Source organism: Engystomops pustulosus, chromosome 11 (genome assembly GCF_040894005.1).
Source record: "Engystomops pustulosus chromosome 11, aEngPut4.maternal, whole genome shotgun sequence".
NCBI classification, from domain to species: Eukaryota; Metazoa; Chordata; class Amphibia; order Anura; family Leptodactylidae; genus Engystomops; species Engystomops pustulosus.
Window position 1 is genome coordinate 2,608,797 of NC_092421.1, and position 143,397 is coordinate 2,752,193.

General features: G+C 46.9%; 2 protein-coding genes across 4 annotated transcripts in view; both read left to right on the forward strand.

Moving 5' to 3' along the window:
• Positions 1-20,107: 20,107 nt before the first annotated feature.
• On the forward strand, positions 20,108-104,547 carry LOC140105399 (ras association domain-containing protein 4-like). 3 transcript variants are annotated; one of them, XM_072129332.1, is made up of 12 exons: positions 20,108-20,216; positions 36,666-36,736; positions 62,241-62,308; positions 64,998-65,073; positions 85,362-85,507; positions 95,488-95,552; positions 96,144-96,295; positions 98,115-98,216; positions 98,554-98,605; positions 99,453-99,574; positions 100,643-100,740; positions 102,055-104,547. In XM_072129332.1, exons 3-12 carry the CDS (start codon positions 62,262-62,264, stop codon positions 102,122-102,124), a joined length of 930 nt encoding a protein of 309 aa, XP_071985433.1. In that variant the 5' UTR covers positions 20,108-20,216; positions 36,666-36,736; positions 62,241-62,261; the 3' UTR covers positions 102,125-104,547. The 3 variants fall into 3 exon arrangements, with proteins under 3 accessions (XP_071985433.1, XP_071985431.1, XP_071985432.1); XM_072129330.1 differs by having other exon boundaries at positions 20,109-20,216; positions 62,241-62,320; XM_072129331.1 differs by having other exon boundaries at positions 20,168-20,236; positions 62,241-62,320.
• Positions 104,548-136,808: 32,261 nt separating this feature from the next.
• LOC140105423 (peroxisomal N(1)-acetyl-spermine/spermidine oxidase-like) overlaps positions 136,809-143,397 on the forward strand; it is a 14,588-nt gene continuing 7,999 nt past the window's right edge. Inside the window, exons 1-2 of the mRNA XM_072129380.1 lie at positions 136,809-137,130; positions 141,903-142,386. Of these exons, the coding sequence (XP_071985481.1) occupies positions 136,893-137,130; positions 141,903-142,386 (722 nt within the window). The 5' untranslated portion in view covers positions 136,809-136,892. The remainder of the gene's footprint in view (positions 137,131-141,902; positions 142,387-143,397) is intronic.

Below are 143,397 nucleotides of genomic sequence, written 5' to 3' on the forward strand. Positions count from 1 at the left end.
CTCCTAATACACACATCAGTTACTTCAGAACCTCACAATACACACATCAGTTACTCCAGAACCTCCTAATACGCAAATCAGTTACTGCAGAACCTCATATTACACACATCAGTTACTGCAGAACCTCCTAATACACACATCAGTTACTCCAGAACCTCCTAATACACACATCAGTTACTGCAGAACCTCATAATACACACATCAGTCACTGCAGAACCTCATATTACACACATCAGTTACTGGAGAACCTCATATTACACACATCAGTTACTGCAGAACCTCATAATACACACATCAGTTACTGCAGAACCTCATAATACACACATCAGTTACTGCAGAACCTCATAATACACACATCAGTTCCTGCAGAACCTCATAATACACACATCAGTTACTGTAGAACCTCATAATACAAACATCAGTTACTGCAGAACCTCATAATACACACATCAGTTACTGCAGAACCTCATAATACACACATCAGTTACTGCAGAACCTCATAATACAAACATCAGTTACTGCAGAACCTCATAATACAAACATCAGTTACTGCAGAACCTCATAATACACACATCAGTTACTGCAGAACCTCATAATACACACATCAGTTACTGCAGAACCTCATAATACACACATCAGTTACTGCAGAACCTCATAATACAAACATCAGTTACTGCAGAACCTCATAATACACACATCAGCTATGGATTTGTCACAGATTTCACCCTTTGAATTGTGCTGTGAAAATCCACCACATATTCTGTAAAGACTCTGAAGGCTGTTGGTGGATGCAGAGGAAGCCCCTGACTGCCGTGACTGCATGGTGGAGATTTCAACCGCCTTAACTTTATGCGGCTTATTTACTAAGGGTCCCGTGGATTGCACTTTTGTCGGGTTTTAGATATTCTCTAATTGCTCCGGTGTGACAGGTATTTAACAGCGGATTGTGTCGCACGCAATTCTCTGCTTCAAATAGTTTTGTAACCTATGCACTTACATGCACCGGGAAGAAGGTGAACTCCAGGGACCTGAGCGGGGAAGTGACACATGCAGGATATCGGGAGCAGGATCTTAGTGACTCCCCGCACAGTGCATTATACACAGACAATACACTTACATGCACCAGGAAGAAGAAGGTGAACTCCGGGGACCTGAGCGGGGAAGCGACACATGCAGGATATCGGGAGCAGGATCTTAGTGACTCCCCACACAGTGCATTATACACAGACAATACACTTACATGCACCAGGAAGAAGAAGGTGAACTCCGGGGACCTGAGCGGGGAAGCGACACATGCAGGATATCGGGTGCACGATCTTAGTGACTCCCCGCACAGCGCATTATACACGAACAATGCACTTACATGCACCAGGAAGAAGAAGGTGAACTCCGGGGACCTGAGCGGGGAAGTGACACATGCAGGATATCGGACGCAGGATCTTAGTGACTCCCCGCACAGCGCATTATACACGGACAATGGACTTACATGCACCGGGAAGAAGAAGGTGAACTCCGGGGACCTGAGCGGGGAAGTGACACATGCAGGATATCGGACGCAGGATCTTAGTGACTCCCCGCACAGCACATTATACACGGACAATGCACTTACATGCAGCAGGAAGAAGAAGATGAACTCCGGGGACCTGAGCAGGGAAGCGACACATACAGGATATCGGGTGCACGATCTTAGTGACTCCCCGCACAATGCATTATACACAGACAATGCACTTACATGCACCAGGAAGAAGAAGGTGAACTCCGGGGACCTGAGCGGGGAAGCGACACATGCAGGATATCGGGCGCAGGATCTTAGTGGAGTGATCTTTCAGTGAACTCCAGTAGCCGCGCAAGTAAATGAGCCCCATTGTGTGCTGTGTACTGCAAATCTGTGGCCATAAGCTGGCTGCTGGCTGCTGTTTTTGCGCTGAGGTCACGGCCACTGCATATGTTTTTGTGCAAGGGGACTTACACATATTAATAAATTTATAAACTGCTCATCGGTACCATCTGAATGGGATAACGTTTCAGGCTTCTTTGAGGCTGTCTTTCAGGATTAACTACTTTAGGAAAGCTGGGTGTGTTGTTTTGAGTTCAGTTTGTGTCCAGCTTTGGATTGAGTAATGGACAGCCAAACCAGTCAGCTGCTAGGGGTGGCATCCAGGAAATCCTTTATATATCTGCCCAGTTCTGATGCTGGTTAATTTGGTCTTCTGACACTTGTTATCCGATTCTCTTGCCTTTTGCTATTGCTTTGCTATCCTGTGTATCTGATCCTTGCTACGTTATATGATTATTCTTTTGCTATTTAACTCTGTGCCCTGGATGTGGCCTGGTCTGTTCTGACCTTGTGTGTCTATCTATTATCTGTTGTTTGTCCAAATTCCTCATCACAAGGGTTTGCTAGGCCTGTAAGGTAGGTGACAGGGGTTGTGGGTGAGTTTTGGGTCTGTACCTTATTTTCTATCTGTGACTGATTAACCAACCCTGAATCTATTGCCACTAGGTCTTTCTGATCCGGATTAATTTGGATTCCATTCCAGATTTTGTGACCTGCCGGCTTAGTATCTGATTTGGCAAACCAAGTCCTTGCTTTCTCTAAACGTCAGGCCAACACTCCTGCGGCACCTTCCAGGAATCATGTTTACTGTACTGCAGAGTTTATCAGCGTGCCACTGATTTGAACACCGGCTTCGAGACGCAAGGAAAAAAAGACCCTGATCCATCTTCGGTGTTACACTGTACATCTCCTAAAGAACCTGCACCTCCTTTTGCATTTCTGCACCTAAGTCTATGCAACTTAGGACATTAAAGCTAACAGGGAATGCAAGTGAGAACACGCTCTGCCCACTCCTCCTCAGTCTCCTCTGGATACGGCTGTTACCACCACGGGCTCCCTGTCCATTACCCAGGGACATATCTTACAGACACTCAGGGGTTGCCCCAGGGAGAACCAGTACATCAGCCGCTCCCTCCATATTTCTTGCACACACCACCTGCTGGAGAGCTGCCAGACTGTAGGACAGCCCTCCGGTCCCCATACCAAGCACCGTGACCACAGCGCCCACTAGGCCGCAACCGCCAGCCACTCCGGTATTCTGGGCCCCGGCTGCCTCCAGGCCCCAAGAAAAGGCACCAGTGGGGGATGTTGCAACAACTTCTGTCTGCTCTGTAATATATTCACTACTCTCTGGTTACTCCTGGATCCTATCTCTCACCTTGTACTGAGATGCCAAAGGGAGAGGGTGAGCAGTGAGCAGGCACATCATCGGGGTGGGGGAGCTCTTGTATATAAATAAAATTTAGGCTGCCCTCCCTTCCCCTGAAGACCTTGCGTTCTCTCAATCAGCAATTTAGCAGCAAATCCAGTGAAATTGAAGTAAATCCACTGACACTGCATAGTGTACATACAGACCATATATAGAGACTATAGAGTGTATAGAGTAACATTTCATAACAACACAGAACTATACAATACAACTTTGTGGATCCCTTTCGGGAAATTACTTTGCAATTACTGACTGTACAATTTCAGAGGAACTTTTTCCAGTCTAAAAACTTTCGCTCAAGCCCTGATAAATGTTAACACAATGGGGCTCATTTACTTACCCGTACAGAGGAGTTCACATAAAGTGCATTGTCCGTGTATAATGCGCTGTGCGGGGAGTCACTAAGATCCTGCACCCGATATCCTGCATGTGTCGCTTCCCCGCTCAGGTCCCCGGAGTTCACCTTCTTCTTCCTGGTGCATGTAAGTGCATTGTCCGTGTATAATGCGCTGTGCGGGGAGTCACTAAGATCCTGCACCCGATATCCTGCATGTGTCGCTTCCCCGCTCAGGTCCCTGGAGTTCACCTTCTTCTTCTTCCTGGTGCATGTAAGTGCATTGTACGTGTATAATGTGCTGTGCGGGGAGTCACTAAGATCCTGCACCAGATATCCTGCATGTGTCGCTTCCCCGCTCAGGTCCCTGGAGTTCACCTTCTTCTTCCTGGTGCATGTAAGTGCATTGTTCGTGTATAATGCGCTGTGCGGGGAGTCACTAAGATCCTGCGTCCGATATCCTGCATGTGTCTCTTCCCCGCTCAGGTCCCCGGAGTTCACCTTCTTCTTCCTGGTGCATGTAAGTGCATTGTCCGTGTAAATTGCGCTGTGCGGGGAGTCACTAAGATCGTGCACCTGATATCCTGCATGTGTCGCTTCCCCGCTCAGGTCCCAGGAGTTCACCTTCTTCTTCCTGCTGCGTGTAAGTGCATTGTCCGTGTATAATGCGCTGTGCGGGGAGTCACTAAGATCGTAAACCCGATATCCTGCATGTGTCGCTTCCACGCTCAGGTCCCTGGAGTTCACCTTCTTCTTCCTGGTACATGTATGTGCATTGTCCGTGTATAATGTGCTGTGCAGGGAGTCACTAAGATCGTGCGCCCAATATCCTGCATGTGTTGCTTCCCCACTCAGGTCCGCCGGCGATCAACTTCTTCTTTTTGGTGCATGTAAGTGCATTCGTTGTGACACAATTTGAATCTTAATTCCTGCGCTCATTCCGAATCAGTTGGATCCTCCGTCGACCCGCCCACCATTTCTGTCACATGGAAACTGGTGCCGCTGTGCCAAAATCCAATCGGGTGCGACACAAACACCTGTCACGGCCGCGCAAAACCCAAAAATGTTGGAAAATCCGACTGAGGTGCGTCCGCGGACCCTTAGTAAATAAGCCCCAATGTGAACATTGCATTTTATAAACCCAACGGCTCACAGCCAGTGTTCACTGAAAAGAATGTGCAGACTGCTTGTACGTGAATCTATGAAGTGTTTGTGCCGGTATTGTTGTTGTGTCGCGGCTGCACTGTGTTCGCTGTGTGACAAAATTCTGCACGAGGGGCGTTCCGGTGCTGATTCAGACCGTTTATTACTGCGGCTCGGCAGAAAAAGTGCACCAAAAAAAAGGTAGTGCACACATCCCAAGCAGTGCCAGGGAATGCCAGATAATCCAAGACCGTGCGCCACTTTTGATAAATCTGGAGCCCCCTGCACCCTCCACAGGCAACTGCACATAGTACAGACTGTGCTACTTTTGATAAACGTGGTCCAATGTTTAAAGAATGTTAACGCAATGTAATTGGGCAAACATCCTCCTCACAGCTCATGTATTGCATTTCAATACGCAATGTAAATGCCTTGTGTGAACACAGTCTCAGTTTGCTTCGGGTGGACAGCTGGATCCCCACAGCCGATCCTCTTTATAAAGCCTGCTTTCCCACCATAAGATACCAATCATCCGATGTCACAGTTTCCAGGCAGAGCACAGGAAACATCTGGAAGATCTTCTCCAAGAGCCAATCAACTTTTTCTTCAGGTAATAAGCCCCTGTAAGGTCAGACAAAAAGACATGGAAAAAAAGGGGTTTGCCCATGAAAGAAATTTCTCAGATCTCAACCCCCCCTAGGGATGTTAACAATATAGATCATTTTTTACCCTTTACTTCACAGTTTTATTGCTGTTTTAGTACTTATCACTCAGTGATGATCAGTGTAATATTCCAGAGTGTGGGCGGGGACTCTCTAAGCAGACACTTCATGAGTCCTCTAGTGCTGTGTGCTGACTAGGGTTGCACTGATACCAGAATTTTGAGTGTAGTACAATACCTAGAAAATAATTGCAATACTTAATACCGATACAATACTTTCAAGAAAAGAAAAAAAGTATTATCTGAATGTTTAGGGTGCGGTCACATGGGGCATTTACATTGTGTTTAGAAATGCAAAAGTCTGGTGGCGGGGCTCTGTCTGATCGCATTTGTATTTCCATTGAAACACATGCGATCAGTAACGGTAACCATTGATTGGCCAGAAGAAGTTTTAATGCTGTAAGTGTAGTATATGTGATGTAAAGGTTGTCCTGGTGATATTTATATAAAATAGTAAACTAAATAGTATAATTTAGGGCTCACGTAGCTCATATATGGACAGATGGAGATGTCTCGGTCATGACTTGGTCCCTTCTCTGCCTATCTCCCGACGCATCTCTCTAAAGGATTCCCTGCCCGATGTCTGCAAATACAAGGAGTCTGTAGAGTCTGCCGAAGTCATGCAGTACTGCACTTCACTACACCGGCTTTAAAAGTATCGTATGGGAACCGAGATTTTGATGCATCCTGCAACCCTAGTGCTGACAATGTGGTTAGATGATCAGGGTACAGGTTTATATACATCTTGTTTCTGACAATTGTACTAGTATCTGACACAAAGAAAGAGAGACAGATCAGAGAGGATGAGATCCATGAGATGCATATTACACACAATGACACAGTGCGCTCTTCTTCATCTTTGCTATCACTAGACCTGCTGTGCCTTCCTCCCTCTCCCCATATAAAGAACTTATCTGTTTGTAGCTTGAAGTTCTCCTGTCTGTGCATCAGTTAGTGACCTCCGTTTTGTAGCTGATGACTCACTTAACCGAACCCCTAACCGGCTCACCACGCCCTCTTTAACCCAATACAATCGGGCGGAGTGGAGCAGCATCGGGTGAGTGACTGGACTGCGGCTCCCTATTATATATTTAATATGAAGCCATTCAGGAGCCAGAAGAGCCGGCTCTTAGTGAGCAGAGCCCAATGATACAGCTCACTAAGAATTGATGGAATTCCCATCACTACCGTCCTGGACTGCAGGGGGCGGGGCTAGAGTGCAGGGTCGTGTCTTGGGGCAACTGAAATAGTGTCCAGCAGGACGGATAGAGACAGGTTGGGATTATTTCTGTGAAATGATGGATTTTTATTAATAACAGTGAATTAGAGAATGTGATATTTTGTTATCCTGAGGACATATAAGAAAACTGTCTTGGGAAGAATATCCCTTTAATAGGCAGCATATTTAAGGAGAATGTCAAGTGGAAAACAAACGGAGAAGGAAAGTGGCGCGGTGCCATCAGGCGAAAGAGAAAAGGTGCAGCACAGAAAATTCCTTTGCATTAAGCTCCACCTTTTGCCACACCCCTTACTCCCCCCACATACATTGTATCCTTCGGGCTTCCTGTCACATTGTGCCCCCTTCATATTCTGGTCTTCCTGATATTGTACCCCCCAAGCAGCTCTCCTTGATATTATGATCTCTCCAGCAGCTCCAGCCATTCCCACACATATCATTTTCCCCAAGCAGCGACCCCTAATATTATAGTCCCCAGCAACTTCCATATTATGCCCCTCCCCCCACTGCAGATCCCCCTCATTTCATGTCTGCCACAGCAGCTTCCCCTCATAGTATGCTCCCCAATAGCCCCCCCCCTCATGTAATGCCCCCAAGCAGTTCCCCTTTATATTACACCCCCACATCAGCTCCCCCTCAACACATCCCACCTGGCAGATTAGCTACACACAGTGATAATGTAGGGAGGGATTGCTGAGGGGCGCTCATATATTCTGCCCTCACGGAGCTAAAAGTTTATGATTTTTTTGAATGGATATCAGGTACAATTTTCATGCGGCTGTACAGTTGTGGGCTCCAGGCTTTCGAATCTGTATACATCATTAAAATATGAGGAGATAGTAATAATAGTAGTAGTGATAATAATAGACAATAGAAATTGAATTAAATATCTCAAATCTACATTCTAGGGCATTGGTGGGGAACCTATGGCACGGGTGCCAGAGGCAGCACTCAGAGCCCTTTCTGTGGGCACCCGGGCCATCGCCCCAGCACCAGACAGGACTCAAAGAATCTTCCTGCAGTTCCAAGCAACTTCAATGATGCTGCTGTCAGTCATATTTTGATACTTCCTTCGCTACTTGGGACTGTAGAAAGAGGGAGAATTAGACAGGGTGGAATTATCTTTGGAGGAACTGTACAGAGGGACACTGGAAAGAAGCTAAAAAGATGAAAATTTTCCATCTTTCTACTGTGTTGCTGTTCTCAGGAGGCCAATATGATTGAAAGTTGTTGAACAGAGGGCAATAAGTTACTGCAATAAATAAGGGGGGTTTGGGTTGCAGTTTGGGCATTCTGCCTCTAAAAGGTTCGCCATCACTGCTCTAGGACCTTCGTGCGATGTATTACTGTTATTTGTCCAGTAGAGGTCACTACACTGTAGATACTGTTTCCATTGTGACCAGGAGATATTATGGCCGGATCATTCCACAATCTCTTGTAAGACTATTGAAGTATTTATTTATTTTTATCCCCCTCTTTAATGTTATCCTCCCTTTATAATAAGAATCTTTATTTATAAAGCGCCATCAAATTCCGCAGCGCTTTACTTTTTTCCCCACTTATATTTATCTCCCCAAACTGGTAGCATAACAAACAATGTGGATAGACTTCACACATTGAAAAGCAAAGTAAGTCTATAAGCCAAGGCGATGGTGAGTATATAATGACAGCAGTGATATGAAGGTAAACCGAAGTAATGAGCACATACATACATGATACATACATCACAGCTGCAGAGAATACAGAAGGTAGCTAGGAGGGCACAGAGGGCACAAGTCACACAGGACACAAAGAGGGCACAAGGTGCAAAAGACACAGAGGGCACAAGGTGCAAAGGACACAGAGGGCACAAGTCACACAGAACACAAAGAGGGCACAAGGTGCAAAGGACACAGAGGGCACAAGTCACACAGAACACAAAGAGGGCACAAGGTGCAAAGGACACAGAGGGCACAAGTCACACAGGACACAAAGAGGGCACAAGGTGCAAAGGACACAGAGGGCACAAGGTGCAAAGGACACAGAGGGCACAAGTCACACAGAACACAAAGAGGGCACAAGGTGCAAAGGACACAGAGGGCACAAGGTGCAAAGGACACAGAGGGCACAAGTCACACAGAACACAAAGGGCACAAGGTGCAAAGGACACAGAGGGCACAAGTCACACAGGACACAAAGAGGGCACAAGGTGCAAAGGACACAGAGGGCACAAGGTGCAAAGGACACAGAGGGCACAAGTCACACAGAACACAAAGAGGGCACAAGGTGCAAAGGACACAGAGGGCACAAGGTGCAAAGGACACAGAGGGCACAAGTCACACAGAACACAAAGAGGGCACAAGGTGCAAAGGACACAGAGGGCACAAGTCACACAGGACACAAAGAGGGCACAAGGTGCAAAGGACACAGAGGGCACAAGTCACACAGAACACAAAGAGGGCACAAGGTGCCAAGGACACAGAGGGCACAAGTCACACAGAACACAAAGAGGGCACAAGGCAAACAAAGAAGACAAGACACAAACGACAACACAGGGTGCACAGGACACAGAACACAAGGCGCACAACAGGCACAAGGAGCACAGAGGGCACAAGTCACATAGGACACAGAGGGCACAAGTCACACAGGACACAGAGGGCACAAGTCACACAGGACACAGAGGGCACAAGTCACACAGGACACAGAGGGCACAAGGTGCACAAAGGGGACAAGGCGCACAGGACACAGAGGGCACAAGTCACACAGGACACAGAGGGCACAAGGCGCACAGAGGGCACAAGTCAAACAAAGAAGACAAGACACAAACGACAACACAGGGTGCACAGGACACAGAACACAAGGCGCACAACAGGCACAAGGAGCACAAAGGAGACAAGTCACACAGGACACAGAGGGCACAAGGTGCAAAGGACAGAGAGGGCACAAGTCACACAGGACACAGAGGGCACAAGTCACACAGGACACAGAGGGCACAAGTCACTCAGGACACAGAGGGCACAAGGCGCACAACGGGGACAAGGCGCACAGGACACAGAGGGCACAAGTCACACAGGACACAGAGGGCACAAGGCGCACAGAGGGCACAAGTCACACAGGACACAGAGGGCACAAGTCACACAGGACACAGAGGGCACAAGTCACACAGGACACAAGGAGCACAGAACACAGAGGGCACAAGGCACATAGGTCACAAGGTGCACAGGCAGGGCCGGTTCTAGACAAAGTGGGGCCCTGGGCAAAACTTAAAATGGGGCCCCAAAATATAACTATTTTATGACCAGTCACAGTCAGTAAGAGGCTCCTTTAGTATGGTAAAAAAAACTGTAATATGGGAGAATTTTATAGGAGATAGATAAATGATAGGGAGATTGACGGGCAGCACAGTGGCTCCGTGGTTAGCACTACAGCCTTGCAGCGCTGGTCAACATCTGCAAAGAGTTTGTATGTTCTCTCCGTGTTTGCGTGGGTTTTCTCCGGGTCTCCCGGTTTCCTCTCACACTCCAGGACATACTGGTAAGTTGATTAGATTGTGAGCCCCATGGGGACAGGGACTGATCTGCTAAGCTCTGTGCAGCGCTGCGGTATCTGTGTGCGCTATATAAATAAAGGAATTATTCATTATAATTATTATGATAGAAGATAAATATGAAAGATGATAGAGATTTCTAGATGTAGAACTATAAGTAGATGATATATACAGGAGATGGATATGAGAGATAAATACAGGAGAAGAGAAATAGAAGATTGATTAATAAATAGAGAAAAAGTGAGATATATAAATGGTCGGATTATAGGAGATAGAGAACTAGACAGATATATAGACAGGAGAGAGATGATAAGCATCTTCACCCGGGAATTCAACCAAGGGGTATTAACCCTTTCCCTGCCCGGCATTTCTGGATATTTTGTCGCGTTATTGACCAGAGCAATTTTTACAATTTTGACATTTAAAAATAAAATAAAAATTACAGCAAAATAATTTAAAGTAATCGCAGCAAACCAGATATTTTCTGAAAGCCGACACTTGCCCCATTTTCTAAATTGCATTAAAGAGTTTATAGACAGAGGCGCAATTTTGTTTCAAACTGACACATTTTATAAAAAATACTTAAAATTTGACTTTGATGGCAAAAAATGTGATGAACAGAAAATATTTCCCTTCACATCCTAAATGTAATAGATGTGTACAGTTCACAAATGTCCCATATTGATCTGTTCACATAAATCCACAAAACTGTAATAACTAGATATCTGATATCTAATTTTAAGACAGTCACAACCTGCAAAATATAGCAATAAAACAGAATAAAAAGTAAATGCGCCATAAAAACTATAGAATTTTGAAAGCAGACAACCAGGCGATGCATTTGGCAATTAACATTCAAATTTCCTCTAAAATCTGTACAAATCCAGATACTTATGTAAAGAAAATATATTTTCCTAAACCAGTAAGATGTGAGGAGATGATACAGACCCCACACCAATATATTCACCAAAATATGCAGCAAAGGGAACGTCACAACCACAGGGGACACCAAACTACGTGAGCGTCACCCAGATCTATCATTGTCTGCTCCTTACACAATGGTGCCCCATAATAACTATATATCCATAACCCAAGCTAATGAGATAATAAAAGTCAGGTTTAGATGTCGCCATTGTATTATCCGCACAATAACAGAACCCTCTGCAGTCATAGGAATGAGAGGGAGAACCTTATAACACAGATGTAAGTAATGGAGGATGGGGGGAAATAAAACCTTTATTCCAGAACATGTGAGTGTTTTTGGTGTTACATATAACTTTATGGACATGTTCTGGGTCGTAGTGTAAATATATAATAGCAACATCAGGCGAAGAGGAGTGAATATTCATCGTATCAGTCAATTTTTGAAAAAAAATACGAAACGAAATAAAAGGCAATAAGAGAGAAAGTGTGTTCTGGATAGGAGAGGGTTAAAAACATGAATATTAGTTTATTTTATTCCTTATCAGGATGAAGTAACATATAAAGTGATTATTTCCATTATCTGTGAGGTGCAGCAGCTCCTGTGTGCAGCAAATTCTCCCTGTAGCCTGATGGCTAAGAATCTGGAGGGGGGGGGGGGGTCACAACTCAGGGGGCTGTATCTCTGGTTCTGTGACACATAGAACCTCACTTCCTTTTCCATATGAAAGAAGAAAGTCTCCTCTTTTATATGAATCTAAATCTGTGTTTCTAAGTGTCAGGAAAACAGAGATTTAAACTGTAAAATTGCCGTCTGGAATGATTTTTATATATAAAAACGGCACCTGATATTCTCACTTTAAACCTGAATATCTCCGGATCCCTGGCACCTAGAAACACAATTCAATCTTTCATTTGAAAGAAGAGATTCTCCCCTTTCAGGGGGCCCTGGGCAATTGCCCACTTTGCCTACCCATAGCGCTGGCCCTGCGCACGGCCTCGGCAAGCAGCAGGAGCGCGGCCTACAGAGGAAGCCGTTGTGTGACCTGGACTGGACCGCTGCGGAATCCGGAGCCAGGAGAGGTGAGTACGGGCCCGTGGGGGGGGGAGGCGCCACATCGTGATGCGCATCCATGACACTTAGACCATTATCAGGGTTCCCATGAGATACTAAAAGAAGGTGGAAATTAAGTACATGTTGTCAACTGCCATTCCAACCTGAATGTGCCTGCTCTCAGCAGCAATCAGGCCTGGCAAGTACCAGCAAGGAGGCCTGGATGTGAATCCCAGGTTCTGTTGACCTTTGTAACCTTGGACCTTTTTCCGGGTTTCCATGATATTGTAAATGAAGGTGGGAATTAAGTACGAGTTCTTGTTGTCAATGGCCATTCTAAGCTGAATGTGCCTGCTCTCGTCAGACAACGGCAGCAATGCAGCTTCAGGCCTGACAAGTAACAGCACTGGACACTAGCCGGGAATCCCAGGCTCCGTTGACAATTTTACCTTTTTAATCTTAGACTTTAATCAGGGTTCCCATGAGATAAAAAAAAGTTGTGAATTAAGTACTTGTGAATGGCCATTCTAAGCTAAATGTGTTCTGATCAGAATTCAGGTTCAGGTTCAGTACCAGCATGGGAGACTGGCTGTAAACCTTAGGTTCCGTTGACCTTTTTAACCTGAGACCTTTATCAGGGTTGCCATCAAATAGTTACACTAATCCTTGTTAAACCTTGTTTTCTCTAGACACAGACAGTGACCCCTTTGTCTTTTGATTTGATTTATGGACCATTCATATATTTATATAACTCATGTCTCCTCTTAGGGCTCTTTTACATTTGTTTTACGTTTCCATTTTTTTTACGGATGTGAGAAGGTTTCAAGTTTTATTAGCAACTTCTGCGAGTTACCCCAGTTAGGGCAATACTACTTAGACAGCAATAATCTGCAGGATGGAGACACGGCAGGGCTCAGGAGCAAATTTTAGGTTTTGGAGCATTATACAGTACTATCTGCATGATGTGCATGATCAGCTTCTTGTACCACACCCTCGACTTCCGCATGGCATTGTATGGCTGAAGCACCTGGTCCAACAAGTCAACCCTCCCATGTACTTGCTATAATCCAAAATATAGTCCGGCTTGGGGGCTTCTGTACAGGTACCTCATACAGGGGCAGGGGTGGTGCTGTGCCCATGTATTGTGGGTAATACAAGGACCCGTCTTGTCCTTGTACTTAACACACAGTACAGATTATCTGCATAGTGTTCGGCTCTCCTGTACAGAATGGCTGCATAGTGCCCGGCTCTCCTGTACAGAGTCGCTGCATAGTGCCCGGCTCTCCTGTACAGAGTCACTGCATAGTGCCCGGCTCTCCTGTACAGAGTCGCTGCATAGTGCCCGGCTCTCCTGTACTGAGTTGCTGCATAGTGCCCGGCTCTCCTGTACACAGTCTCTGCATAGTGCTTGGCTCTCCTGTACACAGTCTCGGCATAGTGCTTGGCTCTCCTGTACACAGTCTCTGCATAGTGCTTGGCTCTCCTGTACACAGTGGCTGCATTGTGCCCGGCTCTCCTGTACACAGTCTCTGCATAGTGCTCGGCTCTCCTGTACAGAGTTGCTGCATAGTGCTCGGCTCTCCTGTACAGAGTTGCTGCATAGTGCTTGGCTCTCCTGTACACAGTCTCGGCATAGTGCCCGGCTCTCCTGTACAGAGTGGCTGCATAGTGCCCGGCTCTCCTGTACAGAGTTGCTGCATAGTACCCGGCTCTCCTGTACAGAGTCACTGCATAGTGTCTGGCTCTCCTGTACAGAGTCGCTGCATAGTGCCCGGCTCTCCTGTACAGAGTCACTGCATAGTGTCCGGCTCTCCTGTACAGAGTCACTGCATAGTGCCTGGCTCTACTGTACAGAGTGGCTGCATAGTGCTCGGCTCTCCTGTACAGAGTCGCTGCATAGTGCCCGGCTCTCCTGTACAGAGTCGCTGCATAGTGCCCGGCTCTCCTGTACAGAGTGGCTGCATAGTGCTCGGCTCTCCTGTACAGAGTTGCTGCATAGTGCTCGGCTCTCCTGTACACAGTCTCGGCATAGTGCCCGGCTCTCCTGTACAGAGTGGCTGCATAGTGCCCGGTTCTCCTGTACAGAGTCGCTGCATAGTGTCCGGCTCTCCTGTACAGAGTCGCTGCATAGTGCCCGGCTCTCCTGTACAGAGTTGCTGCATAGTGCTCGGCTCTCCTGTACAGAGTGGCTGCATAGTGCTTGGCTCTCCTGTACACAGTCTCGGCATAGTGCCCGGCTCTCCTGTACAGAGTTGCTGCATAGTGCTCGGCTCTCCTGTACAGAGTCGCTGCATAGTGCCCGGCTCTCCTGTACAGAGTCGCTGCATAGTGCCCAGCTCTCCTGTACACAGTCGCTGCATAGTGCCCGGCTCTCCTGTACAGAGTTGCTGCATAGTGCTCGGCTCTCCTGTACAGAGTCGCTGCATAGTGCCCGGCTCTCCTGTACACAGTCGCTGCATAGTGCCCGGCTCTCCTGTACAGAGTTGCTGCATAGTGCTCGGCTCTCCTGTACAGAGTCGCTGCATAGTGCCCAGCTCTCCTGTACACAGTCGCTGCATAGTGCCCGGCTCTCCTGTACAGAGTCGCTGCATAGTGCCCGGCTCTCCTGTACAGAGTGGCTGCATAGTGCCCGGCTCTCCTGTACAGAGTCGCTGCATAGTGTCCGGCTCTCCTGTACAGAGGTGCTGCATAGTGCCCGGCTCTCCTGTACAGAGGTGCTGCATAGTGCCCGGCTCTCCTGTATAGAGTCGCTGCATAGTGCCCGGCTCTACTGTACTGAGTCGCTGCATAGTGCTCGGCTCTCCTGTACAGAGTTGCTGCATAGTGCCTGGCTCTCCTGTACAGAGTGGCTGCATAGTGCCCGGCTCTCCTGTACAGAGTCGCTGCATAGTGCCCGGCTCTCCTGTACAGAGTCGCTGCATAGTGCCCGGCTCTCCTGTACAGAGTCGCTGCATAGTGTCCGGCTCTCCTGTACAGAGGTGCTGCATAGTGCCCGGCTCTCCTGTACAGAGGTGCTGCATAGTGCCCGGCTCTCCTGTATAGAGTCGCTGCATAGTGCCCGGCTCTCCTGTACGGAGTTGCTGCATAGTGCTCGGCTCTCCTGTACAGAGTTGCTGCATAGTGCCTGGCTCTCCTGTACAGAGTGGCTGCATAGTGCCCGGCTCTCCTGTACAGAGTGGCTGCATAGTGCTTGGCTCTCCTGTACAGAGTCGCTGCATAGTGTCCGGCTCTCCTGTACAGAGTGGCTGCATAGTGCCCGGCTCTCCTGTACAGAGTTGCTGCATAGTGCTCGGCTCGCCTGTACAGAGTCACTGCATAGTGCACGGCTCTCCTGTACAGAGTTGCTGCATAGTGCCCGGCTCTCCTGTACAGAGTCACTGCATAGTGCCCGGCTCTCCTGTACAGAGTGGCTGCATAGTGCCCGGCTCTCCTGTACAGAGTGGCTGCATAGTGCTCGGCTCTCCTGTACAGAGTCACTGCATAGTGCCCGGCTCTCCTGTACACAGTGGCTGCATAGTGCCCGGCTCTCCTGTACAGAGTAACTGCATAGTGCCCGGCTCTCCTGTACAGAGTGGCTGCATAGTGCTCGGCTCTCCTGTACAGAGTCACTGCATAGTGCCCGGCTCTCCTGTACAGAGTGGCTGCATAGTGCCCGGCTCTCCTGTACAGAGTCGCTGCATAGTGCCCGGCTCTCCTGTACAGAGTCGCTGCATAGTGCTCGGCTCTCCTGTACAGAGTCACTGCATAGTGCCCGGCTCTCCTGTACAGAGTGGCTGCATAGTGCCCGGCTCTCCTGTACAGAGTAGCTGCATAGTGCCCGGCTCTCCTGTACACAGTGGCTGCATAGTGCCCGGCTCTCCTGTACAGAGTGGCTGCATAGTGCTCGGCTCTCCTGTACAGAGTCACTGCATAGTGCCCGGCTCTCCTGTACAGAGTGGCTGCATAGTGCCCGGCTCTCCTGTACAGAGTAGCTGCATAGTGCCCGGCTCTCCTGTACACAGTGGCTGCATAGTGCCCGGCTCTCCTGTACAGAGTCGCTGCATAGTGCCCGGCTCTCCTGTACAGAGTCGCTGCATAGTGCTCGGCTCTCCTGTACAGAGTCACTGCATAGTGCCCGGCTCTCCTGTACAGAGTGGCTGCATAGTGCCCGGCTCTCCTGTACAGAGTAGCTGCATAGTGCCCGGCTCTCCTGTACACAGTGGCTGCATAGTGCCCGGCTCTCCTGTACAGAGTGGCTGCATAGTGCCCGGCTCTCCTGTACAGAGTAGCTGCATAGTGCCCGGCTCTCCTGTACACAGTGGCTGCATAGTGCCCGGCTCTACTGTACAGAGTGGCTGCATAGTGCCCGGCTCTCCTGTACAGAGTGGCTGCATAGTGCCCGGCTCTCCTGTACAGAGTGGCTGCATAGTGCCCGGCTCTCCTGTACAGAGTGGCTGCATAGTGCCCGGCTCTCCTGTACAGAGTAGCTGCATAGTGCCCGGCTCTCCTGTACACAGTGGCTGCATAGTGCCCGGCTCTCCTGTACAGAGTCGCTGCATAGTGCTCGTCTCTCCTGTACAGAGGTGCTGCATAGTGCCCGGCTCTCCTGTACACAGTGGCTGCATAGTGCCCGGCTCTCCTGTACAGAGTCGCTGCATAGTGCCCGGCTCTCCTGTACAGAGTCGCTGCATAGTGCTCGGCTCTCCTGTACAGAGTCGCTGCATAGTGCCCTGCTCTCCTGTACAGAGTGGCTGCATAGTGCCCGGCTCTCCTGTACAGAGTTGCTGCATAGTGCCCGGCTCTCCTGTACAGAGTCGCTGCATATTGCCCGTCTCTCCTGTACAGAGTCGCTGCATAGTGCTCGGCTCTCCTGTACAGAGTCACTGCATAGTGCCCGGCTCTCCTGTACAGAGTGGCTGCATAGTGCCCGGCTCTCCTGTACAAAGTCGCTGCATAGTGCTTGTCTCTCCTGTACAGAGTCACTGCATAGTGCCCGGCTCTCCTGTACAGAGTTGCTGCATAGTGCTCGGCTCTCCTGTACAGAGTTGCTGCATAGTGCCCGGCTCTCCTGTACAGAATTGCTGCATAGTGCTCGGCTCTCCTGTACAGAGTTGCTGCATAGTGCCCGCCTCTCCTGTACAGAATTGCTGCATAGTGCCCGGCTCTCCTGTACAGAGTTGCTGCATAGTGCCCCGTTCTCCTGTACAGAGTCGCTGCATAGTGCCCGGCTCTCCTGTACACAGTCTCTGCATAGTGCCCGGCTCTCCTGTACAGAGTCTCTGCATAGTGCCCGGCTCTCCTGTACTGAGTTGCTGCATAGTGCCCGGCTCTCCTGTACACAGTCTCGGCATAGTGCCCGGCTCTCCTGTACAGAGTCACTGCATAGTGCCCGGCTCTCCTGTACAGAGTGGCTGCATTGTGCCCGGCTCTCCTGTACAGAGTCGCTGCATAGTGCCCGGCTCTCCTGTACAGAGTCGCTGCGTAGTGCCCGGCTCTCCTGTACAGAGTGGCTGCATAGTGTCCGGCTCTCCTGTACAGAGTCGCTGCATAGTGTCCGGCTCTCCTGTACTGAGTCGCTGCATAGTGCCCGGCTCTCCTGTGCAGAGTCGCTGCATAGTGCCCGGCTCTCCTGTACAGAGTCGCTGCATAGTGCCCGGCTCTCCTGTACTGAGTTGCTGCATAGTGCCCGGCTCTCCTGTACACAGTCTCGGCATAGTGCCCGGCTCTCCTGTACAGAGTCACTGCATAGTGCCCGGCTCTCCTGTACAGAGTGGCTGCATTGTGCCCGGCTCTCCTGTACAGAGTCGCTGCATAGTGCCCGGCTCTCCTGTACAGAGTGGCTGCATAGTGTCCGGCTCTCCTGTACAGAGTCGCTGCATAGTGTCCGGCTCTCCTGTACTGAGTCGCTGCATAGTGCCCGGCTCTCCTGTGCAGAGTCGCTGCATAGTGCCCGGCTCTCCTGTACAGAGTCGCTGCATAGTGCCCGGCTCTCCTGTACTGAGTCGCTGCATAGTGCCCGGCTCTCCTGTACTGAGTCGCTGCATAGTGCCCGGCTCTCCTGTACAGAGTCACTGCATAGTGCTCGGCTCTCCTGTACAGAGTCGCTGCATAGTGCCCGGCTCTTGTGCCTTTTAAGTTTTTGCCCAAGCAGCGACTTAGGGAGACCTCTCTGATATCTGCGTACAGTGCTGCAGTATTTCTGGAAGCGAGGCACTTGAACAGGGTAGAGGTGGTAGCCCTGGTCCAGCAGTGGTTTCACCAAATCCCACACTATCTTCCCTGTAACACCCAGGAAGCCCTGAGAGGTACCTGAGGGGTATAATTATCTGGGGCTACCCATGTGGGGTCAGCGGAAGCCTTCTCAGGGTCCTTCCAGGTCACTGGAAGATGAGCAGGAGGATGATGATAGGTAAAAGGGGACATCATCCCCCACTTGCTGACTCGGTGTCAGAGGCCCCAGCGCGGTGCACGTCTTCTGAGACACGGGGAAGCCGCACAGATGGCACACACAAAAAATAGATAAGAGCCGCACCAGTCCTGCACTAAGCGCTAATCGCGGGAGCCAGCGCCGTATGGCGCAGAGAGCTGAAGGGTTTATGTAGTGCATGCTTTATGTAACTGAGGAAGAGCCCAGTCCGGGATCGAAACGCGTATTACAAAGCGAACCAATAGAGAAACCTAATCAGAAAAAAGGTTTTATTTCGAGTGATTGGCGCCGTGAATATCCCAGAGACCACCGTCCACTCATCTAACCTTCTCCCCCGGCAAAACTGCCGCCAGGAAGCCCCGGAGCGCCGCCTAAACCACTGAAAAAATCATCGCCAAAGCCTGTGCACCTACTGTACTATACAACCGGAAAAGGTGACACACTGCCACTGAGGGTGGCGGCACACGTTAGTGTTTTTAGTCCGTTTTTAAGCAGTCCATTAAAAAACGCATCCGTTTTTTACTGTTTTGTCCGTTTTTTCTAATTATTAATTAGAAAAACTGTCAAAAACTGATGCGTTTTTTTAACGAACTGGTTAAAAACTGTTTCAAAACGCCACGCATGCCACCACCCGAAACCATAACTCTCTTTAGCCCACTCAGGTTTCACACGTGGCACCCGTATCGACTTTCTTTTTCTTTCTGAGCCAATCATAGGTCACCGGGAAGAACAAGATCTCCGCCTTTTTTTTACAGATTCCAAGAGACACGAATGTGATTTAGTTTTAAAGGCCGACGCACCCGAACAATAAGAAAAACGCACCAAACCATCAGGGCACGTTCACGCGTTCCGCACAGGGGGCGGGGCTCAGGTCGATCGCATATACGTTTCCAGAGAAACGGATGCGAACGGGTTATTAATCGCATGCGTTTCAGCCCGAGCCCCGCCCCCTGTGCACCAGCGTTGCGTTATGAATGCGAACGTCCTTGAACAATCATGTGACGCTCCAGGAGGCTGAGATAATCTATTCACATCATTTCCCAGGGTTCCCTGTTAGATCTGCAAAAACGTACGACATATGGGCGACGCACGGATACGGTAGAGACACAGGGGTCCTGACCTTAGGGTCCGTACAGACACAGGAGAAATACTGATGACACAATGGACACAAAACATGGTTGTATTGACATAGAAGAAATACGATCGTGTGCAGGAGGCCTGTGTACCACACATTACACCCCGCACTGGGGACATGCAGAGAGGTCACTGGTCACACTGTGCGGTAGTTATCACTTCACAACATCGTAACAAACATAATGATTAGCAGCCATGTTATTGTTCTCATTAATTCAGCGTCAGGTCCCCGGGTCCTAGAGGGAGACACTATTGATCGTTATTGTTGTAGTCGGCGCTTCCCTCATCCCGTCTCCATGGACACTGCGCTCCGCTGAGAAAACCTCGCAGCGTTAGCCCCGCCCAGCTCTCTCCCCATAGGTCAGGAGGCGCGAGAGGTGAACGCCGATTGGCTGCGCGGCTTCATGTGGCGACTACCGGGATTCGCAGTCGCCGTTTGTCAGTACATGAGCCGGAGCCGGGAGCGGCGGTCAGGTGAGAGGATGAATGTGCAGGTGCGGTACCGGAGGCTCGTGTGCACGGGAGGTCACCATTGCCAGGGCTTTGTGTAGAGAGCAGGGCACAGATCCAGTCAGTAACCGCATTGATGATCTTCTAGTGCTTATTCACACTGAGCAGATCTCCGGCCGGAGCCTGCGGTCATATTCAATGGGATTTGTCATGTACAACCTACCTGCAATGACTTACCCAATGTCAATCAGGCTGCGCGTTCATGTGGCGTTTACATTGCGTTTCGAAATGGCGCACAAGGGCTGGGGAGAGGAGGATTGCCGTGTTGCGTTGCTGTTATTGTTCAAGTTTACGAAACGCGTTGCGGTGAGTTCACACGTGGCGCTCTGACGCATGCGGTTTCATGTTACTAAGCTACAAAGCCGCCAAACGCATAACAACACGCATGTAAAGCGCATGTTCTGGAACATCACGTGGGAACTCACCCACAGGGAAAGGTGTAAGGAGCGTGACGACAGTAATATTGTTTTGAATTGCAACGCAACCGGAATGGGGAGGAGCTTGCACTGATCGCATCTGTGTTTCAGGGCGCATTCACACGATGCATCACGTTTTTTGATGCATTTTTGACGCATTCCACTGGCTCCAGCATTGATCACGCGCTGAGGTTACATTGCATTTTAGCAGATGCAGTGGAAACGCAACGTAACCTCAGCCGGTGATAAAGGCTTCAGCCTTGATCACGCGCTGAGGTTACAGGTGATAAAGGCTGAAGCCTTTGGAATGCGTCAGAAACGTGACGCACAACGCAACGCATCACATAATGTGAATGCGCCCTCAGAGTAAAGACATGAGATCGGTAATTAACTCCACGTGTTTTGCATTGCAAGTGGAACCGGTGCGCACAGCCTTAGGGCGCGTTCACACGTTGCGCTTTGGTTGCGTTTTCATTTATGTAATGTAAACAGTAATGTAATTAGGAGATCCCCGCTCCTCAGCTGTTGCAATGCGTTTTAAAACGCAATGAAAACGCAACCAAATCGCAACGTGTGAACATATTCTCAGGCTGCGTCCACACGTTGCGTTTTGTTTTTTAACGCATGCGTTTTCAAACTGCTGAAGAGTAGATTTGCCTAATTACATTGTTGTCGTCATTTTGTTTACAGTACGCGATGTTCACACATATCTTTTTGTTAACGCATGCGTTAACATTGTGTTATCACTGGCGTTTTGTAAAAGCAATGTTGACAACAATGTAATTGGGCAGATCTCCTTTTCAGCTGTTTGAGAACTCCTCAAAATATCTGAGAAGTGGAGATTTGCCTGATTACGTTGCATTTACAAAACGCACGCCTTAACGTAAGCATCGCATTTGTTTACAATAGATTTTTTAGCGCTATGTTAACGCAATGTTGACAGCCATGTAATTAGGCAAATCTCCTCCTCTCAGATGTTGTGATGCTTTTCAAAACGAATGCATGACGCCACGTGTGACCCTCAGGACGCGTTTACACGTTCCGCTAGCGTCGCGTTATGAACGTTTTCAGGCACATTACAACAGCGGAGAAGAGGAGATTTGCCCAATTACATTGCTGTTAACATTGCGTTTACACCGGTGACCATGTGACCTGAAACAATGCGAGACGCCAGGTCCTGGTCACCGATCGCTTGCTCACAATGAATGAAATGATGAAACGCTCCGTAACATAAATATAACATTATATCTTTATTCTCTGGTTCTTTATGATTCCGGTGATTCCTCGTTTATGGAGGTTTTCTTATCTTTACTGATCAAAACTAATATTGGAGAAAATGGAATTTTGTTAGTATCGGCAAAACGTCCATGTTTTTTTGTTGTGTTGATTCCGTTACCCTAATGTGTGTCAGCGCGTGCCACGTGTAACCGCTATGACTCCGTATATAAATGTAAACAAAGTGCATGATGGCGTCTGCGTTTCTATGGAAACGCATGAGATCAGTAACCAGCAGCCGGTGTCGTGCATTCACCCGGTGGGAACCTGTCAGCAGGAGGCACAATGTCACTGCTGAGAGGCTGCAATAGGCATTGCCTGGTACATTACATAACTGTTAGGCCCCTCCCACACTTGTGTTGCAGATCACGTCAGAGTCTGATCAGGGGGCGATCAGGGTTTGGTGAGTGAAAAACTGACATTTTCGACCAGAGATCAATCAGTTTTCAGTCAGAGTTTGTTCAGTGTCTCAGTTTTTCACGTGCGTTTTCAATGCAATTTCAATGCGTTTTTCATATGCAGATAACGCGCGTGATAAGGACTCAGGACTGAGCTCTATCTTTTCTATGGCAATGGATGCGGGAAAAACGCATTGCACTTGCATTGCACTTGCCTGTGTCTCAGAGTGCGATGCGTATTTGATGCGTCTCCATAGACTTGGTGCGTTTTTCACGCACGTGACTTGCAAAAGTAGAGCATGTCAAGATTTAAACGCGCGTTAAAAAAAACGCACGTGTGTGCATGAAAAAAAATGCAAGTCTGAAAAGAATCATTGATTACAATGGGTCAGAGAGCAATGCAAGTTCTGTGCTTCAAAAGCACTAGCAGAAAACGCGCGTGAATAACGCAAGTGTGGAAGGGGCCTTAGTTTCAGGTCTCTTCCCCTCCGCTCCTGAAATATCCCCTCATCTGGCTCCCAGCCAACAAGTCCTGGCCAAGTCCCGGGTTCAAATGTAACATCCGTTGGTTAATTAGCATAACGCTATGCACTGCCCCCGCTCGTTAATATTTTTATCCAAGGGCAGTGACACATGTTAGCGTTTTGAACCCATTTTTTGTCCGTTTTTCCCAATTATCAAATTGTCAAAAACGGATGCGTTTTCAATATGCATTTGTATTTTTACGGACTGCTTAACACCGGCCTAAAAACAGGTTCAAAACGCCATGTGTGGCATCCCCCCTAACCCTCCCACGTCCTATCAGCTCCTAACCCTCCCTCTCCGTGTCGGCTCACCATGCAGCGAACCTCGCGCCTGCACAGTGAGCGTAAAACCCGCTACGTAGTTTGCGTATTTGAGCTCTGCCAAGTATAATTAGTTCTTATCTCACTAATATGTAGCAGAGCCAAATCTATGCAATCCGTAACCAGCGCGCAGTGTTTTGTATCGTTCAAATGCAAAACACCAGGGGGGACATTACAGTCGGGTGTCCCGGTAATGCTGCGTTTACAAGTGCAACGCTGGCACAATGGGGGCACCTCTGGTCGTTTTCAATGAAACGCATGCGATCTGTAAGCAATCACATGCGTTTCAGTGGAAATGCTAATGAGATTGGGCCAAAGCACGCCCCCATTGAGCTTTCGTTGCACTTTGCTCCCATAAAGCAGGTAACGTCCACATACTCCATCAAAAACGGTCAAAAAAATTGATGCTTTTTTTAAACAAATGCATTTTTTTTTAAGGACTGCTGGAAAATGGGCTAAAACGGGTTCAAAATGCTAACGTGTGCCACCACTTTCAGGCTATAATCTGGCTTCGTCCTGAAGGGGTTAAGCAATTTAAACTTTTTCAGAAATCCACATCTGAACTTATGGCGAATCAGGCGCTACACCGAAAAAAAAAAACATGTCATGTTTTGTGAAATGGCAACAAAAGTTGCAAAAAAATGCACAAAAAGGTTTGATGAATGCTCCTCCCCCTTACCCCCCGCGACCTGCTTTACTGGACCATCCGCAGCTGAAATAATGGCTTGAATTAAAACTCGCCGTTAGCGCACGTGTTCACATCTTGTTAATACATGCATTTGTTAACACCTGCGTTACCATAGTGTAAACTCTTCCGTTTTGTAAACGCACTGTTGACGACAATGTCATTAGGTAATTTTTTTCTTCTCAGCTGTTGTGATGCATTAAAATGCAACCAAAATGCGAGGTGTGAACGCAGCCTCGGGCTTTATTGGGAAGAGTCTAAAATCGGTGGAGAGGTTGACCTGCTTTTTATGCCTTTCGGTCTCTTCTGTTCCTTTCGTGCTTTACAATGTCCTCGTATACGTGACCCCCTTATCTCCTATACGATGTCACGTTGGACCATTGCCGCTCCGCACCCGCTGCTTCCAATACAACTTTTTATTCTACTTCCTCCTAGATAATGTTCTATTTTATTACATGGGAAATTCAACACAAAGCCGTGAAATATAACCCTGCATATATATAACCCTATATATAACCCTACATATATAACCCTGTATATATAACCCTATATATAACCCTACATATATAACCCTGTATATATATAACCCTGTATATATAACCCTACATATATAACCCTATATATAACCCTGTATGTATATAACCCTATATATAACCCTGTATGTATATAACCCTATATATAACCCTGTATGTATATAACCCTATATATAACCCTGTATGTATATAACCCTATATATAACCCTGTATGTATATAACCCTATATATAACCCTGTATGTATATAACCCTGCGTATATAACCCTGTATGTATATAACCCTGCGTATATAACCCTGTATGTATATAACCCTGTATATATAACCCTACATATATAACCCTATATATAACCCTGTATGTATATAACCCTATATATAACCCTGTATGTATATAACCCTATATATAACCCTGTATGTATATAACCCTGTATGTATATAACCCTGCGTATATAACCCTGTATGTATATAACCCTATATATAACCCTATATATAACCCTGTATGTATATAACCCTATATATAACCCTGTATGTATATAACCCTGTATGTATATAACCCTGCGTATATAACCCTGTATGTATATAACCCTATATATAACCCTGTATGTATATAACCCTACATATATAAACCTATATATGACCCTGCGTATATAACCCTATATATAACCCTGTATGTATATAACCCTACATATATAAACCTACATATATAACCCTGCATATATAACCCTATATATAACCCTATATATATAACCCTGCGTATATAACCCTGTATGTATATAACCCTGCGTATATAACCCTACATATATAACCCTGCATATATAACCCTGCGTATATAACCCTAAATATATAAACCTACATATATAACCCTGTATGTATATAACCCTACATATATAACCCTATATATAACCCTGTATGTGTCTTTTTATGGTCGTCTCAGACGCGTATAATGGATGGTAAATCAAATGATCTTGTGTGACGCTGGGTTTATGTACATGATGTGTCCAGCATATACATCATTGTTGTACTTTTCTGTAAATAATAGAATTTGCAAGCATTAACCCCTTAACGACCAGACCCTTTTTCATTTTTTGAGTTTTCATTTTTTCATTCCCCCCTTAAAGAGGACCTGTCACCACAAATTAGTACCCCCCCCCTCCCCCCATCCAAACATATCTACTAAATCTACTCCCCAGCCCCTTTCTAAAGCTGCTCATTTCATTACTCAGCTTTAATCAAACTTCACTAATCGTCCCTTAAGCATATGACACATAACATACTTGGAGGTCCAATCGACGGACCAGCGGTCCGGCTTATTCATTAGGGGGCCGTCCAGACACTCCTCTTTCTTCACGAGCCGACACTCCCCCGGGCTCCAGTTCTTGCCCTATGCATTAGATGCCGGCTATGGCAGCATCCGGTGCGCAAGCACTGCCGACTTCATGCTCTCAGCACTCGCGAGGACTTACTGCGCATGTGCAAGTGTGAGAATTGGAGCCCGGGGGAGTGTCAGCCTGTGAAGAAAGAGGAGTGTCTGGACGGCCCCCTAATGAATAAGCCGGACCGCTGGTCCGTCGATTGGACCTCCAAGTATGTTATGTGTCATATGCTTAAGGGACGATTAGTGAAGTTTGATTAAAGCTGAGTAATGAAATGAGCAGCTTTAGAAAGGGGCTGGGGAGTAGATTTAGTAGTAGATATGTTTGGATGGGGGGGGAGGGGCAATAATTTGTGGTGACAGGTCCCCTTTAAGGGGGGAATAAAAAAATGAAAACTCAAAAAATAATTCAAGGCTGTAGCTCACAGCCCAATGTAAGGTCATGTGACAATATCCGTGTTCCATCACATGAGGAGGTGCGCTGTCTGCCCCCATGACACCGCGCCATTGTGTGACAGCTGATCCTGTACACAGCAAACCCTACGTGCATCATCTCTGCATGTACCGATAACAGTGACCCTATAGGCTGTCGCCATAAGGTCATCTTATCTGTCATCTACACTAGTGGCCAAAATTGTGGAGACACTTTGACTTTTCTACATAAAGTCCATACAAACCCTATGAAGCTGTAAATGTATTTTAATAAAACGTTTGCAACTTATAAATGAAACCTTATAATCACTATAATCACCAGACATTTCTAGCACAACGTTTGTGAAATTTCACCAAAATGACTCTTTTAATTAGCCACAGTACCTGTGTCGTCAGCCATGTATGATAATATATCCAGTATTGGCTTTATATTAGATAACTCGGTTAGTAGCTGCTTGGATCTCCCTTCGCCTTGATCGCTGCCTCGCATTTTCTTTGCTTTTTAACAAAAAAAAGTCCAAGAAATGGTGTTAAGACCATCTGAGGAAGACGTCGGCACTACCAGACTCACATTGGAGGATCACGGACAGCCTTGAGGGGTTGTGGTGTTCAGGTCGGGTACACTCTTAATACGCGGGTGGTGCTCAACCAAAGAGTAAAGTCTTCACTTGAATCAAAAAAGACAAAGAATAGCGGCACTCGCCCAAATAAGAGAATCTTCTTCAAAGCGGTGCATAGGACAGGGAGGTGCTACACGCTGCATACTCCGGCAACGGACCGTTTTTCGCACTCCTGCGCTTCGTCTGGCCGTATCCGTATCATATTTTTTTTTTTTCTTGGCTTTTCTTGAGTCTGGTCCAGACACTCCCAATAGAGTTGAGGTCTGGACTATTTCCAGGCCAATTTAGCGATTCAGCCTTGTTCTCCTTGAATCAGGTGAGGCATTTTTTAGCTGTGTGGCTTGGGGCCCCATCCTGCTGACAAGCACCAAAGAAGTCTCTGGCTGGTGGTTAAACCTTGGGCCGAACCTCTTTCATCTGTCGGCATTTACCAGTCCATCAAGCACCTACAACATCTCTAGCCACACAACCCCACACCATCGCACTTACAGGATGCTTCATGGTGACGGGGGTGCATGCTGGAAGGCAGGATAACTGTCGTGATCAGTGATTTAGTGTCCCAAATCGCCCTTTACCAAGTCCCTCCATGGGCGCTATGAAAAAACCTTTTATACTAACCTAGATGAAGCGCATCTGTAGGTCTCCCTGCGCATCTGTAGGTCTCCCTGCGCATGCACAGCTGGAGCATTACATTCCGGCTTTATTGTGCAAGCGGCATAACTACGGCACATGCGCAGTAAAACCGGGGTATAGTACTCTGGCTTCACTATGCAACGGTGCAGACGTGGGAGGCGCTGGAGAAGGTAAGTATAAACCTTTTAGAGACTTTCTAATGGGAGATTGGGAAAAACTACACCATTGGTCCAAAGGACCTGTGGAAGGTTTATTGCCCCAGATCACTCCCTGACAGGTACTTATTTAGAATGGCGGATGTGCAGCACCCTACACATATATACATGGTATCCTGCACACATATATACATGGTATCCTGCACACATATATACATGGTATCCTGCACACATATATACATGGTATCCTGCACACATATATACATGGTATCCTGCACACATATATACATGGTATCCTGCACACATATATACATGGTATCCTGCACACATATATACATGGTATCCTGCACACCATATATACATGGTATCCTGCACACCATATATACATGGTATCCTGCACAGCATATATACATGGTATCCTGCACAGCATGTATACATGGTATCCTGCACACATATATACATGGTATCCTGCACACATATATACATGGTATCCTGCACAGCATATATACATGGTATCCTGCACACATATATACATGGTATCCTGCACAGCATATATACATGGTATCCTGCACACATATATACATGGTATCCTGCACAGCATATATACATGGTATCCTGCACACATATATACATGGTATCCTGCACAGCATATATACATGGTATCCTGCACAGCATGTATACATGGTATCCTGCACACATATATACATGGTATCCTGCACACATATATATACATGGTATCCTGCACACATATATATACATGGTATCCTGCACATATATATATACATGGTATCCTGCACACATATATATACATGGTATCCTGCACACATATATACATGGTATCCTGCACATATATATATACATGGTATCCTGCACGCATATATACATGGTATCCTGCACACATATATACATGGTATCCTGCACGCATATATACATGGTATCCTGCACGCATATATACATGGTATCCTGCACGCATATATACATGGTATCCTGCACGCATATATACATGGTATCCTGCACGCATATATACATGGTATCCTGCACGCATATATACATGGTATCCTGCACGCATATATACATGGTATCCTGCACGCATATATACATGGTATCCTGCACAGCATGTATACATGGTATCCTGCACAGCATGTATACATGGTATCCTGCACAGCATGTATACATGGTATCCTGCACAGCATGTATACATGGTATCCTGCACAGCATATATACATGGTATCCTGCACGCATATATACATGGTATCCTGCACAGCATGTATACATGGTATCCTGCACAGCATGTATACATGGTATCCTGCACAGCATGTATACATGGTATCCTGCACAGCATGTATACATGGTATCCTGCACAGCATGTATACATGGTATCCTGCACAGCATGTATACATGGTATCCTGCACAGCATGTATACATGGTATCCTGCACAGCATGTATACATGGTATCCTGCACAGCATGTATACATGGTATCCTGCACAGCATGTATACATGGTATCCTGCACAGCATGTATACATGGTATCCTGCACAGCATGTATACATGGTATCCTGCACAGCATGTATACATGGTATCCTGCACAGCATGTATACATGGTATCCTGCACAGCATGTATACATGGTATCCTGCACAGCATGTATACATGGTATCCTGCACAGCATGTATACATGGTATCCTGCACAGCATGTATACATGGTATCCTGCACAGCATGTATACATGGTATCCTGCACAGCATGTATACATGGTATCCTGCACAGCATGTATACATGGTATCCTGCACAGCATGTATACATGGTATCCTGCACAGCATGTATACATGGTATCCTGCACAGCATGTATACATGGTATCCTGCACAGCATGTATACATGGTATCCTGCACAGCATGTATACATGGTATCCTGCACAGCATGTATACATGGTATCCTGCACAGCATGTATACATGGTATCCTGCACAGCATGTATACATGGTATCCTGCACAGCATGTATACATGGTATCCTGCACAGCATGTATACATGGTATCCTGCACAGCATGTATACATGGTATCCTGCACAGCATGTATACATGGTATCCTGCACAGCATGTATACATGGTATCCTGCACAGCATGTATACATGGTATCCTGCACAGCATGTATACATGGTATCCTGCACAGCATGTATACATGGTATCCTGCACAGCATGTATACATGGTATCCTGCACAGCATGTATACATGGTATCCTGCACGCATGTATACATGGTATCCTGCACGCATATATACATGGTATCCTGCACAGCATATATACATGGTATCCTGCACAGCATATATGCATGGTATCCTGCACAGCATATATGCATGGTATCCTGCACGCATGTATACATGGTATCCTGCACAGCATATATACATGGTATCCTGCACAGCATATATACATGGTATCCTGCACAGCATATATACATGGTATCCTGCACACATATGTATACATGGCATATATATACACGGTATCCTGCACACATGTATACACGGTATCCTGCACAGCATAATATGTATATAATCATGCATACCTTCCACCGTACACAGCTTAGCCAGCTGATAAGAAATGTGAAGGAAGGGGGAAGTGGAAAGCAGAAGGACAGGAATAGGAATCTCTCATCTTTACTTCCCTCATGTGGTCACAGCTACATATATGTGTGTATATACTCTGTCTAAGTACATTATGTGTATATATAATAGTAATCATAGCAAAACGTATCCCGCAGCAGCGGCCATCACAGCACTAGCCATCAGCGCACCTTCATGGACTTGATCAATCCATTAATAAATAAATCCAGAGGAAGGCAGCACATTAATAGCTCAATAGAAAAATCTGTGGCTACTTTATTCTCCCGGAGGGCAAAAGGGCAACGTTTCAGTTCCTATTCAGGAACCTTTGTCAAGCAATGTGATGGTTACAGAGAATGTCATGATGAGATCACTTCCTATAAATGTCAGTGTGTTGCACAATTCAAATTTTATAATGACTAGTGATTTGTGTACAATAATATATGTGCCAAATATACTCAAGGTTATGCCTAGTTGTGCTGAAAAACCCGAACTCGGCTCATACTCGAGTCAATAAAAAAAATTAAAACTGTACTCTCCTCTCCAAGGCCTCCCCCGTATGTCCTCTTCTTTCTTCCGATGCTCCGGTTCCTCTTCAGGTCCTTCCGCATCTCTTCAGGTCCCCTCGCGATGCTGGCGGCTCACAAATCATGATGTCGGCAAGCAGTTGGCGTCATTGTGTGCCGGCCGAGCACGAAGAACCGAAGAGGAGCGGAACGACCCGACAAGGGGCCGAAGAATACTGAAGGACCCGAACAGGATCCAAAGCAAGAAAAGGACTTGTGGGGTTGTGGGACTGAGTGATATAAGAAGTACAATGACGTGGATGCCGGGCGGTTGTAATGCGCATGCGCCATAAATGTAATGAGGTGCACGGACTATTGTTTGCACGCACGGTAGATACCTAGTGAATGGAACTGATGAGTGGCGAATAATCAGGTGCACGGACAGTTTGTGCGCATCTGCAGCAGATGAAGAATGTAGTCGTAGGCTGAAATGCTAGGAGGCTCTGTGTAGTACTGTGTAGTCTGGACACCTGGGGTCTGTGACCAGTCTCTTAACCCTTGTGATCGGGGAATGGCCGGGGGATGACAACTGTCATAGCGGAGTAAACTGTTACGATCTGTCGGATTACGATAGAGATCTGTAGTTAGAGAGCCTGTGGTTGATGTGTGGATCGTGGTGTCCAGGAAGCTGATTGGGTTCTGTGATGTCGTGTGAAATGTAATGGGGGTAGCCTTGAGTTGATGTAATCGTGAAAAGCCTGGAGGGTGTGGAACAGGTCTCCGCAAATGCAAAATATATCGTCTACGTAGCGTTTCCAGATGAGAGCATGGTGGACGAATAAGTTATCACTGTATACAAACCGGGTTTTAAAGTAATTCATGAAACAGTTTGCATGGGGGGGGCCACGTTGGACCCCATGGCTGTACCTTGTTTTTGTAGGTAGTATTGGTCCTCAAATAAAAAGTAGTTCTCTTGAAGGACAAGCTGGTGTGTTAATAACAAAATGGATTTGTGTGTACGGGACCCGGTTGTCCCGGAGTAAGGAGGCCACTGATCTAATCGTGTCCGTGTGTGGTGTAGACCTATAGAGACTGGTCACGTCCCAGATGTCTACATGGCGCTCCGCTGGTAGCAAAAAGGAGCTGGTGTCAAGTAGAAATGACTTGGTTTTTTGATATTTGGATAAAATTCTCACACCATATAATATTGAGTGTGGGGATTTTATGGAGTCTGTTGATGTCACTGCGGGTCTACCGGGGGGTTCGGTCTTATGTACTCAGGGAAGCCTATAGAATACCGGAGTGATTGGATGGGGGTTGGTGAGGAATTTTAATGGTTTTTGAAAACCTGAACGAAGGCATTAGATGAACCAAGTCCTATCTTTGGTGACGTCTATAACAGGTTTGGGAATGCTCCCATGGCGGGAGAATATATTCCAGGTAAGAGGAGATGAGGCACACAGTTTCTCATTGCGCTTCTTATTTGGAAACCAAAATCCGGAGTGGATCCAAAGAAAAGGGAATGTAAAATAGAAAGACTGATTATCACTGGCGCTATCAGAGCACTGCGCCGGGCCCCACAATCTGGATTGTTTAGTTGGGGGCCACCGGTCTGGACACCTGGCGCTGGAGTACGATGCCGCCTGGCGCACCTCTCACTTGGAACCAGGATGCGTGGCCACTTGAGTACGTCATCACGTGGCTGCACACCCTTTCCTGTGTAGCAGTAGCAAGAAGATAGAATACGTGGGGGCAGAGGTAAGTACATGATTTTTAAAAAAAATTAAATAGCAGCAGATAAATGGGACCCAGTATATGAAATAATTCACTGTGGGCGGCCAGCATATTAAATAACTCATTGAGGTGGGGAGTGCATTATATAGTTCTTTCAGTGCCAGTATATAAAATACTTCCCCTGGAGGGGTGATGCCGACCAGGTCCTACAGAGAAGTGTCATGGCTGATAGAAGTCACCTGGAAGATCAGACTGAGGGGAAGAGACATCGGGGACGTCACCTGCAGGACTGGTATCTACTATATGGTTACCATATGGTGGTACATACTGGTCTGTGTGTATAGGTTATCATTTAGTATTGCAGTATTATTCAGTTACTGTATAATGGTCCCGGTATAGTGGTATTATTTTGGCCTTGTACATTGTTGTCATTAGTGGTATTGTCCTTTGCATGTTGGTGTTTGTATAGTGACCGTATGGCAATAAAAATCATCCATAAATGGAGTTTATATTTGGTAAATTATCGGTAATACTGGTCTGTGTGTAACGTCTTGTGTTCTTTATCAGTATTGTTAGTTTTATTTGGTAACTGTGTGGCGGTCTTATTAGTATTTGGTAACTGTGTGGCGGTATTATTAGTATTTGGTGACTGTGTGGCGGTATTATTAGTATTTGGTAACTGTGTGGCGGTATTATTAGTATTTGGTGACTGTGTGGCGGTATTATTAGTATTTGGTAACTGTGTGGCGGTCTTAGTATTTGGTAACTGTGTGGCGGTATTATTAGTATTTGGTGACTGTGTGGCGGTATTATTAGTATTTGGTAACTGTGTGGCGGTCTTATTAGTATTTGGTAACTGTGTGGCGGTATTATTAGTATTTGGTGACTGTGTGGCGGTATTATTAGTATTTGGTAACTGTGTGGCGGTATTATTAGTATTTGGTAACTGTGTGGCGGTCTTAGTATTTGGTAACTGTGTGGCGGTATTATTAGTATTTGGTAACTGTGTGGCGGTATTATTAGTATTTGGTGACTGTGTGGCGGTATTATTAGTATTTGGTGACTGTGTGGCGGTATTATTAGTATTTGGTAACTGTGTGGCGGTATTATTAGTATTTGGTAACTGTGTGGCGGTATTATTAGTATTTGGTAACTGTGTGGCGGTCTTAGTATTTGGTAACTGTGTGGCGGTATTATTAGTATTTGGTAACTGTGTGGCGGTCTTAGTATTTGGTAACTGTGTGGCGGTATTATTAGTATTTGGTAACTGTGTGGCGGTCTTAGTATTTGGTAACTGTGTGGCGGTATTATTAGTATTTGGTAACTGTGTGGCGGTATTATTAGTATTTGGTAACTGTGTGGCGGTATTATTAGTATTTGGTAACTGTGTGGCGGTATCATTAGTATTTGGTTTGTCATGGACCAAATCTGGAATTGGTTTAGTAATAGTAGGTATGACTTTATGAACCAATCTAAAACGAAAGATACTATTGTTTTTATCTCTAGCAGTCGGGTTGATATTTGAAACCGTATATTGTATCTTTTACATAATGTTGTGGGTGGGGGCCCGAATCAGCTGCCCATCTACCAATATGATGAAGGATTGTAAACCAAGCACACTGACATACAGGTGTGTGCCCCCTCTGGCAGGATCTGCTCTTCTTATGCTCCTTATGCCCTGGTTTTAAATACAAAAAGGCTTCAAAATTATGCAAATGAGCCTAAGGGGCCTTTTTTGTGAAAACCAGGGCATAAAAAGCCAAGTGAAGAGCAGATCCTGGCAGAGGGGGCGCACACCAGTAGGTCAGTGTGCTGGGTTTACAATCCATGATCCTGGTGGTAGATGTCCTAATATGGCCCATTCTGTATTTTGGGTCAATAAAATGTGCAAGACTCTGAATCCCATGTAAAATATTGGCCTCGGTGTGAAAATGGGGATAGAAGTAGCTGCCATGAGCTGATTTATCCAATATTCTGCTATGAAATCACTAACAAACACAATATCTGTATTATCTGTGTCCCATTATTCATACAACAGGAAGATCTGTTCTGTGCATTACCCCAGCTGTGCGAGCATAACGGACCGGTCTACATACAATGTATGAAGTGTGTCTCCGTACCACACAGCGATCGCTCCATGTATAGTTTGTATCTTTTGTAGTTCAGTTACATTTTTTTTTTTGAGGAACATAAGGCAAAGCCAAATAGAAGCCGTAAGGAGAGCGGGGAATAAACGGGAATGTGACGGGGAATGTACCGGGGAATGTACCGGGGAATGTACCGGGGAATGTACCGGGGAATGTACCGGGGAATGTACCGGGGAATGTGACGGGGAATGTGACGGGGAATGTAACGGGGAATGTAACGGGGGATGTACCGGGGAATGTACCGGGGGATGTACCGGGGAATGTACCGGGGAATGTACCGGGGAATGTACCGGGGAATGTACCGGGGAATGTGACGGGGAATGTGACGAGGTAGCGGGCGGGCGCATAGGTGGCGGGTGGGCGCGTAGGTGGCGGGCGGGCGGGCGCGTAGGTGGCGGGCGGGCGGGCGCGTAGGTAGCGGGCGGGCGGGCGCGGAGGTAGTGGGCGGGCGCAGTGTTTAGTGGCTTCATCGTTATCCAGTTATCCACCGTTCAAATCCCAGAGGCAATTTCTGTACCTGGTTGTGCTCAAAAATAAAAATTCATCTGTGATGTTAAACATCTTTGTGTAGAAAATGCCAAAGTGTTTAACTGGTTGGTGACATTGAAATCGATTGTCCCCGTTAGCGGCCTGTTACTGCATTAGGACGTTCTATTTGAGAAGGCTGTTACATACTACCTGGACCATGTTGTGTTTGCCCGGCAGGGAGATCTTTCCTTGCCAGGCAGTTTAACCCCTGCAACCCCCCCCCCCCTGCAGTCACGGGGGTAATAACAAGAGCACCTGTGACTGGTGGGACTGATCAGAGCAGCACTGGGTCTAATTAGACCCAGCAGCTCTTATTAACTTTTTAGACCCGGACGGTCACTTGGCCAACAAGTCAACATAGCCGGCGCCGCTCCTCTAAGTATTACGCTACTTCCCTTGGATCTCCCGGTGTCTCTGACAACCGGAGAACCTGTCTAAAGATGCTGCTGCAGATTTCGGACCTGCTCCCACTAAAGTCAAAAGTCAGTGGGCATACACAACAGGTGGACCAGCAAAGCCCAACAATAACCACTGATCAAAGCATGCCAAAATATGTAATCAAAAGCCAGCACCCCCCTCTCATGGCCTGAGCATTTAGGTATACAGCTTTCTTATCTGTACATGGTTCTGTGCTGATCCTTGAATTGTGTGTCCATCCATCGTGTTTCACCCTTCTTTTTGTTGTTATCCTGCATTTGTATGGACTTGTCAAAAGATTTGATTATCTCACCATTTCTAATATTGATTTCTGTACATTGTTGTATATTGTATTGTGGCCAGTAGGGGGAGCTGGAGTTCCTGGAACAGTGCACATTATCATGTGTCCAGCACTTTCCCCAGGATGTCATTCATTTGTGACTTTGTTCACAATTTTTAAAGGTTTTTAAGCATGTTTTGTGGTGTATTTTTCTATTAATAAAGATATTATTTGCTTGATCTATTTTTCATGCCTCTGTTCTTTTTGTGGCTCTTAAAAGTCAGTGGGCAGTCCGAAACAGGTTAACCCCCTTACCGACATGCATCGTAATAGTACGGCACGCGTCAGGTGCAGATACATGGAGAGGGCTCACGGGCTGAGTCCTCTCCATAGCCGGTAAGTCTTATCGGCGCGGGTGTTATCCCTGTGATCGCCGCCGGCAAAGCTCAAAAAGATGGCGGCGCCCATGCAATGTCATTGGGGAGCGGCAGTCAGTCGACATGACAGCCTCAGGTATTCTGACGACCCGAGGCTGTCTCAGTTTAACCCCTTCATTACAATGTGCGATCAGCACATTGTAATGAATGAGGAGGGAAATCCCTATATACTGCCATACTGTAGTATGGCAGTATATGACGGGATCGATCAGACAACCTAGGGTTAAAGTACCTATTATATGATAATTGTTGTTAGAAATCTCCATGGAAACAATACTCGGACAGTTTTTTGCACCATGTATAATGACTGAATAGGTGAATATTAATATGATAAATACATTAGTGTAAATCCTTCTGTAGTAACGGATAAGTTCTATGAGTCGATCTAAACCCACAATTTCCTTTTCTTTCAGGCGCTTCTCTGTAAATGCTGAACGAGTTGGGTTTTCGGAGCAGTAATTGACCTTTTATTGCAGTTGAACAGGTCAGTAAAGTCTGTGCGATATATCATATTGATGTTGATTAATTGTTGATGTAATTTTTTTTTGTTATAAATGGACATATTGTATGTACGCACTCTAAAGAGGGACTAGGTCAGACTTAAAGGAAACCTACCACCAGGGATCTACCTATAAAGGTAGATCAGGTGCTAGGTGCATCTATAGGAGAGACCTTTTAAGGGCTAATACTCACGTCCCCGCAAACTTTTAAAAACGTTTCATTCCCTAATATGCAGATTTTCTAAAGAGGCTCCCGGGGTGCGGAGTGGGCGGAGCTGAGGCTACACGGTGCGGCTACTCCGCACCCCAGGAGCCTCTTTAAACCTTCTACAAAAATCTTCGGCGCGCAGCTCCTCATGGCTAGGCCCTCATCCGCGAAACCATCCGTCTTTAAAGGAAATCTCCCACATGGATGCAGTGTGTGTCCCCTGACACAGGATCCATTCTCACTTCAAATGGCCTAGTTTTCCGCAAAAGGTATTTTAAAATCATGCAAATGAGCCTCCTGAGCTCCTGTTTAGGTCACAGAAGCCACTTCTGTCTCTTTCATCTGCTAATAGTGCATAGCTCTGTTCAGTATTACAGCTCGCCTCCTCCCTCCCCTCTCCTGTACGGAAACGCTCAGGGTGCGTTCACACATTGCGGTTAAAACTGCATCGCAATCAGCTTTTTGGTGGTTTTAGGTGAAGATTTGTCAATTTAACAGGTGAAAGACGTAAACTGAACGGATGAATGAGATTGGTGGAGCAGGTTTCCCCTGCACCCTTGGCACCACATGTTCGGCATGTAGACGAGGCAATCATTTCCAATCGCATTCTTCTTGATTATGTCTGGGGAGGTAGAGGGTGCGGTCACACGTCGCGTTTACCGCATGCGTTAAAAAACGCATTGGAATAGCTGGAGAGTGATTTGCCTAATTAAACACCTCTTAACACTTGTGTTTACAAAACGCATGCGTTAACCGCGATGTTAACGCATGCGTTAACAATGCGTTAACAACCGCATGCGTTAACCGCGATGTTAACGCATGCGTTAACAATGCGTTAACGGTTGCGTTTTGTAAACACAGGTGTTAGCAGCTGTTTAATTAGGCAAATCACTCTCCAGCTATTGCAATGCGTTTTTAAACGCATGCGGTAAACGCGACGTGTGACAGCACCCAGAGGGTGCAGTCACACGTTGCAGTTAAAACTGCATCGCAATCAGTTTTTAGGTGGTTTTAGGTGAAGTTTTGTCAATTGAACAGGTGAAAGACGTAAACTGAACGAGTGAATTTAATTTTGAAGGGGAAACCTGCAAATGTCTTTCATCTGTTCAATTGACAAAACTGCACTAAACCATCTCAAAGCTGATTGCGATAAAGTTTTGACTGCAACGTGTGACCGTACCCTGAGGGCGTTTCCTCCCCTACAAGGCCCTAATGCACCCACACCACCTGGGGGAATTGGCTTTATGGATTTGTATTATTGCTCTGATGTCTTTACATCTCGTCAGTACAGTGTAGGGAGGGGTCGGGTGAGAGGAATCGGTACAGTGCAGGGAGGGGTCGGGTGAGAGGAATCGGTACAGTGTAGGGAGGGGTCGGGTGAGAGGAATCGGTACGGTGTAGGGAGGGGTCGGGTGAGAGGAATCGGTACGGTGTAGGGAGGGGTCGGGTGAGAGGAATCGGTACAGCGTAGAGAGGGGTCGGGTTAGAGGAATCGGTACAGTGTAGGGAGGGGTCGGGTGAGAGGAATCGGTACAGTGTAGGGAGGGGTCGGGTGAGAGGAATCGGTACAGTGTAGGGAGGGGTCGGGTGAGAGGAATCGGTACAGTGTGGGGAGGGGTCGGGTGAGAGGAATCGGTACAGTGTGGGGAGGGGTCGGGTGAGAGGAATCGGTACAGTGTGGGGAGGGGTCGGGTGAGAGGAATCGGTACAGTGTGGGGAGGGGTCGGGTGAGAGGAATCGGTACAGTGTGGGGAGGGGTCGGGTGAGAGGAATCGGTACAGTGTGGGGAGGGGTCGGGTGAGAGGAATCGGTACAGTGTAGGGAGGGGTCGGGTGAGAGGAATCGGTACAGCGTAGGGAGGGGTCGGGTGAGAGGAATCGGTACAGCGTAGGGAGGGGTCGGGTGAGAGGAATCGGTACAGCGTAGGGAGGGGTCGGGTGAGAGGAATCGGTACAGCGTAGGGAGGGGTCGGGTGAGAGGAATCGGTACAGCGTAGGGAGGGGTCGGGTGAGAGGAATCGGTACAGCGTAGGGAGGGGTCGGGTGAGAGGAATCGGTACAGCGTAGGGAGGGGTCGGGTGAGAGGAATCGGTACAGCGTAGGGAGGGGTCGGGTGAGAGGAATCGGTACAGCGTAGGGAGGGGTCGGGTGAGAGGAATCGGTACAGCGTAGGGAGGGGTCGGGTGAGAGGAATCGGTACAGCGTAGGGAGGGGTCGGGTGAGAGGAATCGGTACAGCGTAGGGAGGGGTCGGGTGAGAGGAATCGGTACAGTGTAGGGAGGGGTCGGGTGAGAGGAATCGGTACAGCGTAGGGAGGGGTCGGGTGAGAGGAATCGGTACAGCGTAGGGAGGGGTCGGGTGAGAGGAATCGGTACAGCGTAGGGAGGGGTCGGGTGAGAGGAATCGGTACAGCGTAGAGAGGGGTCGGGTGAGAGGAATCGGTACAGTGTAGGGAGGGGTCGGGTGAGAGGAATCGGTACAGTGTAGGGAGGGGTCGGGTGAGAGGAATCGGTACAGTGTAGGGAGGGGTCGGGTGAGAGGAATCGGTACAGTGTAGGGAGGGGTCGGGTGAGGGGAATCGGTACAGTGTAGGGAGGGGTCGGGTTAGAGGAATCGGTACAGTGTAGGGAGGGGTCGGGTGAGAGGAATCGGTACAGTGTAGGGAGGGGTCGGGTGAGAGGAATCGGTACAGTGTAGAGAGGGGTCGGGTGAGAGGAATCGGTACAGTGTAGGGAGGGGTCGGGTGAGAGGAATCATTTCATATACAAAAACCTTTTGTTTCTTTGTACAATCCCTCCAGCAGAGGTGGTCGTATCCAAGGACACAGTCTTGTTTCTAAGGGACCATATCGCTACATTTATGATAAATTATCTTCACACAGGAACATTTTTTTTTAATAACATCTAATTGAAGAAAAGTTTTTATAAGGCAGATTAGTGACACTGAATGTGAGTGCCCAGATGAGAAGATCCCTTTAAGGGGTTATGCCGTGTAGACTCTTTTATATATGTTGCGGAGGTCATTTCTTCCTTTTGTCTGTAGGGTGAGAGGGTCTATGGGAAACCCTGCTCCTACCTGTATGTATCACCACATGTTTGTATTGTGGCTCTATACATGTCTATGTATCTTACCTTAATCTGTTGCTGCTGTTTTGCATTGAGGCTCTAGAAATGGCCACTGTATGTATTTCAAAATGTTTTCTGTTCTTATTATTTATCAAAATGTCCAAAAAACCCCAAATCAATAGATTTCTAGGATGGACATTTCGTCCCCGATCTGAAGGAAAGTGCTAGTAGTTTAATGGGGAAAATCTGATGACTGGTTCCCTTTTAAGAAGTAAATGAACAATACAAATACAATCTGGTTCTGGGAACAATGTGCAGTAGGCTGCTGACATATTTCTGTGATATGAAAAGAGATTTCTGTTTGGATTCCTTGTTCATGGCAGGATGTGTTTCCAGTCGGCACGCAGAAGCTCGTTGGTGTGTGCACCGTGTGGCAGGATGATGCAGTATGTGATATTTGGTGACAGCGGCCGCTATTCAGACGGCTCTTTCTCTCTGTGAAGATGCGGCTTTCTTCCGTGTGCTTGGGCCTCTGAGGTTAAATGGTTGAGTTTTGCAAATGTACAGTCTCCGGTTTTCCTGCCGCTCCAACACCAGTGACACAACTGTAAGGGAGCCGTCAGACGTAGCCCTATGACTCGGCTTAGAAACGCATGCGATCGACAACCAGCACCTGGTGTCTTGTATTGTCTCAGTGTAAGACACTGGGTGCTGGTTACCCATCAAGTGCGTTTGCATAGAAACGCCTATGCGATTGGACCGAGGTCCGCACCCGTGTTCTATGATTCTGTTTGTAAACAGCATCAAAGCATGAACGTGCGACCGTACCCTAAGGCTCTTAACGCCTCACCTGGGAATGGGATAGGCAAGTCCCACTGCCAGGGAACTGGCCATTCCCTAAAAAACTCCCCCATACATCGCAATGGCCTCACGGCGCCGTACGGGAGCGGTACAGTGCAGCACCGTACCATTCCGCAGCCCGTAGAAAGATAATACACGTCCTATCTTACAACAGAATAGGGCGCTGGGCTCTATGGTAAGCTATGGAGAGGGGTGGGGGGTGAGCGGCGCTCTCCCCGGCTCCAATGTGTGCCTGCCATTCTACTGCACAGCGGGCATACATCGTGTGAATGCAGCCTAAGGCACGGCACTTAGACAATGCTCAGCACACAAGAAACGGACATTCTGGATTTGTATCATCTCTCCCATCGGAGCAGTCGGGGTGAGATGTTCCTCCCCTCCAGTGTCTTACCAGCCATCGGCTTACAGGAGGTGGGGTAAGTGCAGAATGGACGGCTAATGGCAAAAAAAAAGGTCCTTCTTTTTCTCCTATGAAAGTCGGAAGGTATATAAAATACTTGTGGAAGCAGGAGTCATGAGCGCTTTTTAAATAAACTTTATTGACATTTTCTAATCATACAGACAATAACGATGTATGTGCCAAGCACAGACTGTATGTTCTCACACCGGATGGATTTATCATTTCCTTTTCCTTCCGTAACACAGTTGTGAATATGACCTGTGGCAAATCAGATGACAATCCACAAAGCCCGTGTTCCCACGGGGAGTCGCTATTTGAGGATGAATCGCGTTGTGCTGAAAAATGGTTAATAATTGGGAAAAAAGCTACAGATCTGAAAAATTACATTCAACATACAGTGTGGTGGAATCCAGAGAGACTCTATTAATTACAGGCGGTGCCCTACTTAAAGGAAACCTACCACTTGTAGTGGCAGGTTTCTGATGGAAATACCGGGCACCAGCTCAGGGTGAGCTCAGGGTGAGCTGGTGCCGGAGCTTATTTTTGTTAGTGTTTTAAACCGCTGTGTCGCGGTTTAAAACACTTTTTAAACTTTATAGCCGGCTCAGGCAGGTACGCGGCTACATAGGAAGTGAATGAGAGCCGCGCGCATGGTAAGCGCCGAGCGCGTACCTGCCTGCGCCGGCTATAAAGTTTAAAAAGTGTTTTAAACCGCGACACAGCGGTTTAAAACACTAACAAAAATAAGCTCTGGCACCAGCTCACCCTGACCTCACCCTGAGCTGGTGCCCGGTATTTTCTTCTTAAACCTGCCACTTCAAGTGGTAGGTTTCCTTTAAGGACACCCGACTTACAGACGACTCCTAGTTACAGACGGACCCCTCTGCCCCTGTGACCTCTGGTGACCTCTCTGGATGTTACTATAGTCCCAGGCTGCAATGATCAGCTGTAAGGTGTCTGTAATGAAGATTTATTCATAATCCTTGGTCCCATTACAGCAAAAAATTTAGAAACTCCAATTGTCACTGGGACAAAATTTTTTTTTTTGTGTGGGGTTACAATGATAAAATAAACAGTTCTGACTTACATACAAATTTTACTTAAGAATAAACCTATGGAACCGATCTTGTATGTAACCCGGGGACTGCCTGTATGTTATAATATTAAACTATTAGTCTTAAATCCGTGTTTTGTGTATTTTGTATGTGTCTTTGTTATGTATGTGGTTGTGGTTGTGGGTGTCTATATATTTTTTTTTTTTCTGTTTGCTGTGGTGGAAAATAATTTCCCTCATTTGGGATTATTAATTGTATCGTATGTTAGGACTTTTTTTTTTTTGCCTGTTTCTGGTTTTACTTCTTTTCTGTTTCCTCTTGTTTTTCCGCAGTCTTCTCCATTCATTCTTCACACAACGGGTCAAATTGTCGAATTTTTCATTGCTAAAAATAGAATCGCAGCTGGTCATATAATATATGTTCTCACTGTTGGATCTAGTGAGTAAACTATACAGAAAAATATTTCTGTACAGGTCATTTTTTTAATAACATCTAAATGAAGAAATGTTTATATACGGCAGATTAATGACACTAAGTGACCGCCCAGACGAGAGGAGATTAACCCTTTAAGTCATACTCCGGTCGGAAAACTACCGTATATACTCCAGTATAAGCCGACCCAAGTATAAGCCGAGGCCCCTAATTTTACCACAAAAACCTGGTAAAACCTATATATTTTTTACTCGAGTATAAGCCGAGTTTGGGTTTTCAGCACATTTTTTTTGTGCTGAAAAACTAGGCTTATACTCGAGTATATAAGGTACCTATTAGTGGTCTTCATGCCGTAATAAATCTAAATTTGACACAAATCATTTTAGTTTTTTGTCACAAATTACTCTAAAATTCTGGTGCACAGAGGATGATAACACCCCCCCCCCCCCCCCATGTACCTGACCAATATATTTCTGGTCACACCGGTCTGAAGATAAATCTGTATGTGACAATTTACTTAATAGACCGAGAATTTTTTTGTCTCTGCCACAAATGTTCTATAATTGAACATAATAAAAATCGCAAGTGATTATTTCTTGGTACTTACCCTCCCCAGCAGTGAATAATAATTCTCCCCACTCCAGAAGTCGGGCTGAGACACTCGCGCTTGGACCGTAGCGTTATTCTGATTAAAAAAAAAATCCCCAGTTTAGTCGGGAGAAGGAGAAGTGAGGTTTCAGGTTTATCTGCATGAAAATAAACCGCGAAAATTATCCACGTGTAACATTTCCAGAACAATTGCAGATTTCTGTCCATGGATTGTAATTATGAGGGAATCTGTCTCCTCCCTGACCTTTATGGTGGCAGCATGGTGTAGAAACAGGACTTATGATTTCCAAATAACTTTATTATTTGTGTCCATTGTGGCATTTTCGGGGAAATTCTCATTTTCGCCTTTAAACCCACCAAGACGATCTAGTACCTGCCTGTAACTTATTGCCTTTGTAATGTGTGGGGGGCAGGATATTAGGTAATTTACCAATATACAATATACGTAAGGTGAAGCCTCCTGTCTTTTACTTCATCAGCCAGAGATTGCTGACCATAAAATGGCGGCAGATTGAGGGTCACGTGACCTCTATCTATCCATGAGCAATCGCCCTGCCAGGACCTTAGTATTCATGAATATTACCATAAGGTCCTGGCAGGGCAATTGTTCATGGATAGAAAGAGGTCACATGACATTTTCTGGACAGGAATGTCCGGCTGATGAGGTAAAACAAGACAGGAGGCTTCACTTTACACATCAAGAAAGTGGAGCAGAAGTTTTAATATATATATAATCTATCTCTATCTATCCCCCACGCTTACACACACATTACAAAAGACATGAGGTAAAGTGGCCAACCCCTTTAAGTGCCGCAGTCAAACTGATGTAACTGTCGGAGAGAGCGTGGGCTGACTGATACAATACGCTGCAGCCACTTGATTCCTTGGTCGTGTCTAACGGGGGAAGAAAAGATTTTAAAATGAGGGAAAAAAAGGAATAAAAACAGTTGTTTAAAAACAAAAACAAAGCAGTAGTCCCCCAAATACCACTCTTCTGCAGTCCAAATGAAAAAACACAAAACCCACATCACCCGGGCTGGACTGGGGGGTCTCGGGCCCACCAGTGAAATTGATTCCGGCGCCCACCTACCTCTACATGGAAACATTACCGGTGTATTTTTAGGCCACGTTAGGAATGTGTTTTCATTGTGTGTTTGAAAGGCACTGAAAACGCATCAGCAAAAACTCGTCAGTATTAGGGCACATACACACGAACGTACGGGGGGGATGTATATACGGCCTATATACGTCCCCCATACACTATGGCCTTTCGGTGCAGCACCGTACTGTTCCGTAGCCTTTAGAAAGTTAGGACATGACCCACCTTTCCACGGAATACGGCGCTGTGCGCTCAGATCCTCCTCCTCTCCCCGGCGCCGATGTGTGCTCATACATCGTGTAGCCTTAAGTATGGTAAAAATGCTGATGTATTTTGAGGTGCTTCACCTAATGTGCTTAAAAACGCAAATCCAAGCACATAACGTGCCGCAGCCTCTGACCATGTGCACAAGCTGCGATTGATTTGCTGCAGGGACTGTGGACCAATGGGAAACAATTTAAAATGTTTGTTCGCAGGTTGAAAAACATTCTCGCTTTCTTCCAAAAACGCCTCCTTCTTCTGACCCTGGGGAGTGCGTATTTTAAGTAACCTCCACTCCTCTCCAGCTGAGCTGTAACCCCGGCACCCCCATGGTCAGCCATGTTTGTGGACCTCCTCCTTTATGCTATATACCGCATGACTTACATTATTTCTGTATTTTTGCAAGAAGATTTTGGTGGTGTCACCTCTATATTTTCCATCTGTCCGGGTCTACTATAGGATGTAGAATTTATACATCGACATCTGGAGGGCTCAACTGCAAAATAAAGTCTTTGGTCAATTATAACCCGGAGATTGAATTTAAAGGCAAATGTTGTAACGATGTCCTTTCTGTGGCAGAATAATGAAAATATCGTTAAAAAATGTAATTAATCTCCTGCTACTAATTCTGCTCTCTACTAGATAGAAAGTGGTTATGGCCCGGTTCTTTACCACATGACGGCTGTAGCCAATCGGCAGTCACGCGCTGCAGAATGGGATGGTCCTGATCCAGTGAGGACCGAACATCCTTTCAAATAGTTTTATACTTTATTTTTAGACAATCAGACAATTTCTCAGACCGTCCCTTTTAGGAATTATGTTATACAGACGGTCCCCTACTTAAGGACACCCGACTTACAGACGGACCCCTCTGCCCCCTGTGACCTCTGGTGACCCCTCTGCCCCCTGTGACCTCTGGTGACCCCTCTTCCCCCTGTGACCTCTCTGGATGTTACTATAGTCCCAGGCTGCAATGATCAGCTGTAAGGTGTCTGTATAATCCTTGGTCCAATTACAGTAAAAAGTTTTGAAACTCCAATTGTCACTGGGGGAAAAACAACAAATTGTCTGGAACTAGAATGATAAAATACACAGTTTCAACTTGCATACAAATTCAACTTAAGAACAAACCTACGGACCTTATCTTGTACCTAACCCGGGGACTGCCTGTATCTATTTATCATATGTTTTTCCCTTTATGATAACATATATAGTATATATACAGTTGAAACCCGTAGTTTACATATGGATGATTTTCTCATCGGACATGAAATTAGAATAAACCTTTTCCAGTTTTAGGTCGATTAGGATAAACAAAATGTATTTAGATTTGCCAAATGCCAGAATAATGAGTGGAGAGAATCTATTAAGGCATTTTTATTACTTTCTTCTAATTGATATTTCTAAATACATTTCGTTAGTGTTTGGTACCGTTGCCCTCGGACTGTGTGACTCGGGGTAAATGTTTTGGAGGTCCTTCCACAAGCTTCTTACAATAGCTGATAGTAATTTTGGCTCCTTCCTCCCGATAGAACTGGTGTAACTGAATCGTGTTGTTAGCCATCTTGCTTGCACTTGCCTTCTCAGCTTCTTTATAGGATTGAGATTCGAGCTTTGTGATGGCCGCTCTATAACATTGACTTTGTTATTCTTATCCACCATAGTTTGGCAGTAGCTTTGGGTCAATGTCTATTTGGAAGACCCCTTTGCGCCCAAAGCTTTCACTTCCTGCCTGATGCCTTGAGATATTGCTTTTACAGGCGGTCCCCTACTTAAGAACACCTGACTTGCAGACGACCCCTAGTTACAGACGGCCCTCTGGATGTTGGTAATTTACAGTACTTTAGCCTTAGGCTACAATAATCAGCTGTAACAGATATCACAGGCGTCTGTAATGAAGCTTTATTATTACTCCTGGTTCTTATGACAATCCAACATTTTTAAAATCATAGAGACCAAAAAAATTTTGGCTGGGGTTACAATGATAAAATATACAGTTCCGACTTACATACAAATTCAACTTAAGAACAAACCTACAGAACCTATCTTGTACGTAACCCAGCAGTCCCTCCACAACATGATGCCACCACCCCGTGTTTGGGATGGTGTACTCGGCTTACAACCTTCTCCCTTTTTCCTCTACATGTAAACGTTATCATTATGGCCTAACAGTAATATTTTAGTTTTGGTGTAATTTTAGTTTTTTTTGGAGTAATGGCTTCTTCCTGGCAGAGAGGCCTTTCAGTCCATGTCAATACAAGACTCTTGTCACTGTGGATAATGACACACTAACCAGCCAGGATCTTCATAAGATCACGTCTTGTGCTTTTGTTTTTGGATTAATCTGCACATTTTAGACCAAAGTCAATTATAGGCAGGGGGAGACTTAAAGCCATTGATGCTCCATTAGTGGTCCAGAAAATATGCAAATATGTTTTCCAAGGTGGAAAATGGAAAACAATGCCTCATTTTGCTACCTTGAAATGTAGCCCCCTTAAAACCAAGCATGACTTACAGCCTCATAACATGGGGGCATCCTCTACGCCTAGAGGAGGTTCTACCTACACCATGGACAAGGGCATCCTCTACACCTAGAGGAGAGGAGGTTCTACCATCACCATAGACATGGAGCATCCTCTACACCTAGAGGAGAGGAGGATCTACCATCACCATAGACAGGGGGCATCCTCTACACCTAGAGGAGAGGAGGTTCTACCATCACCATAGACAGGGGACATCCTCTACACCTAGAAGAGAGGAGGTTCTACCATCACCATAGACGGGGGGCATCCTCTACACCTAGAGGAGAGGAGGTTGTACCATCACCATAGACAGGGGGCATCCTCTACACCTAGAGGAGAGGAGGTTCTACCATCACCATAGACAGGGGACATCCTCTACACCTAGAGGAGATGTGGTTCTACCATCACCATAGACAGGGGGCATCCTCTACACCTAGAGGAGAGGAGGTTCTACCATCACCATAGACAGGGGGCATCCACTACACCTAGAGGAGAGGAGGTTCTACCATCACCATAGACAGGGGCATCCTCTACACCTAGAGGAGGTTCCACAATCACCATAGACAGGGGCCATCCTCTACACCTAGAGGAGGTTCTACCATCACCATAGACAGGGGGCATCCTCTACACCTAGAGGAGAGGAGGTTCTACCATCACCATAGACAGGGGCCATCCTCTACACCTAGAGGAGAGGAGGTTCTACCATCACCATAGACAGGGGGCATCCTCTACACCTAGAGGAGAGGAGGTTCTACCATCACCATAGACAGGAGGCATCCTCTACACCTAGAGGAGAGGAGGTTCTACCATCACCATAGACAGGGGACATCCTCTACACCTAGAGGAGAGGAGGTTCTACCATCACCATAGACAGGGGACATCCTCTACACCTAGAGGAGAGGAGGATCTACCATCACCATAGACAGGGGGCATCCTCTACACCTAGAGGAGAGGAGGTTCTACCATCACCATAGACAGGGGACATCCTCTACACCTAGAGGAGAGGATGTTCTACCATCAGCATAGACAGGGGACATCCTCTACACCTAGAGGAGAGGAGGTTCTATCATCACCATAGACAGGTGGCATCCTCTACACCTAGAGGAGAGGGGGTTCTACCATCACCATAGACAGGGGGCATCCTCTACACCTAGAGGAGAGGAGGTTCTACCATCACCATAGACAGCGGGCATCCTCTACACCTAGAGGAGAGGAGGTTCTACCATCACCATAGACAGGGGGCATCCTCTACACCTAGAGGAGAGGAGGTTCTATCATCATCATAGACAGGGGCATCCTCTACACCTAGAGGAGAGGAGGTTCTATCATCACCATAGACAGGGGGCATCATCTACACCTAGAGGAGAGGAGGTTCTACCATCACCATAGACAGGGGACATCCTCTACACCTAGAGGAGAGGAGGTTCTACCATCTCCATAGACAGGGGGCATCCTCTACACCTAGAGGAGAGGAGGTTCTACCATCACCATAGACAGGGGACATCCTCTACACCTAGAGGAGAGGAGGTTCTACCATCTCCATAGACAGGGGGCATCCTCTACACCTAGAGGAGAGGAGGTTCTACCATCACCATAGACAGGGGGCATCCTCTACACCTAGAGGAGAGGAGGTTCTACCATCACCATAGACAGGGGGCATCCTCTACACCTAGAGGAGAAGAGGTTCTATCATCACCATAGACAGGTGGCATCCTCTACACCTAGAGGAGAGGGGGTTCTACCATCACCATAGACAGGGGGCATCCTCTACACCTAGAGGAGAGGAGGTTCTACCATCACCATAGACAGGAGGCATCCTCTACACCTAGAGGAAAGGAGGTTCTACCATCTCCATAGACGGTAGAACCTCCTCTCCTCTAGGTGTAGAGGATGCCCCCTGTCTATGGAGATGGTAGAACCTCCTTTCCTCTAGGTGTAGAGGATGCCTCCTGTCTATGGTGATGGTAGAACCTCCTCTCCTCTAGGTGTAGAGGATGCCCCCTGTCTATGGTGATGGTAGAACCCCCTCTCCTCTAGGTGTAGAGGATGCCACCTGTCTATGGTGATGATAGAACCTCTTCTCCTCTAGGTGTAGAGGATGCCCCCTGTCTATGGTGATGGTAGAACCTCCTCTCCTCTAGGTGTAGAGGATGCCCCCTGTCTATGGTGATGGTAGAACCTCCTCTCCTCTAGGTGTAGAGGATGCCCCCTGTCTATGGAGATGGTAGAACCTCCTCTCCTCTAGGTGTAGAGGATGTCCCCTGTCTATGGTGATGGTAGAACCTCCTCTCCTCTAGGTGTAGAGGATGCCCCCTATCACCATAGACAGGGGGCATCCTCTACACCTAGAGGAGAGGAGGTTCTACCATCACCATAGACCGGGGGCATCCTCTACACCTAGAGGAGAGGAGGTTCTACCATCACCATAGACAGGGGACATCCTCTACACCTAGAGGAGAGGAGGTTCTACCATCACCATAGACAGGGGGCATCCTCTACACCTAGAGGAGAGGAGGTTCTATCATCATCATAGACAGGGGGCATCATCTACACCTAGAGGAGAGGAGGTTCTACCATCACCATAGACAGGGGACATCCTCTACACCTAGAGGAGAGGAGGTTCTACCATCACCATAGACAGGGGGCATCCTCTACACCTAGAGGAGAGGAGGTTCTACCATCACCATAGATGATGAGGCAATTACCCTAAACTTTCTTTTGTGTGGCCGACCCCATTTTTTGTCTTGTGAAAGTTTAGCTGTGATCCCGACTTTATTGTGCTGCAAGTTACTTATTAAGTTAAGCCATAAACAATGTTGGATTGGACTTTGACCGTTATGTATTTTGTTAATTATTTTTGGTACTACTACTTTTGATTTGCCTGTTTACGTAAGCCTTACTTCTAAGTGCAATCAGAATAGCCATATGAGGGTTTGCTTTTTTGTGTAATGTTTTGTATTTTTAGAAGGAATTATTTGGTAACATTTAAACCTAATTGTTTTTTGTTTTTGCTATATTTTACTACTCTCTCCCTATAATGCAAATAAGAATAAATGGACAAAACCATAATGATGGGTATTCCCCATTTCAAAATAACTGATCTATCAAAATGGTACTGTATATACTCAAGTGTAAGCTGACCCGAGTATAAGCAGAGACCCCTAATTTTACCACCAAAAACTGGAAAAACCTATTGACTTGAGTATAAGCCGAGGGTGGGAAATGCATTGGTCACAGACCCCCGCAGTATATAGCCAGCAAGCCCCTGTAGTATATAGCCTGCCAGCCCCCTCTAGTGCACAGCCTGCCATCCCCCTCTAGTACACGGCCTGCCATCCCCCTCTAGTACACGGCCTGCCATCCCCCTCTAGTGCACGGCCTGCCAGCCCCCTCTAGTGCACGGCCTGCCAGCCCCCTGTAGTATATAGTCTGCCAGCCCCCTGTAGTATATAGTCTGCCAGCCCCCTGTAGTATATAGCCTGCCAGCCCCCTCTAGTATATAGCCTGCCAGCCCCCTCTAGTGCACGGCCTGCCAGCCCCCTCTAGTGCACGGCCTGCCAGCCCCCTCTAGTGCACGGCCTGCCAGCCCCCTCTAGTGCACGGCCTGCCAGCCCCTGCCCACAATATAATGGCTGTAAGAAAAAAACAAATAGTGTACTCGCCTTCCGACGCCCCCGGCAGGTCCTCTTCTATACAGTGATGCTCCGGCATAGTCTCCGTGTCCCTGTCCGCCCCTCCACTACACTGTTAGTTTTATCTTGACTCGAGTATAAGCCCAGGTGAGGTTTTTCAGCACATTTTTTGTGCTGAAGAATTCGGCTTATACTCCAGTATATACGGTAATTCTCTGGATGGAAGGCCAGACTGTTGGCTCCTTGGTGTCAGCACAAAACACTGTCCATTGCTTCGTTTATTGCTTTTTATTATTTAACACTGAACATTCTACAAAATGAAAGAAAGGTTATTATTAAAGACTAATAAAATCAAGTATTAGTCCGAAATTAAAGTCCGAATTGGACTCTTCCCCAGTTGCAGTCTAATGTGATTCCCCTGCATACTGGAGCGGATGACATCCAATATACACAAGAATTCACATATCTTCTAGTAGAAGGTATTGATAATAATAGGGAATCTCTCTAAGGTTTCCGGGGCCGGAGGCAGCGCAGCGTTTATTCTATGCCAGGCAGGGTTAGATGCCCCGCGCTGGCCCACTCCTGGCCATGCCCTCCCTCCCACTGGTGTGAAGGTGGCGGAGAGGGCAAAATAGTCGCACGTGCTAGCAATAAGCCTCCTGATAAATAAGCCCCTTTTTGTTTTGTGAACAAATAGTCCCCGTATGTCAGAGCTCGGCGCTGCAGTAATAGAGACGGTGATATCTCCGTACTTAGAACTACAGGTATCAAAAATAATCTAAATTTTGGCTGCAACGCTGTTTCTCCATTTCACCCCCAAAAAATGTGATTGAAATGTAATTGGAAGGTTGAACAGTTCCTGTTATGGCATCAATTAAATTGCTACCTGGCTGCGAAAAAATTACAACACACGCAACTCAGTATGAAGAGTTAAAGGGGTGTTCCAGGAATCAGCATAATTCATATACAAATGAGTTGGTAAAATAGAAGCGAATATGTAATTAGTTGTTATTTAGAATGTTGCTCCTCTTAGCAGAAAATGCTGTGACATAGACTGTGATGGAGAAATACAATGCTCCCGGCCCTTTATCAGTCCGTTATTTTCCTCCACGTGGAGCAGACACTGGACAGAAGATGCCGCTGGTCACATGTCCACATCACATGTCCTGCAGCTGCCCGGGCAGGTCATGTGATCACCACTATGTTTGGTTGTAGTCGGTTGGTTGCAGAGCATCCAGTATGGCCGGTGTGTGGTGATGGCAGTTACACATCATTACTATGGTAACAGAGCAGGACAGTCTGTTACATCATCACTGGGGGCAGAGCCTAAGAGGTGGGAGGAGTTACTGAGAACTAAAGGATCTTGGTAGTTTCCAGTGGCGGCCATCTTGGTGATAACTCCTCCTACTTTACAGAGGACATAAAATTTTGTGAATCATCAAATCAAACTATTTAAGCTCCGTTCTGTGATTAATGACATTGAGTTTTATTACATTTATTATAGCGTCATGGGGTTTTCTATGAGACGTTCATATTCCCAGAAATGTGTTAGAAATATACCAGATCACCCTAGTCATATGCAAGCGGCCCCCGGGTTACATACAAGATCGGTTCTGTGGGTTTGTTCTCAAGTTGAATTTGTATGTAAGTCGGAACTGTATATTTTATCATTGTGGCTCCAGACAGAATTTTTTTGGTTTCTGGTCCATTTTGGAACTAGGGGTCGTCTGTAAGTTGGGTGTTCTTAAGTAGGGGACCGTCTGTATATGTGAATGTATCATGTTAGTGTTGGAGAGGATGTGGAAACGGAGGTACATTATTACACATTTTTGGGTCCGCTTTTAAAGAATTACTGCCATTTTTACGTTACCAGATACGACGCACTTCACAATAACCGGATCTTCCAATTGGCTTTATTATCATTTCCTTCCATTCCCGGCAGATATGGAACATTAATTGCTAAACAATTGTCACCGCTACTCTTAGCCAGATCCTGGAATTCCCCTACAATAACATCATTATCCCAATCCATTGCTGAAGGGAATCTGGTATTTTCCCATGAAATGGATCCATCCAACAATTTTCTCAAGGCTCAAAATCCGCGTGATCCGTACACGGCTCCACTGGTCCAAGCGTTCTATAACATAATTGCACAATGTGCGGCTGATCTGTCTCTCTCCACAGAAGACGCACAGACAATTTTTTTACAAAATTTTTTACAAGTATTAAAAATTACAAAACCATACGAATGTGATCTGTATATGATCATACAACTTACAGAATAACGAGGATGCGCCTTCAGACCGTGCAGTAAAAGCCGTTAAAATAAAGGCCAATAATGTCTTCCGTAGTTTTGGTGCCCCCTACAGCTGGATTGGTGGACGGCTCCAGCCGCTTCTACTTATCGTCTACTGCCAGTCCACATATAAGGCTCTTCCGTAATTCCAAAGCTCATTGCATTTGAGCATCTTGCCCTCCTTTGCGCTGCTTTTTATGATTTACATTGTGAATTTCTACCAAACACTCTTACATGGTTAGATGGGAAAATTGGTCAGGAAGAGAGACTTTATCTCCTACGGGAGAAAGCCCCTAAAGGCTCTTTGTGCGATCTATAAAGAGAATCGGTATCCTGATGACGCTGTAACAAACACTGTGACGTCTTCATCTCCTTAAAGGGATTCTCCGGGTTTAATCTAAAACCTATAACCAGCCTTCGCCGGTGCCATCTCCCATCAGTGCTGTGGTGTATACAGAGGCAGGGCATGCTGAGCACCTCCGGTCACCGGCTACAGCATTGAATGGTGTCCGCCATGTAAGGGTGTCAATCAGTCTGCTGGAGTTTCTCTGTATTTTCTCATGAGGACTGAATAATGTACTTAAGGGCTCCTAAAACTGAAGTGTGAAAAAGCCCATTGAGAGGAATGGCTCAGTATGGAATCAGAGAAAGGAGGATAAAACCAATCTGTACATGTCGATAAGCTGAAACGGCTTCAGTAAAAAATCACTAATGCGAAAAAAAAACACTGATTTAAATACACCCTTAGATTGTGAAGTCAAACTTTGCATGTTGGCTATGGTCATGGACACAACTTAGATGTCACCCACCTCTACTGACGCCTCTACTACTCTACTGTCCTCTTTTCGTAGAAGACATAAAAATGGTCATCAATGGCATCTAGATTCCAGCTAGGTTTTTCTCCTATGCTTGGTAGGGGATGGCCATTGATGATTAATACAAGTTCTGGGGCAACCTAAATGCAGCTTGTTAGCCCGCACCTGGACCAGGGCTTTGTTGCACCATGGGAGGTCTCTCTGACCAGAGCTGCACCATGGGAGGGTCTCTCTGACCAGAGCTGCACCATGGGAGGTTCTCTCTGACCAGAGCTGCACCATGGGAGGTTCTCTCTGACCAGAGCTGCACCATGGGAGGGTCTCACTGACCAGAGCTGCACCATGGGAGGGTCTCACTGACCAGAGCTGCACCACGGGAGGGTCTCTCTGACCAGAGCTGCACCACGGGAGGGTCTCTCTGACCAGAGCTGCACCACGGGAGGGTCTCTCTGACCAGAGCTGCACCATGGGAGGGTCTCTCTGACCAGAGCTGCACCATGGGAGGGTCTCTCTGACCAGAGCTGCACCATGGGAGGGTCTCTCTGACCAGAGCTGCACCATGGGAGGGTCTCTCTGACCAGAGCTGCACCATGGGAGGTCTCTTTGACCAGAGCTGCACAATGGGAGGGTCTCTTTGACCAGAGCTGCACAATGGGAGGGTCTCTTTGACCAGAGCTGCACAATGGGAGGGTCTCACTGACCAGAGCTGCACCATGGGAGGGTCTCACTGACCAGAGCTGCACCATGGGAGGGTCTCTCTGACCAGAGCTGCACCACGGGAGGGCCTCTCTGACCAGAGCTGCACCACGGGAGGGTCTCACTGACCAGAGCGGCACCACGGGAGGGTCTCACTGACCAGAGCGGCACCACGGGAGGGTCTCTCTGACCAGAGCTGCACCATGGGAGGGTCTCACTGACCAGAGCTGCACCACGGGAAGGTCTCTCTGACCAGAGCTGCACCATGGGAGGTTCTCTCTGACCAGAGCTGCACCATGGGAGGGTCTCACTGACCAGAGCTGCACCACGGGAGGTCTCTCTGACCAGAGCTGCACCATGGGAGGGTCTCACTGACCAGAGCTGCACCACGGGAGGTCTCTCTGACCAGAGCTGCACCACGGGAGGGTCTCTCTGACCAGAGCTGCACCATGGGAGGTTCTCTCTGACCAGAGCTGCACCATGGGAGGGTCTCACTGACCAGAGCTGCACCACGGGAGGTCTCTCTGACCAGAGCTGCACCATGGGAGGTTCTCTCTGACCAGAGCTGCACCATGGGAGGGTCTCAATGACCAGAGCTGCACCACGGGAGGTTCTCTCTGACCAGAGCTGCACCATGGGAGGGTCTCAATGACCAGAGCTGCACCATGGGAGGTTCTCTCTGACCAGAGCTGCACCATGGGAGGGTCTCTCTGACCAGAGCTGCACCATGGGAGGGTCTCTCTGACCAGAGCTGCACCACGGGAGGTTCTCTCTGGCCAGAGCTGCACCATGGGAGGGTCTCTCTGACCAGAGCTGCACCACGGGAGGGTCTCACTGACCAGAGCTGCACCACGGGAGGGTCTCTCTGACCAGAGCTGCACCACGGGAGGGTCTCTCTGACCAGAGCTGCACCATGGGAGGGTCTCTCTGACCAGAGCTGCACCACGGGAGGGTCTCACTGACCAGAGCTGCACCATGGGAGGTTCTCTCTGACCAGAGCTGCACCATGGGAGGGTCTCTCTGACCAGAGCTGCACCATGGGAGGGTCTCACTGACCAGAGCTGCACCACAGGAGGGTCTCTCTGACCAGAGCTGCACCACGGGAGGGTCTCACTGACCAGAGCTGCACCACGGGAGGGTCTCTCTGACCAGAGCTGCACCACGGGAGGGTCTCTCTGACCAGAGCTGCACCACGGGAGGGTCTCTCTGACCAGAGCTGCACCATGGGAGGGTCTCAATGACCAGAGCTGCACCATGGGAGGTTCTCTCTGACCAGAGCTGCACCACAGGAGGGTCTCTCTGACCAGAGCTGCACCACGGGAGGGTCTCACTGACCAGAGCTGCACCACGGGAGGGTCTCACTGACCAGAGCTGCACCACGGGAGGGTCTCTCTGACCAGAGCTGCACCATGGGAGGGTCTCTCTGACCAGAGCTGCACCACGGGAGGTTCTCTCTGGCCAGAGCTGCACCATGGGAGGGTCCCTCTGACCAGAGCTGCACCACGGGAAGGTCTCTCTGACCAGAGCTGCACCATGGGAGGTTCTCTCTGACCAGAGCTGCACCACGGGAGGGTCTCTCTGACCAGAGCTGCACCATGGGAGGGTCTCACTGACCAGAGCTGCACCATGGGAGGGTCCCTCTGACCAGAGCTACACCATGGGAGGGTCTCTCTGACCAGAGCTGCACCATGGGAGGGTCTCTCTGACCAGAGCTGCACCATGGGAGGGTCCCTCTGACCAGAGCTAGAGGTGCTGCTGTGCGTAAAGCAGGCCTGAAGGTAAAGACTGCCATTGTGTTTGTTTTATATTATTAGCTAGAGAGGGAAAAGCTAAAGTGGATTATCCCCCCCCCCCCAGTCTGTATTACTGCCTCAGTGGATTATCCCCCCCCCCCTGTCTGTATTACTGTTGTTCATCAACCTATCTTTGTCTAATTTAACCTATGACCTGTTGAAATGAAGTCTCCATTGCTATACATACATATAACTGACATACAGTAGGGAACCCGTCAGCATGGTTGACTGTTTTAAGCCTAGAATGAGGTTAGAAATTCTCACCGCGTGTTCCAGTTGTAACATAAACTGTGATCCAGGACACCAGCAGCAGCGAGAGCAGCTCCATATCATCGCCCTGATATCTCCCGGAGAAGTGAAAGCAGCGATTCTGTGCAGGTCACTCCCGCAAGATGTTTTAGTGAGTAAATATTATAACGTCTCAGATTACAACTTTATCGTAGACCCATCCGTCATAACATGTTTACAGCCGAATGTAACAATCTGCTACAAAATGTTTACACCTCAACGTTCTTTACACGTCTTCTATAAATATATTATTTTAATGGCTGCAGAATCCAATTTAGGTGTCTAATAGTTTTTTTCAATGAAAAAAAATTCTTAATTTTGTAGAAGAAAATCAACCATCAATATCAAGTGTGACTGTGGTAATATTCTCATATTTGTTGAGTATGCTTGCATTCCTTCTAAAATCAACTCTTATAATTATGCTAATTCGCCAGAAGGAGGTGTTTCCACCCCCCCCCCCCCCCTTCCTCCTCGGTGCTGTAGCTTCTCTTTAAAATTGTCTCATACCTCCCCCTGCTCCCTCAGCACTATCCCCCTCCTACTGTGTGGATTACAGCAGGCACAGGTGCTACAGGTGGCACAGTGACTCAGTAGTTAGCATTACAGCCTTGCAGCGTCCTGGGTTCAAATCCCACCCAGGTCAACATCTGCAAAGAGTTTGTATGTTCTCTCTGTGGTAGTGTGGGTTTCCTCCAGGTCCTCCGGCTTCCTCCCACACTCCAAAACATACTGGTAGGTTGATTAGATTGTGAGCCCCATGGGGACAGGGACTGATTTGGCCGCTCTGTGCTGCGCTACGGAATCTGTAGGCGCTATATAAAAAAATAAAGAATAAAAGAAAGAGAAGGGAGAAAAGGGGAGGATGAGACGGTGTAACAGCTTGTGCAGCTACAGCACAGAGGGTCTGTGGTACATTAACATAATTTAAAAGTTCGTTTTAGGACCATGCAAAACAAATATAAGAAGATACCACAGTCACAGGCTCACATGTTCTAAAATCGGTGCAGTCTGTACCATATGCATTTTGCCTGTGTATAGTGCAGGGTGCGCCAGATTCAGGATTTCTGCATGACAACCCCCCCCCCCCTGCACTGCTTCAACATTTTTTTTTGGTGCACCTTTCACATAGGGCTTGTGGCACACTTCTGTGGGACTTTGTATGATAAATGTAACGCCCATTTCAGTGCGGAAATTTGTGTTTCATGAAGAATAGTGCAGCCGCGCCACAAAACGATTGGCCACAACTGAAAAGAACCTGCAAAGTCCAACAGAAAACCTGCGCAAGCGCCTTAGTAAATGTGGGCCACAATGTCTGGATCTATGAGTAAGTGTCCCTGGTTTATCATGATGGAATTTGATGGTAGATTTCCTTTGTCTTATTTTTTAAGCTTTTTATTGGATATTCAGAATGCAAAACATCAGCACATTGTATCGGAGGTTCCGTTTTTCAGGCATTACCAGAATTTTTACATCAACATTATAAACATTATATAACAAAATAACATTAAAACATATGAATACAGTTTGACGCTGCTGAGTGATTCAGTACAGGCAGTCCCCGGGTTACCTACAAGATAGGGTCCATTGGTTTGTTCTTAAGTTGCATTCGTATGTAAATCGAAACTGTATATTTTATAATTGTAGATCCAGACAAAAAAAATTTTAGTCCCAGTGACGATTGGAGTTTCAAAATTTTAGCTGCAATTTGACCAAGGAGGTCACCAGAGGTCACAGCGGGCAGAGGGGTCACCAGAGGTCACAGCGGGCAGAGGGGTCACCAGAGGTCACAGCGGGCAGAGGGGTCCGTCTGTAACTAGGGGCCTTCTATAAGCCAGTTGTCCTTAAGTAGGGGAATGTCTGTACTGGTATATAGCTTGTGTTTCTGAGAGAAGACTTGTGCCACTGTCTGCCTTCCAGTAATCCGCCATTGGGTAATCCACACTACAGGACCACATGTCCCTAGGTCTATGGCTCAGGCTCTCCCTCCTCTTATACACATAACAGCATTGTCTATATCTTCGTGTACCTCGCGAAATGATCCAATGTTCTGTTCAATGATGTGTGCTATTACATGGTGGTTGTACATGTCCTCCGATCCGATTTATATCCTCTTAGCCCTTCTAAATCTAGGGGGAGAGTAGTTGGTGTTTGGCGAGTTGCACCTTACACCCGTATTTGGTCGAATTTACCTGGTTTCTGTCTGTGCTTTTAAATAATTTCATATGCCAATATTTGGTTCACCTGCAACTTCCACATACTGAGGGTGGGGGGGGGGGGGAGTATTAGGAGCAGAACACCTCAGCGCTATCCATTTCCGGGCCAGAAATAATGTTTCTTGGAAGAATATTATTTGGTAATGGGTCCAGGCTTCTTCAGGAATTAGGAAGAATGAACATGTCTCAGGGGAGTGTGATATTGGGGTTGGTAAAATACTTGTGAAGAAGTTTGTTACATCTTTCCAAAATGCCTGCATTGGGGTGCAGCTCCAACTCATGTGCCAAAAGTCTGCAGCTATTTCACCAGACCTGGGACATGCTGTGGTCCATACCCGACCCAGATACCCGAGCAGTAAGCCTGGTGTGTGAAGTACTGATGGATTAACTTGTTATTTACTGAGGTGTGAGGATAGAATATCCGGGAATGGATTCTTTGTCTAGCGATGGGATAAGTGTTTTCCGTCTGTCTATCGCCGGCAGTGGAGATTTTAGAATCTTCTTCTATTCCATTGACTTCTTCAAGTGTTGCATCACCTGGACCTTGATTTGTTCTGGTTGTTCTTCTGGTTAGTTGTTTTTTCTTCTGGTTCTCAGACCCAATTGTTGTGCCAAGTAGCTTAAACTATTTAAACTGTTTGACACCAAACTGGAAGAATACAATGAAACAACAGATTGACTTGAAGCCCATTGAACTGGAAGACAGAAATGGACGTTGAGTAATAAACTTGCTATAGGTCCGGCATCTACATGAAACTGGGCAAATCTATCATAGAATTCGGGATTGAAGGCCTCCAGAAGCTAAAATCGTCATTTACCAAAAATGAGGGATACAAAGGTAAATAGTTCAGATAAAGAACAGTGGATACAGAGAATTCATATGCAGGAAATTCCCTTCTCAACAACGCAATAAATTACAGATTAATGAGTGTAATGATTAAAGTTCACTCTGATCTGACCTGATGGTAGATAAGAGAATACAAAGTGTATGAGAGAGACCGATGGCCAAACTGCACTGGCCACCTCCATCAGCCCCATTGACTGAGCCTAATAGCGAGCATGCATGGCTGTCATTTCATTTATGATGAAGTTGTGACCTATGAGGGTCCCAGTTGTCAGACCCCCAGACTATGACTTGTCACGTGCCAGTTTTATCATTAACAACCTTGACAGAATCCACAACTGCCAAATTATGTTTAAGTGTCAGACACAGTTTTACAGTTTTACCTTCTAAAATCAACTTTTAAAATTATACTAATAAGCCGGAAGGGCTCTAGGAGGTCTTACCAGAGCCCCTCCTTGTTCTGCCTTTACAGGCTGTAACACTGTGCAGGAGCATGGCTTCTCCATCCCCTGTTCCTTTGCCCCCCATCCCAGTAATCTTACACAGTGGGAGGGGGAAAGTGCTCCTGTGCAGTGTAACAGCATGTGAAGCTATAGCTCATAGAGTTGTTCTGATAGAGCAGTTTTGGTGCTTTATTATCATTTTAATAGTTGGCATTAGAAGGAAGGAGGCCATGGATAGCAAATATAAAAAGATTACCACAGTCATAGTGCCTGGATCTATGGGTAAGTGTCCCTGGTTTATAATGCTCGATTTGAAGGTATATTTCCTTTAAGGTTTTTAAAACTCATTACTAGTCACATTAGAATAAATTGGAAATACTATCTGAAATACCCTTTTCCTCCTCTCACCATGACAGCAGCCAACCAGAGAAAGGGTCTGCCCCTGGGCACAGGAAATCCAGGTCTTTGCCCATCCCCCCTTTGCCTTCAATGGTTTCCTGTCTCCTGGTGGGGACCCAGGAGAACCTCTGTGTGGTTCTTTGGCTCAGTGATATTCAGGCAAGAGGGGGAATAGAAGTTCCCAGGTACCCCATACGCGGTGGTGGAGGAGGTCTGAGGACAGGCGTCCGTGAGGCCCCCGCCCTTCCTGTAGCTGCTCCTGGGAGAAACCCAAAAACAGAAGGGAGCGGATCGGGCGCTCAACCATAAAACTTCAGACAGTCAGGAGTGATTCTGACTTTTGATATTTATTGTAATTAGTAAAAATTAGTTTGGGCTCGGTACATGAGCCTTCATCAGGCGAGCCATAGCTGCCCCCCTCTTCATACCCCCCATACAGGTACGTCTTTTTGTGCTATGAAGTTAAACTGGTTCTGATGATCTCTTCTTTTAGAGGGAGGAAACCCTTAGTGTGAAATCCATGAGTTAAACTAAAAACTGTGAATGTAAAATCTGTGGGGATGGTCTTCCTGCCTCACATCCTAAGCCATCGTGTATTCAACATGTATATATGTATACAACCTATGATTTCTCAGCATCAGTCAGCCCTATATGGGACCATACGGTCCTTTATACAGGAAGAGGTACGCAATTCAGATCCCCAGACTCCCCATGGACTTCCAGATAATTCAGACTGAGTCGGGAGAAATTGGGTTAGATTAGAGGAGGATAAACCATGAAGATCATTATTCCCGGCAGAGGATCCCAACCACTTGGTAAAGTTGGTCGGAGCAACTTTGGATTTATAGTGGAAGAAAAAGGACAAGGTTCTGTAAGAGAAGTCGTGTTCCAGGGGCTTGGAGAGAAAGTGGAAGGTATTCCCTGTTCATGAGAATCCAGACTCATTCAGAAGTTCCAAATGGAAAATTCTCATTCTTAGAGTCATGAAAATAAAGTATCCTTTCTTGGAGAATGATACGGTGGCATATGCTAGGAAAGGCTGCATGAGGTGGTGTCCAGCCCCTCCAGTGGAAGACTCTCGCGTTTTCTGTGTCGTGCTTGGGAAGCTTCAACCGGGGCATTTAAACCTAACATCGCGGCTCCCTGTGTATCAAGAACATTATTAATATGACTAATGCAGTGTTTGGGTGGGTTTCCTCCGGGCCCTCCGGTTTCCTCCCACATTCCAAAACATACTGGTAGGTATGATCAGGGACTGATATGACCAGGTCTGTGCAGCGCTGCGTTATATGTGTGCGCTATATAAATAAAGGAATTATTATTATTACAGTATGAAGTGAAAGTATTAAGGCCTCTCCAGGCCCTTTTTAAACTGTAAATGTAGGTCATGTATGATGTAATGTCTAAACCTGTTAGGAATAAATTTAGAATTACAGTAATGTGTAACAACCCAGTATAGATTTGATATACTATGATTGCTGTTCCTAAGGGTTTGCTATATGTTATAATAAAAATATAGTTTAATTATTATTTATATTATAATTCTAATTTATTACAGGAACTTGTAGGTGATCCAGAAATGGGTGATGGTGAATCACAACTGTATGTGAAGATCAGCAGCAACAGGTGCATATTAAGGTAACCTGTTTCCTGCATTGTACTGTAATTAAAGTGTATATAGTATAAGCCGAGGTACTTAATTTTAACAAACATGCCCCATATATGTAGCCTGCCAGCTTATGCCCCCAATATATAGCCTGCCAGCTCATGCCCCCAATATATATCATGCCAGCCCCTGCCCCCAATATATAGCCTGCCAGCTCATGCCCCCAATATAAAGCCTGCCAGCTCATGCCCCCAATATAAAGCCTGCCAGCTCATGCCCCCAATATATAGCCTGCCAGCTCATGCCCCCAATATATAACCTGCCAGCTCATGCCCCCAATATATAACCTGCCAGCCCCTGCCCCCAATATATAGCCTGCCAGCTCATGCCCCCAATATATAGCCTGCCAGCTCATGCCCCCAATATATAGCCTTCCAGCTCATGCCCCCAATATATAGCCTGCCAGCTCATGCCCCCAATATATAGCCTGCCAGCTCATGCCCCCAATATATAACCTGCCAGCCCCTGCCCCCAATATATAGCCTGCCAGTCCCTGCCCCCAATATATAGCCTGCCAGCCCCTGCCCCCAATATATAGCCTGCCAGCCCCTGCCCCCAATATATAGCCTGCCAGCCCCTGCCCCCAATATATAGCCTGCCAGCCCCTGCCCCCAATATATAGCCTGCCAGCCCCTGCCCCCAATATATAGCCTGCCAGCCCCTGCCCCCAATATAAAGCCTGCCAGCTCATTCCCCCAATATATATCCTGCCAGCCCCTGCCCCCAATATATAGCCTGCCAGCCCCTGCCCCCAATATATAGCCTGCCAGCCCCTGCCCCCAATATATAGCCTGCCAGCCCCTGCCCCCAATATAAAGCCTGCCAGCTCATTCCCCCAATATATATCCTGCCAGCTCATGCCCCCATTATATAACCTGCCAGCCCCTGCCCCCAATATATAGCCTGCCAGCTCATGCCCCCAATATATAGCCTGCCAGCTCATGCCCCCAATATGAAGCCTGCCAGCTCATGCCCCCAATATATAGCCTGCCAGCTCATGCCCCCAATATATAGCCTACCAGCTCATGCCCCCAATATATAGCCTGCCAGCTCATGCCCCCAATATATAGCCTGCCAGCTCATGCCCCCAATATATAGCCTGCCAGCTCATGCCCCCAATATATTGCCTGCCAGCTCATGCCCCCAATATATATTGCCTGCCAGCTCATGCCCCCAATATATATTGCCTGCCAGCTCATGCCCCCAATATATATTGCCTGCCAGCTCATGCCCCCAATATATATTGCCTGCCAGCTCATGCCCCCAATATATATTGCCTGCCAGCTCATGCCCCCAATATATATTGCCTGCCAGCTCATGCCCCCAATATATATTGCCTGCCAGCTCATGCCCCCAATATATAGCCTGCCAGCCCCTGCCCCCAATATATAGCCTGCCAGCCCCTGCCACCAATATATAGCCTGCCAGCTCATGCCCCCAATATATAGCCAGTCAGCCCCTGCCCCCCCCCTCCAGTATACGCCTTCTGACGTTCCCCCGGATGGTTCCATCGATGCTCTGGCTTCTCTCATGCCGTGACATCAGTCGCTCTCTGATATAACAGTGTTATGTGTTATGGGACTCGAAGCCGGAGCAGCGATTGGATAGAAAAGGACCTGCCAGGGGGCGTCAGAAGGCAAGTACACATTTTTAAAATTTTATAGACTCGAGTAGAAGCCGAGTTAGTATTTTTCAGCACATTTTTTTGTGCTAAAAGCTCTGCTTATATTACAGTATATACGGTAATACAAAATAAACAATCAGGAAATTATGTCTGTTTTTTTAACACCGCAACCTCTGATATACAAGGGCCTTTGGCGGTAAAATATATTTCTATGATAAAATTGTTTTTCCAATACCAAACCCTTAACCCAAACAAGATTAAATAACCAAAATTTACCTCTATGGATGTTGGGGACCTCCATAGAGGTAAATGTTCAAGTGCTGGTTCTCTGGTCTCTGTGGCTTCTGATTCCGGAAGTGATGAAGTGGTGAACATTGTGAACGTGATTGTTGGCCTAAATGGCAGCAGTTGCTTACCTATTATACGCGCTGTGTGATGTATTACCCCTGCCCTGGCCCATGGGCTTTATGCATATTATAGTCCGGAATCCACTACCTACATATGGTACTAGGGTCAAGCTTCTTGGGGGCACGGCCTTTTCTTCCTGCTTTAAATCTGTGGTTTCTGGACCTTTGGAGGACCTTTTATGTGTATTGAGAGCAGGAACAGATTTAAAAGGATCTGTGATGGTCCTTCTGAGTATAGAATTTGGTGGGTGGTTTGGGTGCCATGGGCCCGCTACAAGTGTGGGCTACCACCATTACCGCATACATTATAAAGTACTGTACTATGCGTCAACTTAATTAGGGTTTTAAGTTTTAAAAAATAGAAGATTTTGCAGATTTTTCAACACCAACTAGGCCAGTTTTATCAATGTACATTGGGATAAAGATGAGAATAACAGGAAAGCAGAGCAGAACTTTTAATAGCTGTACGCTGGTAAATTACCGAATATCCTGCCCCCCCCCCCACACTCATTACAAAAACATGAAATCTATTTGGGGTTGAATGTTTTTTTGTAATTGCTGAGTATTTGCATCTATGACGTCACTGGCTGCAGCTCATTACACATCCTTATGCCTTAGGTCCGAGCTCTTGTCTCTTCTGAGAACCTACAACTGCTATCACGAAGGGAAGAGCTTCCAGTTACGACATCATGAGGTAAGTACACATCGTTTTTATCTACATTTTTGCATTAGTTAGAGCAGAAATAATTCCATAGTGCTATAAATCTGAGTAGGAGTTCACATACAGAATAGTAAAAATGACCACAAAAATAGACTGAACTGGAAGAAGGACCCTGTCCCCCAGGTCTCCCAATCTAAAGGGGGGGGGGGGGTTAGTGGAAACTCTGGGTGACAGAACATTGCAATGAGGTCTCTGAACATCTGGGCTTTCAGGTTATGTTAGAAAAGACGTATTAATTACAAGTTGATAAATGTACCAGAGACTTTAATGCCCTTCCTTGTTTTCAAATTCCCAACCTTTAACTATAAGCCTGAAGGTTATGGTAGAAAGTTCCAGAATATGGGGGATGCAAAAACTATTTTAAAGGGGTCAACCTTCAGCAAGTAATTGATTGTTTGTTTAACGCTTATCGGCGTGTGCCGTAATAGTGCGGCGCGGAGCAGGAGGACAGAGAGGGCTTACAAGCCAGGTGGGCTGCAGCAAACACCCACTGCTAACACCCATGGTCGGTGCTGGCACCCAAACAGGGGGGTAAACCATGTAACTTGCTATGACAGCCTAGGGTCCTACAAAGACCACAGACTGCCTTGTTTCACATAATGTATTATAATGTGCAATTTGCACATCATAATAGATGACATGTAAAATCTCCATAGACTTTCACACTGTAGTATGGCAGTATATGGTAGGATCAATCAGACAACCTAGGGTTAAAGTACCTCAGGGGGGTCTGAAAAATAGTAAAAAAAATAAAAAAAAAAAAAAACATAAAAATTCTAATCACCCCCTTTCCCTAAAACTGATATAATATAAACAGTAAGAATCCTATACAAGTCGGGTATCGCGCGTCCCAAAATGTCCGATTCAAAATATAATAACGATTATTACCGGCGTTTAACCCTGTAACGGAAAATAGCGCTCAAAGTTGAAAATGCCACTTTTTGACATTTTGAAAATTATATACAAAAGCCCATACAGTCCTCAAAATGAAAATGTCATCGGAAATGACACCACAAAGTCCGTACACCTAAGTATGAAAAAGTTATTAGCGCCAGTAGATGGCAAAATGGAGAATTTTTTACATTTTTGTAAATGTATGAAAACATTAAAGAACCTCTGCATATACAGTATCTCGTGATTGCACCGACCCAAAGAATAAAGTAATAAATAAGAGTAATAAAGTAATAAATAAAATAATGTTTGTTATCCAGACATCAAAAATAAATACAAAAATTCTAAAGTTATGGATTTTTTAAGGTGGGGAGTGAAAAATTAAAACCTGGTCATTAAGGGGTTAATGAAAAGTTATACAGTTTTCCGATATATTTTCTTTACCAATTCCTCACAGTTTTCCAGACCCCTGCTTGACCTGTGTGTTGTAACAAGCTGTGCACCTGTGTGACATCACATGACCAGGGAGCGGTGGTTATACACAGGAAGTGGGAATTATTCTTCCTATTGAATAACAGAAAACTAAGAATATAACTTTTCATTACACTAAGGCTACATTCACACACACATATGGGGGACGTGTATACGGCTGAGGTATATCCGGTGTATATACGTCGCCCATACACTTCTATGGCATTGCGGCTCTGTACGGGAGTGGTATGGTGCCGCACTGTACCGTTCCGTAGCCCGTAGAGAGATAGGACATGTCCTATGTTTCTAATACAGCACCGGGTCCTATGTTACTCTATGGAGAGGGGCTCCTCTCCCTGGCACCGATGTATGAGCCTGTACTACGATACGGCGGGCATACATAGTGTGAATGTAGCCTAAGGCTATATTCGCACACACGGGTGCCCACCGTACCGAAGCACGGTGGGCACACATTGGCGCCGGGGAGAGGAGCAGGGGTGAATGCTGCTCATCCCCCGCCCCTCTCCATAGAGATGTATGGCGCACCGTACCGCTCCCATATGGTGCCGTGTGCCCACTGCTTTCTATGGGGGCATATATACGGTGTATATACATCGCCCGTATCTACGTCCCCCCTACGGCCGTGTGAATGTAGCCTAACAATGATATTTATTTCCTGAAAGTGGACAACCCCTTTAATGGTTAGAAGATATGTGTTTAGGATAGGGGAAAGCCCCACAGAAAGCTTTAGGACCAGTTATTATTCACGCTATATTAATGATGCAGCCAACGATTAATAAGAATAAATATTTAAATATAATTTATTAAAACACAAATAGCTGCCATAGGATGGAAATGTACATTGTGCCGATTAGAACTCGTATATAACAGGAAATCCTGGATCGGGATGTTGGATTTTCTCGCCCCTTGCGCTGAGATGTCTCCGGTTCTCCGTGTCCTGCGCAGTGTGAAGTCCTCTGTGTTGTGTCCTGCTTGCTGCGTCCGGGGCTTTGTTGGTGTGCCGTAGTTTAGGAGGGAGGGTGCGGCGAGACGTCTCCAGCTCCTGGTTCTCTTTCCCGCTCCCTCTGTACAGCCACGCTATGGGGTCAGTAAGACTTTGAAGACAAATCGGGCCGGAACTGCAAGTGGATTCCTGTGAAGCCGCCAGAACTTTGCTGTCACAGACCCTCAGCGACGATTTGTGTCTAAAGCGAGTTCTTCGCTGACATCTGCTTGGTCTCAGTTGCACGTGGTCTGTTACTGCCGAGCAAGGCTGAGCCAGTGTCCGAATAGACTTCACATAATCCTCCAGTCCACCGTCCACCAAAGTATCTGCCACCACTCTTTCATGCTGCGCTTTCACCTCTGTGTCCTCGCGGATGGTGGGCAGCTGTTGTACGGAGGTCAGGAGCCGAGATCTCATCGCTGCAAAGAACACAAATAAAGATGAGTATTTCCTCATATGTGGAGTGCAATTAGAAAGCATTTGGAAATGGTTATGTATGAGATAATCCGGTGACACACGGTGACTATAACAGGTCCTGTAGCCTGAGAAACATATACGTCTGCATCTAGCTTTACATTCAGTAACATATGTAGCATTCAGGAAGTGGGTGACAACCAAACAGCTCAACATTTACAGAGATTTTAAAGGAAATCTACCACCAGGATGAAGGATTATAAACCGAGCGCACTGGCATACTTGTGTGTGTCCCCTTTAAGCTTTATATGTCCTTGTTTTTAAGAAAAAAGGCTTTATAAAGGATGCAAATGCAGGCTCCAGGGTCATTAACATATATTTGCATAATTTTATGAGCCTTTTTTTAGTAAAAACCAGGGCATAAGAAGCTAAAACAAGAGCGAATCCTGGCAGAAGGGGCACACACCAGTATAGTATATTTTTTTTTAGCAGAACCGCAATGCAGATTTTAAAATGACGATTTTATTGATACACAAGTATAAAAGCAAAAAGTACATAAAATAATAATATGGATTAATACAGCAGCTCTAAAATACAGGTGACATAGATATAATGAGGTATGTCCCAAATAGCACAATCATATATATACAGGCTGTCCCCTACTTAAGGACACCCGACTTACAGACGACCCCTAGTTACAGATGGACCCCTGTGACCTCTGGTGACCTCTCTGGATGTTACTATAGTCCCAGGCTGCAGTGATCAGCTGAAAGGTGTCTGTAATGAAGATTTATGGATAATCCTTGGCCCAATTACTGCAAAAAATTTTGAAATTTTTTTTTTTTTTGTCTGGATCTATAATTATAAAATATACAGTTTCGATTTTCATATAGATTCAACTTAAGAACAAACCTATGGAAATCTTGTATGTAACCCGGGAACTGCCTGTATTAAATGTTGAGGTATGTCCCAATCGTATATATGGGATAAAAACCAACAGTCTGCCCAAAAATCTACATGTCTGAAGCGATTGTCTCTCTTTTTGGCTGACGTGCTGTGCGCTAGAACCTGCTGACTGGTGGCTTCTATTACATCTTTGTATGTGAATCGGTTACTATAATCATAAAGTGTTTTTTGAGTCTTTGTGTTCTTTTTCCTTGTAGTGAAATTTACCTTTTGATATTTGCATCCACCACGTTTTGGAAATGTATCACACCACATAGTGTAATGTTATAGACAATGAATGGAAGGCTCTTACCTGGTGCCGGCTCTGTCCCTTCAGTGAGTTCTTGTTGTGTCTGATCTGTCGTCCGGCTCGTTACTGTGGCTCCTTTATATAGCAGCTGCCGGCCGGCCTCCCGGCAATGTTTCCCAATATAGCAGCAGCTGTGACAAGGATGTGAGGAAGGTGATGTCCCCGGGGGTGTAGGGAGGGGGTGCACTTCCAGCTTCTCACCGGCTGCAGCCACTTGTTTCCTTCCTTTCCTTGTCTGATCCACCATGAACCTGACAGCGAGATGTGAATGTGCGCTGCCACACGTCGTCACGTATCACGGCTACACGTACACAGAACGGCTCAGCACATCTACAATACAATAGTGGCTTATGTCTCTATATGTGAACATTTTGTAGAAACCTTCAAATGAGTCTAAATGTAAAATATTGCAATAGGGACAATAACGGGGTGAAAGGGTAATAATGGTCGCTGTAGTCACTGCTGGGTAAATTGTATGAATACGAATACAGGCAGTCCCCGGGTTACGTACAAGGTAGGTTCTGAAGGTTTGTTCTTAAGTTGAATTTGTATGTAAGGTGGAACTGTATATTTTATAATTCTAACCACAGACAAATTTTTTGTTTGTTTGGTAATGGGGAACAAACTTATTGACCAGGAGAATCCGACACTTCACAAGCAGCCAGATTCAAAATTTTCCAGATTAATGCAATAAGTTAGCAAAATGGACAAGAAGCAAAAGACATAGGGGGAGATTTATCATTATTCGTATGTAGCTTCTTGGCGTATAATTGTCGCAAATTTTTGCGCAAACATCATTTTTGCAGGTTTTTTAGGGACGAAAAAATACAACTCAAGCCACACAATGGCGGATAAAATACACCACAGAGCGTGCAGCGCCGAACAACGCCGCAATTATTAGCTGGGAAATTTCAAAAGAAGGCAAATGTAATCCCAAAACTACATCACGTGGGAGGTGGTGTAAGTGGGTCCATTGCTTCTACAGGGGGAAATTTCTCTTAAACTTGCTCAATTTTGAAGTTTTTGTTCTATTTTACGTTTGAGGTATAATTTCCTGTGCAAATACATAGCAAAAAGGCAGAAATTGAGCAGATGTTACACATACGTGCGACTGGTGCAGCCTATTGGCATAGAGCACATACAGCTGATACACGGCACATACACCCGACTATAAATCCGACTGGTGGAAACTGCCAGTCTAACACATAGACAACTGCTCACAATCCTGCCGAATGCTAAATCTCCCCCACAGTGACAATACATAACTAAAGATATCACAGAATACCAGTAACTCCTGGATGCACAGCAAGAATATTAACACGAGTGAGTAGCTCACAAGGTGAGGGGGGTTCAGATATAAAGGACTGGAAAGGGAAGCACTAAAGGATCTGTATTCAACAGACTCTCCAGCTGAGCCATTGATATGAGTTAGGGGGGTCAGATGAGCGCCAACAGGCATACACACCCTGGCCACAATTAGGAGGACTCGGATAGTGGATTTGTTAAGTGACAGTAAGATACTGGGGTGGTGTAGTAACACCCCCACAGAGTCATTGTGTAACGATCGACCTCGCATATTGCCCTCAGTCACCTCTTTCCCTCCACAACACCAGCAGCGGGAGGATACCTCGGGGTATATCTTATGCAGCACACGGGGCACTCAATAACATCTAGTGGTATATAGTATGTAATTTGCCTCCTGATAGGATGTGCTCAGCGAGGATTTGTGTGCCAGTATGTAGATTTGATTTCTCTGTTCAATAGAGAGGGAAATGTTCTTCCCAGCTCAGCATAAAAGAGTGGAAAGGATTTTAGGGGGTGTATTCTGAAGACATTGTGTCTCAGGCTGGTCCCACCTGTGGACAGATATCCTCCAATCCTATTTTAGACCTGGGAAACCTCGAGGGGGGCGGTCAAAGAGCTCAAGTAATGAGGGAGCTGGAGGCCTTGCCAAATAGATGCCCTTGGTAAGTCCTGCAGAGTAACTAAGGTAATGGCAGGCTCTGTAGCATCCAGAGGATGACCATCCATTGTGTGGCATCGAAAGTTTAAAAAGTGACTGGGCTGGACCGGGTGGGAAGTCAGAGTTGCCAAGGATTGGAGTATGGGGGACTCATCACCTTTATACTTACCGGAGTGCTGCCTCATTGCATTTTTTGGATATCTGACCCTAGCTTTATATCTCTGGAATACCATCCACCGTGTGGTGTGGATCGTGGGGTATTGAGCCATGGATCTCCACCATCTCCTCTGCACTCAAGGGAGACCCGACAAGGGCACCCGTGACGAGGCCTGTTCGCTCAAGATCCTGGACTTGGTGTTTTGGTGCCTACAGAAGTTTACAATCTTGTACAGATGGGCTTCATTGTGATGATGTGTAAAATTTGTGAGGGAAAACCCTGTCTGCATTCTTTGGGGTGGTAAAGATAGATATCCTGAGTCTTGGTAGTTTATAGCCCCACACAAATGTCGAAAAAAGATGTTGCACTGAGAGCAGAAAGGTGAGTGTGAACTTATTTGAGGGGCATATCGAGGGCCATGGCTTCTGACTTCTGCATGTTCACCTTGACATTCAGTGAATGTGTCCAATTCGCTGAGAAGGTTGGGGATCGAAACTAGTGAAGTGGATAGAAAGAATAGCATTGGGACATTGGGATTTGATCTGATTCTGGAAAGTGTCGATCACCAGAGCAAATATCAGGGGGGATAACGGGCGACCCTGTCTAGTCCCATTTCTGCTGATTTCTAGTAGGCGGGAGTACACCCCATTTACTCTGATTCAGGCAGTGGGTGTGGAGTACATGATCCCAAGCCAAGCTTTTCCAGTATCCAAGGACAATCATGGGGATTAGCCAAGTGGCCCATATTCAAGGCTCTAGTCATATTGTCTCTGGCCTACATGGAGGAGATTAAACCTGCCTGATCAAGGTGGACCAAGCCCAACATCAGAGGTGCTAGACAATTGGTTAAGATCTTTGAGAGCAGCTTAAAGTCCATGTTGAGCAGAGAGATGGGTCTGTACCTGGAACCCAGATCTTTACCCTCCTTTGGAATAACTTTGGTTCCTCCAGGGAGATCTGCGCCTCCAGCCCTTCCCTCTCCTCCTCAAATAAACTTGGGGAATTTACAGAGTCCCGATATGCCTGGATGTCTACCAATGAAAAGAGGGCTGGTACAGAGGGGCATAAGAGTGTCTGAATGATTTGGCAATTCCTGCTGCGGAACTGAGGTACTGTTTATATGAGGGACATAATTGGTCGACCTCTAAGATTTAAGAGGATTAGCTAGGATCTTACCCAGCGTATTGCTTTGTTCGTCGAAAACACTACGGCATTTTACCAAAGATTCTTTTGCTTTCCCTTGGTAGAAAGAGCGGCGTTGCTCCAGGGGAGAGTTAAGAGCGGCCCTAGTCAATGGGGGTTTGCACTTGCTTATGACGATCTTTTACCTTTATAATCTGGGACAGCAGCTCTGAGCCTGTGCATACTTCTCCCTTTTCACCCTGCCACCTATTCTCACAAACACATCTCCATTATATTATTTGTGGGCCTCCTAGTGGATCCAGCAGTCCATGAAGTAGACAGGGTTGCCAGCCCCAAAGTGAAAGAGATAGGAGAATGATCAGACGGGCTGGAGGTATGAATATCCCGTCAAAATGAAAATGATTGAACAGGAAGTAGTCGATTCTGGAATAATACGAGCAGTATGTATAATATTGGGAGCTAGGGAACATTGACCTTCATACAGTCACTGGCTGGTAAAAGTAGTGGAGATCCCTAACCCATGTCAGCTGAGACCAGGGAACGTGTCCAGACCGGGAGATATGGCAAGGTTTTGATCACCCCCTCCCACAATCGGGATACCCGGCCAGTCTGCAATTCTACTAAGTAAGAGGCCAGAGCCACCGGTTGCCCACAGCTAGGAAGGTAAAGTTTGGGAAAGTGTCAACCTTTGAGAAACTCACACGAAATGACCCTCTGGAATGGACCTAGAATCCGTGAAGACACACGACTGTCTGTGAGGTTAGTATACCTATGCCCTTGGAGCGGGAATCCCTTGAGCACCCGTGGTAGCAATATGGGAAGTAGCGGCTGGAGAGTCTGAATCTTATTTCTGCTCCTTTCTCCTGAAGGAAGACCACCTGTGCCTGGAGATGCAAAAGATCTCTTAATAACATCTGCCGTTTCTCCGGAGTTTGAAGGTCTCTAACATTAAAGGAGACAATTTTTATGTTAGACTCAGACAAGGGGGGAAGAACGTGGGTATAAAGAGAGAGGATAGACGGAAGGAGAGAGGGAGACACGAGGGGGGCAAGGAAAGGAGCACAAAGACATCAAAATGATTTGGGCAAAAACAGTGGGGAAATAACTATTCAGCTCAAAGGAGAAGCTGTAGCCTATCCGAATCTAAGGATGAGCAAAAGAAAATCAACTTTCCAAAGATGGATCTGTCACCAGCAGAAGATCACCGGGGGGTCCCTAAGGGGGTGTAGTAGAACAATTCAGGAGGTAGAGACCACACTTCCGGACTCTTATTAGGAGAGCCGTCACAGCACCTATGGGGATGAAGCAATTGGGAAGCGTGAAGGGGAGGAGGATACCAATAGGGTCTATGTCCAACATTCAGCCACTCCCCTCAGGCACCCAATGTACAATCTTACAGCTGCAGGCTATAGATTGTGCAGACAAGGGTCGGCCTAGTGCCTTCCCCAAGCCTGTAATAACAGTAGAAACTTTTTGGAATAACTTAGAAAAGGAGGTATTCACTGTTAGGAGAGCCCTCAGGAATCTAATGATTGGTTCTCCAAGTATCATGCTCCAGCACCAGTGAGCGTGTTATTTGCTGTTAAGAGGCCACACACTGTTAAAGTTGCTCCAGCCTGTTCATTTGGGGGTCATTTGCTCCACGGGACCCCCATCGATCTGCAAGTTATCCTCTATCCACAAGACTTGATTTTTATGTGTGTGGCTGGACTATTCCTTTAAGCTTACACCTTTACAGCAATTTTCCAAAGAAGCCTATAGTCACAGCGCCCCTGCAATAGTCACAGCGCTCCCTACAATAGTCACAGCGCTCCCTACAATAGTCACAGCGCCCCTGCAATAGTCACAGCGCCCCTGCAATAGTCACAGCGCTCCCTGCAATAGTCACAGCGCTCCCTGCAATAGTCACAGCGCCCCTACAATAGTCACAGCGCTCCCTACAATAGTCACAGCGCTCCCTGCAATAGTCACAGCGCTCCCTACAATAGTCACAGCGCTCCCTACAATATTCACAGCGCTCCCTACAATAGTCACAGCGCTCCCTACAATAGTCACAGCGCTCCCTACAATAGTCACAGCGCTCCCTACAATAGCCACAGCGCTCCCTGCAATATTCACAGCGCTCCCTGCAATATTCACAGCGCTCCCTGCAATAGTCACAGCGCTCCCTGCAATAGTCACAGCGCTCCCTGCAATAGTCACAGCGCTCCCTGCAATAGTCACAGCGCTCCCTGCAATAGTCACAGCGCTCCCTACAATATTCACAGCGCTCCCTACAATAGTCACAGCGCTCCCTGCAATAGTCACAGCGCTCCCTGCAATAGTCACAGCGCTCCCTAAAATAGTCACAGCGCTCCCTGCAATAGCCAATAGTCACCATGTCGCAGTGCCCCCCCTTCCACACTACCCCACCCCGTCCATCTTACACGCTGGGGACCTATGAGATGGACAGCAGATGTTATGAGATGTTTGACATCATTCCCCAAATTCCCACTGGCATGCTCAAAATATTTGTAGAAAATGGGATCGCTCTATATTGCTGCCTTGGGATTTATAGGTTATACAACATTATAAATGGGTTTTACAAGATTTCCAGAAGATTACATTTTAAAAGATTTTGTCACATATTTCCAGTCCTGGGGACAATCTAATAATCATCATCTTCAGTTAGAAAAATGATCTATTGTAAAGCCAGAGAGAAATGGCTGCGATCCAAAGTCCACTGGGAATTTTCCACTCGTCGCTTCTCTTTAAACTTCCTGGACTGAGTGCATGATGTTGTTGTATTGAATATATTCATTTGCTACATTTTTTAGCTTTATTAAATTGTGTGAAAAAAACGCTTCGACATAAAGCATTAAATAAGACACTTCGATATATAGCATCTTCAGCCGTATTCTGCCACACATACCCCCCCCCTTCTGTCCTGCTGATTCAGCATTTCTTCTATTAGTCACATTTTTTTCTAAATGTAAATTTTGGCATTTTATGTATCACTTACTATAAAAAGTAAAGGAAAAAAAAAATCTAAATAACCGTATATACTTGAGTATAAGCCGACCCAAGTATAAGCCGAGGCCCCTAATTTTACCACAAAAACCTGGGAAAACCTATTGACTCGAGTTTAAGCCGAGGGTGGGAAATGCATTGGTCACAGACTTCCCAGTACAGTATATAGCCTGCCGGACCCTGCCTCATAGTATATATCCAGCACCTGCCCCCCAGTATATAGCCTGCCAGCCCATATCCCCCAGTATATAGCCAGCCCCTGCCCCAGTATATAGCCAGCCCATATCCCCCAGTATATAGCCAGCCCCCTGCCCCAGTATATAGCCAGCACCCTGCCCCAGTATATAGCCAGCACCCTGCCCCAGTATATAGCCAGCACCCTGCCCCAGTATATAGCCAGTAGCGGGGGAAGCCGGAAAGGTGAGTTTGGGTTTTCAGCACATTTTATGGCTTATACTCGAGTATATATATATCTACAACCCAAATAAGAATTGACATTTTTATGACCTAAATTAAAAAGCAAAGCATAATATAACCAGAATCATATGATCGCTGAAAAGTGTTGCATCATCGGACCCTCGTAGCGGCTGCATTGCTTTTTACCTGCAAAAGACATAGGGAAGTGAATGGGTTAATTCAGCTTTTTTAAACTGACGACTTCTCTTTCGGATATGCCTTTAATATGGAACCACTGAGCGTCTGACTCTTTATCAGCTGTTTGAGGGGGGGGGGGCATGGTGCTGGTGGGAATTCTGCAGCTTCTTCTTGGTTTACATTGTTGTAAAGGAATAATTCTACGACTCCCCCCACCCCCCCCCCCCCCATATAGAGACACAGCTATAGCCCCTGCAGTGAGGGGTAAAGATGTACCCTCAAGTTCCAAAACAATTAAGAAACCAAAACACCTGACGTTAATAGTTGGAAACGATGAGAGGATCCCCAAAACAGGAGGTCAAAGTAGAAGGATAAGGGTGATGCCACACAAGGCGTTTTTGGTCCGTTTTTAAGGATCAGTTTTTGACCGTTTACCATGCGTTTGGCTGCTTACAACCTGTTTATCCATTAAGTCCAATTCTATTACCTCATATTATTACATATACATATTAGCTCATACATCAGTCTTATACTCATTGCCTATAATAACCAATCAGAGCTGAAAACTCAGATTAATGACCTGCGGCAAAATAGAAACTGAGCTGAGATTTATGTGATTGGATGTTAGAAGCTGAGCTGTGATTGGATGTTAGAAGCTGAGCTGTGGTTGGAAGTTAAATGCCACAGCAGCAGCAGACAATGGCTGTAGATGGTGGTTAATGGGTGTAGTTTGGAAAGCACAGGATGAAAACCTATTCTAATTTGGTGATTGTGCAGATTCCTTTAGCATACACTCACACACACACACTCACACATACACGTATGTGTGTGTAAGTGTGTGCTAAAGGAATCTGCACAATCACCAAATTAGAATAGGTTTTCATCCTGTGCTTTCCAAACTACACCCATTAACCACCATCTACAGCCATTGTCTTATGCTGCTGCTGTGGCATTTAACTACCAATGACAGCTCAGCTTCTAACATGCAATCACAGCTCAGCTTCTAACATGCAATCACAGCTCAGCTTCTAACATGCAATCACAGCTCAGCTTCTAACATGCAATCACAGCTCAGCTTCTAACATGCAATCACAGCTCAGCTTCTAACATGCAATCACAGCTCAGCTTCTAACATGCAATCACAGCTCAGCTTCTAACATGCAATCACAGCTCAGCTTCTAACATGCAATCACAGCTCAGCTTCTAACATGCAATCACAGCTCAGCTTCTAACATGCAATCACAGCTCAGCTTCTAACATGCAATCACAGCTCAGCTTCTAACATGCAATCACAGCTCAGCTTCTAACATGCAATCACAGCTCAGCTTCTAACATGCAATCACAGCTCAGCTTCTAACATGCAATCACAGCTCAGCTTCTAACATGCAATCACAGCTCAGCTTCTAACATGCAATCACAGCTCAGCTTCTAACATGCAATCACAGCTCAGCTTCTAACATGCAATCACAGCTCAGCTTCTAACATGCAATCACAGCTCAGCTTCTAACATGCAATCACAGCTCAGCTTCTAACATGCAATCACAGCTCAGCTTCTAACACCCAATCTCAGCTCAGTTTCTATTTTGCCACAGGTCATTAATCTGAGTTTTCAGCTCTGATTGGTTATTATAGGCAATGAGTATAAGACTGATGTATGTGCTAATGTATATGTAGTAATATGAGGTAGTATGATTGGACTGGGGGGATGTTATATCACTAGAGCCTCCATAGAGTTACACTGTGACACCCGCTCCATGCACTGGTATATAGAGATACAGCGCCCCCATCCACTAGACTATGGTATTACTGGTTACACTGGGGGGATGTTATATCACTAGAGCCTCCATAGAGTTACACTGTGACACCTGCTCCATGCACTGGTATATAGAGATACAGCGCCCCCATCCACTAGACTATGGTATTACTGGTTACACTGGGGGGATGTTATATCACTAGAGCCTCCATAGAGTTACACTGTGACACCTGCTCCATGCACTGGAATATAGGGGTACAGCGCCCCCATCCACTAGACTATGGTATTACTGGTTACACTGGGGGGATGTTATATCACTAGAGCCTCCATAGAGTTACACTGTGACACCTGCTCCATGCACTGGTATATAGAGATACAGCGCCCCCATCCACTAGACTATGGTATTACTGGTTACACTGGGGGGATGTTATATCACTAGAGCCTCCATAGAGTTACACTGTGACACCTGCTCCATGCACTGGTATATAGAGATACAGCGCCCCCATCCACTAGACTATGGTATTACTGGTTACACTGGGGGGATGTTATATCACTAGAGCCTCCATAGAGTTACACTGTGACACACGCTGCATGCACTGGTATATAGAGATACAGCGCCCCCATCCACTAGACTATGGTATTACTGGTTACACTGGGGGATGTTATATCACTAGAGCCTCCATAGAGTTACACTGTGACACCTGCTCCATGCACTGGTATATAGAGATACAGCGCCCCCATCCACTAGACTATGGTATTACTGGTTACACTGGGGGGATGTTATATCACTAGAGCCTCCATAGAGTTACACTGTGACACCTGCTCCATGCACTGGTATATAGAGATACAGCGCCCCCATCCACTAGACTATGGTATTACTGGTTACACTGGGGGGATGTTATATCACTAGAGCCTCCATAGAGTTACACTGTGACACCTGCTCCATGCACTGGTATATAGAGATACAGCGCCCCCATCCACTAGACTATGGTATTACTGGTTACACTGGGGGGATGTTATATCACTAGAGCCTCCATAGAGTTACACTGTGACACCTGCTCCATGCACTGGAATATAGGGGTACAGCGCCCCCATCCACTAGACTATGGTATTACTGGTTACACTGGGGGGATGTTATATCACTAGAGCCTCCATAGAGTTACACTGTGACACAGGCTCCATGCACTGGTATATAGAGGTACAGCGCCCCCATCCACTAGACTATGGTATTACTGGTTACACTGGGGGGGATGTTATATCACTAGAGCCTCCATAGAGTTACACTGTGACACCTGCTCCATGCACTGGTATATAGAGATACAGCGCCCCCATCCACTAGACTATGGTATTACTGGTTACACTGGGGGATGTTATATCACTAGAGCCTCCATAGAGTTACACTGTGACACCTGCTCCATGCACTGGTATATAGAGATACAGCGCCCCCATCCACTAGACTATGGTATTACTGGTTACACTGGGGGATGTTATATCACTAGAGCCTCCATAGAGTTACACTGTGACACAGGCTCCATGCACTGGTATATAGAGATACAGCGCCCCCATCCACTAGACTATGGTATTACTGGTTACACTGTGGGATGTTATATCACTAGAGCCTCCATAGAGTTACACTGTGACACCTGCTCCATGCACTGGTATATAGAGATACAGCGCACCCATCCACTAGACTATGGTATTACTGGTTACACTGGAGGATGTTATATCACTAGAGCCTCCATAGAGTTACACTGTGACACCTGCTCCATGCACTGGTATATAGAGATACAGCGCCCCCATCCACTAGACTATGGTATTACTGGTTACACTGGGGGGATGTTATATCACTAGAGCCTCCATAGAGTTACACTGTGACACACGCTCCATGCACTGGTATATAGAGATACAGCGCCCCCATCCACTAGACTATGGTATTACTGGTTACACTGGGGGATGTTATATCACTAGAGCCTCCATAGAGTTACACTGTGACACAGGCTCCATGCACTGGTATATAGAGATACAGCGCCCCCATCCACTAGACTATGGTATTACTGGTTACACTGGGGGGGATGTTATATCACTAGAGCCTCCATAGAGTTACACTGTGACACCTGCTCCATGCACTGGTATATAGAGATACAGCGCCCCCATCCACTAGACTATGGTATTACTGGTTACACTGGGGGATGTTATATCACTAGAGCCTCCATAGAGTTACACTGTGACACCTGCTCCATGCACTGGTATATAGAGATACAGCGCCCCCATCCACTAGACTATGGTATTACTGGTTACACTGGGGGATGTTATATCACTAGAGCCTCCATAGAGTTACACTGTGACACAGGCTCCATGCACTGGTATATAGAGATACAGCGCCCCCATCCACTAGACTATGGTATTACTGGTTACACTGTGGGATGTTATATCACTAGAGCCTCCATAGAGTTACACTGTGACACCTGCTCCATGCACTGGTATATAGAGATACAGCGCACCCATCCACTAGACTATGGTATTACTGGTTACACTGGAGGATGTTATATCACTAGAGCCTCCATAGAGTTACACTGTGACACCTGCTCCATGCACTGGTATATAGAGATACAGCGCCCCCATCCACTAGACTATGGTATTACTGGTTACACTGGGGGGATGTTATATCACTAGAGCCTCCATAGAGTTACACTGTGACACCTGCTCCATGCACTGGTATATAGAGATACAGCGCCCCCATCCACTAGACTATGGTATTACTGGTTACACTGGAGGATGTTATATCACTAGAGCCTCCATAGAGTTACACTGTGACACAGGCTCCATGCACTGGTATATAGAGATACAGCGCCCCCATCCACTAGACTATGGTATTACTGGTTACACTGGGGGATGTTATATCACTAGAGCCTCCATAGAGTTACACTGTGACACCTGCTCCATGCACTGGTATATAGAGATACAGCGCCCCCATCCACTAGACTATGGTATTACTGGTTACACTGGGGGGATGTTATATCACTAGAGCCTCCATAGAGTTACACTGTGACACCTGCTCCATGCACTGGAATATAGGGGTACAGCGCCCCCATCCACTAGACTATGGTATTACTGGTTACACTGGGGGGATGTTATATCACTAGAGCCTCCATAGAGTTACACTGTGACACCTGCTCCATGCACTGGTATATAGAGATACAGCGCCCCCATCCACTAGACTATGGTATTACTGGTTACACTGGGGGGATGTTATATCACTAGAGCCTCCATAGAGTTACACTGTGACACCTGCTCCATGCACTGGAATATAGGGGTACAGCGCCCCCATCCACTAGACTATGGTATTACTGGTTACACTGGGGGGATGTTATATCACTAGAGCCTCCATAGAGTTACACTGTGACACAGGCTCCATGCACTGGTATATAGAGATACAGCGCCCCCATCCACTAGACTATGGTATTACTGGTTACACTGGGGGGGATGTTATATCACTAGAGCCTCCATAGAGTTACACTGTGACACACGCTGCATGCACTGGTATATAGAGATACAGCGCCCCCATCCACTAGACTATGGTATTACTGGTTACACTGGGGGATGTTATATCACTAGAGCCTCCATAGAGTTACACTGTGACACCTGCTCCATGCACTGGTATATAGAGATACAGCGCCCCCATCCACTAGACTATGGTATTACTGGTTACACTGGGGGGATGTTATATCACTAGAGCCTCCATAGAGTTACACTGTGACACCTGCTCCATGCACTGGTATATAGAGATACAGCGCCCCCATCCACTAGACTATGGTATTACTGGTTACACTGGGGGATGTTATATCACTAGAGCCTCCATAGAGTTACACTGTGACACCTGCTCCATGCACTGGTATATAGAGATACAGCGCCCCCATCCACTAGACTATGGTATTACTGGTTACACTGGGGGGATGTTATATCACTAGAGCCTCCATAGAGTTACACTGTGACACACGCTGCATGCACTGGTATATAGAGATACAGCGCCCCCATCCACTAGACTATGGTATTACTGGTTACACTGGGGGATGTTATATCACTAGAGCCTCCATAGAGTTACACTGTGACACCTGCTCCATGCACTGGTATATAGAGATACAGTGCCCCCATCCACTAGACTATGGTATTACTGGTTACACTGGAGGATGTTATATCACTAGAGCCTCCATAGAGTTACACTGTGACACAGGCTCCATGCACTGGTATATAGAGATACAGCGCCCCCATCCACTAGACTATGGTATTACTGGTTACACTGGGGGATGTTATATCACTAGAGCCTCCATAGAGTTACACTGTGACACCTGCTCCATGCACTGGTATATAGAGATACAGCGCCCCCATCCACTAGACTATGGTATTACTGGTTACACTGGGGGGATGTTATATCACTAGAGCCTCCATAGAGTTACACTGTGACACCTGCTCCATGCACTGGAATATAGGGGTACAGCGCCCCCATCCACTAGACTATGGTATTACTGGTTACACTGGGGGGATGTTATATCACTAGAGCCTCCATAGAGTTACACTGTGACACCTGCTCCATGCACTGGTATATAGAGATACAGCGCCCCCATCCACTAGACTATGGTATTACTGGTTACACTGGGGGGATGTTATATCACTAGAGCCTCCATAGAGTTACACTGTGACACCTGCTCCATGCACTGGAATATAGGGGTACAGCGCCCCCATCCACTAGACTATGGTATTACTGGTTACACTGGGGGGATGTTATATCACTAGAGCCTCCATAGAGTTACACTGTGACACAGGCTCCATGCACTGGTATATAGAGATACAGCGCCCCCATCCACTAGACTATGGTATTACTGGTTACACTGGGGGGGATGTTATATCACTAGAGCCTCCATAGAGTTACACTGTGACACCTGCTCCATGCACTGGTATATAGAGATACAGCGCCCCCATCCACTAGACTATGGTATTACTGGTTACACTGGGGGATGTTATATCACTAGAGCCTCCATAGAGTTACACTGTGACACCTGCTCCATGCACTGGTATATAGAGATACAGCGCCCCCATCCACTAGACTATGGTATTACTGGTTACACTGGGGGATGTTATATCACTAGAGCCTCCATAGAGTTACACTGTGACACAGGCTCCATGCACTGGTATATAGAGATACAGCGCCCCCATCCACTAGACTATGGTATTACTGGTTACACTGGGGGGATGTTATATCACTAGAGCCTCCATAGAGTTACACTGTGACACCTGCTCCATGCACTGGTATATAGAGATACAGCGCACCCATCCACTAGACTATGGTATTACTGGTTACACTGGAGGATGTTATATCACTAGAGCCTCCATAGAGTTACACTGTGACACCTGCTCCATGCACTGGTATATAGAGATACAGCGCCCCCATCCACTAGACTATGGTATTACTGGTTACACTGGGGGGATGTTATATCACTAGAGCCTCCATAGAGTTACACTGTGACACCTGCTCCATGCACTGGTATATAGAGATACAGCGCCCCCATCCACTAGACTATGGTATTACTGGTTACACTGGAGGATGTTATATCACTAGAGCCTCCATAGAGTTACACTGTGACACCTGCTCCATGCACTGGTATATAGAGATACAGCGCCCCCATCCACTAGACTATGGTATTACTGGTTACACTGGGGGGATGTTATATCACTAGAGCCTCCATAGAGTTACACTGTGACACACGCTGCATGCACTGGTATATAGAGATACAGCGCCCCCATCCACTAGACTATGGTATTACTGGTTACACTGGGGGATGTTATATCACTAGAGCCTCCATAGAGTTACACTGTGACACCTGCTCCATGCACTGGTATATAGAGGTACAGCGCCCCCATCCACTAGACTATGGTATTACTGGTTACACTGGGGGATGTTATATCACTAGAGCCTCCATAGAGTTACACTGTGACACCTGCTCCATGCACTGGTATATAGAGATACAGCGCCCCCATCCACTAGACTATGGTATTACTGGTTACACTGGGGGGATGTTATATCACTAGAGCCTCCATAGAGTTACACTGTGACACCTGCTCCATGCACTGGTATATAGAGATACAGCGCCCCCATCCACTAGACTATGGTATTACTGGTTACACTGGGGGATGTTATATCACTAGAGCCTCCATAGAGTTACACTGTGACACCTGCTCCATGCACTGGTATATAGAGATACAGCGCCCCCATCCACTAGACTATGGTATTACTGGTTACACTGGGGGGATGTTATATCACTAGAGCCTCCATAGAGTTACACTGTGACACACGCTGCATGCACTGGTATATAGAGATACAGCGCCCCCATCCACTAGACTATGGTATTACTGGTTACACTGGGGGATGTTATATCACTAGAGCCTCCATAGAGTTACACTGTGACACCTGCTCCATGCACTGGTATATAGAGATACAGTGCCCCCATCCACTAGACTATGGTATTACTGGTTACACTGGGGGGATGTTATATCACTAGAGCCTCCATAGAGTTACACTGTGACACCTGCTCCATGCACTGGAATATAGGGGTACAGCGCCCCCATCCACTAGACTATGGTATTACTGGTTACACTGGGGGATGTTATATCACTAGAGCCTCCATAGAGTTACACTGTGACACCTGCTCCATGCACTGGTATATAGAGATACAGCGCCCCCATCCACTAGACTATGGTATTACTGGTTACACTGTGGGATGTTATATCACTAGAGCCTCCATAGAGTTACACTGTGACACCTGCTCCATGCACTGGTATATAGAGATACAGCGCCCCCATCCACTAGACTATGGTATTACTGGTTACACTGTGGGATGTTATATCACTAGAGCCTCCATAGAGTTACACTGTGACACACGCTCCATGCACTGGTATATAGAGATACAGCGCCCCCATCCTCTAGACTATGGTATTACTGGTTACACTGTGGGATGTTATATCACTAGAGCCTCCATAGAGTTACACTGTGACACAAACTCACTGGTATATAGAGATGGACCTTCTCAGAGATCTCTATAGATCACTACATTCTCTGGGTTTTTAACATATTATTAATAGTTAAATTAATAAATGATAAATTAATAAAAATGTATAAAGACCCAAAATAATGTATTCATCTATATTACCATTACTATGATCACCTTCACCTCGATTGTTACAGATCACATGGGTTTCATCGGAAACACTTAGAACATGATGCCCCCAGGCATTTGCACCGCGTTACCTTAACGCAACGTAAATGCCCCATGAGACGGCACCCTAAACAGTGAATCCAAAGTATTGTAGCGATATCAAGTATGAGGATACTTCTCCGGATATCGGTACAACCTCACTCGCCAGTGGTCACTATAGTTTACCGGAAAATATAGAAAAAGTGCGCGGAGAAACAGGAAGTCACACACAAGTCTTCAGGATAGTTTCACGTTTTATTCCAAGAATTCATGAATGAGACCATATTTTTTATATGGAGGTTTTTGCCTTATAGGAAGGATGTGCTAAACTCCAAGAGGTTTTTGTGCTTACTCCTAGGACGGGGGAGGACTTGTAGTAGAAGGACTGCTAAACATATCCTGGGGTTTGCGACGACCTATCAGACTACAGATGCACGACAGCAATGAACGCATATCCTTCAGCTCTTCTGAATCCTGGTGCAGAGACTCGCAAGTTAGTGACAGGTAAGCTGAACCCTGGTGCAGAGATGGGTGGGATGTAAGGTGATGTATTTCAGGAAATTATGTGATCTAATTAACGGAAACCACGGCCATTAAAGACTTGGACTCCTTCCTAGCGAAGTGCAACAATTAATACAAAGCGTCAATAATTAGCCCCGTTTTTTCATTGCAGCGTTGTGATCCTGCTTTGTGTCAGACTTATTCTGAGGCTTGTCCTTCATTAGTACAAATCAAGCCATTTCCACTGTCAAATGTGATGGTCTATGGTGATGGTAGAACCTCCTCTCCTCTAGGTGTAGAGGATGCCCCCTGTCTATGGTGATGGTAGAACCTCCTCTCCTCTAGGTGTAGAGGATGCCCCCTGTCTATGGTGATGGTAGATCCTCCTCTCCTCTAGGTGTAGAGGATGTCCCCTGTCTATGGTGATGGTAGAACCTCCTCTCCTCTAGGTGTAGAGGATGCCCCCTGTCTATGGTGATGGTAGAACCTCCTCTCCTCTAGGTGTAGAGGATGCCCCCTGTCTATGGTGATGGTAGAACCTCCTCTCCTCTAGGTGTAGAGGACGCCCCCTGTTTATGGTGATGGTAGAACCTCCTCTCCTCTAGGTGTAGAGGATTCCCCCTGTCTATGGTGATGGTAGATATGCCTCTCCTCTAGGTGTAGAGGATGCCCCCTGTCTATGGTGATGGTAGAACCTCCTCTCCTCTAGGTGTAGAGGATTCCCCCTGTCTATGGTGATGGTAGAACCTTCTCTCCTCTAGGTGTAGAGGATGCCCCCTGTCTATGGTGATGGTAGAACCTCCTCTAGGTGTAGAGGATGCCCCCTGTCTATGGTGATGGTAGAACCTCCTCTCCTCTAGGTGTAGAGCATGCCCCCTGTCTATGGTGATGGTAGAACCTCCTCTCCTCTAGGTGTAGAGGATGTCCCCTGTCTATGGTGATGATAGAACCTCCTCTCCTCTAGGTGTAGAGGATGTCCCCTGTCTATGGTGATGGTAGAACCTCCTCTCCTCTAGGTGTAGAGGATGCCCCCTGTCTATAGTGATGCTAGAACCTCCTCTCCTCTAGGTGTAGAGGATGCCCCCTGTCTATGGTGATGGTAGAACCTCCTCTAGGTGTAGAGGATGCCCCCTGTCTATGGTGATGGTAGAACCTCCTCTCCTCTAGGTGTAGAGCATGCCCCCTGTCTATGGTGATGGTAGAACCTCCTCTCCTCTAGGTGTAGAGGATGTCCCCTGTCTATGGTGATGGTAGAACCTCCTCTCCTCTAGGTGTAGAGGATGCCTCCTGTCTATGGTGATGGTAGAACCTCCTCTCCTCTAGGTGTAGAGGATGCCCCCTGTCTATGGTGATGATAGAACCTCCTCTCCTCTAGGTGTAGAGGATGCCCCCTGTCTATAGTGATGCTAGAACCTCCTCTCCTCTAGGTGTAGAGGATGCCCCCTGTCTATGGTGATGGTAGAACCTCCTCTAGGTGTAGAGGATGCCCCCTGTCTATGGTGATGGTAGAACCTCCTCTCCTCTAGGTGTAGAGCATGCCCCCTGTCTATGGTGATGATAGAACCTCCTCTCCTCTAGGTGTAGAGGATGCCCCCTGTCTATGGTGATGGTAGAACCTCCTCTCCTCTAGGCGTAGAGGATGCCCCTGTCTATGGTGATGTTTGAACCTCCTCTCCTCTAGGTGTAGAGGATGCCTCCTGTCTATGGTAATGGTAGAACCTCCTCTCCTCTAGGTGTAGAGGATGCCCCCCTGTCTATGGTGATGTTAGAACCTCCTCTCCTCTAGGTGTAGATGATGCCCCCTGTCTATGGTGTTGGTAGAACCTCCTCTCCTCTAGGTGTAGAGGATGCCCCCTGTCTATGGTGATGGTAGAACCTCCTCTCCTCTAGGTGTAGAGGATGCCTCCTGTCTATGGTAATGGTAGAACCTCCTCTCCTCTAGGTGTAGAGGATGCCCCCCTGTCTATGGTGATGTTAGAACCTCCTCTCCTCTAGGTGTAGATGATGCCCCCTGTCTATGGTGTTGGTAGAACCTCCTCTCCTCTAGGTGTAGAGGATGCCCCCTGTCTATGGTGATGGTAGAACCTCCTCTCCTCTAGGTGTAGAGGATGCCCCCTGTCTATGGTGATGGTAGAACCTCCTCTCCTCTAGGTGTAGAGGATGCCCCCTGTCTATGGTGATGGTAGAACCTCCTCTAGGTGTAGAGGATGCCCCCTGTCTATGGTGATGGTAGAACCTCCTTTCCTCTAGGTGTAGAGCATGCCCCCTGTCTATGGTGATGATAGAACCTCCTCTCCTCTAGGTGTAGAGGATGTCCCCTGTCTATGGTGGTGGTAGAACCTCCTCTCCTCTAGGTGTAGAGGATGCCCCCTGTCTATGGTGGTGGTAGAACCTCCTCTCCTCTAGGTGTAGAGGATGCCCCCTGTCTATGGTGATGGTAGAACCTCCTCTCCTCTAGGTGTAGAGGATGCCCCCTGTCTATGTTGGTGGTAGAACCTCCTCTCCTCTAGGTGTAGAGGATGCCCCCTGTCTATGGTGATGGTAGAACCTCCTCTCCTCTAGGTGTAGAGGATGTCCCCTGTCTATGGTGATGATAGAACCTCCTCTCCTCTAGGTGTAGAGGATGCCCCCTGTCTATGGTGATGGTAGAACCTCCTCTCCTCTAGGTGTAGAGGATGCTCGCTGTCTATAGTGATGGTAGAACCTCCTCTCCTCTAGGTGTAGAGGATGCCCCCTGTCCATGGTGATGGTAGAACCTCCTCTCCTCTAGGTGTAGAGGATGCCCCCTGTCTATGGTGGTGGTAGAACCTCCTCTCCTCTAGGTGTAGAGGATGCCCCCTGTCTATGGTGATGGTAGAACCTCCTCTCCTCTAGGTGTAGAGGATGCCCCCTGTCTATGGTGGTGGTAGAACCTCCTCTCCTCTAGGTGTAGAGGATGCCCCCTGTCTATGGTGATGGTAGAACCTTCTCTCCTCTAGGTGTAGAGGATGCCTCCTGTCTATGGTGATGGTAGAACCTCCTCTCCTCTAGGTGTAGAGGATGCCCCCTGTCTATGGTGATGGTAGAACCTCCTCTCCTCTAGGTGTAGAGGATGCCCCCTGTCTATGGTGATGGTAGAACCTCCTCTCCTCTAGGTGTAGAGGATGCCCCCTGTCTATGGTGATGGTAGAACCTCCTCTCCTCTAGGTGTAGAGGATGCCCCCTGTCTATGGTGATGGTAGAACCTCCTCTCCTCTAGGTGTAGAGGATGCCCCCTGTCTATGGTGATGGTAGAACCTCCTCTCCTCTAGGTGTAAAGGATGCCCCCTGTCTATGGTGATGGTAGAACCTCCTCTCCTCTTTGGGTAGAGGATGCCCCCTGTCTATGGTGATGGTAGAACCTCCTCTCCTCTAGGTGTAGAGGATGTCCCCTGTCTATGGTGAAGGTAGAACCACCTCTCCTCTAGGTGTAAAGGATGCCCCCTGTCTATGGTGATGGTAGAACCTCCTCTCCTCTTTGGGTAGAGGATGCCCCCTGTCTATGGTGATGGTAGAACCTCCTCTCCTCTAGGTGTAGAGGATACCCCCTGTCTATGGTGATGGTAGAACCTCCTCTCCTCTAGGTGTAGAGGATGCCCCCTGTCTATGGTGATGGTAGAACCTCCTCTCCTCTAGGTGTAGAGGATGCCCCCTGTCTATGGTGATTGTAGAACCTCCTCTCCTCTAGGTGCAGAGGATGCCTCCTGTCTATGGTGATGGTAGAACCTCCTCTCCTCTAGGTGTAGAGGATGTCCCCTGTCTATGGTGAAGGTAGAACCTCCTCTCCTCTAGGTGTAGAGGATGTCCCCTGTCTATGGTGAAGGTAGAACCACCTCTCCTCTAGGTGTAGATCTTGTAGCCAAACCCCCTGCAAGGAGCTCATGGACACTAATCACTTCCTGCCAGCAAACACATGAGATAAGGAGATAAGTGATCTGGGTACAGGGGAGGCAGGCACATGGAGATGTAGCAGAGGTGACAGTGTAAAAGTCTGTCATGCCTCTGTCTGTCTCATCTCTCTCTATGTGTCAGTGTGATAGTACAATGTCAGAAGTCAGATGAAAGTGCATATAAACCCTGTACCCTAATAATGTAACCACATTGTCACCCCACAGAACTAGATGGATAATAATGTGTGTGCTTAGAGAGTCTCCGCCCACACCCTGGGATTTTGCATTGAGCAGTCTAGAGAGTTATTGGAGCGAAAACAGCAATAACACTGAGTAACTTTGTAAAGTAAGGGGTTAAAATGATCTTCATCACTGGGGGATTGAGATGTGAGAATTTCCTTTCATGGATAAACCCCTTTAAAGGACATCTACCCCCAGGATGAAGGATCGTAAACCATTCCCACTGATATACAGGTGTGTGCCCCCTCTGGCAGGATCTGCTGTTCATTTGGCATCTTACAGCCTTGTTTTTAAGAATAAAAGTTTTTAAAAATTATGCCAATGAAAACATCAAAACCTATGGAGCCTGGAGCCCATCAGGCTCATTTGCATAATGTACTTTGTCGTTGATCCTGATGGTAGGTGTCCTTTAAACCCCATCTGCCATTTGTCAGCCCAGGCCTCTGGTTTTCATAAATCCCTCTGTAATATAATACTTTCCTACTCTGTATTAATTACTTTACAGAGCTTAGTATCATCTGCAAGTATTGAAGTTCTACTGTGTAAACCCCCCCCCCCCATGAGGTCATTATTAAAAACATATTTGAAAAAGCTCCTGTGAAAGAACAAGCACTATAGAAAAAGGCAAAGCCACCGCTACTGTCCGGCCGTGTCTCACCGATCCCCATGATATCATATTTATCCTGTAACATTAAGGCTTCCGGTTCCTCCATCTTGTCTGTGAGGCTTCTGGCATTCGTGTTCATAACCTTCATCCTTATTCCTTTGACCTTGCTCCACTCCCTGCTAGATTAGGTCTTACAAACATTTATCTGTAAGACCTGAACATATCTTTGGTCTTCCTGTATTTTTTATAATCTTCCCTCACATACAGCGAGAGCGTGCAGCCAGTCGGATGGGATGTACATAAATGTGACGAGTCCATCTGCCCCTCTCGTCCCCCCTACTCCTTCCCATCATTGTCATGCGCTTGGCCTGATGATTGCCTGCGCACTGCTCGTTGTTTGCTTGCTCTCCGCACTTGGCAGTGATAGCGGCGCACAGGGAAGCCGTGCATGCGCAGTGAGGTGGTGGAGTTCACAAACCCAGTCCAGCGCTCACTGTGCATTACTGGTAAGAGCGAGCAGCGCACGGGGACAGGAAAACGTCCACGCAGATTCCTTAGCCAGAAATAAGGGGCCATTTAGTTACAAGGCTGCTGTGGGTGCCTTCCAATAGGTATTAGTGCACATCAGATAAATGGGAGGGCACCATAGAAAATGTAATCCAAGCACAGCAATATGCAGAACAGGTTTTTTTTTATTAGGACATACGGACAAAATTCATGCGTGAAGGGTTACGGCTGGCGAGGCAGCCTTTATCAAACACCACTAAACAATACTAAGGGTCCGCGGATTGCATTGATTTCCCGACATTTTCGGGGATTTCACGACCGGTATTTAGAAAGGGATTGTGTCGGATTTTGGTGCAGCCGCGCTACTTTGATGCGACAGAAATCGGGGGCGGGGGCAGGCCGTTGGACAATCCGGCTGATTTGGACTGAGCGGGGGAATTAACTCTCAAATTGTGTCGCAAGCCATGCACTTACATGCACCAGGAAGAAGATGGTGAACTCTGCCGGACGTGAGCGGTGAAGTGACACATGCAGGATATCGGGCGCAGGATCTTAGTGACTCCCCGCACAGCGCATTATACACGGACAATGCACTTACATGCACCAGGAAGAAGAAGGTGAACTCCAGGGACCTGAGCGGGGAAGCGACACATGCAGGATATCGGGCGCAGGATCTTAGTGACTCCCCGCACAGCACATTATACACGGACATTGCACTTACATGCACCAGGAAGAAGAAGGTGAACTCCGGGGACCTGAGCGGGGAAGTGACACATGCAGGATATCGGGCGCACAATCTTAGTGACTCCCCGCACAGCGCATTATACACGGACAATGCACTTACATGCACCAGGAAGAAGAAGGTGAACTCCGGGGACCTGAGCGGGGAAGTGACACATGCAGGATATCGGGCGCACAATCTTAGTGACTCCCCGCACAGCGCATTATACACGGACAATGCACTTACATGCACCAGGAAGAAGAAGGTGAACTCCGGGGACCTGAGCGGGGAAGTGACACATGCAGGATATCGGGCGCACAATCTTAGTGACTCCCTGCACAGCGCATTATACACGGACAATGCACTTACATGCACCAGGAAGAAGGTGAACTCCAGGGATCTGAGCGGGGAAGCGACACATGCAGGATATCGGGTGCACGATCTTAGTGACTCCCTGCACAGCACATTATACACGGACAATGCACTTACATGCACCAGGAAGAAGAAGGTGAACTCCGGGGACCTGAGCGGGGAAGCGACACATGCAGGATATCGGGTGCACGATCTTAGTGACTCCCTGCACAGCGCATTATACACGGACAATGCACTTACATGCACCAGGAAGAAGAAGGTGAACTCCGGGGACCTGAGCGGGGAAGCGACACATGCAGGATATCGGGCGCAGGATCTTAGTGACTCCCTGCACATCGCATTATACACGGACAATGCACTTACATGCACCAGGAAGAAGGTGAACTCCAGGGACCTGAGCGGGGAAGCGACACATGCAGGATATCGGGGGCAGGATCTTAGTGACTCCCCGCACATCGCATTATACACGGACAATGCACTTACATGCACCAGGAAGAAGAAGGTGAACTCCGGGGACCTGAGCGGGGAAGCGACACATGCAGGATATCAGGCGCAGGATCTTAGATTCAATATGCATGCACAGTATACGGTCCATCTAGAGCAATACAGTTAGTCAAGTTGCGGTGACCCGAAACCATGCAATTTGCAGTAAAAACACAATAAAATTGTGGTTCCAAAGGCTTTAGGCGACCCCTGTGTTCTGGTCGTTCGACCCCTGCTGGGGTCACTACCCACAGGTTGAGAACCGCTGATCTAGAGAAATCCAGCAATAACAACCTGAACGCGTTGTGACACATAGATGCAGAGGAGTAGGATATCAGATGGGGGTAACAAACGATCCTCAGGTGGGAACTAAACACGTTTCTACATTGAGATGCCGAGCAGTGAGACATCAGGTGGAGGTAAGTGATGCTCTGGTGGGGCGGGAGGCGCAGTAGACTTCCTGGCTGTAAAGAGCAATAATAAGATGTAAGCCGTCTTACCATAGGCCGGCAGGAATAAGGGGAATCGCAGTGTGATGGCGCCTGGTACAGCACTACTCCAGGTTCATGGTGCATACCAGGTAGTGGTAGTGGAATCCCCGCGGCTATGAGCGTGCGGTGCTGTGTATGCTCAGGGTGTACGATGCAGCGGCCGAAAGTTGCACAATAGGCTACTACTGGTATCGGCTGGAGAAGGTAACTAGGCACGCTTCTGAAAATAATGGTATAAATGGGTCGGGGGACTGTGATCTTATTCCTGCCGGCCTATGGTAAGACGGCTTACATCTTATTATTGCTCTTTACAGCCAGGAAGTCTACAGCGCTTCCCGCCCCACCAGAGCATCACTTACCTCCACCTGATGTCTCACTGCTCGGCATCTCAATGTAGAAACGTGTTTAGTTCCCACCACAGGATCGTTTGTTACCCCCATCTGATATCCCATTGCTCTGCATCTATGTGTCCCAACGTGTTCAGGTCGTTATTTCTCTGGATAGACCGTATACTGTGCACGCACACTGAATCTATTTTGCTCTCGCTATCATGATACTTTGTGTCGCCGCCATCACTTACTATATACTTTGGGGCACATTTTCCATGTTTGGTAAAGGCTGCTGCACCATCCCAAAACGTTCCCGCATGAGTTTTGGCCGTATGTCCTGTCTCTCCATATTGGGCGCCTGGATTACATTCTCTGCTATGGGCACCTGTCATTGGCTGCAATAGTGAAAAGCTGGTGACAGGTTCCCTTTAATGTCCCGCTGAATAAGATGGTACAAGCTTTTAAGACTCTTGGGCCACTTCATCAGATATAAGAGATGATGGTAAGTGGGTCCAAAACTTTCTTGTCATTTACTATGAACCTTTTTTGTGGTTGGAGGGGACATTGTACCAGATCTCATTGTGGGACCCCATGAGGAATACTCTGTATGTTGAGTGTTGTGTTGCTTGGGAAGGGACAGGATGATATGTTGTCTAGTGGAGCAGTATAGTGCGGTCCAGTTGAAGAGTACAGGATTTCTAGTGTCCCTGAACACTAGGTCCAAATGTTGTCGCAGTGGGGAGGGAGGGCACCTGCTCCAGTTCGGGAGTCATAGCTAAAGCACCTCTTTTATTGGGTCATTGACCATAGGACCGGGGTATCAGTTACATGTGATGACGCTCTGCGCTCAGCCGGCAGCAATGTGTGAGAGTCCCGGATTACAAAGTATAAATAGGAATAAAACAAATAACTGCAGATGTTCAGAAAGTTCTCTGGAACGTGTTGTGCCGACTCCCCATAGAGAGATGATCAGGCAGGAGCCACGTGAAGTGCACGGGGTGCGTGATCTTCCTTCATTTCTCCTTGTGTACAGACATAATTGTATTGTTTGATGAGACACGGCTGAGTAACCCTGAATAAGTGCAGCTGTCATAGTGATCCTTAGAGATTCATCACTTCACCCAACTAGACAGGAACATGCACTGGACAAAGGTCAGGCCCTGCATGCGCTGCCACTTCTCCATTCCCGGGGGGGGGGGGGGGGGGGTCCTGCAGGTGTGAACACCCCCCTAAGGAGATCCCATATATATATATATATACATAAATACCAAACACAAGAAACCCTTTCCAGCCGACGCTGCTGCCAATAGCCAAAGTGCTGCTGCTCAAGACAAACATGGAGACATTTCACCCCACAATGCCAAGGTCTGAAAAGGGCGTCCCGGCATTTGTAGCCGACTAAGTGTTTTATAAAAATAAAGCTAAAACATTTTATTGAATGTACAAAATGCTCTGAAAACTAAAGATTGATGCACATGAATAAGTATGTTGGGTAGTTGGTATACGAGCACATAATCCAGTGCTGGAAGCCCTCTTATAATATAAAGGGCAAACTAAGCAATACAGCTTGAAAGGGAACCTGTCACCAGGAGACTCATTTTTAGCACTCGGTCTGTCCGTACAGAGCATAGTACACACACTGCCAAAGAGTTTTTGTATAAAAAATAGGTTTTACAGAAAAAAGATGTTATATAGAACCTTTCAATACCATGTGCGGTGTGACTAGGCAATCGTCCCCTGGGAGGGGCTTTAGAGGAGCAGTCCCCTCCCCCACCCTTGGGAAATTGCTCCTCCATGTGTCCTTTTCAGATATATGAAGACACCCATCACTTGGCTCAGCGACGCCCCCTGCTCCTCTGCAGCCAATCCCGAGTGATGGGAGTTATTCATATATTTGGAAAGGACACATGGAGGAGCGGATTCCCAAGCGTGGGGGAGGGGACTGCTCCTCTATAGCCCCTCCCAGGGGACGAGTGCCCAGTCACACAGCACATGGTATTGGAAGGTTTTATATAACATCTTTTTTTATGTAAAACCTATTATTTATACAAAAACACTTTGGCAGTGTACGAACTATGCTCTGTGGGGACTGGGGGAGCGCTAAAAATGAGTCTCCTGGTGACAGGTTCCCTTTAAACTGCAAAAAAAGGGCAGACAGGATCATTGATCCGGTTGGTGAGTGATACTTTCCCTGGAGTAACGCTGCTCCGCATCCACCATTGTTTCGGCACCGGACTGCTTGCGATGTACCTGGTTAAGCAATATTATATAATATGTAGCCTTTTCAGCGTAGAATCCTGAGTGTATCATTTTTACTTCTTTTAGGCTGCCATTACCGATCACGGAGCAGCAGAATAATGAAGAGGAAAACAATAATGCCCCTGATAGACGTAAGTAGCAAGTGCCCCCAAAGCTTCCGCCTCTACACAATAATAATACAAATGATCTGATCTGATGGGTTTGCTTTAATAACACTGTATCATTCTCATCCTCAAGACCTCAATGTTTGGCCTACTATGTCTGCAGGACAACATCAGCAAAGAGTTTGTATGTTCTCTCCATGTTTGTGTGGGTTTCCTCCGGGTCCTCAGCTGCTTGGAAACATACTGGTAATAGTTTTAGGTCAATTTCTGATGACAGGTTCCCTTTAACTAGATGGCATTGCTTACAGTGACCTGGACCATGGAGTGGGCTCCACCACTGAGCTGTCATAGTCCTTTGCAGATCTCGCCAAGATGATGAACCGCCGGTGTCTATGACACGACTCTAGATCATGATCAGAGGTTATGGGATTGTGGGACATTATACGAGCAATTGTCTTCTATTCTTTTTTATTTCTTTGCCAGTTTTTTTAAATTCCATTCATTTGTGCCAGTAACATTCATTTATTTCAGTCCTATTTGTTGATAAAGGGACGGATACTTTTATATCTTGTCTGGTACCAAAGATCATGTGTCGTTTTTGCAATTATATTGTTCCAGATCCCAACGAAGAGGAAATAACCCCACAGCTGAAGAGGACGAAGAGCGATGCCAGCTTTGTACAGTGGCGTTCGCACCGTCGTAGCCCTGCAGAAGCTCAGAGACTGAGGAGCCACAGGTTTTCCATTAATGGCCACTTTTATAATCATAAGGTATGAAACTATAGATATTTGGCTAAAAAATACTGACTACTAAGCTACCAGGCTATACTTGATGGTGGTAAAGACGTAAATTTCTTAGGAACAACCAATTTTTTAACATTCTCCGCTCCAGTCTTTTGTGGCTTTTCCCGTCACTGCGGATCCCTGCAGATGGAGGCTGCTATGGTGACATCACAGGACGGCTACAGCCAGTGTTAGGCTGCATTCACGTGATGTATACATCGGGGCCGGGGAGAGGAGGAGGAGGGGATGAGCGCCCCTCACCCCCGCCCCCTCTCCGTAGAGTAACTTAGGGCCGGCGACGTATTCTGTAGAAAGTTAGGACATGTCATCTTTCAACGGGTTACGGAACGGTAAAGTGCTGCATCGTACCGCTCCCATACAGCTCCTAAGGCCATTGCGGTGTACGGGGGACGTATATACGATGTATATACACCCCCCCCCATACGTTCGTGTGAATGTAGCCTTAATCTGAGACCATGTTAAACGCAGTTCAGTCACAATGCGAAGCGCATTTGGTCGATACGTTCATTAGCAATTCTATGCCCCCCTCTGATAGTAACAGAGCTACAATGGTTAAACAATATCCTCCATCCCATTCTTTCCCTTTTTCAAATCAATGTTCAAAAAATAAATTAAAATGAAGAACAAGCCAATGGCCGTGTCAGGAATATAAAATATAAGAAATATAAAATATAAGAAAAGCTTTTGTGCCCTCAGCTGCTCTATTTCTCCAGGGCTTCAAAAATGAAATGACTGACCATGGCACACGGCCGCTACACTGGTCTGATCAGGGAGTCGTTGGGATTGCCATCTCCTCTTTGTAGCGGTATCGTCCTCCACTACCTCCAGTGACCACTGAGGCTCCAGTCATCAGATATTACAGATCCACTACAGTTATCCACTACATCGTCTATATACAGGGGTCAAAGAGAGAAGGGTCTGAATTGAAGAAAAGAATAGTTAAAGGGCATGTACCGCCAGGATGCAGGACTGTATGCAAATGAGCCTAAGGGTCACCAGGCTCCATAGGTGTCAATACGAGCCTGGAGCTCCTCAGGCTTATTTGCATACAGTCCTTCACCCTGGTGGTAGACGTCCTTTAAGTCGCACTACATTTTCAGCGTTCATTTCACAGCATTTTTGGAGACCTCCGTAGTAACTGCATGTGCTGCCATTTTCTCCATTACAAGCTATGAAGTGATAGATCCAAAAACAACATTTTGGTCCCGTGATGTCAAAATGTGAACAGCAGGATGAGAAGAACTGTTTAAATACCAATTCTAATTTTATTGGCAGATTCGTGGCTCATATCCCAGTTGAAATTTTGCTGTTAAGAGAAAAAAAATGTAATGAGCCATTGAACAGTCGCACACGAGCAATCAAAAGTCTAGAAAAAATAATATAACATTACTGCTTTCATGTACTTTTAAAAGTTTATAAAATTATTCCTCGCTCCCTACTTTGGGTCACGGGGGCCTCCAAGTTCCTGTGTCATCATCATCATTATCTCCTCTCTGCTCTGTTAGCTCCTCCTCCCTCTCCATCCCTCATGCAGACATGAGCTCACATGATCAGCTTATGATTTCTAATGGCTGCATGAGGGAAGGGAGGAGGAACAGCTTGCAGAGCAGAGAGGAGATAATAATTATTTTGCATTGTCTGGACATTATCTTTGAGCTGCTGCTCCTGATCAACTGGAAAAATAGAATAGACTGAAACCATCGAGCAGCCATGATGCTGTGTATCTGCGGGATGACGGGTTCCCTTTGTGCTGCTGACACAACCCTCTGCTCTGGTTCCTTTTTAGACTTCTGTCTTTACCCCGGCCTATGGCTCCGTGACAAATGTACGTGTGACCAGCGCCATGAACACATCAGAAGTTCTGAGTCTTCTCCTGAGGAAGTTCAGGGTAAGCCGTGTTAGGGGATTGTTATGTGGCCATTACTTTCTGATTATTCGTGGTCTGGGGTGTCCTGAGAATGAAGACCCCACTTCTGATCTGTCGCCAAATCTGCTGCAGTAATAAATCGGTGCTACGGCTGCTTCACTTACAGAATCCTTGGGTTCTTGGAGGTTGGGCCCCGATGATTATGAGCCGATTGTATATACGTTATGCCCCAATTTTTTGGAATTTGGTTATCCGGGAATTACAAATGGATTTTCCTTTTTTGCTTGAATTAAAAAAATTTAAATCTTTTCTATCTGACCCTGATGTTTAACATCATTTAATGTATTGGTTCTGACAGGTGGAGAATAGCGCTTCAGAATTTGGTATATACCTCGTTCATGAAAATGGAGGTATGTGAAGCCGTAACTGTGACTTTTAGGATGCAATCACACAACATAAATTAGCAGCCGGATGTACGTCCCCCATAGGCGGCTGTGGTGTCCGGGCTCACCATACTGTGCCGTGGCCACATAAGGATAGAGCACGCCCAATCTTCGGCCATAAGTAAGGCTGTGCGGCAATATATTCTATGGAGAGGGGAGGGGTGGGCAGCGCTCACCTCTCCTCCCCCCCAGCGCGCCGGACTGATGCCGGACGGACATACATCCATGTGAATGCAGCCTTAAACTAGTGCATGTTATTACCTAAATAGACATGGATGGGGATGTCCATGTGTCGGAGACATAACTCTTATGTTGAAAGGAGTTTTCTGGGCTAATTGATTATCTATAGAATTTGTCCTTCGTATTAGATTGTGGGGGTCCATCACCCACAAATCAGATGTCATCAGCAGAATGAACACAACACCAGGCGGCTCTGTTCTCTGTGCTATAACTTAGTGACTATCCTTTATATGATTAGGAGGAGTGATCAGCGACCCCGGGCCCAGGCTCGGCTCCTGCACCCCTGCCGGTAACACCCTGGGAACGATCCTCCCCAACATAGCGGCCTCTGTGGCATTTGTATAGATAACACCCACGATCAGTGCTAGTAGATTATCATAATCCGGTACCTGCAGTAACCCGGATTGACCACCGCACACAGAATGGAGCTGTCTGCTTCCTGTTCTATTGTCGTTATATATCAGCTTATTCGGTCACTGATCTGATATTTAGTTCCAATTCTGTGGTTAAATTTATACATATTTCACGTTGGGAAAATATCCTAAACCAGGGTTTTTTTTGTGTTTCTTTATAGAAAGGAGCAGATTAGGGGACGCTGAATTCCCGTTGATTTGCCGGATACTTCATGGCCCCTGTGAAAGAATTGCCAAATTATTCCTTATGGAGACGGATCTGGGGGAGGAGGTCTCGCATGATGTAAGTCCGCAGGCAGAATGCAATGTAAATCCTAATGTTTTCCGTTCGTAGTAGAGGAGGTTGAATAAAGATCCACCAAAGGCAATGCCATAAGATTGGATGTCAATAGTCCCAGACAGTGGCACAAACACATTAATAAATGTGGGCCAATGTGTGAGTATATAAATGTGTGTGCAAAAATATATCAGGGGGGGCCCCATGCAAAAATCTGCTATGGGGCCCAGCCTCTCGTAGTTACACCCCTGGACCCATTCAGCATGCTTAATATCTGTATGATGTACAGGCCGTCCCCGGGTTACGTACAAGATGGGTTCCGGAGGTTTGTCCTTAAGTTGAATTTGTCAGAACTGTATATTTTATAATTGTAGATCCAGACAAATTATTTTTTTTGCCCCAGTGACAATTGGATTTTCCAAATTTTTTTGGTGTAAAAGGATTATGAATAAATCTTCATTACAGACACCTTACAGCTGATCATTGGAGCCTGGGACTATAGTAACATCCAGAGGTCACAGGGGGCAGAGGGGGCCGTCTGTAACTAACTAGGGGGCGTCTGTAAGTCGGATGTCCTTAAGTAGGGGACCGTCTGTATATGGAAAGCAGGCTAGCAGATATAAGAACTGGAGCCTCACCACAAGCCAAGGTCTTTTCACAAGGTTCCCCGGCAACTATTGAGAACAAAGAACTGAAGGAACTATTTGTGGAGACATTTCCCCGGTTCTCCAATTGCAGATATAATCCTGAAAAATAATTTTTCACAGTGCAGCTACTACTGTCTGCAGCCTTCCCTTACGGGTACATTCAGACGGCGGTCTGGGGGGGATGTATGTGCGGCCGCTAATTATACGTTATATTATAATTATACACGTGTGGCACAGTTCTCCACCATATACCGGGAGAAGACAGAGGGGGGAGGGGTCACCTCCACTCCAGCGCACACGGTACATGGCCGGGCGGGCATTCGGCTGTGTGACTCTCCCCTAAAGGTGTAAATTCTGGCTTAAAATGTTTAAATATTGAGCTGAGTTCTTTAGACCTTTAAAACTTTTTATAAAACGCTTTGTTCAGGTGGCTCAGTACATAAAGTTTGAGATGCCGGTTCTCGACAGCTTCGTGGAAAAACTTAAGGAGGAAGAAGAAAGAGAAATCTACAAGCTCACACAAAGGTAAGTAGTTTTTCTGTATGTAGAAGGGCAGGTACTTGGTAGGTTGGTTATAAAGCGTCATCTGAATCCATCGCTGCGGGTTATGGCCTCGTGCACACCAGTGATGGGGCCGTGTAGTGGCCGCATGATTTGTGGGCAGCTCATGGCCCCCATAGAGAGGTATACGGCACCTGATCCTGGGGCGATGAGCTGGGGCAAATCTCAAATCATCGCCCCTCTCCGGGTTATTAAAATATCTACAATGCGCCCCAATCATAAACGGCCCCCCACAAATGATAAATGTACAGCCATGCATTTATGTATGGATCACAGTGTATACCGCACCAAATTACTTTACACATTGCTCTATCCCAGGTAATTGTAATTTATACAGTGCCCCCCCCCCCTCTTATATCCTATCAATGATCAAACACTGTATACCACTAAGGACGGGAACGCCCATACTGCCCCCAGTATATCGGGAGCCAGCACACTGCAGCCCCTGTCACTATATAGGTATCCTGCAGTTCATCCACCCCATGGTATATAGATACCCCCAGAACAATGCAGCCCCCTCAACCCCCGCTAGTATATAGGTAGCCCTGGCATAATGCAGCCCCACACTCCCCAGTATTTAGGGAGTCCCCATTCCCCAGTATATAGGTAGACCTACTTCTCTCCCCGGTATATAGGCAGGCCCCTTTCCCCCCTTCTTTCCTCAGTATATAGACGGCAGCCCCCACACACTCCCCAGTATATAGGCAGCCCCACCACATTAAAATAAAATAAACTAAATACTTACTTTCCAACGCTCACAGCGGTTCCTCTTCTCTCCTCCTATCTGGATCTTTGCGCCCAGTGCAAGGAGTTGGGTCGCAACATGGCTGCAGGTAGGAGAGGGGCGCTGTGGTCAGTGTCAGATGGAGAATACTTTTTTTTAAAATTTTATCTGGGGGCGGAGGGCTCATCGATGCACACGGCTCAAGACGTCATTTGGGGCGCACATCCCTTGTTAATAACTCCAATGTAAATGATTCCTCTGATAGTATGGACTTGTCAGCTTCACCCCCTCAGTAGTCCGTCATCTTCATCCGGCCTCACGGCAGGTGCGTCGCTGGACTGGCAAACCGGACTTTGCACCTGCTATTAGTTGATCTTGTTTTCTGCCCCACAATGATGAATTGTCCTACTAAAAGGTCTAAAACCCCCAATAAATGTGGCACGCGGCCATTTAGCTGCAGGTTCCTCCAGTGTTCTGGCACAGACGGACTGATACATCTCCCCCATTGTATAACTAATACTTGTAACATTAATGTTGTTATGTCTTTCCTTTAGGTACAGTGCGCTGCGCCTCCTGCTACTGGAAAGACTGGACCAACTCAACAACTACGAAAGTTTTGCCTAAAATGGTGGGAAAAGGCGTCAAAGTCGCGTTCTCCGGAGTGATAAGAATTTGCTGCTGATCCGCATGGACTTTGTACATCTCACCGGATGTTTATGGAAAGTTCTTCTTCATCTGATTAGATAGAAAATGTTGTGATTCATTTCCTTTTACATGTCTTGTGCATATTTTGTATTTTTTATATTTTGTGTATTTTAGAGATGAGCAGACCCAAACTTTAAGTCCTTGGTCCCCGGCATTGCCAGCTGTGCCACCACCTCGGCAAATTGACGCCCCCCCCCCCTACTAGCCCAACAGGTGGGAGATAATCCGGGAATATGTGCCCCCGGCCGGTCACAGCCATATGACTAGTCAGGGGGTGCATTTGCTGGATCGGGCTACTCATCTCTACTAGTAATACAACTTCTTCTGAATGCAATAATAATTCTGATTTGAATAATATTAATCCTTCCAGGAGGGAAATGTAGCAGGAATTACTATTATCACTGCTCGGGGCACTTTGTATATGTGAATCTGTACAGTCTAAACTCTCTCAGGACATGTTGAAAAAGCTGCTTTCCATTCCTGCCTAATATCGGAAGGTAAAGCGATGCATCACTAGGCTTCATGGCTCATTGTCTCACCAAGACGGCGCCTTCTATAACGAGAGCTCCTGAAGCAGGTGCCGGGCGTGTAGCATCATATGCGACCTACAAAGCATCTCCCATTCTGGTTTCAAAGAAGGATCTTATAGGGATTTTCCTCCCACGACGACAAGTTTCTGACATGTACTCAGGATATAACAAAATATCACAGTCTCTAATTCACTGTCATTAACAAAAATCCAGCATTTCACAGATACAACCCCCCTGTCTCTATCCGTCCTGCTGGACACAACTTCAGTTTCTCCTAGACCCGACCCTGTAACTTATCCTAGGGTGCCCGTAGCTCAGAGACTCTCACTCATCACTTCCTGCCAGCACATGGTGAGGAGAGAGAGGCTGCAAACTACAGGCTACAAGGAGATAAGTGATCGGGGGAGGGGGAGGCAGGCACATATCATCTGTGAGATGTAGCAGGGCTCACAGTGTAACACTGTAATGGTCTATCAGCCTCTGTGTAATCTCATGCATCTCTGATCTGTATCATCTCTCTATGTGTCAGTACAATGTCAGAAGCCAGATGAAAGTGTATATAAACCCTGTACTCTGTTCATCTAACCACATTGTCACCACACAGAACTAGATGGATCATAACGTGTCTGCTTAGAGAGGCCCCGCCCACACCCTGGAATATTACAATAATCAGCCGAGGGAGAGAGAGGAGCAAAAACAGCAATAAAACTGAGTACATTGTAAAGTAAGGGGTTAAATGATCTTTATTGTGTAACGCCACTAGGGGATTGAGATGTGAGAAATTTCTTTTGTGGGGAAAACCCCTTTAAAGGACCGATCCTGCTCTGTGCCATCATTGTGCTCAGTTCTATACCTATTGTGCTGCGCACCAGAGAACTGCATCAGCACAGGATATTGAACATCGTAGCTGACATTTGCCATAAGGTTTTTTAGGTGAAATATTGCACTTTTCTGTGGTTACATTACTTTATGTACTGCATTACCTCTAACACTAACCGCGGACTGAGGGTCATTGGTGCCTGAATGTCTGGGTCAATTTTTGCTGTTCTGCTCTTCGCTTCTTTAAAGGGAACCTGTCACCACAACTTTCACAAATACAGGTACTTATAGGTTCCTATAGAGCCTTGGGGTAACTATCCGACCCCCTTCTTTTACCTAAAAATAGTTTCCCTCACATCACCATAAAATCAGAGTTATAAACTTGCCGGGTTTCTAGGGATCTGTAGAGCAAGACAGGGGAGGGGGGGGGGGGGTCTAATATTATGTGACCACGGTGACATCATTACAGGTCCTTTAGACTCTTAACATTAGCAAACTGTACCCCATGCACATATCTGATCACATAAAAAAAATCACAGCAGCCTGCATGGCCTTCTACATCTCTATCCATACTTGGTGTACAGTTGGCTAATACTTTTTTTCCGGCTTCCCAGTACGCGGCATGGAATAATAAATACAATCAGTATGAAGTGCAATTTGTTACACAGAAAAGGGGCATCACACCACTCTGTGCATGGAAAAATAAAAAAAGTTAGATTTTTGAAGGTGGGTGCTGCGGTGGGAAGGGGTTAATAGGGCTCTATGGGAACCTGCCACTTGCTGTATTTGTGATAAATGTGGAGACAGGTTCCCTTTAAATGATGAGATCTTTGGAAAAGCTTTATATATCATAACAATTTTTAGATTTTTCATGACATATCAGACTTTAACAAAAATTCCAATTTTCTTTATAAACCCAGACAATAAAAGAAAAATATGCTTTTTTGTCATTTTTCACATTGTAGTAGAACTGAATAAACAATTACCAAAATATGTTATGAATATGCAGTGTCATTCCATCCCCCCTTCCCAGGTTCAGATGTAGATGCATGTACATCTGTAAACTGTAAGCTACCGTATATACTTGAAGTTTTTCAGCCAAAACTCGGCTTATACTTGAGTCTATAAAAAACCTCGCCTTTCTGACCACAGCCCCTCCACCTGGCTATACACTGGGGGGCATGGGCTGGCTATACATTGGTGGGCATGGGCTGGATGCCTATAAACTGGGGGCATGGGCTGGCTGGCCATACACAAGGGGGCATGGGCTGGCTGGCTATACACAAGGGGGCATGGGCTGGCTATATACTAGAGGGCATGGGCTGGCTATATACTGGGGGTTTGGGCTGGCTGGCTATATACTAGGGGGCATGGGCTGGCTATATACTGGGGGGGTATGGGCTGGCTGGCTATACACAATGGGACATGATCTGTCTGGCTAGCTATACATTAGGCGACATGGGCTGTCTGGCTATACACTAGAGGGCATGATCTGGGTGGCTATATACTGGGGGGGCGTGGGCTGGCTAGCTATATACTAGGGAGCATGGGCTGGCTATACTGTACACTAGGGGGCATGATTTGGCTGGCTATATACTGGGGGGCATTGGCTGGCTATACTGTACACTAGGGGGCATGATTTGGCTGGCTATATACTGGGTGGGAATGGGCTGGCTGGCTATATACTGGGGGGGGCATGGGCTGGCTGGCTATACACTAAGGGGCATGATCTGGCTGGCTATATACTGGGGGGCATGGGCTGGCTGGCTATACACTAAGGGGCATGATCTGGCTGGCTATACACTGGGGGACAAGGGCTGGCTGGCTATACCACTGCTAAAAGTTATCCACTGTTAAAGTTAGACTTGAAAATAGAAATTTGTGTATAAAAATCACATTTTTTTTAACTGTGACTTTAACAGTGTACATCTCCGGTTCTGTGAAGCATCCACTTATTACACTATTACATGATTAGAATATTAAAGGGTAGATTCTCCTGTTTAATGTGACATCTAGATTGTGTTACTAGGTGCCAGGGCTCCGGAGATATTGTTCCTGAATGTGACCACTGTCACCTGTAGAATGGGATGTTATCAATGCACCAGGTCGTCTTGGTGGGCAATTCCCACTTCCAACTTTTGGAAAGATGAAAGAGAGAAAAGGAATAAAAGGAACCTATATCCAAACAAATATATCCCAAATATATAAAAATGTTACCTTGCAACTGGTAAATTCACATGCCGGCTGTGGGGGTATGGAGAGGGCTCACAGGCTGAGCCCTCTCCATACTAGGTGGCCGTTTGCTGCATATTTCAGCAAACACCCACCGACAACACCCACGGTCAGTGCTTGCACCAATTGTGGGTGTTAACCCTGTAAATGCTTCAGGCAAAGCTGGCAGAGGTATTTAAATCCTGGTGACCCGTGGGCACCACCATCTTAGATCCGATCGCCTGTCGCGATCCCGCGGTGCGTTGTCCAACGAGGACTCGGGTGTGCCGCGATTCACTAAGGTCGTGCGTCCAATTTCCTGCATCCGTCGCTTCTGCGCCCGAGGTCCGCCGGAGTTCACCTTCTTCCTGGTGCATGTAAGTGCTTGATCTTGCGACACCATTTCGTTTTTCAATTCCGCGGTTTGTCCGCAATTTGACGCAAAATGGAAATATTCGAGAAAACTGACAGAATTGCGGTCCACGGACCCTTAGTAAGTGACCCCCAATGAGCAATGAGGGGGTCTTAAAAATAGTAAAAACATAAAAATAAAGAGTACAAAAAAATTATATAAAAAAAACAAAAATTCAACTCCCCCTCTTTCCCTAAACTTATATAAATATAAACAGTAAAAGTCATAAACATCTTGGGTATCACGTATTTGGATTTTTGAAGGTGGGGAGTGAAAAAAACGCAAAAACGAAAAAGAGCCTCGGCAGGAAAGGGTTAAAAACACACACATTCACCAGATTCAAGGTGACGCCTTGTTAGAAAAATATTATGTGGGTGCAGGTCCTGGAAAAACTACCGGACATGAGGGGCTGCAGGACATGGGGGGGCTGCAGGACATGAGGGGCTGCCGGACATGGGGGGCTGCAGGACATGAGGGGCTGCCGGACATGGGGGGCTGCAGGACATGAGGGGCTGCCGGACATGGGGGGGCTGCAGGACATGAGGGGCTGCAGGACATGGGGGGGCTGCAGGACATGAGGGGCTGCCGGACATGGGGGGCTGCAGGACATGGGGGGGCTGCAGGACATGAGGGGCTGCAGGACATGGGGGGGCTGCCGGACATGGGGGGCTGCAGGACATGGGGGGCTGCAGGACATGAGGGGCTGCCGGACATGGGGGGCTGCAGGACATGGGGGGCTGCAGGACATGAGGGGCTGCCGGACATGGGGGGCTGCCGGACATGAGGGGCTGCCGGACATGGGGGGCTGCAGGACATGAGGGGCTGCCGGACATGAGGGGCTGCAGGACATGAGGGGCTGCCGGACATGGGGGGCTGCCGGACATGAGGGGCTGCAGGACATGGGGGCTGCAGGACATGGGGGGCTGCCGGACATGAGGGGCTGCAGGACATGGGGGGCTGCAGGACATGGGGGGCTGCCGGACATGAGGGGCTGCCGGTCTCGTAGATCCAAGTGCGTATGGACGGCAGAGGCCTCGGTGGGGGATGTAGGTAGCGGTCAGGGGCGTAACTTGAGGGGGTGCAGAGGATGCCGTCGCACCAGGGCCCAAGAGGTTTAAGGGGCCCATAAGGTGACACTTTCCCATATGAGAAGACTAGTACTATACACCATACATTATAGTCGGGGCCCGGCACAGTCTTTGCACCGGGGCCCCTCAGCTTTTAGTTACCCCACTGGTTGTGGTATTAAGAGAGATCCTGTTTACCTTCTTCTGTTATGTTGTTATAATTAGAGAGAATCCTCAATCTTCAGAATGTAAACACAGAGATACAATCTATCGGGGTCACCAGGAGGGATTCCATTTTTTTAACAACAGGCTGCTGCAGAACCTCCCAATACAAGCGCCAGCTGCTGCAGAACCTCCCAATACAAGAGCCAGCTGCTGCAGAACCTCCCAATACAAGCACCAGCTGCTGCAGAACCTCCGAATACAAGCGACAGCTGCTGCAGAACCTCCCAATACAAGCATCAGCTGCTACAGAAACTCACAATACAAGCACCAGCTGCTGCAGAACCTCTCATTACAAGCACCAGCTGCTGCAGAACCTCCCAATACAAGCGCCGGCTGCTGCAGAACCTCCCAATACAAGCGCCAGCTGCTGAACCTTCAAATACAAGCCCCAGCTTCTGCAGAACCTCCCAATACACTACAGTTGCTGCAGAACATCCCAATACAAGCGCCAGCTGCTGCAGAACCTCCCAATACAAGAGCCAGCTGCTGCAGAACCTCCCAATACAAGAGCCAGCTGCTGCAGAACCACCCAATACAAGCGCCAGCTGCTGAACCTTCAAATACAAGCCCCAGCTTCTGCAGAACCTCCCAATACACTATCCAGCTGCTGCAGAACCTCCTAATACAAGCACCAGCTGCAGAAGAAACTCCCAATACAAGCACCAGTTGCTGCAGAACCTCCCAATACATGAGCCAGCTGCTGCAGAACCTCCCAATACATGAGCCAGCTGCTGCAGAACCACCCAATAAAAGCACCAGCTGCTGCAGAACCTCCCTATTTATACTAAAGCTGTTGCAGAACATTATAATAAACAACTCAGAGATCACATTTATTACTGACTGCTCCACATTTATTTCTGACTGCACCACATTTATTACTGACTGCTCCACATTTATTACTGACTGCTCCACTTTATTACTGACTGTATCACATTTATTACTGACTGCTCCACATTTATTACTGACTGCATCACATTTATTACTGACTGCACCACATTTATTACTAAATACATCACATTTATTACTGACTGCTCCACATTTATTACTGACTGCTCCACATTTATTACTGACTGTATCACATTTATTACTGACTACATCACATTTATTACTGACTGCATCACATTTATTACTGACTGCATCTCATTTATTACTGACTGCTCCACATTTATTACTGACTGTATCACATTTATTACTGACTGCATCACATTTATTACTGACTGCCCCACATTTATTACTGACTGCTCCACATTTATTACTGACTGCACCACATTTATTACTGACTGCATCACATTTATTACTGACTGCTCCATATTTATTACTGACTGCTCCACATTTATTACTGACTGTATCACATTTATTACTGACTGCATCACATTTATTACTGACTGCACCACATTTATTACTGACTGCATCACATTTATTACTGACTGCTCCACATTTATTACTGACTGCATCACATTTATTACTGACTGCTCCATATTTATTACTGACTGCTCCACATTTATTACTGACTGTATCACATTTATTACTGACTGCATCACATTTATTACTGACTGCACCACATTTATTACTGACTACATCACATTTATTACTGACTGCTCCACATTTATCACTGACTGCTCCACATTTATTACTGACTGCACCACATTTATTACTGACTGCTCCACATTTATTACTGACTGTATCACATTTATTACTGACTGCATCACATTTATTACTGACTGCTACACATTTATTACTGACTGCTCCACATTTATTACTGACTGCATCACATTTATTACTGACTGCTCCACATTTATTACTGACTGCATCACATTTATCATTGGCTGCTCCACATTTATTACTGACTACATCACATTTATTACTGACTGCATCACATTTATTACTGACTGCTCCACATTTATCATTGACTGCTCCACATTTATTACTGACTGCTCCACATTTATTACTGACTGCATCACATTTATCATTGGCTGCTCCACATTTATTACTGACTGCACCACATTTATTACTGAATGCTCCACATTTATTACTGACTGCTCCATATTTATTACTGACTGCACCACATTTATTACTGACTGCTCCATATTTATTACTGACTGCATCACATTTATTACTGACTGCACCACATTTATTACTGACTGCATCACATTTATTACTGACTGCATCACATTTATTACTGACTGCACCACATTTATTACTGACTGTATCACATTTATTACTGACTGCTCCACATTTATTACTGACTGCATCTTATTTATTACTGACTGCATCTTATTTATTACTGACTGCATCACATTTATTACTGACTGCATCACATTTATTACCGACCTCATCACATTTATTACTGACTACTCCACATTTATTACTGACTGCATCACATTTATTACTGACTGCACCACATTTATTACCGACCTCATCACATTTATTACTGACTGTATCACATTTATTACTGACTGCACCACATTTATTACCGACCTCATCACATTTATTACTGACTGCATCACATTTATTACTGACTGCTCCACATTTATTACTGACTGCTCCACATTTATTACTGACTGCATCACATTTATTACTGACTGATCCACATTTATTACTGACTGCATCACATTTATTACTGACTGCACCACATTTATTACTGACTGCCCCACATTTATTACTGACTGCTCCACATTTATTACTGACTGCATCACATTTATTACTGACTGTATCACATTTATTACTGACTACATCACATTTATTACTGACTGCATCACATTTATTACTGACTGCTCCATATTTATTACTGACTGCACCACATTTATTACTGACTGCTCCATATTTATTACTGACTGCATCACATTTATTACTGACTGCATCACATTTATTACTGACTGCACCACATTTATTACTGACTGCACCACATTTATTACTGACTGCACCACATTTATTACTGACTGTATCACATTTATTACTGACTGCTCCACATTTATTACTGACTGCACCACATTTATTACTGACTGCATCACATTTATTACTGACTGCATCACATTTATTACTGACTGCTCCACATTTATTACTGACTGCTCCACATTTATTACTGACTGCTCCACATTTATTACTGACTGCATCACATTTATTACTGACTGCTCCACATTTATTACTGACTGCATCACATTTATTACTGACTGCACCACATTTATTACTGACTGCACCACATTTATTACTGACTGTATCACATTTATTACTGACTGCTCCACATTTATTACTGACTGCTCCACATTTATTACTGACTGCATCACATTTATTACTGACTGCACCACATTTATTACTGACTGCACCACATTTATTACTGACTGCATCACATTTATTACTGACTGCACCACATTTATTACTGACTGTATTACATTTATTACTGACTGCTCCACATTTATTACTGACTGCATCACATTTATTACTGACTGCACCACATTTATTACTGACTGCACCACATTTATTACTGACTGCATCACATTTATTACTGACTGCATCACATTTATTACTGACTGCTCCACATTTATTACTGACTGCTCCACATTTATTACTGACTGCTCCACATTTATTACTGACTGCATCACATTTATTACTGACTGCATCACATTTATTACTCACTACATCACATTTATTACTGACTACATCACATTTATTACTGACTGCATCACATTTATTACTGACTGCTCCACATTTATTACTGACTGCTCCACATTTATTACTGACTGCATCACATTTATTACTGACTGCACCAGAATTGTGTCCTGGGTCCTAGATACATAAGTCATCTGCTGCAGAACCTCATATTAATGCAGAAATGCAGTGTTGGGGGAAGATAAGTGGGGATGATGCAGAGAGGACTGTATGTGTTCAAGGGACAAACTAGGACAGGTGAGTAGACACCGGGGGGACGGAGGACTTGGCTCTGGATGATTCCCGGCTGCTATGGAGGAGGCTGCGGCTCCTCTGCAGGTGCTGGTTGGTCTTCCTCTTCTCTGTATGAAGCTTCCCGTGCTGGTGACATGCAGTGCGGGGATTGGCTGCAGGCAGGTTTCTCCATTCCCTCTCTCCTTCCTGATAGGCTGCACAGAGGATGGTGCCCGCTCCTATATCCAGCCCTGCACTCACCGGCACCGCTGCACTTCTCATTACATGGAGGGGGGTAACTACAGCCAGGGGCAACTGCTACATCTGCTACGGCTGTAGTTACTCCCCTGGGTTCCTCACCTCGTCATGATCTCCTCCATCTTCTTTCACAAACTTAATAATTTCTGTTGTTCACCAAGAGATCAATATTATGTCCCCACAACAACCAATATCGTAACATAGCAGTCAATATAGCCACAGTGAGAATCTCTATTATTGTGTATTTAGGACTAAAATATATATAAACAATAAAGTAACAAAACTCATGTAACAATGAATAATCGTTATTACAATAGTTTAAAAATATACAAGCAGCCACCAGGACCTAAAACCAATCTACAAACATGTGGTGGTCATTATACAGTCATGCACCCATGGCCATGCACCCAGTCCTCATGCCCCCAGCAGCCGTGCCTCCAGCAGGGGTTAGAGCTTATCAGGGGTTAGAGCTTATCAGGGGTAAGGGCTTATCAGGGGTTAGGGCTTATCAGGGGTAAGGGCTTACCAGGGTAAGGGCTTATCAGGGGTAAGGGCTTATGAGGGGTAAGGGCTTATGAGGGGTAAAGGCTTATTAGGGGTAAGGGCTTATCACGGGTAAGGGCTTATCAGGGGTAAGAGCTTATCAGGAATAAGGGCTTATCAGGGGTAAGAGCTTATCAGGGGTAAGAGCTTATCAAGGGTTAGGGCTTATCAGGGGTAAGAGCTTATCAGGGGTAAGGGCTTACCAGGGGTTAGGGCTTATCAGGGGTAAAGGCTTATCAGGGGTTAGGGCTTATCAGGGGTAAGAGCTTATCAGGGGTAAAGGCTTATCAGGGGTTAGGGCTTATCAGGGGTTAGGGCTTACCAGGGTAAGGGCTTATCAGGGGTTAGGGCTTATCAGGGGTAAGGGCTTATCAGGGGTAAGGGCTTATCAGGGGTTAGGGCTTATCAGGGGTAAGGGCTTACCAGGGTAAGGGCTTATCAGGGGTAAGGGCTTATGAGGGGTAAGGGCTTATGAGGGGTAAAGGCTTATCAGGGGTTAGGGCTTATCAGGGGTAAGGGCTTATGAGGGGTAAGGGCTTATGAGGGGTAAGAGCTTATCAGGGGTTAGGGGCTTATCAGGGGTAAGGACTTATGAAGGGTAAGGGCTTATGAGGGGTAAGAGCTTATCAGGGGTAAGGGCTTATCAAGGGGAAGGGCTTATCATTGGTAAGGGCTTATCAGGGGTAAGAGCTTATCAGGGGTTAGGGTTTATCAGGGGTAAGGGCTTATTAGGGGTAAGGGCTTATTAGGGGTAAGGGCTTATCACGGGTAAGGGCTTATGAGGGGTAAGGGCTTATGAGGGGTAAGAGCTTATCAGGGGTTAGGGGCTTATCAGGGGTAAGGACTTATGAAGGGTAAGGGCTTATGAGGGGTAAGAGCTTATCAGGGGTAAGGGCTTATCAAGGGGAAGGGCTTATCATTGGTAAGGGCTTATCAGGGGTAAGAGCTTATCAGGGGTTAGGGTTTATCAGGGGTAAGGGCTTATTAGGGGTAAGGGCTTATTAGGGGTAAGGGCTTATCACGGGTAAGGGCTTATCAGGGGTAAGAGCTTATCAGGAATAAGGGCTTATCAGGGGTAAGAGCTTATCAGGGGTAAGAGCTTATCAAGGGTTAGGGCTTATCAGGGGTAAGAGCTTATCAGGGGTAAGGGCTTACCAGGGGTTAGGGCTTATCAGGGGTTAGGGCTTATCAGGGGTAAGAGCTTATCAGGGGTAAGGGCTTACCAGGGGTTAGGGCTTATCAGGGGTAAAGGCTTATCAGGGGTTAGGGCTTATCAGGGGTAAGAGCTTATCAGGGGTAAAGGCTTATCAGGGGTAAGGGCTTATCAGGGGTAAAGGCTTATCAAGCTTTGGGCTTATCAGGGGTTAGGGCTTACCAGGGGTTAGGGCTTATCAGGGGTAAGAGCTTATCAGGGGTAAAGGCTTATCAGGGGTAAAGGCTTATCAGGGGTAAAGGCTTATGAGGGGTAAGGGCTTATGAGGGGTAAGGGCTTATGAGGGGTTAGGGCTTATAAGGGGTAAGGGCTTATCAGGGGTAAGAGCTTATCAGGGGTAAAGGCTTATCAGGGGTAAGGGCTTATCAGGGGTAAGAGCTTATCAGGGGTAAAGGCTTATCAGGGGTAAAGGCTTATCAGGGGTAAAGTCTTATCAGGGGTTAGGGCTTATGAGGGGTAAAGGCTTATCAGGGGTAAGGGCTTATCAGGGGTAAGGGCTTATCAGGGGTAAAGGCTTATCAGGGGTAAAGGCTTATCAAGGGTTAGGGCTTACCAGGGGTTAGGGCTTATCAGGGGTTAGGGCTTATCAGGGGTAAGAGCTTATCAGGGGTAAGGGCTTATCAGGGGTAAGGCCTTATCAGGAGTAAGGGCTTATCAGGGGTAAGAGCTTATCGGGGGTAAGGGCTTATCAGGGGTAAGGGCTCATCATTGGTAAGGGCTTATCAGGGGTAAGAGCTTATCGGGGGTAAGGGCTTATCAGGGGTTAGGGCTCATCATTGGTAAGGGCTTATCAGGGGTTAGGGCTCATCATTGGTAAGGGCTTATCAGGGGTTAGGGCTTATCAGGGTTTAGGGCATATCAGGGGTTAGGGCTTATCAGGGGTTAGGGCTTATCAGGGGTAAGGGCTTATCTGGGGGAAAGGCTTATCAGGGGGAAGGGCTTATCAGGGGTTAGGGCTTATCAGGGGTAAGGACTTATTAGGGGGAAGGGCTTATCAGGGGTTAGGGCTCATCATTGGTAAGGGCTTATCAGGGGTTAGGGCTTATCAGGGGTTAGGGCTTATTAGGGATTAGGGCTCATCATTGGTAAGGGCTTATCAGGGGTTAGGGCTTATCAGGGGTAAGGGCTTATCAGAGGTAAGGGCTTATCAGGGGTTAGGGCTTATCAGGGGTAAGGGCTTATCAGGGGTTAGGGCTCATCATTGGTAAGGGCTTATTAGGGATTAGGGCTCATCATTGGTAAGGGCTTATCAGGGGTTAAGGCTTATCAGGGGTAAGGGCTTATCAGGGGTAAGGGCTTATCAGGAGTAAGGGCTTATCAGGAGTAAGGGCTTATCAGGGGTAAGAGCTTATTGGGGGTAAGGGCTTATCAGGGGTAAGGGCTCATCATTGGTAAGGGCTTATCAGGGGTTAGGGCTTATCAGGGGTTAGGGCATATCAGGGGTTAGGGCTTATCAGGGGTTAGGGCTTATCAGGGGTTAGGGCATATCAGGGGTTAGGGCTTATCAGGGGTAAGAGCTTATCGGGGGTAAGGGCTTATCAGGGGTAAGGGCTTATCAGGGGTTAGGGCTTATCAGGGGTTAGGGCTCATCAGGGGTTAGGGCTCATCATTGGTAAGGGCTTATCAGGGGTTAGGGCTTATCAGGGGTAAGGGCTTATCGGGGGTAAGAGCTTATCGGGGGTAAGGGCTTATCAGGGGTAAGTGCTTATCAGGGGTTAGGGCTCATCATTGGTAAGGGCTTATCAGGGGTTAGGGCTTATCAGGGTTTAGGGCATATCAGGGGTTAGGGCTTATCAGGGGTTAGGGCTTATCAGGGGTTAGGGCTTATCAGGGGTTAGGGCTTATCAGGAGTAAGGGCTTATCAGGGGTTAGGGCTTATCAGGGGTTAGGGCTTATCACAGGGAAAGGCTTATCAGGGGTTAGGGCTTATCAGGGGTTAGGGCTTATCAGGGGTTAGGGCTTATCAGGGGTAAGTTTATCATGGGGAAAGGGTTAATAAGGGGGAAGGGCTTATAAGGGGGAAGGGCTTATCAGGGGGAAGGGCTTATAAGGGGGAAGGGCTTATCAGGGGTAAGGGCTTATCAGGGTTAGACCTTATCATTGGTAAGGGCTTATCAGGGGTAAGGGCATATCAGGGGTTAGGGCTTATCAGAGGTAAGGGCTTATCAGGGGTAAGGGCTTATCAGGGGTTAGGGCTTATCAGGGGTTAGGGCTTATCAGGGGTAAGGGCTTATCAGGGGTTAGGGCTCATCATTGGTAAGGGCTTATTAGGGATTAGGGCTCATCATTGGTAAGGGCTTATCAGGGGTTAGGGCTCATCATTGGTAAGGGCTTATCAGGGGTTAGGGCTTATCAGGGTTTAGGGCATATCAGGGGTTAGGGATTATCAGGGGTTAGGGATTATCAGGGGTAAGGGCTTATCAGGGGTAAGGGCTTATCAGGGGGAAGGGCTTATCAGGGGGAAGGGCTTATCAGGGGTTAGGGCTTATCAGGGGGAAGGGCTTATCAGGGGGAAGGACTTATCAAGGGGAAGGGCTTATCAGGGGTTAGGGATTATCAGGGGGAAGGGATTATCAGGGGTAAGGGCTTATCAGGGGTTAGGGCTTATCAGGGGGAAGGGCTTATCAGGGGTAAGGGCTTATCAGGGGTTAGAGCTTATCATTGGTAAGGTCTTATCAGGGGTAAGGGCTTATCAGGGGTTAGGGCTTATCAGAGGTAAGGGCTTATCAGGGGTAAGGGCTTATCAGGGGTAAGGGCTTATCAGGGGTAAGGGCTTATCAGGGGTAAGGGCTTATCAGGGGTAAGAGTTTATCGGGGGTAAGGGCTTATCAGGGGTAAGGGTTTATCAGGGGTAAGGTCTCATCATTGGTAAGGGCTTATCAGGGTTTATGGCTTATCAGGGGTTAGGGCTTATCAGGGGTAAGGGCTTATCAGGGGGAAGGGCTTATCAGGGGGAAGGGCTTATCAGGGGAAGGTCTTATCAGGGGTAAGGGCTTATCAGGGGTTAGGGCTTATTAGGGGGAAGGGCTTATCAGGGGTTAGGGCTTATCAGGGGTAAGGGCTTATCAGGGGTAAGGGCTTATCAGGGGTAAGGGCTTATCAGGGGTTAGGGCTTATTAGGGGGAAGGGCTTATCAGGGGTTAGGGGTTATCAGGGGTTAGGGCTTATTAGGGGGAAGGGCTTATCAGGGGTTAGGGCTTATCAGGGGTTAGGGCTTATTAGGGGGAAGGGCTTATCAGGGGTTAGGGCTTATTAGGGGGAAGGGCTTATCAGGGGTTAGGGCTTATCAGGGGGAAGGGCTTATCAGGGGTTAGGGCTTATCAGGGGTAAGGGCTTATCAGGTCTGTGGAATTTCTACAGGGATGTTTATGGATTCCAAGGGACATCCCTATTTTTAGTACAGACCAATGATGTTAGGGTGACCTGACGTATGTGAACCCATAAATTAATCACATTGGGTGTCCCTAAATGACATAAGCAGTAGCCTATCCCTGGGTTAAGCAGTCAGGTGACTAGCAATCAGGGCACTACGGAGCTGGGAGAGATTGCAGAGCGCAGGGCTCAGCAATTTTATGTCACCTCCATTGGGATGTAAGGAGCAGAACGGTCATGCGCTGCCATCTGCTCCATTAATCTGCTGGAGTGACGAGGGGTCCGACTGAGGTACCCGAGACCCCATCGGATCCCCCATTCTCGTGATCTGTGGGGGTCTCATCACTGATAGCCCTATTCTGTGGATAGTGTCTAGCTTGGTTTGTGGGAAAACCCCTTTAACCCCTTAAGGACAAAGGGTTTTTCCGCTCATTTCTCGCTCTCCAACTTCAAAAATCCCTAACTTTTTCATTTTTACGTGTACAGACCTGTGTGAGGGCTTATTTTGTGCGTAACAAATTTTACTTTCCTGCAATTTTATTTATTTTAACATGCCGTGTACTGCGAAGCTGCAAAAAAATTCCAAATGTGGAAAAATTGAAAAAAAAAACGGATGTGCGTCACGTTCTTGTGGGATCAGTTTTTTCGACTTTGACTGTGCACTCAAAATAACACCTCAGCTTCATTATTTGGTTCGGTGCGATCGCGGTGATACCAAATTTATATAGGTTAATAGCAAGCACCGACCGCGGTTATTAGCGGTGGGGGTTTGCTGCAATATGCAACAACCCCCACCTCTGTATGAAGAGGACTCAGCTCGTGAGCCCTCTTCATACATACCTTATACCTCTGCGCTGTAGAGCTACGGCGCAGAGCGTTAAGGGGTTAAAGGAAATCCACCATCAAAAAACAAGAAACAGCCGTCTGGTGCATTCATGAGGGGGGCAGTCCAAGGCGCTCCCTTCTCCGTAGCTTCATCCCTAGACCACCCCTCCCATACCATGGGCCGGCAGTGACTGCCGATCTACATGCTACAATCACTGGTTCCTCGCACTGCCCCCTTATGAATACCCCGGACAGCTGTAAGGTTGGTCTGGAGTTTGGAGGGCCACGTAGTGTTTCCTGGCTTATTGGTAGGTTCCGATAAACTATATAACACGGCTACACCTGGGGTAGGTCTAGGGCGCTGCTTACTATGGTAAGTGCTCCTAGAGGCTTTGTTTCTCAATGGCACCAATGCAAAGCTGAGGAAAAAGATTAGGAATATAAAGGACAAAGAAAGGATAAAGAATAAATAGCAGGGAAAGTAGGTAACGCTGTATGTAAGTCACTCTTCCTGTTTCTGGATACAGTTGGTATTGAGAGACGAGTTTGCCGAAGGAGTTGGGTGCTTCAGGGTGCAGGAGATTTTCGGAAGTTATTATGCCTTTCTCTTGTAACACATTAAAAGCACTACTTTCCCTCTCTGAATTTGGGTTGATCCCTGCTGCCCTGAGGGAGTCTATCACTGATTGTACCTTGGCTAGATGACTCTCCCAATCGTAACTATAAACTATGATGTCATCCAGGTAGGCCGAGGCATATCTACGGTAAGGCTTTAGCACAAGATCCATTAACCTCTGGTGGCGGGAGCCCCATGTAGCCCAAAGGGGAGTACAACATACTGAAATAGCCCATCAGGAGTAACAAAAGCTGTCTTCTCTTTAGCCCTGTCAGTGAGGGGTACCTGCCAATACCCTTTCGTCAGGTCAAGGGTAGAGAAGAACCTAGCCTGTCCCAGCCGCTCTATCAACTCTGGGCATAGGGTAGGAATCAAATTTAGATACCTCGTTCAACTTCCTAAGGTCATTGCAGAACCGTAGGGAACCATCAGGTTTGGGAATCAATACAATGGGACTCGACAAGTCACTTTTAGACTCCTCGATAACCCCCAGGTCTAACATCTGCCTGACTTCTTCGGATATGGCTTGCCGTCGTGCTTCAGGGACCCGGTAGGGTTTTTGGTGTACCCGGATGTGGGGTTCGGTTATGATGTCATGCTTGATGACTGAAGTACGACCCGGTAACTTAGAGAACACATCAATGTTTCGGAGCACAAACTCCTTCTCTTCCTGAATCTGGGCCCTGGAAAGGGACTCCGAGATCTGTACATCAGGCACCTTGGCATCGGGTACACCTACCTCCGGTGTCACATTCTTGGGGACAGACCCTTTTTCTACTCCCACGGCCATCAGGGACTCTATTTCCCTCCACGGCTTTAGGAGGGTCACTTGGTATATCTGTTCGGGTTTCCTCCTCCCCGGCTGATATACACTTTCTCCATGACCTCATATGGACCTTGCCATTTTGCCAAGAACTTACTCTCAACGGTGGGCACCAGAACTAGCACTCTGTCGCCTGGGTTAAAGGTCCTGAGTCTGGCTGATCTATTGTAGATCCTAGACTGGGCCTCTTTTACCCATGTCATGTGCTCCTTTACAAGGGGCATTACCGCCGCTATGCAGTCCAGCATAAAGTAGACGTGTTCGATCACACTACGGTGGGGGGTCCTCTCCTGTTCCCAGGTCTCCTTATCTACGTCCAGAAGCCCACGTGGGGAACAGCCATATAACAGCTCAAATGGTGAGAAACCCGTGGAGGACTGGGGAACTTCACGTATGCCAAACATCAGATAAAGCAACAAACAATCCCAGTCCTTCCCATCTTTGCTGACCACCCTCTTTAGCATCCCCTCAAGGTCTTGTTGAACCTCTCGACCAGGCCATCTGTCTGAGGATGATACACAGAGGTGCGGAGCTGTTTAACCTGCAGTAATTTACACATCTCCTTCATTACTCTAGACATGAAGGGGTCCCCTGGTCAGTCAAGATTCCCTTGGGGAGGCCTGTGCGGGAGAATACCTGGACCAGCTCCCTAGCAATGTTTTTGGAGGAGGTGTTTCTTAACGGAATTGCCTCTGGATACCGCATAGCGTAGTCCAGGATAACCAGGATGTACTGGTGCCCCCTTGTGGACTTGACTATGGGGCCAACCAAATCCATTGCAACCCGTAAAAACAGCACCTCTATGATTGGTAACGGGACCAGAGGACTCCTGAAGTGGGGCAGTAAGTTGACACTAAAGGCAGGAGCTACAATAACAGTTTAACTCCTCCCACAACCCGGGCCAGAAAAATCTCAGCAGGATCCTCTCGGGTCTTCTCAGCACCTAAGTGACCTCCCAGCACATGTTTATGTGCCAAATCTAGCACCACCCTACAGTGAGATTGGGATACTACAAGTTGTTCAATCTCAGCGCCCCATATTTGGTCAACCCTGTACAATAGATCCCCAACAATCCCCCTTCGGGGATATATTTTGTCAGCCCCTGGTGTTTGGAGCACACCATTTATGACTTCAACATTCTCCCGTGCTTTAAATAAGGTAGGGTCCTGGAGCTGTACAGCCCCAAAATTTTCACGGGAAATCTTAAATTCCGGCATGTCGGCCACCTCCTCCTGACCCTCGGCCTCACCAGCTAGGACCTCTAGGGGAGAGAATTCATCACGTAGGGTCTCCCCTACTGCTGGTGTGGATACTTTGGCCTCAAAGGGTTCGAGGGCCAAGGCTGGACATATACGATGTCCATCATCTGCAATAGCACATGAGGTGGGTCTTCATCTCCAGAGGTCCCAGAACACTGGTAAGTCTCATGAAAGCCGATAATAGCCTCATGAAACACCAATAACATGTCCCAGCAGTGGACTCCCCCTCACTAACAACATGCCCAGCAGCCACCTCCCCCTCTCTAACAACATGCCCAGAAGCGGCCTCCCCTCACCAATAACATGTCCCAGCAGCAGCCTCCCCCTCACTAATAAACTTGTCCAGCAGCGGCCTCCCCTCACTAATAACATGTCCCAGCAATGGCCTCCCCTCACCAATAACATGTCCCAGCAGCAGTCTGCCCCTCACTAATAACATGCCCAGCAACAGCGGCCTCCCCCTCACTAACAACATGCCCAGAAGCGGCCTCCCCTCACTAATAACATGTCCCAGCAGTGGCCTCCCCCTCACTAACAACATGCCCAGCAGCCACCTCCCCCTCTCTAACAACATGCCCAGAAGCGGCCTCCCCTCACCAATAACATGTCCCAGCAGCAGCCTCCCCCTCACTAATAAACTTGTTCAGCAGCGGCCTCCCCTCACCAATAACATGTCCCAGCCAAGGGCCTCCCCTCATCAATAACATGTCCCAGCAGCGGCCCCCCTCACCAATAACATGTCCCAGCAGCAGCCTCCCCCTCACTAATAACATGTCCTGCAGCGGCCTTCCCCTCACCAATAACATGTCCCAGCAAAGTGCCTCCCCTCACTAATAACATGCCCAGCAGCCACCTCCCCCTCACTAACAACATGCCCAGAAGCGGCCTCCCCTCACCAATAACATGTCCCAGCAGCAGCCTCCCCCTTACTAATAACATGTCCTGCAGCGACCTCCCCTCACCAATAACATGTCCCAGCAAAGTGCCTCCCCACACCAATAACATGTCCCAGCAGCGGCCCCCCCTCACAAATAACATGTCCCAGCAGCGGCCTCCCCTCACCAATAACATGTCCCAGCAGCGGCCCCCCTCACTAACATCATGCCCAGAACCGGCCTCCCCTCACTAATAACATGTCCCAGCAATGGCCTCCCCTCACCAATAACATGTCCCAGCAGCAGTCTGCCCCTCACTAATAACATGCCCAGCAACAGCGGCCTCCCCCTCACTAACAACATGCCCAGAAGCGGCCTCCCCTCACTAATAACATGTCCCAGCAATGGCCTCCCCTCACCAATAACATGTCCCAGCAGCGGCCAACCTCACCAATAACATGTCCCAGCAGCAGTCTCCCCCTCACTAATAACATGCCCAGCAGCAGCAGCCTTCCCGCCATTAGAGGTGTATTCCCACGAAGACACGATTCTTATATGTACTCAGGATAACAAAATACCACATTCTCTAATTCACTATTAACAAAAATGCAGCATTTCACAGATATAAGTCCAACCTGTCTCTACCAGTCCTGCTGTACACAATTTCAGCTTCCCCTGGACATGACGCAGTAACTTCAGACTTTGACTCGGGTGGCCGCCATCTTGGATTTTTGTGTGAGATCGTGCAGGTGGGATTTGTGCCTGTCTATGCTGTGTGGCTGTAGCCACGCCTCCTGCCCGGAGCTCAGAGACATTCACGGATCACACCCTGCCTGCACATGGAGAGGGGAGAGAGAGGCTGCAAACTACAAGGAGATAAGTGACCCGGGGAAGAGGGAGGCAGGCACGTCTGTGAGATGTGGCAGAGCTCATAGTGTAACACCGTAATGGTCTGTCAGCCTCTGTGTAATCATCTCGTGCGTCTCTGATCTGTCTCATCTCTCTATGTTTCAGTACAACGTGAGAAGCCAGATGAAAGTGTATATAAACCCTGTACCCTGATAATGTAACCACATTGTCACCCCACAGAACTAGATGGATAATACAGTAATGTGTCTGCTAGAGAGGCCCCGCCCACACCCTGGGATACTCAGAGCAGCCAAGGGAGCGATAGGAGCTAAAACAGTAAGGGGTTAAAATGATCTTTATTGTGTTAACATCACTAGGGGATTGAGATGTGAGAATTTCCTTTCGCATGGAAAACCCCCAGCATTGCCCACCCTCCCAGAAATGCCCCCAGCAGTGACCCCCCTATGAAATGCCCCTAGCAGTGCTCACCCCCCCAGAAATGCCCCCAGCAGTGCCCCCCTATAAAATGCCCCCAGCAGTGCTCCCCCCTATAAAATGCCCCCAGCAGGCCCCATAAAAATAAAGAAAACACTTACAGTGGTGACGAAAAGTATTGGCACCCCTGCAATTATGTCAGATAATAATCGTTTTTTTCCATCAGAAATTCTTTGGTATCATTATCTTCATCTAATTTGTCTTCAATAGAAAACCACAAAAGGAATTGTCAAATACCAAATTGGATATAATTCCACACCAAACATAAAAAAGGGGGTGGACAAAAGTATTGGTACCGTTTGAAAAATCCTGTGATGCTTTGTAATAACGTTCCCTGTAACTTACCTGCGGTACCTACCAGGTGGTGGCAATAACTGAATCACTTGCAGCCAATGAAATGGATTAAAATTGACTCAACCTCCGTCCTGTGTCCTCGTGCGTCCCACAGTGAGCATGGAGAAAAGAAAGACCAAAGACCTGTCTGAGGACTCCAAAAACCTGAATGTTCCTGTGTTTCCCATGACAAGAGAATGTGCGAATGGTGGATAAAGAACCTCGACTAACATCCAGACAAGTTCCATCTGCCCTGCAGTCTGAGGGTGTCGCCCCGTACTATCCATCGGTGTCTGAATGAAATGGGACTGTATGGTGGGAGACCCAGGAAGACCCCACTTCTTACACAAAAACATAAAAAAGCCAAAACTTACCGGAAAAAGCCTAAAACATTTTGGGAGAATGGTCTCTGGTCAGATGGGACAAAAGTAGAGTTTTTTGGGAAAAGGCATCATAGTATCATAGTATATAAGGCTGGAAAAAGACGCAAGTCCATCAAGTCCAACCTTTAAGAATTAAATAAATGTTTTATCCCCATAACCCGTGATATTTTTTCTCTCCAGAAAGTCATCCAGGCCTCTCCTGACCATGTACATAGAGTCCACCATAACAACCTCCTGCAGCAGAGAGTTCCACAGTCTCACTGCTCTTACAGTAAAGAACCTTTGTCTATGGTGATGGTAGAACCTCCTCTCCTCTAGTTGTAGAGGATGCCCCCTGTCTATGGTGATGGTAGAACCTCCTCTCCTCTAGGTGTAGAGGATGCCCCCTGTCTATGGTGATGGTAGAACCTCCTCTCTTCTAGGCGTAGAGGATGCCCCCTGTCTATGGTGATGGTGGAACCTCCTCTCCTCTAGGTGTAGAGGATGCCCCCTGTCTATGGTGATGGTAGAACCTCCTCTCCTCTAGGTGTAGAGGATGTCCCCTGTCTATGGTGATGGTAGAACCTCCTCTCCTCTAGGTGTAGAGGATGTCCCCTGTCTATGGTGATGGTAGAACCTCCTCTCCTCTAGGTGTAGATAATGCCTCCTGTCTATGGTGATGGTAGAACCTCCTCTCCTCTAGGTGTAGAGGATGCCCCCTGTCTATGGTGATGGTAGAACCTCCTCTCCTCTAGGTGTAGAGGATGCCCCCTGTCTATGGTGATGGTAGAACCTCCTCTCCTCTAGGTGTAGAGGATGCCTCCTGTCTATAGTGATGGTAGAACCTCCTCTCCTCTAGGTGTAGAGGATGCCCCCTGTCTATGGTGATGGTGGAACCTCCTCTCCTCTAGGTGTAGAGGATGCCCCCTGTCTATGGTGATGGTAGAACCTCCTCTCCTCTAGGTGTAGAGGATGTCCCCTGTCTATGGTGATGGTAGAACCTCCTCTCCTCTAGGTGTAGAGGATGCCTCCTGTCTATAGTGATGGTAGAACCTCCTCTCCTCTAGGTGTAGAGGATGCCCCCTGTCTATGGTGATGGTAGAGCCTCCTCTCCTCTAGGCGTAGAGGATGCCTCCTGTCTATAGTGATGGTAGATCCTCCTCTCCTCTAGGTGTAGAGGATGCCCCTGTCTATGGTGATGGTAGATCCTCCTCTCCTCTAGGTGTAGAGGATGCCCCCTGTCTATGGTGATGGTAGAACCTCCTTTCCTCTAGGTGTAGAGGATGCCCCCTGTCTATGGTGATGGTGGAACCTCCTCTCCTCTAGGTGTAGAGGATGCCTCCTGTCTATAGTGATGGTAGATCCTCCTCTCCTCTAGGTGTAGAGGATGCCTCCTGTCTATGGTGATGGTAGAACCTCCTCTCCTCTAGGTGTAGAGGATGCCTCCTGTCTATAGTGATGGTAGATCCTCCTCTCCTCTAGGTGTAGAGGATGCCCCTGTCTATGGTGATGGTAGATCCTCCTCTCCTCTAGGTGTAGAGGATGCCCCCTGTCTATGGTGATGGTAGAACCTCCTCTCCTCTAGGTGTAGAGGATGCCCCCTGTCTATGGTGATGGTGGAACCTCCTCTCCTCTAGGTGTAGAGGATGCCCCCTGTCTATGGTGATGGTAGAACCTCCTCTCCTCTAGGTGTAGAGGATGCCCCCTGTCTATGGTGATGGTAGAACCTCCTCTCCTCTAGGTGTAGAGGATGCCCCCTGTCTATGGTGATGGTAGAACCTCCTCCCCTCTAGGTGTAGAGGATGCTCCCTGTCTATGGTGATGGTAGGTCCTCCTCTCCTCTAGGTGTAGAGGATGCCCGCTGCCTATGGTGATGGTAGAACCTCCTCTCCTCTAGGTGTAGAGGATGCCCCCTGTCTATGGTGATGGTAGAACCTCCTCTCCTCTAGGTGTAGAGGATGCCCCCTGTCTATGGTGATGGTAGAACCTCCTCTCCTCTAGGTGTAGAGGATGCCCCCTGTCTATGGTGATGGTAGAACCTCCTCTCCTCTAGGTGTAGAGGATGCCCCCTGTCTATGGTGATGGTAGAGCCTCCTCTCCTCTAGGTGTAGAGGATGCCCCCTGTCTATGGTGATGGTAGAACCTCCTCTCCTCTAGGTGTAGAGGATGCCCCCTTGTCCTGGTCACAGGCCGAGGTATAAAAGATCTTTGGAGAGATCCTTGTACTGTCCGTTCAGGTATTTGTACATTGTAATGAGGTCTCCCCTCAGTCGTCTTTTTTCTAAACTGAATAATCCCAAATTTTGTAATCTGTCATTGTATTCTAATCGCCCCATTGCCCTAATAATCCTGGTTGCTCTCCTCTGCACCCGTTCCAGCTCTACTATGTCCCTTTTATACACTGGTGCCCAAAACTGTACACAATATTCCATGTGTGGTCTGACCAGGGATTTGTATAAGGGCAGAACTATGTCTTTATAATGAGAATCTATTCCTCTCTTGATACATCCCATAATTTTATTTGCTTTAGCAGCAGCCGCCTGGCTCTGGTCACTAAAATTAAGTTTACCATCCACCAATACGCCCAAGTCCTTTTCAGCTTCAGTTTTACTAAGTAATTGACCGTTTAGAACATAATTATACTTTTTGTTTCCATGGCCCAAGTGCATAACTTTACATTTATCTACATTAAACCTCATCAGCCATTTCTCTGCCCATCCCTCAAGCTTCCACAAATCCCTCTGTAATGCTAAACTATCGACCTCAGTATTTATTACTTTACACAGCTTAGTATCATCTGCAAATATTGAAACTTGACTGTGTAAACCCACTACAAGGTCAATAATAAAATTATTAAAAAGAAGTGGCCCCAATACTGACCCCTGTGGCACTCCACTGGTAACATCAACCCAATCTGAGAATGTGCCATTAATGACCACCCTCTGTTTTCTATCACTAAGCCAATTACTTACCCAAATACACAGATTTTCCCCTATTTCCAGCAGTCTCATTTTATATACCAACCTTTTATGTGGCACGGGGTCAAATGCCTTTGAAAAGTCCAGATATACAACATCCACAGCGTCCCCCAGATCCAGTCTTGAACTTACCTCCTCGTAGAAACCAATCAGATTAGTCTGACAGGACTGATCTATCATAAACCCATGCTGACGCTGGGTTATAAGGTTGTGCACAGTGAGATACTCCAGGATAGCATCTCTAACAAACCCCTCAAATATTTTCCCCACCACAGCAGTTAGACTCACGGGTCTGTAGTTTCCAGGATCGCTATTTGATCCGTTTTTGTATATTGGTACCACATTTGCTGTGCGCCATTCCTGTGGAACATAACCAGTCCTCAGTGAATCTTCAAATATTAAAAATAACGATCTGTCTATCACGGTACATAGTTCATGCAGGGGATTTTTCTGGGTAAAGACAGTTGAGAAGGCGACATTCAGTAGATTGGCCCTTTCCTCATCTCCTTCCACCATGACCCCCATGTTATTTCTAAGGGGACCCACACTCTGTTTTTTAGTTTCTTATCATTTATATACTTGAAAAATAATTTGGGATTATTTTTGCTCTCCCTGGTGATATTTCTCCCAGTCTCTATTTTTGCGGCCTTTATCCGCTTTTTACAGGATTTATTTTTCTCTCTATAATCCTGTAATGCCTCATCGCTACCTTCACGTTTTAGCACCTTAAACGCTTTATCTTTCTCGCTTATTGCTTTCCTTACGCATTTGCGTTACTGATGTCATCTCGCAGGACGGGCTTGAGGCAAAAATTCACATATAAACAAACCCCTCCCCCTTGTCTATTTATACGATCCTTTCTAAAAAGACTATAACCATCTATAGCAACAGCCCAGTCATAGCTACTGTCCAGCCATGTCTCGCTGATACCCACTATATCAGATTTCCGCTCCAACATCAAGAGTTCCAGTTCCTCCATTGTGTTTGTGAGGCTTCTGGCATTTGTGTACATGCACTTTATATGGTTTTCCCTGTCCGTATTCCTTTTGTCCTTATTCCCCAATCTCATTCCAGCCCCCCTTCCTCCCCCATGGACTATGGCTCTTCCCAGCTCTCTATGTACACCGTCTATTTGCCCTGCACAAGTGTAGTTGCCCTCCCCCCAGGTCCTCCAACCTTCTAGCCATTTTTCCCCCTCCCCATTGAGGTGCAGCCCATCCCTACTGTAGAGCCTGTAGCCGACAGAAAAGTCAGCCCAGTTCTCCATGAACCCAAAACCCTCCTTACTACACCACCTTTTGAGCCACTTATTTACCTCCCTGATCTCCTGCTGCCTTTCTGGTGTGGCACGTGGTACAGGTAGTATTTCGGAGAAAACTACCTTTGAGGTCCTTGCCCTGAGCTTATGGCCTAAATCCCTGAAATCATTTTTAAGGACCTTCCACCTACCTCTTACTTTGTCATTAGTGCCGCTGTGGACCATGACCGCTGGTTCCTCACCAGCCCCTCCCAGTAATACGTCAACCCAATCCGCAACATGCCGAACCCGAGCACCCGGCAGACAACACACTGTTCGGTATGCACGGTCTTTGTGACAGATTGCCCTGTGTGTTCCCCTAATAATGGAATCTCCCACTACCAGCACCTGTCTGACCTTGCCTGTGCTCCCATTACCCTTCTTACTGGAGCAGACAGTCCCCAAAACACACTTCAAAAAGCCCTAGAAAATGGTTTGAGCACCGGAGACTTCCAAAGTGACAGCAATGGCCACCACTGTACCTCTGGCGCTCCTCTTCACCCCGTGGCCCCGGTTTCTTCTGTCCTCAGATTCCCTGCGGTGTGGGCAGAAGCCACGTCTATGCTCTCTGCAGCGTGCATTCGCTATGACGCGGCCGTGCCGCCGCCTGATTACATCATCATAGCGGGTGTGCGGGGCAGGGAGCATAGACGTGCCTCTGCCCACGCTGCATCTGAGGACAGAGGAATCCGGTGCCAAGGGGTTAGGAGGAGCGCCAGAGGCAAGTTCCTATTTCTCTTTTATCTCCAAGTTTCATAAATCAGTGGCCTTCAACCGCCGGACCGTGACCCAGGGTGTGCCACCGCCCGGTGGATGAAGACCACTGAGGTAGGCAATCAACTAGGGTGTCACCTCTGCTTTGGCTAGGGGGAGCGCAGGTTGAATATGCGGCTGTCCTGTGCTGTATCCATGCCCACGTAGTAGCATCTTGGTATAGTGCTGGATAGGTGCAAGAGACTCGGTCCCCATAGTATGGAGAAGAACAGGAGGGGATAGGAGTGTGTGGTGGGAGAGGGGGATGTGTCTGTTGTTAGTGGGGAGCATGGATTGCCAGTAGGGGGGAGCGTGGATTGTCAGTAGGTGGGAGCGTGGATTGTCAGTAGGTGGGAGCGTGGATTGTCAGTGGGAGTGGTATGTGTTGTCGGTGGTGGGGAGCGTGGATCGTCAGTAGGTGGGAGCGTGGATTGTCAGTGGGGGTGGTATGTGTTGTCGGTGGTGGGGATCGTGGATTGTCAGTGGGAGTGGTATGTGTTGTCGGTGGTGGGGAGCGTGGATTGTCAGTGGGGGTGGTATGTGTTGTCGTGGTGGGGAGCGTGGATTGTCAGTGGGGGTGGTATGTGTTGTCGGTGGTGGGGAGCGTGGATTGTCAGAGTGGGTGGTATGTGTTGTCGGTGGTGGGGAGCGTGGATTGTCAGTGGGGGTGGTATGTGTTGTCGGTGGGGAGGGTTATTGTGTGTGTTGCAATGGGGGATGTGGGAAGGAATGAATGTGTTGTCATTTGGGAAGGGGGGGCATGTGTGTTGTCAGGGAAGATACAGGAGAAGATACTGCATGGGCCACAAATTCGGGTAGGGATAGGACCTGCTCTGAGCTTTGCGGCTCAGACATCTCATGCTTTGGGCCATAGAAACCAGGGCTGTGTGCATGCGACCATAGAAATACATAGGACACACAATGTTCATGTGCGGGAGGCCCGACATAAATGTGGTGTGTCTGGTGGTGACTATTATTTATGCCACATACTGGGTGGACAAGGGATGGCGGCATTGTTATGGGGGGCAGTGACATATGGTGGCATTGTTATGGGGGGCAGTGACATATGGTGGCATTGTTATGGGGGGCAGTGACATATGGTGGCATTGTTATGGGGGGCAGTGACATATGGCGGCATTGTTATGGGGGGCAGTGACATATGGCGGCATTGTTATGGGGGGCAGTGACATATGGCGGCATTGTTATGGGGGGCAGTGACATATGGAGGCATTGTTATGGGTGGCAGTGACATATGGCGGCATTGTTATGGGGGGCAGTGACATATGGTGGCATTGTTATGGGGGGCAGTGACATATGGTGGCATTGTTATGGGGGGCAGTGACATATGGTGGCATTGTTATGGGGGGCAGTGACATATGGCGGCATTGTTATGGGGGGCAGTGACATATGGCGGCATTGTTATGGGGGGCAGTGACATATGGCGGCATTGTTATGGGGGGCAGTGACATATGGAGGCATTGTTATGGGTGGCAGTGACATATGGCGGCATTGTTATGGGGGGCAGTGACATATGGTGGCATTGTTATGGGGGGCACTGACATATGGTGGCATTGTTATGGGGGGCACTGACATATGGTGACATTGTTATGGGGGGCACTGACATATGGTGACATTGTTATGGGGGGCAGTGACATATGGTGGCATTGTTATGGGGGGCAGTGACATATGGTGGTATTGTTATGGGGGGCACTGACATATGGTGACATTGTTATGGGGGGCAGTGACCTATGGTGGCATTGTTATGGGGGGCAGTGACATATGGTGACATTGTTATGGGTGGCAGTGACATATGGAGGCATTGTTATGGGGGGCAGTGACATATGGTGACATTGTTATGGGTGGCAGTGACATATGGAGGCATTGTTATGGGGGGCAGTGACATATGGTGGCATTGCTATGGGGGGCAGTGACATATGGTGACATTGTTATGGGTGGCAGTGACATATGGAGGCATTGTTATGGGTGGCAGTGACATATGGTGGCATTGTTATGGGGGGCAGTGACATATGGTGGCATTGTTATGGGGGGCAGTGACATATGGTGACATTGTTATGGGGGGCACTGACATATGGTGACATTGTTATGGGGGGCACTGACATATGGTGACATTGTTATGGGGGGCACTGACATATGGTGACATTGTTATGGGGGGCACTGACATATGGTGGCATTGTTATGGGGGGCAGTGACATATGGTGATATTGTTATGGGGGGCACTGACATATGGTGACATTGTTATGGGGGGCAGTGACATATGGTGGCATTGTTATGGGGGGCAGTGACATATGGTGACATTGTTATGGGGGGCAGTGACATATGGTGGCATTGTTATGGGGGGCAGTGACATATGGTGACATTGTTATGGGTGGCAGTGACATATGGTGGCATTGTTATGGGGGGCACTGACATATGGTGGTATTGCTATGGGGGGCAGTGACATATGGCGGCATTGTTATGGGGGGCTGTGACATATGGCGGCATTGTTATGGGGGGCAGTGACATATGGTGACATTGTTATGGGGGGCTGTGATATATGGTGACATTGTTATGGGGGGCAGTGACATATGGCGGCATTGTTATGGGGGGCAGTGACATATGGCGGCATTGTTATGGGGGGCAGTGACATATGGTGACATTGTTATGGGTGGCAGTGACATATGGTGACATTGTTATGGGGGCAGTGACATATGGTGACATTCTTATGGGGGGCAGTGACATATGGTGGCATTGTTATGGGGGGCAGTGACATATGGTGACATTGTTATGGGGGGCTGTGACATATAGCGGCATTGTTATGGGGGGCAGTGACATATGGCGGCATTGTTATGGGGGGCTGTGACATATGGCGGCATTGTTATGGGGGGCAGTGACATATGGAGGCATTGTTATGGGGGGCAGTGACATATGGTGACATTGTTATGGGGGGCAGTGACATATGGTGACATTGTTATGGGGGGCAGTGACATATGGCGGCATTGTTATGGGGGGCAGTGACATATGGTGACATTGTTATGGGTGGCAGTGACATATGGTGGCATTGTTATGGGGGGCAGTGACATATGGTGACATTGTTATGGGGGGCACTGACATATGGTGACATTGTTATGGGGGCAGTGACATATGGTGACATTGTTATGGGGGGCAGTGACATATGGTGGCATTGTTATGGGGGGCAGTGACATATGGTGACATTGTTATGGGGGGGCAGTGACATATGGAGGCATTGTTATGGGGGGCTGTGACATATGGTGACATTGTTATGGGGGGGCAGTGACATATGGAGGCATTGTTATGGGGGGGCAGTGACATATGGTGACATTGTTATGGGGGGCACTGACATATGGTGGCATTGTTATGGGTGGCAGTGACATATGGCGGCATTGTTATGGGGGGCAGTGACATATGGTGACATTGTTATGGGGGGCTGTGACATATGGCGGCATTGTTATGGGGGGCAGTGACATATGGAGGCATTGTTATGGGGGCAGTGACATATGGTGACATTGTTATGGGGGGGCAGTGACATATGGAGGCATTGTTATGGGGGGCTGTGACATATGGTGACATTGTTATGGGGGGGCAGTGACATATGGAGGCATTGTTATGGGGGGGCAGTGACATATGGTGACATTGTTATGGGTGGCAGTGACATATGGTGGCATTGTTATGGGGGGCAGTGACATATGGTGACATTGTTATGGGGGGCACTGACATATGGTGGCATTGTTATGGGGGGCAGTGACATATGGTGACATTGTTATGGGGGCAGTGACATATGGTGACATTGTTATGGGGGGCAGTGACATATGGTGGCATTGTTATGGGGGGCAGTGACATATGGTGACATTGTTATGGGGGGGCAGTGACATATGGAGGCATTGTTATGGGGGGCTGTGACATATGGTGACATTGTTATGGGGGGGCAGTGACATATGGAGGCATTGTTATGGGGGGGCAGTGACATATGGTGACATTGTTATGGGGGGCACTGACATATGGTGGCATTGTTATGGGTGGCAGTGACATATGGCGGCATTGTTATGGGGGGCAGTGACATATGGTGACATTGTTATGGGGGGCTGTGACATATGGCGGCATTGTTATGGGGGGCAGTGACATATGGAGGCATTGTTATGGGGGCAGTGACATATGGTGACATTGTTATGGGGGGGCAGTGACATATGGAGGCATTGTTATGGGGGGCTGTGACATATGGTGACATTGTTATGGGTGGCAGTGACATATGGTGACATTGTTATGGGTGGCAGTGACATATGGTGGCATTGTTATGGGGGGCAGTGACATATGGTGACATTGTTATGGGGGGCAGTGACATATGGAGGCATTGTTATGGGGGGCAGTGACATATGGAGGCATTGTTATGGGGGGCAGTGACATATGGCGGCATTGTTATGGGGGGCAGTGACATATGGCGGCATTGTTATGGGGGGCAGTGACATATGGTGACATTGTTATGGGGGGCAGTGACAAATGGTGGCATTGTTATGGGGGGCAGTGACATATGGCGACATTGTTATGGGGGGCAGTGACATATGGCGGCATTGTTATGGGGGGCACTGACATATGGTGGCATTGTTATGGGGGGCACTGACATATGGTGGCATTGTTATGGGTGGCAGTGACATATGGCGGCATTGTTATGGGGGGCAGTGACATATGGTGACATTGTTATGGGGGGCTGTGACATATGGTGACATTGTTATGGGGGGCAGTGACATATGGTGGCATTGTTATGGGTGGCAGTGACATATGGTGGTATTGCTATGGGGGGCAGTGACATATGGCGGCATTGTTATGGGGGGCTGTGACATATGGCGGCATTGTTATGGGGGGCAGTGACATATGGTGACATTGTTATGGGGGGCTGTGATATATGGTGACATTGTTATGGGGGGCAGTGACATATGGCGGCATTGTTATGGGGGGCAGTGACATATGGTGACATTGTTATGGGTGGCAGTGACATATGGTGACATTGTTATGGGGGCAGTGACATATGGTGACATTGTTATGGGGGGCTGTGATATATGGTGACATTGTTATGGGGGGCAGTGACATATGGCGGCATTGTTATGGGGGGCAGTGACATATGGTGACATTGTTATGGGTGGCAGTGACATATGGTGACATTGTTATGGGGGCAGTGACATATGGTGACATTGTTATGGGGGGCAGTGACATATGGTGGCATTGTTATGGGGGGCAGTGACATATGGTGACATTGTTATGGGGGGCTGTGACATATGGCGGCATTGTTATGGGTGGCAGTGACATATGGCGGCATTGTTATGGGTGGCAGTGACATATGGAGGCATTGTTATGGGGGGCAGTGACATATGGTGACATTGTTATGGGGGGCAGTGACATATGGTGGCATTGTTATGGGGGGCAGTGACATATGGTGACATTGTTATGGGGGGCAGTGACATATGGTGGCATTGTTATGGGGGGCAGTGACATATGGTGGCATTGTTATGGGTGGCAGTGACATATGGTGACATTGTTATGGGGGGCACTGACATATGGTGGCATTGTTATGGGGGGCAGTGACATATGGTGACATTGTTATGGGGGGCAGTGACATATGGTGGCATTGTTATGGGGGGCAGTGACATATGGTGGCATTGTTATGGGTGGCAGTGACATATGGTGACATTGTTATGGGGGGCAGTGACATATGGTGGCATTGTTATGGGGGGCAGTGACATATGGTGACATTGTTATGGGGGGCAGTGACATATGGTGGCATTGTTATGGGGGGCAGTGACATATGGTGACATTGTTATGGGGGGCAGTGACATATGGTGACATTGTTATGGGGGGCAGTGACATATGGTGGCATTGTTATGGGGGGCAGTGACATATGGTGGCATTGTTATGGGGGGCAGTGACATATGGTGGCATTGTTATGGGTGGCAGTGACATATGGTGACATTGTTATGGGGGGCAGTGACATATGGTGGCATTGTTATGGGGGGCAGTGACATATGGTGACATTGTTATGGGGGGCAGTGACATATGGTGGCATTGTTATGGGGGGCAGTGACATATGGTGACATTGTTATGGGGGGCAGTGACATATGGCGGCATTGTTATGGGGGGCAGTGACATATGGCGGCATTGTTATGGGGGGCACTGACATATGGTGACATTGTTATGGGGGGCACATATGGTGACATTGTTATGGGTGGCATTGTTATGGGGGGCAGTGACATATGGTGGCATTGTTATGGGGGGCAGTGACATATGGTAACATTGTTATGGGGGGCAGTGACATATGGCAGCATTGTTATGGGGGGCAGTGACATATGGCAGCATTGTTATGGGGGGCAGTGACATATGGTGACATTGTTATGGGGGGCATTGTTATGGGGAAGTTTTATTGCCCTGGTGGTGTCCGCCTAGGCTCTAGAATGCCTTGTTCTGCCCGATACATTTACTATATTCTCCGAGACTGACAATAGCAGGGAATTCTCAGGGAAGTCTGCTTTCTGTAGCAATTCCTCCTGGTTTTCTAGATCTCTGCTTGCTGTCCTGCTATAGAAAGCTTCTATACTTAGAGTAGACGGAAACCTGTCCATGAGCGTAATCAGAGCTGTGAGATATAGCGAGCCGTGCACCTGTGTGATATAACGAGCCGTGCACCTGTGTGATATGACGAGCCGTGCACCTGTGTGATATATAACAAGCCGTGCACCTGTGTGATATAACGAGCCGTGCACCTGTGTGATATATAACGAGCCGTGCACCTGTGTGATATATAACGAGCCGTGCACCTGTGTGATATAACGAGCCGTGCACCTGTGTGATATAACGAGCCGTGCACCTGTGTGATATAACGAGCCGTGCACCTGTGTGTTATAACGAGCCGTGCACCTGTGTGATATATAACGAGCCGTGCACCTGTGTGATATATAACGAGCCGTGCACCTGTGTGATATATAACGAGCCGTGCACCTGTGTGATATAACGAGCCGTGCACCTGTGTGATATATAACGAGCCGTGCACCTGTGTGATATATAACGAGCCGTGCACCTGTGTGATATAACGAGCCGTGCACCTGTGTGATATAACGAGCCGTGCACCTGTGTGATATAACGAGCCGTGCACCTGTGTGTTATAACGAGCCGTGCACCTGTGTGATATATAACGAGCCGTGCACCTGTGTGATATATAACGAGCCGTGCACCTGTGTGATATAACGAGCCGTGCACCTGTGTGATATAACGAGCCGTGCACCTGTGTGATATATAACGAGCCGTGCACCTGTGTGATATATAACAAGCCGTGCACCTGAGTCATTTAACTAGCGGTGCACCTGAGTAATATAACGAGCCGTGCACCTGTGTGATATAACGAGCCGTGCACCTGTGTGATATATAACGAGCCGTGCACCTGTGTGATATAACGAGCCGTGCACCTGTATTACCAGGGTCAGATTTCTCTCTACTGGAAGATTTTCTACAGAGTGACAGCAAGCAGAGATCTAGAAAACCGTGAAGAATTGATACAGAAAGTCTATTAAAAAATTGTATAACTTTTTATTTTACAGACAATAACATTAATTTGCTGAAATGGGAACATTCCTTTAGGCTCACGCTACACGAGGGGTTTTGAACCCGTTTTTAGTCATGCATTTTTGTCCAGTTTTCCCATAATTTTTCCCAATTATGTTAATAAAAAATGTACAAAAAGGGATTTGTTTTTTTAACAGATTGAAAATGCATGACTAAAAACGGGTTCAAAACGCCTCGTGCGACACCAAGCCGCAGACCAAGCCGCACCCACCGGGGCGGGCAGCGGCCCAATCGCACCTGCATTTCTAAGGAAACGCCTGCGATTGGGAACGAGACGCCAATGTTTTGCATTAAATTACCGCAAATAGAAACGCCAATGCAATCGGGCCGCGGCCCGTCCCGGTGGGTGCGGCTTGGACTGCTTTTGCGTTTGCCATCGACCTAAGGAAGCAGTCACATGTTCGGGTTGAGGACCGCCCCCTGTGCACTAGTGTCACGTTATGAACATACACCAAGTGGAACGTGTGACCGCGGCCTAAGGGTGATGCCACACATGGCGTTTTGAAACCATTTTTGGTCCGTTTTTAAGCAATCCGTTAAAAAACGCATCCATTTTTGACAGGTTTTCCGAATTTGCGCAATAAAAACCAGACAAAACGGTTTCAAAACGCCATGTGTGGCATCACCCTAAGGCTACATTCACACGAGCGTATATATACATGTCCCCCATACACGGCAATGGCCTCACGGCGCTGTACGGCATCGTAGGTAACAATACAGGGTAACTTACACGGGTCTTACACGGGGCGGCCACAATTCACAGCCAGAAGCCCATTCACAGCAGTCCACCCACCGTACAACAGGTGGAGGCCCCTGCAGGGATCCTTGCATCATGGATAATAAATGATGCTTGGACTCCTGTCCCTGGAGCATTGTACCCGTACATAGGTCCTCATACAGTATACAGGGCATGTATACAGCTATATACACTGGGTGCTGTGCACATTACTGTAGACTCACAACACTAACCAATGCTGTGACGCAAGAAACGCAGGGTCTGGAGACAATGAGAGCCTTGGCAGGTGTTCAGACGGTGTGGCGGGGCCTTGTACTTTGCCCTCGGGCTGAGCACGATGCAGGCCCGGCGCCTCCTGCTCCTCCTCCTGGCGCTGCCGCTCGCCGTGCACCCGGACCCCGGCAGTGAGGAGCGGCTGGAGGCCATGGCTGCTCCGGGACCGCGAGTGCTGATCATCGGCGCCGGCATCTCCGGCATCGCCGCGGCAGAGAAGCTGCACAGACACGGCCTCCAGAACACGCAGATCCTGGAGGCCACGGGGAGGACCGGAGGCCGCATCCGCAGCCAGAGATTCGGTAACTTTTAGCTCTAGTTCGGGTTACAGGAGGAGTCCGGTATATATTATATGTCCCAGTATATATCAGGAGTCCGGTATATATTATATGTCCCAGTATATATCAGGAGTCCGGTATATATTATATGTCCAGTATATATCAGGAGTCCAGTGTATATTATGTGTCCAGTATATATCAGGAGTCCAGTATATATTATATGTCCAGTATATATCAGGAGTCCGGTATATATTATATGTCCAGTATATATCAGGAGTCCGGTATATATTATGTGCCCGGTATATATCAGGAGTCCAGAATATATTATATGTCCCAGTATATATCAGGAGTCCGGTATATATTATATGTCCCAGTATATATTATGTGCCCGGTATATATCAGGAGTCCAGAATATATTATATGTCCCAGTATATATCAGGAGTCCGGTATATATTATATGTCCCAGTATATATCAGGAGTCCAGTATATATCAGGAGTCCGGTATATATTATATGTCCAGTATATATTATATGTCCCAGTATATATCAGGAGTCCAGTATATATTATATGTCCAGTATATATCAGGAGTCCAGTATATATTATATGTCCCAGTATATATCAGGAGTCCGGTATATATTATATGTCCCAGTATATATCAGGCATCCAGTATATATTATATGTCCCAGTATATATCAGGAGTCCAGTATATATTATATGTCCAGTATATATCAGGAGTCCGGTATATATTATATGTCCCAGTATATATCAGGAGTCCAGTATATATCAGGAGTCCGGTATATATTATATGTCCAGTATATATCAGGAGTCCAGTATATATTATATGTCCCAGTATATATCAGGAGTCCAGTATATATTATATGTCCAGTATATATCAGGAGTCCAGTATATATTATATGTCCCAGTATATATCAGGAGTCCGGTATATATTATATGTCCCAGTATATATCAGGCATCCAGTATATATTATATGTCCAGTATATATCAGGAGTCCGGTATATATTATATGTCCCAGTATATATCAGGAGTCCGGTATATATTATATGTCCCAGTATATATCAGGAGTCCAGTATATATTATATGTCCAGTATATATCAGGAGTCCGGTATATATTATGTGCCCGGTATATTTTAGGAGTCCGGTATATATTAGGAGTCCAGTGTATATGAGGTGTCCGGTATATATTATGTTTCTAGTATATATTATGTATCCAGTATATATTATGTTTCCAGTATATATTATGTGTCCAGTATATATCAGGAGTCCAGTATATATTATATGTCCCAGTATATATCAGGAGTCCAGTATATATTATATGTCCCAGTATATATCAGGAGTCCAGTATATATTATATGTCCAGTATATATCAGGAGTCCAGTATATATTATATGTCCCAGTATATATCAGGAGTCCGGTATATATTATATGTCCCAGTATATATCAGGCATCCAGTATATATTATATGTCCCAGTATATATCAGGAGTCCGGTATATATTATATGTCCCAGTATATATCAGGAGTCCAGTATATATTATATGTCCAGTATATATCAGGAGTCCGGTATATATCAGGCGTCCAGTATATATTATATGTCTCAGTATATATCAGGCGTCCAGTATATATCAGGCGTCCAGTATATATTATATGTCCAGTATATATTATGTGTCTAGTATATATTATATGTCCCAGTATATATCAGGCATCCAGTATATATTATATGTCCCAGTATATATCAGGAGTCCGGTATATATTATATGTCCCAGTATATATCAGGCATCCAGTATATATTATATGTCCCAGTATATATCAGGAGTCCGGTATATATTATATGTCCCAGTATATATCAGGAGTCCGGTATATATTATGTGCCCGGTATATTTTAGGAGTCCGGTATATATTAGGAGTCCAGTGTATATGAGGTGTCCGGTATATATTATGTTTCTAGTATATATTATGTATCCAGTATATATTATATTTCCAGTATATATTATGTGTCCAGTGTATATCAGGCGTCCAGTATATATTATATGTCCAGTATATATCAGGCGTCCAGTATATATTATATGTCCCAGTATATATCAGGAGTCCGGTATATATCAGGCGTCCAGTATATATTATATGTCCCAGTATAGATCAGGCGTCTAGTATATATCAGGCGTCCAGTATATATTATATGTCCAGTATATATTATGTGTCTAGTATATATTATATGTCCCAGTATATATCAGGAGTCCGGTATATATTATATGTCCCAGTATATATCAGGCATCCAGTATATATTATATGTCCCAGTATATATCAGGCGTCCAGTATATATTATATGTCCCAGTATATATCAGGCATCCAGTATATATTATATGTCCCAGTATATATCAGGAGTCCGGTATATATTATATGTCCCAGTATATATCAGGCATCCAGTATATATTATATGTCCCAGTATATATCAGGCATCCAGTATATATTATATGTCCAGTATATATCAGGAGTCCAGTATATATTATATGTCCAGTATATATCAGGCGTCCAGTATATATCAGGCGTCCAGTATATATTATATGTCCAGTATATATTATGTGTCTAGTATATATCAGGCATCCGGTATATATTATATGTCCCAGTATATATCAGGAGTCCAGTATATATTATATGTCCCAGTATATATCAGGAGTCCAGTATATATTATATGTCCCAGTATATATCAGGCATCCGGTATATATTATATGTCCCAGTATATATCAGGAGTCCAGTATATATTATATGTCCAGTATATATCAGGAGTCCGGTATATATTATATGTCCCAGTATATATCAGGAGTCCAGTATATATTATATGTCCCAGTATATATCAGGAGTCCAGTATATATTATATGTCCAGTATATATCAGGAGTCCGGTATATATTATGTGCCCGGTATATTTTAGGTGTCCGGTATATATTATGTTTCTAGTATATATTATGTATCCAGTATATATTATGTTTCCAGTATATATTATGTGTCCAGTGTATATCAGGCGTCCAGTATATATTATATGTCCAGTATATATTATATGTTCAGTATATATCAGGCGTCCAGTATATATTATATGTCCAGTATATATTATGTGTCTAGTATATATTATATGTCCAGTATATATCAGGCGTCCAGTATATATTATATGTCCCAGTATATATCAGGCATCCAGTATATATTATATGTCCCAGTATATATCAGGAGTCCGGTATATATTATATGTCCAGTATATATCAGGCGTCCAGTATATATTATATGTCCAGTATATATCAGGCGTCCAGTATATATTATGTGTCCAGTGTATATCAGGCGTCCAGTATATATCAGGCATCCAGTGTATATCAGGCGTCCAGTATATATCAGGCATCCAGTGTATATCAGGCGTCCAGTATATATCAGGCATCCAGTGTATATCAGGAGTCCAGTGTATATTATGTTTCCAGTATATATGAGGTGTCCAGTATATATCGGGCGTCCTGTGTATCTCCTCCACGTCTCCTGGTGTACTGGCCTGTCTCCTGGTATCCCCACCACCTCTCCTGGTGTACTGGCCTTTCTCCTGGTATCCCCACCATCTCTCCTGGTATCCCCACCATCTCTCCTGGTATCCCCACCATCTCTCCTGGTATCCCCACCATCTCTCCTGGTGTACTGGCCTGTCTCCTGGTGTACTGGCCTGTCTCCTGGTATCCCCACCACGTCTCCTGGTGTACTGGCCTGTCTCCTGGTGTACTGGCCTGTCTCCTGGTATCCCCACCACATCTCCTGGTGTACTGGCCTGTCTCCTGGTATCCCCACCACATCTCCTGGTGTACTGGCCGGTCTCCTGGTATCCCCACCACATCTCCTGGTGTACTGGCCTGTCTCCTGGTATCCCCACCACATCTCCTGGTGTACTGTCCTGTCTCCTGGTATCCCCACCACATCTCCTGGTGTACTGTCCTGTCTCCTGGTATCCCCACCACATCTCCTGGTGTACTGGCCGGTCTCCTGGTATCCCCACCAGATCTCCTGGTGTACTGGCCTGTCTCCTGGTATCCCCACCACATCTCCTGGTGTACTGTCCTGTCTCCTGGTGTACTGTCCTGTCTCCTGGTGTACTGGCCGGTCTCCTGGTAGCTCCTCCAGCTGACAGACACAGCAAACCTTCTGGCCATAACATTGATGTGACATCCTGCACTACCTGAGGTGTCAGCACCAGCAACATTCAAAAACAACAGCCAGAGAGCATTGGTACTGAGAAGTGGTCTGTGGTCCCCACCTGCAGAACCTCTCATTTATTGAGTGTCTTGCTAATTCTCTGTGAAATGGCTTTAAATCAGTGTTGCTTCCAAAGTGGACAGTCTGATTTCACAGAAGTTTGATCTGCTTGGAGTTATATTGTGTTGTTTGAGTGTTCCATTTATTTTTTTGAGCAGTGTATAATGAGTACACGAACACTGTAACAACAGCCAGGGAGTCCTTGCATCATATTTCACAGTGATGCAAGAACTCTCATCCACTGCACTGTACTTGGTCCATGGGCTTAACCTAAGGCTTCATCAGAACTGTAAACTGATTTGTTCTGTGGATTTAGAGTTGTGGGTACAGAATTCAACTTAAATTAAGGAATTAGTATTATTATTAAGTGAAGCTACACCCCCTTGCTGTATAAAATCCCATGTTTAACAATCTGTGCAGACATTGTACAATAACTTAGTGACAATAGTGACAATGTAACTGCAGTATAACTGATTGTCTATTATTGTGTCTTTTCTCTTGTAGCTAAAGGTCTGGTGGAGATTGGTGCCCAGTGGATCCATGGACCATCTCAGGGTAACCCCGTCTTCCGGCTGGCAGCTCAGTTCGGCCTCTTAGTTCCAGATGCTTTGCTGGAGGAGAACCAGAGAATTAATGTGGGCGGCCATCCCTCCGCCATCCCGGTCATCTATAGCAGCTCGGGCACAAAACTCAGCCCGGATGCGTTCGCCAACATCACACGGTTATTTTACTCGTGGCTGGAAGAAACCAAAAATTTCACCGGTGGTGGTTGCACTCCTGAAGACAGCGTGGGAAGTTTTATCCGACAGAAGATTGTCCAAAGCTCACCGGATTGGGATAAAGAGCTGGCTGATATTAATATGGCCTTCCTGAGGGGGTTACTTAATTTGGAATGCTGTGTAAGTGGGACCCACAGTATGGACTATGTGGCGCTCTGCCCCTTTGGAGAATATACAACGTTACCAGGACTTGACTGCACTTTTCCCAAGTAAGTACAGGAAAAAGAAAATGTGTTGCGTTAACGCCTACATGTAGTAAGTGTGCTGGGGTGTCTCTTGGCTCTGCTGCAGTTTTTCCTGCTCCTGCACGGATCACAAAACGGATCTCTGCCTGTTGGAGAAAGCTCGAGACCCTAGAGCAGTGATGGCGAACTTATGGCACAGGTGCCAGAGATGGCACTCTGAGTCCTCTCTGTGGGCACCCGGGTCATCACCAAAGAGGATACAAGGTATCTTCATGCATTCCCAGACAGCCCAGGACTTTCTGCGCTCAGTGTTATCTTAAAGCGATAGTGCTGCTTGACACTATAGAAGGAATGGGAAGGGGTTGGCAGATCTGCATTATCAATGTAGCTTCCGTTCCTGGCCTGAAAATTCTTCCTATTCAGGGGAACCTGCATTTGTCACCCATTCTTTATACTGTATTGGTGTTCTTAAGATTGAAAGCAATGAGAGAGAAGGGAGCAAGAAGTTACTGCTTAAATTGCACTGAAATGCTGGCACTCTGGGATAAATAAGCGGGTTTTGGTTGTAGAGTGGGCACTCGGTCTTTAAAAGGTTTGCCATCACTGCCCCAGAGAGACGGCAGAAGCCGTTTATTACTGCAGTTTATTACTGCTTCTGCAGTAACAAAAAATATATGCAATCGGTAACACGTACCTCCAGCCCCGGCTCACACCACACCTCTGGACAACCCCTCTTCTCCTAGTGTGCACGGACCAGTCAGGAGCATGACCGTAGACACAGCGAACAAAGGCATATAGCCATAAGTCCAGCACAAAACGGTGGAGAGGTAAAAAAAGTGTTCTTTATTGTTCAAGGATTAAAAGCCTCCATACAGGACATCACAGGCGGCGTCACAGACCGACGCGTTTCGACACAACAGTGTCTTTGTCAAGGTCTAACACGAAGCACATATGGACTTACTATTTGAAGAGACCGCGTCCAAGAAGCTCCGCCCCACGCTGCTGTAAAGCTTGTCACGTGACCGGAGCCGATTG

Coding starts and splice junctions, on each gene's coding strand:
- LOC140105399 (XM_072129330.1), top strand. CDS start 62,262: ATGGGTGATGGTGAATCACAACTGTATGTGAAGATCAGCAGCAACAGG. Junction 96,296..98,114: donor GCCACTTTTATAATCATAAG/GTATGAAACTAT, acceptor GTTCCTTTTTAG/ACTTCTGTCTTTACCCCGGC. Junction 98,606..99,452: donor CCTCGTTCATGAAAATGGAG/GTATGTGAAGCC, acceptor GTTTCTTTATAG/AAAGGAGCAGATTAGGGGAC.